At 42.4% G+C, this 124,202-nt stretch overlaps 1 protein-coding gene across 2 annotated transcripts; it reads right to left on the minus strand.

Annotated features, from left to right (window-relative positions):
• Window positions 1-17,824: 17,824 nt before the first annotated feature.
• On the minus strand, window positions 17,825-70,098 carry frzb (frizzled related protein). Of its 2 annotated transcripts, XM_076747453.1 has the most exons (8): window positions 69,694-70,097; window positions 35,981-36,229; window positions 32,095-32,130; window positions 31,732-31,791; window positions 27,327-27,392; window positions 23,644-23,848; window positions 23,092-23,155; window positions 17,825-20,566 (listed from the first exon to the last, which is right to left on the minus strand). In XM_076747453.1, exons 1-8 carry the CDS (start codon window positions 69,896-69,898, stop codon window positions 20,507-20,509), a joined length of 945 nt encoding a protein of 314 aa, XP_076603568.1. In that variant the 5' UTR covers window positions 69,899-70,097; the 3' UTR covers window positions 17,825-20,506. The 2 variants fall into 2 exon arrangements, with proteins under 2 accessions (XP_076603568.1, XP_076603570.1); XM_076747455.1 differs by lacking the exons at window positions 31,732-31,791; window positions 32,095-32,130 and having other exon boundaries at window positions 69,694-70,098.
• Between the last annotated feature and the right edge of the window lie 54,104 nt (window positions 70,099-124,202).

Genomic DNA, 124,202 nt, shown 5'->3' on the forward strand with positions numbered 1-124,202 from the left:
GAAAATATTCTGTGTGTGACTGTTTGCTGTGTTGCTGTGTCAGCACTCAGGGACCTGAATGGAGCCACTCAGCCTGGCGGAACAGACTACACCTTATACAAACACCAGGTGTGCTTTCAGTTGACTGAAGTCAATATGGAGGAGAGGAGAGGAAAAGAGAGGAGAGAAGACAAGATTGGAGAGGAAGAGAGCCAAAGGGGATAAAGAGGTGTAATAGCAGTAAATCTATGAAAACATTTTCTCTTCTCTCTCATGGAAAAGGCATCTGAGAAAACACTGCTTCAAATTAGTAAGCAGGAATTACTGGAAGCATGCCTACACTCACACACACACACCCACAGACACACATACTGAACATACTAACACACACTGACTGTGTTTCATGCTGCTGCTCTGTTTTGTTAAACAAACTTAACTCACATCAGTGAGAAACACAGATGGTCTCAAGGTTCTGTTCCTCTCCTATTCTAGTTTGAAACTTGATCTGTATTACATACAGTAGGTTTATGTCAGCCTACATTTAAACTAATTTTATATGAAGCATTTAAACTAGTTTTTAACCAGTTTTTACTAATTGGACAGAAAACTCATTTTAATGCCAAACAAGTCTACAGACATAGCAGCCTTCTGAGGCTAAAGAAGTTTGTTTCACTCATATATGAAGAAACATAGATACCTCACTGGCTGCTGGATGAAAAGTCTACGTCACCGCCATACTGTCAAGACTGGCCTGTAAACAAATAGAAGTAAATGGAGGAACTGCAGGTTTTCTGGATAAAAAGCAACCAATTTCAGTTGGTCGGTTTTATATTCAAGGGTTTATGATCTATCTGGAGTATAAAAAAAGTTTTGTCTCCAGTTACTTACAACCGCTGCCAGATTCTCAAGAGAGGTGTGTATCGACACTTACAAGAGCTGAATTACTTATATGGTGGAAAATGATTCATTGTCAAAACATTGTCAAACTCCCATTTGTCAAATGTTTATTTGGCTTTTAGTGACATCCCAATAGTATAATGTAATGTACATGAGATGTACAGAAAGTTTTTTTAAGTTGTGGAAATGGATTTTTCTTATTTTGCAAAGAGTGCATAAGAGAGTATGTAGAGACTATAACTGCATGTATATAGAGAACATTAATATGTATAATATACGGAACAATATTTATTCTATTTGTATTTGTCATCTGTATATACTTATATATTTAAAACCCTGTTCCCAAAAAATCTGGGATGCCGTGTAAAAAGTAAGTAGAAACAGAATGTGATGACTTGCAAAACATTGAAATCACATATTTAATATAGATTTTTTTTTTTTAATTAAAGTAGTACAAAGACATATTGAATGTTGAATCTGAGTAATTTCACAGTTTTTTGAAAATTATATCCTCAATCAGAATTTGACACCATCAACACATTTCAAAAAAAGTTTGGACAGTGGCAACAAAAGACAGGAAAAGTTGTGAAATGCTAAAAGAAAACAGCTGGTGGAAAATCTCAATGAATTAGGTTAACTGGGAACAGGTTAGAAACATGATTGGACAGTATTATTTTCTGCCAGTGATGATTAGTCAGCAGCAGTATCAACAAATAAAAAAAATGAAAAAAAAACAGTGTCACAGTCAGTGTCGCTATGCAAGCAGTGTATGTGAGATAACAGTCTCGCAAGAGAAAATGAGACTATAGCTGTGTCCCAATTCAGCGGCTGCATCCTTCGGAGGGTGGATTTGAAGGCCGATTACGTCACAATGCTGCGCGAAGGCTGTCCCAATTCGTCCAAATTCGAAGGCTCCTCCAAATGCAGCCGACAAATGCCTCCTCCTTTTCCCTGTATTCGGAGGATGCATCGCTACTATCCTTCGCAGCCTCCCATATCCTAAGATGCTTTGCGCACCGTTTTTTTTTTTTTTTTTAACAATGGCGACCTGTTGATATGAGGAGCTCAGTTAACTGTTAGCCTTATTAAAACCCTTCACTTACAAATGTTACAAGCTCGGATGTCAACTAATATCTTGTTGTAACTGTGAAGATATTCACATCAGGTGAATTTGTTCTCGTAAGTTGTATAAGAGGCTACATTTTATTCCTCTTACAAGCGACAGGAGCTGTCCGGGCGCATCTCTGCACCCCGTACGTGTGTTTTTCCCAGGTTAGGAGGGAAGAAGTTATGACGTTGTTACACAATCAGGAAATGCTCCGAAGGCCAGACCGTCCCATTTACCGATAGTTGATGCGGCCGACGGAGGAGCCTCTGAAGCCGTTGCCTCCGGAGACCGCGTAGGCTGGGTCCTCTGAAGGATGCAGCTGCTGAATTGGGACACAGCTTCTAAGACCCTCACTGTACAATATCGAAACAGAATTCACTGTATAGTGACCACTGTACTACAAGTTTATTTTGTGCATATTGCAGGTAAGCTGGAGTGACTGAAATAGGTCTGTGGTGCAAGTGACACTAAGTGACATTTCAATGTGTCTGTCGAGCAGCTGTATTCTTTGTATGTTGTTAGCTAGTTAGCTGTTTCATCCGCCAAGGGTAGTAGTGCAGGATGGTTGCCATGATGATATGCCCTCATACAAAAGAGCCTGCGTCACTACGTGTTAATATTTCATATGCTTGTTTAGAACTGTTTATTAAGAAATACTGTGTTTTGTTAAGATTGGAATCTACTATCTCTATGTGCATATTGCACAGTAAATGTGTTGCACCAGACTGGGCCCTTGAGCCATCTTTTTCAGGGAAGGCCTTGCTTATTTCAGCAAGACAATGCCAAACCACATTCTACACATATTACAATCACATTTGTATTTGACAATTTGTTCAATTTTTGTCAAAGATGATCAATTATTAGTACTTAAACATGCACTGTTTTGATTTTTTTTATTGTGAATGACCTTGGTTCTGACCGAAAAAAAAAAAGCTAAAATTATGGGGACATAGACACAAAAAGCCATTTCCACACTGTGAAAAACTTTCTGTACGTTTTGTATAGATTGTACCACCAAAAGTTAGCCATTACCAGTTATTTACACAATTCTGCCAGGGTTAGCCATTGCAGAGCTAACTGAACCAACTCACAAAGCTTACGTTTGCCTGCTAATTTTCATAGAAACAAAATAAAGGGTAGAGCTGGAATGAAAATCACTGTGTTACTTTTGTAACACAGTGATTTTCTCCGAGACCATATGAGTCTGATATGCCTAACTGTGGCAGCACATACAGCACATAATAATTACCAGATCCATGAAAAATATTGTGGATATATCATACTTGCCATGTTTTACCTGAAAAGCTGTTTTGGATTATGGCAAGTAAAGCAGCATTCAAGCAGTCATTTAAAAAAAAAAAGAAAAGAAAAAAATTTTATTGTGTCATGTCTCATTGTCATGTTTTATAAATATTTTTTATTTAATATCAAGATTACAGGTATGAACATCAGAACATCAACAAAAACAGAACATAAACAATATTTCCCCCACAGACATCAAGGGACTAAGGATGAACAGCTTAATAAATGACTACTCATCTACATATAAAACACAAACATATATGCATACAAAAATGCGGATGGCATACAGCACAGACACAGAAGGCATTGTGGAAAGTAATACCTCAAGGGAAATAAGAGGCATTGACCAGGTAATGGCAAACTAAAAGTGGATTTGCTCAGATATTTCAGTCCATAGTCCAAATAGACCCCTCCGCAGAGCCTGGGCCCCATCCTCACCAATATAGTTGTGCTGCCCCTTTAAGGTTAATGTGTATTTTGTCCACGTAGGCTTGCCGAAGTTCCCTCTCAGTGAAATATTTTCAGCACATGTTTGTGTATACGTGTTAATAATTAATGACTCAGCGTTTGTTGATGTAAAAGAAAAGTCAAATACATTACTTTTGTAATATTTTATTTTTATTTCTGTATTGCAGTTTCACAGTGCTTCTGACAGTAAACATCTGAAACGTACCTGTTGACTCCTGGATGTTTATTAAGGAACCTGTTTATCTATCTGCCAAGCTAGAAATCAGCTCTACATCCTAGTAAGGGCAGAATAGTGAAAAGACACTCACCTGATGGGCTACCTACAGAAAAGTGGATCTTCGTGGAAACACACAGTTTTCTTCTACCATCAAAGCTTCAGTAAACACAATGGATAATAATGAAGACACGTTTGAGACACGATCAGTATGTTCCAACACCTCACGTGTCAGTCAGCGTTCCTCTGCCAGCGCCATTGCAGCCAGAGCACGGGCAAAAGCGGAAGCTGCACGTGCGCAAGCATCATTTGCACAAAGAGAAGCAGACATGATTAAAGCACAAGCATACATTGAAGAGGAACAACAAAAGGCTGCAGCCGAGGCTGTTAGAAAGAAAGCAGAACTGCAAGCAAGTCTGCATGAACTGAGGCTAGAGAGTGCAGCTGCAGCTGCCATCGCCGAAGCTAATGTTCTGGAAGCCGCTGCGGAGAACGAATTTGGAGAGCTAGATCGTGCTAGCCTAAAAAGTGAATATTCTGAGCATAAGTATATGGAGAATCCAAAACCTGAACCTCACCAAGATTCAAAGCTACTGGAACCCACATCATCACCAGTGCGCCAGCTAACAATGGACAATTGTGAGACAGCTGGAAACAATATGGGGGAAGGTAAAGAGGAGTCAAGTGAGATCAGCTGCTACGAACTCTGTGAGTTACCTGTTCAGCAAACGTCCAAACTGAGGAACGATGCTACTCCATATTACCCTCATGCTCAAAGCTCATTCAGGACTGGCCACCTGAAGCGGGAGCAGCAGTGCAGTTTAAATCCATCCGAAGACACTTGCAGCCACCAAACGCAGTCACACAATACTAGACCATTCAGCGGTAGCTACCAACCTCCTCAGCCACAAAAAAGGGCTGCTCCCAGAACAGAAGAGCCCTGTTCATCATCTACAACCGATTTGGCCAAGTATTTGATACGTCGTGAGATGATAAGCTCCGGGTTGTTAAGGTTTGACGATCATCCCGAAAATTACTGGGCCTGGAAGGCGGAGGACTTAAACCTAACAGCAAGGGAGGAGCTGATCTGCTGTGTAAATGGCTCGGGCCAAAATCATCCGAGCATGCAAAGAGAATACGAGCAGTCCACATCCACGATGCAGCAGCTGGTGTGAGCATGGTATGGCAAAGGTTGGAAGACTGCTATGGAGCACCGGAAGCAATAGAAAACGCACTCCTTAAGAAAGTGGACGATTTTCCAAAAATCACAAACTGAGAAAATCAAAGGTTGAGAGAGCTGGGAGACGTTCTCTTGGAGCTTGAAGCTGCCAGGGCAGATGGATTTTTACCTGGTCTTAATTACCTGGACACATCTCGTGGCATCACTCCGATCGTACAAAAGCTGCCATACTCCATGCACGACAAATGGGTCTCTCTAGCATCACGGTACAAGGAAAGCCACCGGACGTTTTATCCACCTTTCTCCTTCTTCGCAAAGTTTTTTTGTGATCAAGCCAAAACACTCAACGACCCAAGCTTTGCCCCACTCACAGGCGGTTGGAGCACGGGAAAGGTAGAGCATTCCTTTAAACATAACACGAAAACGCCCGTCTCAGTCAAAAAGACAGAGGTCTCAGTAGGCTCTGACAGCAGCCATGACAACCCCTCAGAAAAAAGGATGGCTGACCCAGACAAGCAATGCCCACTCCACAACAAACCACATCCAAATCCTTGGATGAGAGGAAAGCCTATCTTAAAGAAAAGAATATTTGCTATAGGTGCTGTGCATCATCCAGTCACCTAGCCAAAGACTGTGGACAAAGTGTTCAGTGCAGAGAATGCAAGAGTGACAGACACCCTACTGCACTACACTGCTCCATGGATAACTGAGACCCCTGTAACCGAGAGAGAGCAAGGCGGGGAGCAAGGGGAAGAGGCCCCTCAAGCTGTCATGTCGAAATGCACTGACATCTGTGGGACTACAGTCAGGTCAAGATCGTGCTCAAAAATCTGTCTCGTCAGAGTTTATCCAGCAGGCCAGAGAGAGAGAGGTGTTAAGGCTTATGCTGTCCTGGATGAGCAGAGCAATAAGTCCCTGGCAAGAACAGAGTTTTTTGAACTCTTTGGTATTACACAGGGCACGGCAGCATACACCCTGAAGACCTGCTCCGGGGTGAAACTACAGGGCGACGAGCAAACAATTTCATCATGGAGTCATTGGATGGTAAAACTCACATTCCACTCCCTACTCTAATCGAATGTGACATGCTACCAGATGACAAGTCGGAAATTCCCACGCCTGAGATCGCCAGACACTATACACACCTCAAGCGGGTCGTGGACAGGATCCCAGCTCTAGATCCCTCTGCAGCTATCCTTATCCTGCTTGGCCGAGACATACCGCGGGCACACAAAGTTCGAGAACAATGCAATGGACCCCACGACGCCCCCTACGCCCAGCGTCTCGACTTGGGTTGGGTGATTGTAGGAGAGGTCTGTCTTGGAAGAGCCCACAAACCAGATTGTGTCAATGTCTACCGAACTAATGTGCTGAGTAACGGGCGCACCTCTCTGTTTGACCCCTGCACTAACAGCCTCCACATCAAAGAGAAGTTTGATACTTCAGTGCATCGCCATCAATCTCCAAGGGCTAACGAGGTGATTGTAGGAGAGGTCTGTCTTGGAAGAGCCCACAAACCAGATTGTGTCAATGTCTACCGAACTAATGTGCTGAGTAACGGGCGCACCTCTCTGTTTGACCCCTGCACTAACAGCCTCCACATCAAAGAGAAGTTTGATACTTCAGTGCATCGCCATCAATCTCCAAGGGCTAACGAGGTGAAAGACTTGTTTGATGAAAAAGACAGCCTTGGTGAAGGAGTCTTCCAGCGTACGCCAAGTGATGACAAACCTGCCATGTCCGTGGAAGACAAAGCCTTTCTGGAAATAATGGACAGAGAGGTCTTCATGGATGACTCAAACAGTTGGGTAGCGCCACTACCCTTCAGAGAACCAAGGCGCAAACTCCCTAACAATAGAGCGCAAGAAGTCAAGCGCCTTTCGACATGAGCCAGACATGAAGGAACACATGGTTGCCTTCATGCAGCGGATCTTTGAGGCAGGTCATGCTGAGCCAGCCCCACCACTCAGTGGGGAACAAGAGTGTTGGTTCTTACCAATCTTTGGAGTTTATCATCCACGTAAACCAGGTCAGGTACGAGCAGTGTTTGACTCCAGTGCCAAGCAGGACGACATCTCTCTCAATGACATCCTGTTGAGTGGCCCTGACCTAAACAATACACTTCTGGGAGTCCTCACTCGCTTCCGTAAGGAACCTGTGGCGGTGGCAGCAGATATAGAACAAATGTTCTACTGCTTCAAAGTCTGCCAGGAACACCGCGATTTCTTACGTTTCCTGTGGTTCGAGGACAATGACCCCACCAAAAAGATCGCAGAGTACTGCATGACCGTTCACGTATTTGGCAATAGTCCTTCTCCTGCTGTTGCCATATACGGCTTGAGGAGAGCTGCCATGCAAGGTCAGGACGAATATGGCATGGAGGCAAAACAGTTTGTTATAAGGAACTTTTATGTTGATGACGGACTTACCTTCTTCTCCACCGCCGACGACGCCATCCAAGTCCTGAAACAGACCAAAGAAATGTTAGCCGACTCAAACATCCGACTGCACAAGATAGCTTCCAACCATAATGCAGTGATGGAAGCGTTTCCATCTGAGGAACGTGCTAAGGAGCTGAAAGACCTGGAGCTAGGTGTGGATACTTTACCTCTGCAAAGAAGCTTAGGTCTCAACTGGCACCTTCAAACTGACAGCTTTACCTTCCTTGTCTCTAGAGAGGAGAAGCCATTTACCCGTAGGGGTATTCTCTCTACGGTCAATAGCATATTCGATCCGCTGGGGTTTGTGGCTCCGATGACAGTACAAGGCAAGGCGATAGTCAGAGAACTATGTATTGAGCATTGCGAATGGGATGCCCCAATACCTGCTGAAAAAGAGACAAAGTGGAAGTCTTGGAAAGACTCACTCAAAGCACTTGAGCAACTCCACATACCAAGGCCATACCTACCTGTTTCCTTGCTCACCACACGGCATAGGGAACTATGTGTCTTCTCCGATGCGTCCACCGTGGCCATCTCTGCAGTGGCCTACCTCAGAGCAGTCGACGATAAAGGGCACAGTCACGTAGGATTCTGCATGGGGAAATCCAAATTAGCACCACGTCACTCGCACACTGTGCCCCGACTGGAGCTTTGTGCGGCCGTGCTCGCAGTCGAGCTAGCCGACATGTTAGTGGATGAACTAGATGTTGAAATCCACACAGACTGACTCCAGAGTTGTGCTGGGCTATATCTATAACACCAACCGCAGATTCTACGTGTATGTTGCTAACAGAGTCACACGCATCCGGAAGTCATCCCAGCCTGAACAGTGGCACTTTGTCAGTACGGACCACAATCCTGCAGACCATGGTACACGACCAGTACCAGCGGCACTTTTGGGAGAGACAAATTGGTTTTCAGGACCCTCCTGGCTTAAAAAAGATGATGGAGCTACAATTATTCAGCCAGAGTCCTTCAAGCTCATTGAACCGGACACAGATTCAGACGTACGTCCACTGATTGCCACCTTTGCTACAAAAGCATCTGAAACACTGCTTGGTTCACACAGATTTGAACGCTTTTCCAGCTGGAAGCTGCTTACACATGGAATAGCCAAGCTCATTCAGAAAGTCAGATCCTGTTCTAAGGCTCCGGAAGGAGGTATTCCAAAATCAGATGAGCTTCTGCAGGCAAGAATTGTAATTGTCCGGACTGTACAGCAAGAGGCCTTTATAGAGGAACTAAAGAGCCTGTCCAAAGGAGAGATTGTCTCAAAACACAGCCCTCTCAGAAAGCTTGATCCCATCCTTGATACTGATGGTGTGCTGAGGATTGGAGGCCGCATGTCATCAGCCGCAATCTCCTGGGAAGAGAAACATCCGATAATCATCCCTAAAAACAGCCACATCGCTACCACATCGCTACTGCGTCGCACACCAGGGTAGGCACATCACTGAAGGGGCAGTCAGGTCTGCCGGGCTGTGGATTCTAGGAGGAAAAAGACTTGTATCTAGCACCATACACAAGTGTGTCACTTGCAGGAGGTTAAGAGGGAGCATGGAAAAACAAAAAATGTCCAACTTACCTGCTGATCGTCTCTCCCAAGCTCCTCCATTCACACAGGTTGGATTGGATGTATTTGGGCCATGGAGCATCTGTGCTCGACGTACCAGGGGAGGCCTCTCAGAAAGCAAGCGCTGGGCCATCATGTTTTCCTGTTTGGTCACAAGAGCAGTTCATATGGAGATAGTGGAGTCTCTGTCTACATCAAGCTTCATAAATGCGCTTAGAAGATTCACGGCCATCAGGAGTCCAGCAAAGCTCTTTCGTTCGGACCGAGGAACGAACTTTGTTGGCGCATGCAAAGAACTTGGCATAACACCAGAAAATGCAGAGCTTCAGTCTTACCTCAAAGACCAAGGCTGCACTTGGAACTTCAATCTTCCACACTCTTCCCACATGGGCGGAGTGTGGGAAAGAATGATAGGAGTTGCTCGGCGCATTTTAGATGGCATGTTGCTCAAGGTACATTCCCCCAGTCTTTCTCATGAAGTTCTCGTCACGCTGATAGCGGAGGTCACTGCTATAATGAATGCACGGCCAATAGTTCCTGTGTCATCAGATCCAGACATGCCCACTGTTCTCACTCCTGCCATGCTCTTAACACAGAAAGTTGACTCTGTGTCTGCTCCTTCGGGAGACCTTGACCTTAAGGATCTCTACCAGAGTCAATGGAAGCAAGTCCAGGGCCTTGCGGATTCATTCTGGAAACGGTGGCGTCAAGAGTACCTGGCAACACTCCAGCCAAGAAGGAAATGGCAAGCAGACCAACCTAACCTGCAAATTGGTGATGTTGTACTTCTAAAGGACAGCCAGGCCAAACGGAATGAATGGCCTACAGGACTTGTAGTAAATACCTTTCCTGGTCAGGACAACAGAGTCCGTAAAGTTGAAGTGAGAGTTGTTAAAGGTGGCTCCCCCAGGGTGTAGTCAAGACCCGCTTCGGAAGTGGTGCTGCTCCTCAAAGGGACATAGTGGTATAAGTTATACCAGACGGGGAGTGTGCTGCCCCTTTAAGGTTAATGTGTATTTTGTCCACGTAGGCTTGCCGTAGTTCAGCTCAGTGAAGAAAGTCTTGAAGGAAAGCTGTGTTGTTTTCTGCTCCTCATTTACTTTTTCTTTGCTGAAGCCTAAAGAGCATATGTCTGTAAGTAATACTTACCTTTTTATGTTGAATTTACCTGTGAGAGTCTTCTGAAACCGTTCATAATTTGTAACTTAAAACTTAAAAACGGGAGCGATGCTAACGCGTTAGCCGGTCTATGGCGTTTTCAATGTTACGTTAGCATCAAGCTAATCGGACGCTTATTGCAGTGACTATTCAATGATATTTTCAGCACATGTTTGTGTATACGTGTTAATAATTAATGACTCAGCGTTTGTTGATGTAAAAGAAAAGTCAAATACATTACTTTCGTAATATTTTATTTTTATTTCTGTATTGCAGTTTCACAGTGCTTCTGACAGTAAACATCTGAAACGTACCTGTTGACTCCTGGATGTTTATTAAGGAACCTGTTTATCTATCTGCCAAGCTAGAAATCAGCTCTACATCCTAGTAAGGGCAGAATAATAGTCCAGAAAAGGATTCCAGATTTTGACGAATTTAAATGGATTGTCTTTCAGCCAGAAACTTATTGCTTCAAGAGGGACAAGTTCCATAATGTTCCTGATCCAAAGTGAAGTAGTAGGGACAGTGTCCAATATCCAGTGGAGGAGAATACATCTCCTGGCACCAAACAGCACACCTGAAGCAGCTTCAGTGAGGAGGGGGTTAGGTTCACTGCAGTGAACTGAACACCTAGAATACAAGAAATGGGTTGTAGGGATAATTTCTTCTTGAAAATAATATCAATTTCCTGACACACACTGCACCAGAAGTCAGTTATGACGGGACAGTCAATACTATGGAAATATGAGCCTTCGTTAATTTTACATTTGTTGCAGTATTTTGAAAGCAAAGGATTAAACTTGTTGCATCTTACCGGGGTAACTTGAAGCCGATGTATGACTGAATTGGAATTCCCTGGCTTTGTTAGTAGATAGGCAACCTGAGGAGCTCTGCCAAACCCCATCCCACTCGTAATCAGAAATAGTAACCCCAAAATCAGCCTCCCAGAGGGACCTCGCACAAGCAGTGGAAATAGTGCTTGGGATTAACAGGGCCTATACAGCTTAGTAATGAGTTTCTTAGAGTCAGAATTTTGCAGTATATCCTCCATTGTTGAGAGGGAGAATCCATTAGGGTGTAATTTAGTGAGAGAGGTAACAAAGCTGCGCACTTGCAAATATTTAAAAAAAATGATTCTGCTGGAGATCATATTTCTCTCTAAACTGGTCAAAGGACATCACAGTGTTATTCACCACTAGATCACCTATAGTCTTAATACCCCTAATGGCCCAGATGGAAAAGGAGTGGTCCTCTAAACCAGGGGGGAAATTGGGGTTTGAGTGGATAGGAGTAAGGAGAGAGAGGAAACCCTCTTGATTTTCAAATTTTCTTGCCAGTCTCCAGGTTTTTTTTTTTTTTTCTTCTTCTTCTTTTAACATTAGTCCTAACCCATTTCTTAGAAATATATAAGAGATTACAGAGAAGAACAGTGGTCACTGGGAGAGCTTAGCCTCTGTCTAAGAGGGACAGAGACAAAGCTGCCCATTGAGCAAGGTCTTCTTTAATCCTGCAAATCAGGGGCACAAAGTTCACTTTGTACAGGCCATAAATTGATGGAGTAATTTTTATGCCTAAGTAGACAAATCCAGATAGGGACCAGCGAAAAGGGGCAGAGCAAGTGGGGGACCAGGACAGGTCAGGGGTCAGGGGCATTGCCTCAGATTTAGAATAATCAATCTTATAGCCTGAAACTCAACTGAAGTCACTACTTATTCCAATGCCTTGGCTATAGAAGTCTCTGGGTTACTGAGAAACAATAAGACATCATCACAGTACAAGGAAATTTTATAGTGTATAGGACCTACCTCTATACCTGACACTAACGAGTTATTCTTAAAGGCCTCCACTAAGGGTTCAATAGCAAGGGCGAAAAGCAGTGGTGAGGCAGGACAACCCTGTCTGCACCCACGCCTCACAGTGAAAGCAGGGGACTTCAGACCATTTGTGATAACTGAAGCGTGTGGGGCAGCATAAAGAAGAGATATCCACTTAATAAAGTTGTCACCTAAGTTGAATTTAGAGGGAACCTCCAGTAAATAAGGCCATTCAATCCTGTCAGATGCATCCAGGGAAATCACCAGAGATTTGGCCATTGACCCTGAACTACGCTGTATAAGATTTAGTAGTCTCCTTATATTGTTGCTACTATTGCGACCCATTACAGAATCAGTCTGGTCTACTGAGACAATATCAGGAAGGACACCTTCGAGTCTCCTGGCTAGTATTTTGGCAAGTAATTTCCGGTCTACGTCCAGCAGAGAGATGGGTCTGTAAGAGGCACAGTCATCTGCAGGCTTTCCTTTCTTAAGAATTAGGGAGATGTTTGCATCCATCATAGTGTGAGGAAGGTAGTGATGGGAATTCTGGCTCTTTTAAGAGAGCCGGTTCTCACGGCTCGGTTCTCATAAAAGAGCCCGCTCTTTCGGCTTCCAAGTGGCTCGTCAGATTTTTTGTTGCTTAAATTTATTTATTACCAAAATAATGTAAAATTATGTTTAAAATTAATTACTAATGTGCAAAACATACTTTATATCAAATTTTACTGCATTTCCTGCGGTCACTCATTTTCTCACCTTTCCAGCATTTTGTCTGTGTGTGTGTGTGTGTGTGTGTGTGTGTGTCTGTGTTTGTGTGTGTGTGTGTGTGTGTGTGCGCGCGCTGTGTCTGTAACCCCCGTTCCTCCCCCTCCTGCTCAGTGCGTACACACAGAAGCCACCACACATCATATAGTTTCTGTCATGAATATGTCACAGATTATTTAGTATTTTAACACATCAAGAGGTTTGTTAAGTCAGACCTTTTCAGTATAGAAGCAACTAAGGTTTAACTGTCAGGAGTCATTGTTGGGATGATAGTAACAGATGTTTCTTTTGTTACTCTACATTAACAATAACCATTTCTTTTGCCTTGCCGCTAATGCGGTCACACTGTGTATTACAGAATTTGAGATTCTTCAGAGATTTCAAACAGTTAATACTAGTGACATTATGATATTATACACAAGGAGCCAGTGTTGGGAAAGTTCACTTTCTACATGAACTAGTTCAAAATTCAGTTCACAAATTTTAAAATGAACTAGTTCAGTTCATAGTTCTTAATTCAACATTTTGAACTAAGTTCCCTGTTCTAAAAATGAATTAGTTCATAGTTCTTTTTTTCCATATGTTGCTGTGAGCTATATTTTTCAAAATTATTGACACAGCTCATATAGAACCACAGACAGCAATTATTTTATCCGTGTTAACACTGTAACTATGCATCAGATTTCATCTTCATATTCAATTTTGAATTATTATCCAACCATGGTTTACAATAGCATTGAGGGGACAGCATTTCCCCATTGCTGCTTTAATGTTTTGTTACTGTCCATTCAGTCCACACAAGTAACAGCTGCAGCTTTCACTCCATGTGACGCATGCGGCGGTGCGACGCTGGTGGCTGGTGTTGCGAGACTGGGTGTTTTTTTCGCTACATATTAAGGCCCGTTTACGGTGTGTTTTTTGCCGGGTTGTCGCCTGGAAGGCTCTATAGAAATCTGGTACCCTATTGAACGAAATTAAACTGAGAGAGCGTGCCGTTCACAGACACCAGAATGAACGAGTTCATAATAATGTTGATCAGGCAGTAATCCAGTACGGTCAGTTCACGTTTGGCCAAAATGTGAACGAGTTCATGAACTATCGTTCAATGAACGACCACACACACACACACACACACACACACACACACACACAGACACACAGGTGCACGCGCGTGCACGCTCTCAGTGCAACAGACACACACGCATTCAGACAGAGAAAAAGAGCGATTTGCTGCCTCTGCACTGGTCTCACATTTGGGCTGATGCTGACAAAACGGTAGCTCCTATCAGAAAAATACCGAGACCATCATCGTTGTAAGGACTTCCTGAACTATTGGGTGTGATTTCGGTGTTTCTACACAACATATTTTGTCGACACTTGCAAGTTTAAAACAGGGGTCCGTTCTGCTTGTCTCAGAAAATGTTTGTATTGGAGTCAATGAGGAACAGAGACAGACGTGGCCGCACTTAGAGGCTGCTAATTCAAATTCAGTAAATCTCTCAGATTTTTGGAGCACATTGTGAAAGACAGAACACATTTCTCTACAACTGTGGAAAAAATCATGCGTGTAGAGTGTAAATTGTGGCTGGGAGGCGTGTGGAAAGAGAAAAATATTTTACGGCTCTCTCCCACTCTAACGCCAACCTTCCATGCAATACACAGCCATTATAATCTCAAAATTCCTCCAAACACGATCATGTCATTGAACAGTGATTGATCAATAACTATATGACCTATCAAAACGTGGAGTAATACACCAATACACAAGACTGGTGTCTACAGCTTAAAGTTTAAATAGAGTCTCTAGGTGAAAGTATGCCGGAGCAGTAGGCAGTACGAAAAGTCCAATGATTTGTGAGTTTTTTTGACCTCCTCCCATTCATTTCTTATGGGAAATTTTTCGCGGTTTTTCGTGACGTAAATCCCGACGTAAGTCAATGTAAGTCGCGAAAAACTGCCAAAAATCTAAGAAAAGTAATAGTACGCTGATCCCGATCAAGACGCACGTTTTGATATATAATTTGCCTGGGTCCTCTCAAGGCTGTAGGACTAGTAGCAAATCGAAATTTGACACGGAAGAGGAATAATAAAAAGAAAAAACATGCAGGATAACAATAGGGCTCGAGGCTTCACCTCGTGGCCCTAATAAAAGATGCGTCGTATTGGACCAACAGAATATGCCAAGAGCCAGGGTAAGATAAGACTTTATTAATCCCACACCGGGGAAATTTAGTTGTTACAGCCAGCAAGTATTGCAAAGAACAAAGACAGCGACATAAAGAGGTCAAAAATAAAAAAGTATACAGGGTACAGAATAGAAAAACAACTATGAATATGCACCTTTGTTCAGATTATAAAAAAATATAGTAAATTCCATAAAAATCCTACTGTCCGAAAAAAGTACTGTTGCTATTTTTCTTATGAGAAAACTAACCAATAACATGTTGTATTGCACATGAGAAATACTATTGCACTTGAGAAATACCAGGTCTATGAATATGCACAATATATACAGTTTTTAGAAGTGCTGTTGCTAATATGGATAATAAATAGTGTTATGGCACAGTTGAAAGAAAATATGTAACTTACACATTGCACCAGATGAAATGGATAATGTGAGTGTATATTAGCACTGATAACAGTAGTGGAAAACAAAAGTGGATTTATGATGTAGAATTGAGAAAGACAGCATCAATGCAGCGCTACATTACATGATGCTGGAGTTAAGCAGTCTGACAGCTGTTGGGATGAAGGACCTGTTAGAAAGACTGTTACTTAAGGAGCTGCTTAAGTCCCCCACCGTCCCATGCAGGGGTTGGGATGGGTTGTCCATTATCAATGTCAGCTGGGCTAACATCCTCCTTTCACCCACCTCCTCGATGGTATCCAGAGGGCGGTCCAGGACAGAGGCAGCTCTCCTGACCAGTTTGTTCAGTCTTTTCCTGTCCCTCTCAGATCTTCCACAGCCCCAGCAGACTACTGCATAGAAAACTGCAGATGCCGCCACAGAGTCATAAAAAGTTTTTAACAGTGACCTAAATACTCAAAAGGACCTCAGTCTTCTTAGCAGTGTAATGGGAATTCTTATTATTCATCTGCTCTGTACTTAATCATAAGTATTCACTGTCTTAAAGCCAAATGAACAACCGTATCATATGATTAGGTGCGTGCGTATGTCATAATCTGCTGACCATGTTGCCACATACAGTATGTTATTATGCACTGATTAAGTGAACCTTGTGTCCTGATTGTACAACACATTATGACGTGCCTATTGTGCTGACATTGTTCTGATGATAGAACAAAGTCATCCTGTCTACAAAGATAATATATTGTATATAATCTATCAACTTCTCCTGCTCCGGGCTCTTTCTTGTCGTCTCACACTCGAGACAACAAGAAGGGAGTCCGTCTGCAGGCGTCAGAATAAACTCACAGAAAGACAACGAACGACTCTGTGCTTTTTAGTACAAAATTGCCAGAACAGCAGGTATAGACGACCATGGTCCCTCCTGTACAGGGCATCTGTGTTATTTGTCCACTCCACTTTGTTGTTGAGGTGAACCCCTAGGTATTTGCAATCCCCCACAATGTCAATGTCCAAGCCCAGGATTGCATGGGGGTGCGATGTCTGGAGCTGTGAGACTACTGTGTGCAGAAGCTTGCATGCTGGTGCAGCATTGACTGACAGGGGGATGTACACATTTATTGCGATAACGTGCAAGAAGTCCCTTGGGAGGTATTATGGCCGGATGCTAACAGCTAACAGCTCAATGTCTCTGGTGCAGCGCTGCTCTTTCACCCTGATGTGCCCTGAGTTACACCATTTGTTCTTTACAAACATCATTATACCCCTACCTTTCCTCTTGCTGCTCTCCTTCACTCTCCTGTCTGCTCTTAGCTGTTGAAAGTTGTCCATAACATGCGAGTCCGGCGTGATCTCCGACTCTCAGTAAACACACTGAGGCTAAACTCCTGGTACTCCCTCTGCAGTCTGGTTAGTGCCTTTAGTTCTTCCATCTTATTTGGGAGAGATCTCATGTTTCGTAATAAGAGACGGTATGGATGGTTTGTACTGTCTTTTCTTGTCCCGGCACTTCACCCCAGCTCTGTATCCCCTTCTTCTTTGCCTTATTTCCTTTGGGATCTCCGGTCTTTCCACGGGGAGTACGCTTGTGTTGCTCAGCACATCAGCTGTTTCTGAGTGTAAACAATGGACCCGAAGTTCAGTGGATTTCCTGAAGTTGATGAAAGTAATCCACAAGAAAAAAGCAAATCACTAGTCTCACCAGTTGTGCATCTATATGTACACACGATCGACCGAGACTAGTGATGGAACAAACACATGAAAGACACAAAAACATACTAAAACAAAGGAAAACAGCGGGAAACAACAAGAAGCTGCCATTCACACGGCACCATCTTGAATAAAAGCTAACTTCCCCGTATAGCCTCTCTGTTTAGAGTAAACTACATGGCATACTACAATCAAAAATTGTGATGTTGAATGACTGCTAGCATATCTGCAAAGGTGAAAGTAGACCTCCCATAAACAAGAATTTTTAGAAGTTTTATCAAACCTGTTTTTCCTACTCACATTTCTCATGCAACAAATAGGCTCTCATTTCAGTCTACAAGCTGCCTGCACTGGCTTTGTGTAGGCTTGCACCTCAGCTGTGTCTCACAGGTGTAACCACAACTTCAAGCTTTTATTTATGCTCCAAGTCTATACTTTTCAACAATATGCTAATAAATGTGAGGTTTATGCACAATAAAAGGCACTGAATAAATATGTTTATCTATATTTTGCAGGTTAAACAAAGCAGTGTGCTGCTCTCTGGACACACCCACAAAGACACACCTTTGCACACACCTTTTGCCCCAGCTTTATTGAAAGCTAGAGCTATGCTACAGTCCACAATTCTATTTCCATTCCATTTCATGACGTGATGGACTGGGTGGTTTGTAAAGTTTGCTGTTTTATATTACAAAATGCAAATGTACTGAGCAACAGCATTTCTTGATCCTTGTCCTCTCTCTATAATATCATGGAAGAGTGAATAATATTGAATATCACAACGGTGAGTCAGTATCAGTCCTGTTTGAGGACCCGCTGTGTAAGATTAGTTCATATATGTACAAAATAACTCAACACTGAAGTGGTTCCTCCAAACTACCAGTTTTCCTGGCACGCTCTTTTAATAGTTGTTTATAGTCTTATTAACTTACATATACTATAGTTTTCAAGGCTGCGGTCTAGGTTTAAGGAAGTTAAACACATGTGGGTGTGAATGCAAGTGTGAATGATTATCTCTGTGTGCCTTGTTGAAAGGTGACTTGTCCAGGTGTGCCCCATTTATTGGCCAATATAAGATGGGATTGCCTCCAGACGTGTCCCAAGACCTACAAGGATGAATGACTATAGTTCACAGATACATGGATGCAGCCTAGTGGTGAAGGAAGTTAAACACAGTTGGTTCCCATTTCATATTTAAAAGCAGACTTGACAGTGACACCTTTCAAAGACACAGACTTGGACTTTGACCATGTTGTCTAAATTCATTTTTAATGGTTCAAACTGCTGTGAAGAGTCCAGAGTTCAAAGTATTGAAGTGTTAGTATAGTTTTACTGATAAAAGTGGTGTAGTATTGAGTGTTAGTGTGTTTACATAAACAGAGTTGCTGTGTGATAATGAGAGAACTGTTTATTTATCAGACTGTGTATACATAGCAGGAACTCCAGTCTGCTCTTTGAAATTGCAATGTATTGAAAATGGACATGCTCTAAGGCCTTTTTAACGAAAGACATTTTGATATATTACATTAGGAAACACACATGTTCATAATCAAACTGATGATGGTTGAATTCCAATTAACTGCTTCAGTTTAAGGGTCTCTGTGATGTGCATGCTGGCTAACTGACACATTGTCATGGCTTACTGCGACACTTAGAACAGAGCCTTTGTTAATGGTATCAGTAACACCTAGGCTGTGTTTCCTGTTATGACAAGTCAAAATGTCTGCTGTGCATTTTAAATAACTTTATTGAATTCAGTATGAATGTCTATCCTGGTGTCTTCTAGTCAGAGTCTGCTGGACAGTTCTCAGAGGTCATTTGTATGGCTAAAAACTAACCAAACTAAAAACTCTACAATCTCTACTATTCCTCACAGCTGCAGGACTGAAAAGGACACGTGAGGTCAACTTTGCTTCAACTACTTGCTTCTTAATGCGGCTCGACACATAAGTAATTCTAGGTTTTTTCGTTTCCTGGATTATCCCAACTACACCTTCTGTGAATATTAGGCATATGTGTGCAACACTCATGCACTTAGTGTACATTTTAGTGTGGAAGAGATCTTTGTTGTACTTTCTGGAATTCATCTTTTGCAAAGACAATTGTTGACATGCCCACAGCAACAAGTGTAAAAAGGCAGTGTTGTATAATCATCTTGTTTTCATTGGGTCTCCACACTTCAACCCTTAAAATGTATAAAGTGATATTCCACAATGTTAAAGTGTGGTCACGTTACTCTTCCATTCAATGAAACTGCCCTGCACTCAGTCTCAAAAAAGGATGTGATGGTATGGCTCTGATGCAGCTAATAAATACTGATCAGAGTGATGACACACTGTAAATAGTCTGTAAGAGCATTGCCACAGTTTATAGTTTGTAGGAAATTCTATTGCCAAAGACAGTGCATCTGTGTTTTTTTTACTGACTTCACTCTCAACTGCAAATTTGTTAGAGCCACCTGTCATGCAGGTATAATGAGAGAGATGGTGTGTGTGTGTATATATATATATATATACACACACCATCTCTCTCATGTGTGTGTGTGTGTGTGTGTGTGTGTGTATATATATATAGAATAAATGCACCATCTGCCCACATTCTGCTGTTGCTGCTGCTACTTCTGTTGCACTTTGTCTTGTTGCCCTGGTTGTTTTTGTCGCTGTCTGAACAAAGCGTGAATATTATTCTTCCTTCTTTTGCAGAATTGATCAAAGTTAAGGTCATGGCGACAGATCTGTCATAGTCCAAAATGTTCAAGTTCAATTACTTTCATCTCATTTAGATGTCCTCTACCACATCTCCATGGCAATATGACCATTATTGAAGTCTGTGACTATGGAGAGGAGCTGTGGAACCAACATGGCCACCACTGAAAAAGAATTTGTTTCAGAAAAGTGTTATTATACATACTGTATGACTGTGTGCATGTTTAGTACTACAGCTTTAAAGATCTACCCTCTCTCTGGTCTTTATTGAGTGTTTTAAGTGTATGCATACACACACACCAAATATACAAACACACACACACATGCACAAGCTGATAAACACACACACTAAAAGCACACTAAATAATGTTTGTGCAAAGCGAATAAATGATAAAAATCAGACTCCAGTCTGATAGATGAAGAGATGGACTACATTCCGCTACAACAGCCTGTGAAGTGCAATATCAACACACACACCCACACCCACCCACCCACCCACCCACCCACACACACACACACACACACACACACACACACACACACACTAACATACAAAATTGTAGACACACACACACACACACACACACACACACAGTCAGATCTCAGTGGCGATTCCGGCGCTGAGTTGCTTGGCCTTTCCCCTGCAGGATCTGATCCCATCTCTGGACAGAAAGACAGACAGACAGAAAATGAAGTTGATGGGAAGACATGATAGGTCGAGGCAGATGGCTGCCCACCCAAAGTCTGGTTCTGCCTGAGGTTTCTGCCTGTTAAAATGAAGCTTTTCCTCGCCACTGTTGGCAAATGCTTGCTCATGAGGGAATTGAGTCTCTGCAGATAAAAGAGTTTGGTCTGTACCTGCTCTACATGGAAAGTGTCCTGAGACAACTTCTGTTGTGATTTGGCGCTATACAAAAAAAATTGAATGGAGTGATCTGTCACTCTATAGACAATCATGTTCCTGATGAGGTCAGTTGGTATGTTAATCTAGAGGATTACAGATTACAGCTGCTTTATCCTAGGATATAATTCAATTTAATCAACAGTAGAGTTTGCAACTCTAAATGTGTTTTCAGGCTAAAAGTGAAGCAAATGTAATTTAACTTAATTTATTTGATTGTTCACTGTTTTAACATTACAAGACAAAAGAAAAGGCTTTTAGGATGAGGACTAACAGGTGTGTCTGTTGAATATGACACTATCTTGGAGAACAAATTTGGCTCAGGTTGCTGACGTGTAAACCCCACATCAAAAGAGCAGGACAGAGCTGCTAACTTTACACCACATCCTGAACACTGAGTGAATATGCTTTTGTGAATAGGGCTTTCATAACTTTACCTGTAACCTCAAAATTGCTGTTAATTAGTTAACAATATTCCCCTTGGCCTTAAAAGTAACTCTGGGTTACTTTACTGTAGTAGTTAATGATCAAGTTAGCCAGACATTCAAACGTTTGCACCCAAGAACAGATAAACACACTACTGAATTCATTCCCTACACTTAAGTTGTAGTGTTTTGGGTTTTGGAAAGGCTTAGAAAAACCACCACCTTCTAAACTCTTTAAAGGCACAATGTGTAAAAATTGGCTATGCCCAAAGGTTGCTCCAAAGAAATAGGGGGCAGCATATCAAAAGAGTAGCCACTTCCTGCTGCTCAGTATACTCTTTGCTGTAGCTATCTTTGACTGTAGCTACTAGCTGCCATTAGCTAGATAGCACAGCTAGCTGTGCAGCTAGTGGTTCTATTAGCTCACTGTAGTCTCAGTCAGTGTTCACTGGGAAGCTGCTGAGCTTCCAGGTGAACATGACTGCATTAGGACGGAACAAGTTTCTGAGACTGAAAGAGGCCAGTTTGATGACAGGGAAAATGGTGCAGAGGTGATTAACAGTTGCTCTAACCAGAGCTCCGACTCCAGGGACACAGAAAACATGGCAGACCGGGACAGGAGAGCCATGTACCGGGAGAGCAGTGAGAAGAAGGTGGGTCACCAGCATGCATCTAGAACTGGAGTATTTTCACATCTAATGTGGAGAACCAAACCAGAATTGCTGATTGTTGTAACAATTATTGCAATGATTTGGCTGGTTTTATTTTGTTTCTGTTGAGTTTCAATGAAATTGTGTTTTCCAATGAGTTAACCCTGCAATAAAGCTTATCTTTGTTTAGTATAAGAGAGAAACTTAAATTCAGAAGGTGTACGGTTGTATCTATTCTGTTCAGTAAGGACAATAGGTGTAGGAATATTTCCTTGATAATTTGTGAGTTTGTTTTGTTTAAACAGCTAAGAGTGCTTGTGAAATGTAGCAAACTAGCATACATGTCCCAGCTGAAACTACAGGAGGGCTTTACTATTGGACTATCGCCTCTTGAGGTAGTAAGTGGCAGAACTGTTACTTCTTCACATTCTGTTGATAATATTAGTTCACTTTTTGAACATTTTAAACAAAAATTCTGGCCATAGTTTACACATTGTACCTTTAAATGAGTATCTATCTTGCTATAGCCCGCTTGAATGCTTGACAGACCTGTTGTGCCTACGGCTGCTAAGCTATGATTGGACTATATGGGGAGGGGTTTAATACTTCTGTGCAAGATGAAAATGTTTTATGTACAGCACAACATGCTCAGCCCACTATGCCTAAACATGTCTGGTTCAGCCCTCTACAGTATATCTTAGGAATGCAATAAAAAAAATAAAGAATCATCATTAGCTAACGAGGCCATATTAAAGAAGTAACAATCATATGTTAGTGTTTTGCTAGTTCACTCATGTGTAGTAGTGTACATTATTTTTTCTTTTTTGTATAATGGTATTGTAGGTCTCTTGCTCACTATGCTTGTAGTTGTCAATTTTCATATTCAAGAGTTGCAAATTAAATTATCTCATTTTGGAAGAATGTCTTTACAGGCAATAAATTACGTACGATGTGGCCATTAGTGTTGACTCCATACCTAATCTTCCAGTCAAATGTATATTAAGGTGGTGCAACAGGCTGCACGTAATACAGTTCAGCTCAGTACTATCAGTATTATCTTATAAAGCCTCCACTTGTACCACTGCAGATGTGTCTACATAGAATAATAACAGGAGATGCTGCTCTGAAGCTATTAGCACCAGTGTGTTTTATATAGAAAACTACTGCTGAGAAACTGCTGGTGTCTGTGTACATTTGTCTGTGAATCGCACCTTGACCTTCCTGCTCATTTTGTCCTTCCACTTCTGAGCAATGGAGCCATCAATCAGGAGCAACCTGCAAACACAGAGTGAGGTTTATGCAGAGTTTCCACCAGCATTTTATAGTGGAGGTGGCCTGCTGTGTAGCTTCTGGCAAACAAGTAGCACTACATCACACAGTAAGAACATGCTATTTAATGCATAAGGTGACAGGTTAAACGTTGATCTAGTAATGACATGGATAGGAAGGTGAGGTGCGTCTGGTGCTACTGATTAAGCTCAGCAGGTGGTTAATTGGTCACATTCTATGTTTGCTTTGCAGAAATTTTTCAGAGCAGAATGTCCTTCATAATCAGGCACTAATGTGTGAGAAAAAAGGCACAGCTGCACTGCTCTGCAGATGAGACAGCAGGTTGGGGACACATTACCCATTTTTTTTTAATCCAGAAGATCCTGCATTGGGTTGAAGTTCAAAAGGTCTCATTTATTGGACTTTTATCTAGCCAATTTCCTGGAGGAAACCTTGATGTCAGTACTATCTGTTACAACTCCTGTTGCTCATACCTGGATGTCTCCTCATTCTCATAGCCCATAATAACGTATTCTTCCCCAGGAGACAGAAGAGGACAAAGGCAAGAGGATGAGTAGTAGAGTGTCTGTGTCTCTTTGGGAATGTTGACCAGAGAAGACTTGAGCACCTCCTTCACCTCCACCACTGCTGTGGGCTCCAGACCACGATTCCTCACTTCCCTCACCCTGGCCCTGATCACTGAAGGAGAGTCAGGAGAACACAGAGATAACACAGACATATTGGGCACTGGACTTTATATCTCACACACAGGGAGATAACAAATCAGGCTTTTCAAACATTTGTTTTAAAAAATAAAAACTTCAGTCATTATGTAATTCATTATGTAAGTCATTATGTGTATTTCTGTCTGGTATATAGTTTATAGCTCTGGCTCACTCTCTCTCTTAGGAACTGCTGTAAATACTTGTTTATATACTTGGTTGTATTTTTATTATATTATTATAATATTATATAATATTTTTTTTCTAACTAGATAGTTATATTTTTAACAACTGCTGTTATTTTTGTTTATGTATTTAGTTATATTTTTAAACAATTGCTTTGTTGTATATATTTTCAATTCAATTCAATATTCCTTTATTAGTCCCACGAGGGGAAATTCCAAATTACAGCAGCATCAATAAAGCAGATAGAGCAATATAAGAAGTGCATGCAAATTAAAAACAACATCAGTATTTACGAAAGAGTGGGAATTTTAAACAAAAAATAAAAAGAAACATCGGGCGGCACGGTGGCGCAGCAGGTAGTGCGCGTGCCTCACAGCAAGAAGGTCGCCGGTTCCAAAAACATGCTCATTAGGTTGATTGGTGACTCTAAATGGTCCTCAGGTGTGAGTGTGAGTGTGAATGGTTGTCTGTCTGTATATGTTACCCTGCAATCGTACCCCGCCTCTTGCCTGTTGACCCCCCTGCAACCCCGAAAGGGGTAGTCGGGTATAGAAGATGAATGAATGAATGAAAAAGAAATGTCATCCTAAAAAATTGTAAGAAATTGTAAATAGTATTTACAGACTGTTATGTACATGTTTTATTGCACTGATTACTTGGAGCGGTTTTTGTTGTATAGTCTGAGCTGCAGGGAGGAATGACCTGCGATAGTGCTCTTTCACACACTTTGGATGTAGCATCCTATCACTGATGGAGCTCCTCAGTGAGTGTGTGTTGGAGGGGGTGGGTGGGAGTCATTGACTGTATTGGAGGACAGCCAAGCTGTCCTCCTCTCCCCTACCTCCTCCACCAGTTCCAGAGGGCATCCCAGGACGGAGCTGGCATTCCTGATGAGTCATAGAAGGTCTTTGTGTTTGTCTGTATGTTTAAACTGCTACTGCAGCGGAATAATTTCCCAAATCTGGACCAATAAAGAAACAGTCTAAGTCTAAGTCTAAATCTAAGTAAGTTTTGGTTCCAACAACACAAAATGAGACACCCTCAGCTGCCAGTAACACCAGTGATCTGGTCCTTCTTGTCTGTCTTTGTCCCTGTCTCTCCAGTGTAGTACCTGCTGTTTTGTGGGTAATGGATGTACACTATATTCCCAAAAGTATTGGCTCAACCTGCCTTAACTCGCATATGAACTTAAGTGATATCCCATTTTTAATCCATAGGGTTTAATATGACGTCGGTCCACCCTTTGCAGCTATAACAGCTTCAACTGTTCTGGGAAGGCTTTCCACAAGGTTTAGGAATGTGTTTATGGGAATTTTTGCCCATTCTTCCAGAAGCTCATTTGTGAGGTCACACACTGATGTTGGATGAGAAGGCCTGGCTCTCAGTCTCTGCTCTAATTCATCCCAAAGGTGATCTATCGGGTTGAGGTCAGGACTCTGTGCAGGCCAGTCAAGTTCATCCACACCAAACTCTCTCATCCATGTCTTCACAGACCTTACTTTGTGCAGTGGTGCACAGTCATGTTGGAACAAGAAGGGGCCATCCCCAAACTGTTCCCACAAAGTTGGGAGCATGGAATTGTCCAAAATCTCTTGGTATTATGAAGCATTCAGAGTCCCTTTCACTGGAACTAAGGGGCCAAGCCCAGCTCCTGAAAAACAACCCCACACCATAATCCCCCCTCCACCAAACTTTACACTTGGCACAATGCAGTCAGACAAGGACCGTTCTCCTGGCAACTACCAAACCCAGACTCATCCATCAGATCGCCAGATGGTGAAGCGCGATTTGTCACTCCAGAGAATGCATTGAGAACATGTCTCCACTGCTCTAGAATCCAGTGGCGGCGTGCTTTACATCACTGCATCCGACACTTTGCATTGCACTTGGTGATTTATGACTTGGATTCAGCTACTCAGCCATGGAAACCCATTCCATGAAGCTCTCTATGCACTGTTCTTGAGCTAATCCGAAGGCCACATGAAGTTTGGAGGTCTGTAGCGATTGACTGCAGAAAGTTGGCAACCTCTGCTGGCCCTGCTCCATCATTTTATGTGGCCTACCACTTTGTGGCTGAGTTGCTGCCAATTGCTTCTACTTTGTTATAATACATAATATACAGTTGACTGTATAATATTTAGGAGTGAGGAAATTTCACGACTGGACTTGTTGCACAGGTGGCATCCTATCACAGTACCATCACTGAGCTCCTGAGAGCGACCCATTCTTTCACAAATGTTTGTAGAAACAGTCTACATGCCTTGGTGCTTGATTTTATACACCTGTGGCCATGGAAGTGATTGGAACACCTGATTTCAATTATTTGGATGGGTGAGTGAATACTTTTGGCAATATAGTGTAACTGTCCAGGATGTCCAATAGCAGTAATACATAGTGGGGAACCAGGTACAAATGGAAATTTGGTTGTTTTGGTCCAAAAATGTTCCCTTAATGAATTCAAGCAATGTGAGACCAAACAAAAGATACAATTTCCAGAGTAATAGAGAAAGAATTAACATGATGCATGACAATGGAGGCAGCATTGCTGGATTTGCCAAATCATGCCTGCGTAATCATCTGGAAAAAGCCTTTCTGATCTTTTAGCTTTTCTGTGTCTAATGTAATCTAGTAACCTAACAGCTTCTACGCCAAAATCTTTCCTTCTACATCAATGACAAAACATCAAAGAAAAGGAATCTACTGAAGAACCTAGCAATACTAAAAAGATGTTTAACAACCTCAATGAGCAGCACAGGTAAGGCTTTAAAAATTAAAGTAATGAGTATTCAGACTTGTTGAATAGCTTTGCGTGATGTTGTTATCTCACAGGTAGCACTGAGAAGTGATGACTGACTGTCAGGTATGATCCTCAAACCATCAAACCACCGACATACTGATTGGGCGGATGGCCGCTCTGCCTCCTGAGTGACAGGAGGTAAACGGGTGTCTTATTGTCTTATTATAACACTTAATATAATAAAAAAAAAACATGAAAACAACATGGACATGGCTGAAATCTTCTGAGCTGAAGACTGTAGATTGTTGGTTTGATAAACAGGAGTGAAACTCTTTACCATGGTGGGGAAGGATTCAATGCTCAGATGAGCAATATTATTATATCATCAACATGATAAACAATAATTGATACATTCTCATTAATATATTAGTAGGTACTATTATACTCAACAATGACACAGAGTGTAAAAGTAAAATACAAGGATCCTCTTTCTCATAGTTGTGAAAACTGGAATAATTCCCAAGTGACTCACCGTAGTTGTAGTTGTTCTTCAGGTAGGTTTTCAGACCCATTTTTACTGTCTTACATCTACAGCGATCTACAGACACAGAAACACAGAAACAAACAAACACACACACACACACACACACACACACACACACACACACAAAGTGGGTACTTGTATGATTATAATTATTAAAAGAAAAACAGACATACAAAAACTGTTCAGGGTCCACCTCTTTAAAAGTTCACATTTCCAGATTGAATTTAACATGTTGCATTTGTGTCAAATAGAGCAGGGTTCCCACTCATTTTTGGAGAGATCATTTTTCAGAGACTTTTCCAGGACATTTTCAGCTATGATCTAGCTGGTGTGACAGACAGGGATCGCACTACACACTGATATGCTTCTCTCTGTGGAAGTCTGATGTAAAAGAGTGTATGGGCATAATCTTGAGATGTTTTAATGTCAGTATGTTTACTGCTATCCTCTCTTACCCACATAAAAAAAGAAAGAGAAAAAGCCCCTAAATCATAAAAATAATAAAAACAATTTAATGAAAAAAATACAAATAAATGAATTATTTAAATAACACAATTCATGCATAAAATGCAACACAAAGTGAGTGCTTAACATAAAAACAAATAAAAAAAATCACAGCCATAACAACTTGACACCATACAAGAATGGTGCGTGAGTGGGATTCACTTTGAGAGTTAATCCACCCCTCTGTAGTAAATCTGAAAGTTCATATGGCAATGGAACTGCAACTGGTTGTCAGATTTTTATGAAATTCATGTCGCTGTTGTAGCAGAAAGACTTTCCTTTTTTCCATCTACATTTTTATTGAGTTTACACTATAATATAAACAGAACAGTACAGCAGTAAGAACATATGCAAACACAAAAACAGTATGATATATAAAGAGATAAAAATAAAGATTGCATTCATACTGATATATTTTTCATCAGGAATTCATTTAGTAGGTGTCATGTCCGATATAAATATTCAATTTTTTCCAGTTCTTTTCAAATATGTTCTCTTTGACTCTCAAAAGGTATGTCAACTGTTCCATAACTAATATGTTTTGAACAATTTTCCAGCCACTGTTTTTTCTGCATAAAGCCACTTTTTGGCAATGGCTTTCTTACTTTTAGGTCTTCTCTTATCACAACACCTTCAGTGTCCCCAAGATACTTTACAGGGCAGGTATTTGGGATACTATATCCCAAAACATTTTAACTGCAGCATTTTCCAATATTATTGTTGGGCAGCAAGCTGCCTAATTTTTACATACTTTGCCTTTAAATCTTAGAAACTCTTAAATTTACCATTTTCTGAAACCATACACATTGCCGTTATGCCTTTTTGTACCCATTCCTTGAGATATTAACATTGATATCAGTGATATGTTCTTCCTCTGCCAATACTGACACTGTGCAGGTCTTCACTCTGCCTCATAAAGAGAATAGGGGAGAAACAACAGCCCTGCCTTGAACCTCTCTCCAACTCAATCCTATTAGACAGGCTTCCTTCCTTAATTCCAGTAGTAGGATCATGGTTAATGGTTTTGATACACTGAACTGCACTTTCATTGAAGGTATCTGTCTTATACTTCATATAAAAATAACCAACTAACACTATTGAACGCTTTTTCAGCATCCAAACTAACCAGTACCGTACTGTCTTGTGTTTGGGCCCCTCTAATGAATCCAGTTTGATCCTCATTGATCAGCTCTGGTACCAGAGTTTCAAATCTTTTGCAATGATTGACATTGAACAATATTCTTTGTCTTTGCCTGCCTTCCTTACGTAAAATTGTAGTAATTGCCTCCTTCCATGATGGGGGAGCCCTGCTCTCTTTAAGGGTCTAGTTAAAACAGGACAAGCAGAGGTGTTAGCTCCTTCTTAAAGACCTTATAAAATTCTGATGGATACCCATAATCTCCTGGTGATTTACTGGCCTTTTGTCTCTGATTGCAGCTTCCAGCTTCTTACATTGCGACGCAGTAGTATTACTCTGTTTCACACCATGGCAGGTCAAGTGAGTGAAAAGAAAACTTATTGTTTTAGAATATAGTTTCTTACGATACTTTTTATCTGATCTGGTTCACGTAACAATTTGTTGGCTTGGGGGTCCGTTATTTTGTGAGTTGTATTAGAGGTCTGCTGCTTGTGCAGGCATCTAATCAGAAGTCGAGTTGGTTTTGGACCTAATTCATAGTAAGTCTGCTTTACAAATATTGCCCTTTTTTTCAATCTCTCTCCCGAGAATCTGATCTACTCCCTCCTTGTTTCCTTAATTTGTTGTAATACCAACTAATCATTTCTGTTTTTATGCTGTTTCTCCAGCTCTCTCAACTTTTCTGCTTTGTATTTGTATGCAGCTAGCGGGGCCTTTTTTGTGATGTTGTCAGGGCAATTAGCTTCCCTTGGATAACTGCTTTCATGGCATCTCACAATATTACAAGGTCCGCAACCCTGGCATTATTCTCATTTACATAGTTTTATACCTCTTTTCTTATCTCTTCTACATTTGTCTTACATTCTGTGATCCGGTAACTTTCACCCTTCCTCAGTAAAAAGTAGTTAATTCTGGAGTGGATAGAATGAGGCACTGATTAGTGTGTACAATCCCTTTCTAGAGGGTGAAGTTCTCTCCAAACATGGATTAGTCCCATTTCCTCCACTGATGTGTTAATAAACTTAGTTAGATACATCTATCATCTTTTTCAGCTCATGCTATAGGCCCTTTACTAGTGATATTAATTGGAGTATTTAAAGGGGCTAACAACATGCAGTGTGAGGTACCACTACAAAAGTTAAAAATTTGTATTATGTTATGTTACAGTCCATTTTACCTTAACCAATGCAGCATTATGTTTGAAGAGACAATGCTGGCAAAGTGAAAAATTAAGCTGCTGTTTGTCAGTATTTAATCAGTGTTTGACTTACATACAGTTAGGCTCCCATTCATTGTTTTTACACTGGCTTCCCATTCATTATTATCCAACTCTCTCAACATTTGAAACCATTGCTCCTAGCCGGGGCTGAATCACAAACGTCAAAGTTTCTATATATTCAGCCAGTAAATGTCACATTATAGCATCAGCATTTCAGACTAAATCAAACACCTTCCACCTCTCCTTGTGTTCTCAGCAAGTTATTCTAACACTAGGATAGAAGACATGCGAGATAAACAACTGAATGAAGTCACCCTTTTGTTAACAATATCAAATGACAAGGTAAATACTCCAGTTGATCAAGGGGATGTACATCTTGGCTAATTACTTAATTGGCTGGAATACTGAGTTTTACTGTATCGAGTTCTTTTTTTGATCTGTTGATTGAACTAAATCCATGTAATATAATTATTAGCATACTAGCCGCAATTGATTTTTCGGGACACTGCTAGCAGAACTTTGAACTGCACTCTGCCATCTCAATTTTACGATGTTGTGTTGGAGGTCACTGTTTTCACCTCTTGATGAACATAGGGAGGGCCAACAATTTTACAAAAAGAGACTCACATGCACTAACATGCATGTGCATATTGAACCAAAGCAAATTTAACATTATTCAATCATTTAAAACAAGTTGGGAAAACAAAAGCAAAGATAATCCATAAAACCTAACAAAAACTGCCACAGTTACAGGCCAGCAGTGAGTAATATGTACATTTGGAAGACACTGCAATTTACATTATTCAGAATTTTGGCCACTTAAGTTGTTATCCAACCTGCATGTGACATGACTGGGAGAGTGTCATATCCGAGAGCAGCCTATTCAATATACTCTCATCCATAAACTAGGAATTGAACATAACAACACTTTCAGATGTCAATGTTATCCATTTTGGGGAGCTCTGATAGATAAGTCCACTTGCTCACACCATAAGAACATTTGGAGAATGTTGAAATAATTTTTTCAGGACAAGTGTTTTGGGAAATTGGGAAGTTTGTAAATTTATAAGACACTACCAGGCAGTGTCTGACATCATGCTCATATTTGCTACCCGTCATCACTGGAAGTCAATGCTCCCAGTCAAAATATAGTCAAACACATAACCCCATGTAAAACCACAACTTGTCATTTTTACACTTTAGTTTTTGTACAGAGATAAGAGATATAGTGTGTTAATTAGTGAACTTAAGAGGTCATGGTAGGTGGATTTTGTTACCTCTGGACATAACAAGGGTAGCTGTTTTGCCCTGCTTCTAGTCTTTATGCTAAGCCAATCTAATAGACTACTGGCTTAAGCACAGACATCAGAGTGGTATCAATCTTCTCATCCAACTCTGGACACGAGACCGAATATGGGTTCCCAAAATGTTGAACTACTCCTTTAACCTTTAGTCCTCTAAATGTCAAGCCCGTCCAAGGAGGAGGAGCATGAACTCGAATAGAGGCAGAGACAGGTAAACAGAAAGGTTACCTCGATTTGGTCCTCTGCAGTGGAGGCTGTTGGAGTCCATTGGAAAGTCTGGACTGGATTCTGTCAGAGGATGAAATCCAGGATAGATCACCTCTTTATCAAATTGGTTCAACTTGTTTTCTAGACTGGCTGTGTTCAGATACACAACAGCATGTTATTGAGAAATACATGGTTTCCAGGGGCACTGTCACTGCCTGGCTGAGTTGTTTCTCTGTCATTTGTGGAAATTCTGTGCAAATGCTGTTTGTAATGATCCGTCCAATCTGATCTAACTTGTGTCTAATCAACCAGCTAATACAGCAAGCTAGATTCTAGGAAAGCAGCTACAGCTTCTGCAGACAAAAGGTCAAATTTCAGCCTCACCTGGGTTACACCTGGCTGGGTCCTGGTAGTATGGGTCTACACAGACACAGAGAGGCATCGGTCAGTGTCAAAACAGAAAGAACACATTCCCTTGTTTCTTCAATTTATGTTATAGGAAAAGGGGAAAATGTTCAGACAGTTTCACACAGTGGTTTCCCCCTCAGGACACAGGAGCAGTTTGGAAAAATTACCTCAGGAAAATGACCTATTATTCAGTTAGCATCATCAGAAACCCTGTACTTTGAGCGAGAGAAGAATATTGAATCACCTACTGCTGGACATCTTGAAGTCCTGCTATAGTGGCCCCTAGAGGCTGCAGTGTTCATTACAGCCTCAATATGAGTGTTGGACAGAACAAACAACTACTGATTATTTAGCTATTATTTAAGCCTTACAAGTAGTGAAGGTAAAAATGTAAAAAAATAATACTAAAGGTTTGGAGTGAGTTGCTGCCCCAAGTAGAGGAGTTATCTCAGGTATCTCAGGGTCTTGATTTGAATGAAAGATCAACAGATGGATAGGTGCAAAGTCATCCATGATATGGATGCTGCACCACATTCTCTTGGTGAATTTGATATACATAATGTTTCAATCCTTTCCTATTGTTATGAGTTTGGGGTAGTGACTGAAAAACCAAGGTTGTTGACACAATCAACCTAAATTAGTTTGCTACACAGGGTAGCTGGGCTCATCCTTTGTGACAGGGTTGGGACCTTGGACATCCAGAAGGAGGTTGTAGTAAAACTGAACTCTTTTGCGTAACTGGTTGACATGGTTCAAGTATCAGGTCAGGACATTCTACTTTATAAGTTGTTTGGGTATGATGAACCGGAAGGATGCCGTGGGGCAGATCCACAACACACTGGAGGGATTATTTATCCCATCTGTCCCAAGAATGTGTTGAGATCTTCGATGAAGAGTTTGCTTAACCTGCTGCCACCACGATCTGGACCCAAATAAATGTCCAAAAATGAGACCTTTCTTATATTAGGGTATAGTGGTAAGGAAGGAATATAGTGGCAACTTGTGGCATGGTCGAAAAGTGGCAACACTGTTGCTTCAGAGCTAGAAGGTCCTAGGTTTGATTCCCACCTGGAGCGCAGTGGGCGCTGAGGGCGTGTCTTCCACCATGCCTTCGGTGCCTACTGCCCCTTAGGGGCCTTTCTGTGTTGAGTTTGCATGTTCTCCCCGTGTTCACCTGGGGTATCCTGGGGAACTGGGTGCCCCTCAGGGTGCCAGTTGGCTGCCACAGCTGGCAGCCCACTGCCCCTGGTCCACCCCTGGTCTGCCGTGGATGGGTCAAAAGCGGAGAAGAATTTCACCAAGCATGGTGTGTGTGTGCATGTACTATGTGGTGTGACAAATACAGGGATGTCTTTATTTCTATAGAACAGTAATCAGTTCAGTGTCCCTGCTTGCTTATTTATTCTCTTCTGGGTTTGACTTTTGCCCATTTCGGTTTATTGACATTTCCCACAGATTGTCATATTTAAACATTGAGTGAGTGTTATCAGAGGTCAACATAGATGGGCCCTAAAATAATTTTCCCTTCTCAGGTATCTGTTTTCTTTGTCCTTCTTTTACAATGGCTTGACTGCCATTGTTAGTTATTCTGGATTGGTTGTTATCCATTTGAAGCATTTATGACCAAATAACTGCACAACTAATGATCTTCCAATAAGCCTCAGCTGTACTTTGCATTTAGTGCTAATTAGCAAGCTAACATGTTAAGCGAAAATGGTGACCATGATAAACATTATACCTGCTAAACATCAGTATGTTAAATACTATCATTCTGAGTGTGTCAGAATGTTAACATTAGCATTTAGCTCAAAGTATCAATATGCCCAAGTACAAAGCCGTGAGCTATTCTAGTAAACAAGACCGGTCTTGTTTACTCAAGACCGGTCTTGTTTACTCATCACCTGTTCTCATCTGCAAAGATTACTTTCATTGAAATTGATTTTGGGACACTGGAGCTGTGTTTTCCACAGTGCACTCAGTTCTCTGCTGTGAGAGCACGTTTGAATGTAAGCAAACAGGCAACTGTGGCAGCTCAAGATTTCTGTCCCAGCCAGAGACAGATTTCTGAACAGCAACTTTCAGAATGAGTGCCACTGAAAATCACTTGAATGACTTGGGCAATCTACCCTGACTGAACCTCAGCAAGCAAACAAATCTTAGGGAAAATAATAAAACCCCACTGAGTTGAGCTGAGCTAGGGTAGCTCAGAGATATGTGGATGTGTGTTTCAGGAGGTCAAGGGGATTGAGGTAATTTTTTTCTTCAGGACTTGCTGTTCTAGGGCCTGTTTAAAGAGGCAGGGGACAGTAAGGGTTTTATTGAGTGTAAAATGAGTGGGACGCATGTATCAAGGAGCTCTTTGAGAAGTCAGTGGGAATGAAGTCAGAGGGGAAATGACTCATGCTATCTGTTTGAGAGGTAGCAGAGACATACTGCTGAGAGTAGAAACATGATAGAAAATGCAGACGGCTCAGCTAAGCAGGGAAAACTGTTTCCTGATTTTCTTCCTGAAACTGCTTTTCAGTGAAGAAAGTTAAATATACCTATTCAGAAGTATCCTGAAGAGTAATTGAGTTTATAACACTTTAGAGGTAGCTGATATTTGACTAATAATATCTGTACCTGAGAGGTTCTGTGTGCTGCATTTTTCCTGTTGCCTTTCCATGAACTTGTATTTCAACGAGAGACTGAATCTTATCTAAGTTATATTTTCTTTCTATATTTTACTTTTCAATAAGACTGTCATATTTTTACTTTAGGTGTTTTGTGAAGTTTGTTCTTATTACTCTCAGGTAAAAACAGCAACAGTAGTGTTATTACTATTTTGTTAGCATTGATATCACTAGTCCAATATATTGTACTAATGTGAATGAGTCATTGTGCTAAGTAGGGTGACATAAATGTTTATTGTCACAATTTTCATTTAGTCATGATTTTAATTTATTTTTAGTCAGGCAAAAAATGTGGGACCCGTTAGCTTTAACTTCAATCTTTTAGCATGATGTTCTTTATGTCACTGTAACATGAATATTGAGACAATTTAACAGGATTTTATATATATATATATGTGTGTGTGTGTGTGTGTGTGTGTGTGTGTGTATAACATAATGTTATAATGTAATATATATTAAAAAGTCAGCCAGAGACTGTACTCTGTCCTCTCTTACCTAACTCTGTATAGCTTGTAAACTGCATATATGCACTTTGAGAACAGAAAACCGAAAACCCAGATTTAGATTTTGAAACAGTGACTAATGGGGGTAGGGCTTAACAAACAGCCAGTTTTTAACGTATCATCTCACTGCCATCCATTTTGAAACTGGACCACATGCCTATAGATGTGGGACAGAGTCATTGTTGCCCTTCAGTTTCCCTATTTTTTCATTCGACCCATTGCCAGACGTCATCATGACTGTTCAACACTTGTAGAATTATTTGTTTTATTTTAGATTTTATTTTATGTAAATGCATGACAATTAAAGTAGTAAATAACTGTTTGGGAATTGATTGACAAATGTCACCACAAGGTTCATTCAGTGTCTGTTCTGGTGCTTTGAATAATATCAAACGATCTTCATCAGCAGATGTTGTTTGCCCAGTGATCATGGAAATTATGGTGTTCAAATTTTCAATTTTTCAGAGCACCCTCAGAGGACTTTTTGTCCATGTTGTCGTAAGAGCCAAGGTTCAAAGTTGATTCTAGAGCTGTTTTCAGGCTCAAGAATCAACTTTGAACCTCAACCAGCATTAGTTATTGGACTCTAATGGAGCAAAAACTCCAACATCAACAGCAACAGCAGCAGAAAACAGGTGTCATTTAGTACATAAATGACAATAATAATATAAATGATAAACGTGATACCTGGTCCCTCTGCCTTGACGATGGCCTCAGGTGAGATGCAGACTCCACGGTCGTACAGTGGCAGCTCACTGCAGGCCAAGCTGTCCGGCCAGCTGTGGTTGTAACGCTTCATCACCGGCTCACAGCCGTACTTTGCTCGCTCGCACACTGCCTTACAGGGTTTTATGGGCTCATGCTGGAAGTCAATTGTGCAAATGGGAGCATACATGGCACACAGGAAGAATAGCAAATCCGGACTACAGCCAGTACCTGAACAGAGAGGGAAACACGGAGAGGTGTGTTACTGGGATTGTTTTTCTAACTGACTGGTACAGTTTGAGTTGAGCCAGTTGATGTTGTAGTTGGCTGTAGAATATTTTTAAAGTTGAATTGAATATTTTGTGTAAGGTAATATAAACTATAATGATACTTTACACTTTAGGACATATCTGGGGAAACACTGTCTTCGCTTTAGGTCTGTGGGTGGGTGTTTCCCATGGCAGCGGTTGACTGACATTTCACAGTTGGCTTTGTGCAGAGACACCCTGTCAACTACCAACCTGCTAGCTGCAGCATGTAATAGAATTGCAAAGTAGGAGGACTTATTTACTTAAGATTACAGGGAGAGAGAATGGACAATACAGTCTGCAACTTAAATCAATTTGGTTTGGCATTCTGGGCCAACTTTGGATGAATTCAGTAACTATAGCACCGTGTTTTGTTCAGGAATTCAACAAAGAAAAATTTTAAATTTGCTACCAATCTTGTTTTTGCCTCTGACTGGCTTCTCCTCTATGGTAATGGTGGCAGAGGCTCACGAGTATTGTAGTATTTAGAGGTGTCAGCCATACGAAAATGACAAAACATGAAATAGTGTTGCGCAGCGGAAATAGGGTTGGGCAGCATGATGGTAAGTACCATGCGATGACAGAGATGTGTCCACCAGTAGAGATTTGGCAATACCATTTCCACTACAGGAGCTATCCCTTAAGCTGTATTTGCACACTGTCATTCACAGTAGATGCACTTCTACCCTGCTACACAGCGAGCCAGTGGGTGTGTTGATGACATTGCATGAAGAGTAACTGCTTTGCACTCTTTTTCTGCTTGACAGTATATTATTTTCCACTCTTTTGTTGACATTGCTGATATGTCCAAATACATGTAGTACTGATATCACCACAAAAGCAGTCATCATTAGGATGAGCCCTCCTCCTCCTCCTACACGCTCTACCCAGGCATCACCCCTTGCCTAGACCAAACAGAGTCTTTCCAGTAAGAGAGAACCTGTCTGATAAGAACAAAATGTGCTACATGTTCAGAGTTCATATGAAAAAATGGCTTTAGTGTCTCTATATATTTGGAGCAGGCAGTGTGACATAGCAACCCAGCTGCCTTACTTGATTTCACATTCTCACTCACAATACATTACTGTTTTGAGTCTTTGTAACTAAAGTGTTGTCTCATGTGAGGCAGTTGTTTTTGTTTGTACAAGTTCCAAATGAAAGAGGAAAATAATCATATGTGATGAAGTATGGTACGGTATAGTTATTTAAAAGCATTTCATAATTGAGTTGATGTAGCTATTACCACACTGTGATATATACTATGATGGTGATATAAAAATCCATATTCCATTCTAGAAGATTTTGGCCATATCGCAGACCCAGGAACAAAGTTGAGATAATCACAACTGGTGACCATGACGTCAACCTACATGACTGAGCATTGACTGGGAGATTCCTGTGTTTCTGTCTTACAAAAGGCTGTGGATATCATTTAAACAGTAATTTGGAATGGGAATACCAAAGTACTTCCAAAGAACTCTCGCATTGTATAGCCTTGGGCTGTTGACACACACCTACATAATGTTGATTATGAACTGTTTAAGTCTCTTTACAACACTCAACATTTGCCCCATTCAGCGTTTGTATTCAGCCTGAAAAGTGGGAGCTACCAAGCTAGGATAACAAGGCTCCACTCATAAAAAGGAAGATAAGATCTTGGAAATGCTAAAAACAGATTCCACTAAATGGTAGTTTTTGTTTCTGCTATTTCAACACCTGCTAATTGAAAAAGACTATACTGTTACTGTCATTCACCATTATCTGACACCAACCCACACAAAAATCTAATATATGGCCATGTATGAACATACAGCAGCAACAAGACACTCCTTCGCAAAATCTCCTTTTGACTGAGGTTTTAGCAACTTAGCTATTGCGCACTGTGAAACTTGCCTGCATAACACTGTCTGTGTGTCGGTAACAGACAAATTGGCATGCATTGCTTTTAATGTTACCACATCTTTGTGTTATTGGAGTCACTTTTATAGTGATGAAAATAGTAGCAAGTAGGTGTAGTTCTATGAGTATGTGCGTAGCCTTCTACCTGCATGTTACGGCAGCCACAGTAAAGCACATTATTTTTAATATGCAAAAACATTCATTACAGTAATGATGATATTGCAAAATCCATGTAGTGGCAGAAGGTGACACCGGTGACAATGACGAAAGTAGTATTGCGCCCACCCCTACAACAAACACGGCTGGAAATGTCCTGGTGTCTTTTTTAAAAATAGTTCAAACAGTGATCTGCTTATGTGGACATGATACGTACTGATTCAACTTGCTTTCAAGTAACTCCTCTGTAAACCTATGCCTAGTTTTGTGAAAATCTCTTACATCTCTCTGACTATACTGACAATGCTTTAAGAAGTCTCCGCCTTTTTTGGGTTGAAGTGAGGAAAACTTGTACTTTCTCTATTTGATGAGGGCTGTTTCATTTGAACTTGAGTTCCTTTTCCCCTGGAGGGCACTTTTTTAAAGGATTTGTAATGACTGCCATCCTGCTGCACATTTCACACAGGATGATACAAGAAAGAAATCAACACTGGGTACAGGGTGGATCAGTGTTTTTATTGCAGAGCAGTACTGAGGTTTGGCTGCACAGCTTCACACTGAAGTCACAGAAATACTTTGAACTTGTGACCTCAAACTGATTCTTGGTTTTTGGCTTGCAGGTCTTTCATTAGGAGATTTTTCTGGTTGAAACTCACTGACTTTCCACTTTCTCCATCCACTCCTCCGCTGAGCTCCAAGTCAGCCAGTGCCTTAATGTATTTATTGAAGGCAGATATGAATGCATAATGAGATATCATGGCAGTTAATGCGGTTGTCCAAATCTTTAATTTTTAAATTTCAGTGATTGTGCACATACATTTGGGTATCTGGAGTGCCTCCCAATGTACAAACTGTGAAATTAAAGCCAAGCCAGTCAGAATGTTTTTGTGGGCTGCAACGTGGGATTCAAGAAACCAATCAAATTTGGCCCCACTTCTTAAATAAAGCACAGGCTTATCCCAACCCCCGTCTGGGTATCTCCACCCACAGCTTGTACTTGGCATTACTATGTTGTGTGACTACTGTGGCTAGCATCTATTGTAGGCCCATATGCTGGAGTGATGTTGGAATACTTAATATTGAGGGACAGTCAGGACTAACTGAAAGTTAAGTCTCATTTGAAGTCATTTAAATAGAGACTTGTAGTCTGGGTAACTGCAATGTAAACTTGGCTTTGTTGTTAAAGGACCTGTGTATAAGGTTTAGGGGCTCTATTGGCACACTGTTATAAATTGATGACTGATTCTAGGATTTTTGATTTAATAAGTAAAAGACCAGAGAAAAGGAAAAGGTGATAAAAAGCTTCAACAACAGATGATCTATCAGTAACATGACAAGATGTTTGTTTGATTTGAGGTGGGAAGGGTGGCCATGATAAGCTCTTAAAAAATATATAATGTTCCAAGATTTAGTGGGACTATCACAGGCAGACACAGTTGACGGATAACAGTTTGATTTAGCCTTCCTCATCCTGCTGGTGTAGATGTTTCTTTGTTGCTTGAAGGTTAACCAGTGCTCAGGGGCTCAACTAGATGTAACCTTGGATCTGGCTTTGTCTCTTTTACAGATGGAATTGGAGAGCTGTGGGGTGAACCAAGGACTGCATCTGATTATAATTCTGTATTTTTTATAAGGGTCATGTCTGTGAGCAATATCATCAAAAGATTGTGAAATGTTTACCAGTGCCACAGCAGGGTCAATAAGAGAGAAAATGTTATCAATGTCCAAGATTGACAAATCATTTTAAAAATTCTGAGGATTAAAATCAAGCTTCTGATATTTAAAAGGAATAGTCTGAGTAGACTTTTAACTCATGTGTCTTACTTCATGGGATACTACCCAACCCTGGTAGTGTTAGACTTTGTCCTGGCCCCTCATGAACAACAGAATGGATGCATGGGAAACCAGTAAGGCTGGCGCTAGGAACCCAGGGACATCAAATCAAAACAAATCAAACTTTATATGTATATAGTACTTTTCATACATGATAAAATGCAACACAAAGTGCTTTACAACAGTTAAAAACATTATAAAGGAAAAGATAAGATAAGATATTCCTTTATTATTCCCACAGTGGGGAAATTTCCAGTATTAAAGCAGCAAAGTGGTTAGCAAAAAATAGAGGGCATCAGTAAAAAGGACATTAAATATCAAACAGGCAATATAAACAATATAAACAAGGAATATTGAAAAATATGAACATTAGGTACTGATATTGCACATTGGATGATAGTACTCCTGACTGGAGTATTGATATTGCACATAGGAGTAATAATACACCTGATTGAAAGATTGATATATTGCACCTTAAGTTGAAATTCACCTGAGGTAAATATTTTCACAGTATAAGTGAACACAGTTGATGTGTATTATAATGCAGTCAGTTTGAAAGTCTTGGTGTGTGGTCTACTGGGAGCACTGCTGGTTGTAAAGTCTGACTGCTGCAGGAAGGAAGGACCTGCGATGGTGTTCCAGACGGACAGAGCTGGCCTTCTTGATCAGTTTGTCAAGTCTCTTCCTGTCAGCCGTCAAGATGCTGCTCCCCCAGCAGACCACTCCACAAAATGATGCCACCACAGTGTCATAAAAAGTCTTCAGGAGTGCCCCCTGCACTCCAAACAACCTCAGTCTCCTGAACAGATAAAATCTGCCAGAGCCAGGGCCGTTCCCTGTGGGGCCCTTGTGCTGCAGACGACCATGTCGGACACACAGTCCCGGGTCCTCACATACTGTGGATGGTTGGTGAGATCCAGAATCCAGTGTATGAGTTGATGGTTCACCCCGGTGTGCTCCAGCTTGTCCCTCAGAAGTGCAGGCTGAATGGTATTGAAAGGAGAAATCAAAAAACATGATTCTAACAGTACTCTCAGGCTTCTCCAGGTGAGAGAGAGCTTGGTGTTGGAGGAAGATGACAGCGTCGTCCACCCCGATGCCAGGCTGGTAGGCAAATTGAAGTGGATCCAGCGATGGGCTCACCAGGGGGCGGAGATGAACAAGGACCAGCCGTTCCAGGGTCTTCATCAGGTGGGATGTTAGTGCCACCGGCCTGTAGCTGCTGAGGTCCTTGGGGTGCGGAGTCTTGGGCACCGGTACCATGCAGGATGTTTTCCACAGCTGTGGCACTCTCCCCAGCTTCAGGCTCAGATTGAACATGCATTCAACAATCCTGCACAGCTGATCTGCTCAGGACTTCAGGAGCCTGAAGCTGATGCCGTCTGGGCCTGCAGCCTTCCTCGCCTTGATCCTCCAGAGCTGGTTTCTCTACTGGGTTCTTGTGATGGACAGGTTGGAGCAGGGGACTGCGTGCTGGAGGGTGTGGGTGGGGGGTGGGTGGGTTGATGAGATGAGCAGTGGGAGCTGGCTGTGAGCTGAGTGGTGTAGAGGGGGAGGGGGGGTGGGGGAAGCGCTGCCCACAGCAGCTTAAAGCCGTCCAGCACCGGGTCCGTGTCTGGAGTCAGTGCAGTCAACCATGTTTCCGTTGGAGGAGTTGGGTACACTGGGTGCAGAAAGGGGGGGCTGCAGCATGGAGGACTGGGCCGGGGGAGGGGCAGATGACTGATCAAATCTATTGAAGAATATGTTCAGGTCATTCACCCACTTTTGGTCCCCCGCAGCTTGGGAGTCAAGTTCCTTGTGGCCAAAGATGGTTTTGAGGCCTCTCCAGACTCTCCAGACTTTTTTGCTGTAGCTGATCCTCCATCTTCCTCCTGTAGGTGTTTTTCCCCTCTCTGATCTTCCTTCTCAGCTTCTTCTGCACAGCCTTCAGCTCATCCTTATTTCCTGTCTTAAAGGCCCTCTTCTTCTCCTTAAGGACAGCCTTTATGTCGGGGTTAATCCACGGTTTGTTGTTGGAAAAACACTGTACAGTCTTGGTGGGTATGGTGTTTTCCACACAGAAGTTAATATAGTCAGTTACGTAGTGTGTGAGACTATTGATGTCCTCTCCATGAGAATCACAAAATTCCCCCCATACAGTTGTCTCAAAACAGTCCTTCAGAGCCTTGTCAGCCTCGTCGGAACATCTCTTCACTGTGCGTGACACATCTCTTCACTGTGCCCGAGAGGTTTGTACACAGGCAGGAGATGAACCAGGCTGTGGTCAGATCTTCCCAGGGGAGGAAGGGATGATGAAGTGTATGCCTCCTTGGTGTTGGCATAACACAAATCCAGTATCTTATTGTCTCTAGTGCAACATGTAATGTACTGGGTGAATGTGGGCAGAGTGGAGGATGGAGAGGCATGAAAACATAAAAACAGAGAAAATCCATCCCTCCCACCCTCCATATGTACATATGCACACACACACACATGCAAACACACACACACACACACACACACACACACACAAACACACACACACACACACACACACACACACACACACAGTAGAGAGACATGGCAAGGCACTGAGGATCAAGGAAAACGCCACCTTTGGGGCCGTCCATGCTGAGAGGAGTCGTCGCAGACTATGACCACAGGGGGTGCCGGCACCTAGGCCCCCCCGGATCCGACAGACAGGTGGACCCCCACACCAAGGTGGGGAACCCCCCCGCCCAACCAGGCCGAAGGAACCAGAGAACTGCGCCCTCGGCAGCAGATCAGACACAACTCTCAGTGTGGAGGACCCCCTTGAGGAAACACTGAAGTTAAAAGTAAAAGGCATGATAACTAAAATAAATTAAACAATTAAAAGAAGAAAACTACATAAGATAATAAATGAAGTAGATTCAATAGGATAAAATAATACTAAATACAATATAATATATAAAAGCAAAATAACAAGCATCAACATAAGATAAAACCTGATAAGAATGGAAGAAGAATGTAAAGGTCAGTTAAAAGCCTGATTAAATGGTGTGTCTTTAACCTTCTTTTAAAAATATCAACAGTCTCTGAAGTCCTGAGGCTCTCTGGCAGGCTGTTCCACAGTTGTGGAGCATAGTGGCTAAATGCCACCTCACCGTGGGTTTTAGTTCTGACCTTTGATATGGATAAAAGGCTGTTGCCGGAGGACCTCAGGGTCAGCGAGGGTTGATACGGTAAAAGCAGGTCAGATAAATAAGAGGGCACAAGGCCATTAAGACATCTAAAAACTAGTAAAAGAACCTTAAAATTGATCCTGTGGACAGGGAGCGAATTCAGCGCCTCTAAAATGGGTGTAATGTGGGCCCACCCTCTGCTCTTCGTCAGCAAGCCTAAGAGAGAAACGGGCGGCTATGTTCTTAAGATAAAAACCTATTTTTGATATGTGGGATAAAAGTCAGCTCGGAGTCAGATTGTGTTGGATTAAAATCTTGTCGTTTTAGTAAAAGTTTCTCAGTCTGGCCTTCACGACCTATAACTAAAACCTCTGTTTTGTCCATCTAAAATGCAGTTCAAAAGGGTATCTATTGGCCCAGTGTCATCAGGAGACACAGCAATGTACAGCTGTGTATCATCAGCGTAGCTATGGAAACTGATGCCGTGTCTCCTGATCACATCCCCAAGAGGAAGCATGTAAAGATTACAAAGAATTGGACCTAAAATTGAGCCTTGGGGAACCCTTTATCTAATTTCATCACATACATCAATAGTGGTGGGACTAGTCAGAACTAGCAGAGTCATGAAGTGTTTTGGCTATCTGTTAGCAGAGCACTGGGGTGGGTGACAGAAAATGAAATGTTTGCTGAAAGTAGTTCTTCCCCCTACCAATCTGGATTTTTGCCATTGGGGTAGTAGCGTACTGAAATGGCCAACATTTTGGCAGCCGGATATGGGGCCAGATATATAGATATTTCTTATAGATCTTTTCACAGAGCAGAACAAGTGCACATATTCAGTTTTCAACAGCTAAGACTGCTCTTTACGGATGTCGTGTGTACCCATGTGAACAATGAACTTGTTAATGGCTGGTTCATTTTCAAGGAACTCAATTGTTTTATCCTTATATTGTGGACAGAGGCACCCAGGACACTGCAAGTGATTGCAAAGAATGTTCTGACATTCCTGATAATGCTCACCTATGAGCAGGCTTGTGACTGGGCATTGTCTTGTGATCATGGAGCAGGAGGTGGAGTGTTGGTGGAGTCCACAGGGACCCAAGCTGCTGGTCAACGGTCTTTTCTACCTGAACCACTTGACTTTGTGGGCAGTAATGCTGGACTGGCTGTGAGATCCAGGCCAGTGGAGAAAAGATGTCGCCCCAGATTCCCCAACTTGTTGGGCAGCGGGATAGACCCGGGTGGTGGAGTACGGAAGAAGTTCCTACCTCGTTTCTTGTTCCCTTGCATGGCAATCCAGGGTTCTGAAGGAGTGGGTCTTGAACAGATCCCACTGGTGGCTCCAGCTCTGTGGTTACAGTGGGAGGGAAGCCTGCTGTTGTCACTGGGAATGCAGGAGGCTTCTGTGGCCAGCGAGTCTAGGAGTTGCTCATCCTCTTGGATCTGGAAGAACTCGGAGATCCCACCATCAAGTTTGACAAATCTTTTTATTTGGCATCCAGAGCAGTCCAGGGAAAGGGTGAGTGGTGGCATTGATGTAGAAATGTAATTGCAGGATTAGCTGCAGCAAACCTACTAGCAAATGAGCCAAAAATAGAGCAGGATCTATCTTTGTTGACTGAGTGGGATGCAGGTGCAGGATCTATGTATTGCTCAAGATCCACACACTCGATAACGGATATACAGATAAAAGTGTGATAGAAATTGATCAAGTTTAACAACCATAGGCAATATAATAAAATAGTAGTTAATAACTAAAAAGAACCAAATAAATGACGCAAAGGATTGATGGAATAGTATGACCCTCGTTATATGGAATATGCCAGAAATGGAATATAATATTCACAAGTATGTTTTCATTAGTGTATAATAACCTGAAAATAAGAATTGTGCTTTTGTTACCTTAGGATGAGCTCTTCATAGTTTCAGTGGGAGCGAGTCCTCTCCCAAAGAGTCCACCATGTTACACAACTGTGTTTCTACAGTTGCTCAGAATGGACAAACCACTGGCTCCAAAGACTGCCATTTTGTGGCCAGTGTAGGTTTTCCTATACGATTGGAAAGTGAGGAGCGTGACAGATATTCAGTTGGTTGCAACTGCAACCCTAACCCCCATCTGCAACCTCACCGCAAAATGCTACTAAATCCTATGCACTGTTTGTAGACATGCCCCATGGTAAACGTGAAAAGCAAATGGTCATTGTATTGCAATACAAACCTTGAGGAGGAGGAGGAGGAGGGCTGGATGATACCTATGATGGTGCAGACTCTATCACAGCATTGAAAGTGTTGACAGATATGTTGTGAGGTGCTGAAATATCCCTACAGATATGTGTGTTTTTCAGTCGCCAGTTTATTCACTGAAACTAATGCAGTGTAATTCAGTATTTGAAACTTTTCTGTCATGTTATTCCAGGCTCAGTGACAGTCCTTGTGTCTAGGACAGTCTTTAGTAAGGTGGAGAAGTCACTCAGGCCTTCCCCATTGTGATCCTCCATAAAGTAGTTGTGTTGTTTTGGATGAGGTATTCCTGCATCATGAAGTCTATCCACAGGAAGACATGTCAGGATGTTCACTGTGACCTGAAAAGTTCATTAGCAGCTGACACAGCTTCACTTATCAGGAAACACTTTATCTCAATGGAGGACATGATCTGGACAGTTTACATAAAAATTATGGTTTTACTGCTTAGTAATTTATATATGCACAATTTGTATTTCCATTTCATTGGCTATGAATAAAGTGATTTATCTTTAAGAGTTCTGGTCATTTTTAATTTAGTGCTAAGGGTCCTGTGATTTAAGACAGTACATTATGTTCTTTCACAACGGTTTTATGGTTTTACATCTTTCAGTCAGGTGTATTATTACTCCTATGTGCAATATCAATACTCCAGTCAGGAGTACTATCATCCAATGTGCAAAATCAGTACCTATTGTTCATATTTTTCAATATTCCTTGTTTATATTGTTTATATTGCTTGTTTGATGTTTAATGTCCTTTTCACTGATGCCCTCTATTTTTTGCTATCCACTTTGCTGCTGTAATACTGGAAATTCCCCCACTGTGGGACCAATAAAGGAATATCTTATCTTATCTTATCTTATCTTATCATCCTGACTATGAAAATGTGAAAAAGTATGCTAGTAATCCTTTACCACCTGTAGCAAATAGTGAATTTGTAAACAAGATAAGGCATTTCTGTTTCACAATCAAAGTTTATTGTGGTGTTGTCAGATCATAATATCAATTCTATAATATTCTCTACAGTATTTTGAAGCATATCAGATAATCTGCATCTGTGACAAACACTTTGAAGCATAAAAATGGTAACAATAGTCTGAAAGTAAAAACTTGTGAAATGGTCCAAGTTACTCTATTAAACATGGACACAGTACAGTCCTCAGTGTAACATAACAGATGTTAAAATGTGCTACATTAAACTGACTGGACTAAAACAGGTTTAGAGCAGCTTCCTGTTCTGTAACACGTAAAACACAGAATTACATTACGATACTAAATAAAAAAACAAATTTCAAAAAACAGCCACATAGACACTACAGAGGAGAGGAGGACTGAGTAAGATGGCATACGTGAACTGAATCAGTGCTTGCAGGTGTGCCCTTCCACAGATAGTGTTTATATGCCTGTTTGAAATGTGTAATAGAGGTTATTGCTCCAATGTAATATGGGATATAATTGCAGATTTTAGAGTATGAGTGGAAAAAATCATCTCTGACCATCTCTGATCTTTGACTGTTCCACCCAAGGAACCTGAGCAAAACATCAGGAAAACCTGTTATCTGGTTTGCTGTTGATGTTTATTTCTCCACAATTTCAGATCAGACTCCTGCTTGAACATGTGCAGTTGTTAAGGTTTTGGTTTGGAAGTGGTTATTGATGTGATATTTACGGTAAAAGTCCAACTAAATTACAGTGTAGTTGAAAAAAAAAACACCAGCAGTGTTGGTGGGCGGTGCCTGCTGTTGGAGGGGGGCCTTAAACAGACAGGAATGAAAAAGCGTTTCAGATGGAGTGAAATCTGAACAGCACAGACCACTGATGCCTATGACTGCAAAATTTAACATACTGAAAAAAAGGATGCTAACCAACTAAGTCATTGCACAATAAATGTGTAATTTTCTCAAACTGCTATCTAAGGAGACAAAATTACTCAGCCAAGTATATGTGGTTAAAAACTGGTTTCTGAAAGGGAAGCAACCATGCATTTAAAGAAAACCAATGGGAATTCAGAAATAGATTTTGTTTGGCCAATGGACAGAAAACAAGATAGGTGTCACAAATTTAGATAAATAAAACAATGAATCAAGATATGTTAAAATACTATAGTTTGAAATATGATCATGGAAAAAGATAAAATTGGAATGGAAAAATTCAAATTTAACTTCACCAACAAATGATGAGATAAGGACCAAGGCTAAGAGTTTAAAGCCATCCTAGCAGCTCTGTGAGGCTGAATTTAGGTACTGTGTTGCTTTGAGTTATACACTAAGATTAGCATGCTAAAATGCTCACAATGACGATGCTAAAATGCTGAGGTTTAGCAGGTATAATGTTTACCATGTTCACATCTTGAAATTTTCTAATTAACACTAAACATAAAGTAAAGCTGAGGGTGATGGGAATGTCATTCATTTTGCAAATATTTGATCATAAACCAAAGTATTCAACAATTTAATGCAATGGTACAAGGAGGAGGAGAACAATTCAACTTCAATGCAATCCACTGCGGTGGGAATCTGAAATAAAGATGTTTGAAGCAATCTTGCTCATGAGAGTTCAGAAACATATATGAGTCTGTTTGCGAATGGAATAAATACAGAGAATAAAAGTGTCTTTATAATCAATTTGAAGGTCATAAAACCAATCTGACCTGGATGAGGCGAGAGTGATGATGAGAAACAGTGGTCAGCAAGACCACATAAGGAATGAAGGACTACAAAACAAAAGTTGAACAGTTTTCCACTGTGTTACACACATGTGGGGATAGTGAGGGACACACAAGATCATCATATGAGGGGATGTCTATTACACCACCAAAAAGTTGAGTTATTTCAGTTTGGACAAAAGTGGTGAACCAAAAGACGTTACTACAGCCAAAGACACAAAATCATATTTGAGTTTTAAACTCATATTTGAGTTTTTACAATTAGTCTTTTGTGGTTTGTCAACTAATAGTCAACTAATACTTATACTTTTACTTAAGTAAGATTCCGAATGCTGGACTTGTACTTGTAACAGAGAGCTGCTCTCAACACAAATTCAAACACAAAACTTTGTTTAAATGCCTTTTTAATGCTACAAAAGAGAACTTCAACATTATCTTTAGAAAAGTGCAGAGAGCTCCCAGCACTTTTAAAGTTAACTGAAATTTAAATAAATAAATAGCTCCCAAAGTTTTAAAACTAAGGGTGGCACGGTGGCGCAGCAGGTAGTGCGCGTGCCTCACAGCAAGAAGGTTGCTGGTTCGAACCCTGGGTCGGGCAGGGCCTTTCTGTGTGAAGTTTGCATGTTCTTCCCGTGCATGCGTGGGTTCTTCCTCCCACAGACCAAAAACATGACCAAATAGGTTGTGAGTGTGTGAGTTGTCTGTCTGTGTGTCTGTGTCGACCGGTTCAGGGTGTACCCCGCCTCTCGCCCATTGCTAGCTGGGATAGGCTCCAGCCCCCCGCAACCCCGAAATGGGATGCGCGGGTAAAGAAGATGAATGAATAATAAAACTAGTAATCCTTACATTTGGATTGAAATTTGTGTTCTTCCTTCCTTCTTCCTGAATTTGTCATCCCAGTTCAGCAGCTCCAGATTGAAGAAGGAGCAAATGTAGATACTTATTTCTAATATCGATAAATTCTGTCACTCTGTGGTGCAGTGGGATGGATCAGTCTGTGTTTGATTATGTCAGTCAGAGTGTTTTTGCCAATTCTGGAAAAGGAAAACAAAGAAAACCCTTGTTTCAGATCATGGGTCATGCTAACAGACACATTAGCACCACAGTCAGTAGTTTATTCATGCACCCAAAGGTGTGTTATTCATGCACCCAAAGGTGTGTTATTCACCCACAGGTGTGTTATTCACACATTATTCAAGCACATCATCAGGTTGGTGTGTTATTCAAATTAATAGCAGATGTTCACATTACCATATCTAAACCTCCCATTACAGCTTATAATATGATCATCTGATCTAACATAAGTTTCGATGTGCATATCATTTGCATTTTAGAATAACAATACTGAGCTAGCTAAAAAACAATGTAAGGTATAGCCATAGCATCTAGCATGAAAAAACTGTTTGTAATCCCTGTATGTGACTTCGAATGAACACTAACGTAACATTCAACAGTGTATTAATCAACCAGCGAGCAATATACAGGCATGTATGTGTGTGTGTATTTGTCCAGTCCACTTTGTTATTGAGGTGAACATCTAGGTATTTGCAACCCCCCACGATCACAATGTCCCTCGTGATACATGTTCAACAATGGATGTATCATTGGAGACCTTCTGGATGTGGCAGCTGTCTGTGTTGTGTCTGAATTCCGACGTGTAGAGGGTGAAGAGAAAAGGGGAGAGCATGGTCCCCTGTGGAGCCCCCGTGCTGCAAACTACCACATCGGACACGCAGTTGCAAAGTCTCACATACTGTGATCTGTTGGTGAAGTAGTCGATGGTCAATGCAGCCAGGTAGCAGTCTACACAGGCTCCTTCCAGCTTCCCCCTGAGCAGTGATGGTTGGATCGTATTGAAAGCACTGAAAAAGTTGAAGAACGCAACCCTCACCATGCTTCCAGTATGCTCCAGATGGGAAAGAGATCGATGGAGCAGGTAGATGACTGTGTCCTCCACGCCAATGCTTGAATGATATGCAAACTGTAGGGAGTCCAGCTGCCCACCAGGTGATGGAGGTGGTTCAGTATAATCCTCTCCAAGTTCTTCATCAGGTGGGAGGTTAAGGCTACTGGCCTGAAGTGGTTGGGCTCCCTGGGATGCTTGGTCTTTGGGACAGGAACCACACAGGAAGTCTTTCAAAGGGCTGGAACTCCCTCCAGACTGAGGCTCATGTTGAAGATGTGTAGGAGTACCCAGCAGAGCTGATTTTCACAGTCCCTGAGCAGTCTGGAGCTGATGCCATCCAGGCCTGTAGCTTTCCTTGCCTTTATCCTCCTGAGCTCCTTCCTCACCTGGTCAGCTATTATGGAGAGGCTGGGGAGGTTGACATGGGGAGAGGTGAATGTAGTCTGTGAAGTGGAGCAGAGGGGTTAAGTGGTATGAAGAGGGTGTTCTGAGTGCCAGGGGTGCTGTGAGGGGCGTAATTTCTGGGCTCAGGTGGTTGGGGGTAGGAACAGAGGTACAATCAAATCTGTTGAAAAACAGGTTCAGTTCATTTCCCCATTCCTGCTCTCTAGATTCAGATTTCAGGCACCTCCAAACCTCTCTGGCATTGTTCCCGTGGAGGCGCTCCCCCAGCTTCCTCCTGTAGCTCATCTTTGTCTCCTGATCTGAAGACCCTCTTCTTCTAGTTCTGTAGGTCTTTCAGTTCCGGGGGACACCCAGGCTTTGTTGTTTGGGAAACACTGTACCTTCTTTGTAAGCACAGTGTTTTATCCACACAGATGTTAATGTAGTCCGTAATGCAAGTTGTTAAAAACTGTCAATGTCCTCCCCATGTGAACTGCGCAACACATCCCAGTCGGTGGTATCAAAAGTGCCTCAGTGCCATGCTGGACTCCTCTGACCATCTTCTCACATGCCTGATGGTTGGTATGTATGCAGGGAGCAGATAAACCAGACTGTGGTTGGAATGGCCCAGTGGGGGAGAGGCATCCTTAGTGTTTGCATACAGTAAATCCAGTGGTCTATTGTCTTTGGTGGGGCACTTTACATACTGTGTGAAAGTGGGGAGAGTGGCAGACAGGGAAGTGTGATTGAAGTCTCCAGAGATGAGAAGGAGGGCCTGGGTTGCGATGTCTGGAGCTTTGAGACTGCTGTGTGCAGAAGATTGCATGCTGTTGTGGCATCGGCCGATGGGGGGATGTACACAGTTATTGCGATAACATGTGAGAACTCCCTCGGGAGGTAATATGGCTGAATGCTAACGGCTAACAGCTGAATGTCTCTGGTGCGGCGCTGCTCTTTTGCCCTGATGTGCCCTGGCTTACACCATCTGCTCTTTACAAACATCACTATGCTGCCACCTTTCCTCTTGCTTTCCTTTCCGCTCTCAGCAGTTGAAAATTGTCCAGCGTAACATGCAAGTCTGGCGTGATCTCCATTAACCAACTTTCAGTCAACCCTGCAGTCTGGTTAGAGCCATCTTGTTTGGGAGAAATCTCAAGTTTCCCATAATAACAGTAGGTATGGATGGTTTGTACCGTCTTTTCTTGTTCCGACTGTTCACCCCAGCTCTACATCCCCTTCTCCTGCTCCTTATTTCCTTGGGGATCTCCGGTCTCTCCACTGGGACTATGCGCGTGTTGCTCAGTGCGATCAGCTGTTCCCCTGTGTAAACAATGGACCAGAAGATCAGTGGATCTCCTGAAGTTGAGGAAAGTAATCCACAAAGTAGAAATAACAAATCCCTCGTCTCACCAGTTGTAGATCCATATGTACGCACGATCGGCCAAGACTAGTGATGGAAAAAACACAACAAAGACCCAAAAAAACACTAATACAGGAAAACGGAGCTGCTGTAACAAGCACCATCTATGAGGTGGAGACTTCACTGAAGACCTACTAACTTAGAATGGATGAGGGTGATGAGGTTTTTATACTTAACTGTATATCTCTGCAACAAAGTGCATTATGTGGGGATTTAAAAGTCATTGCTTTCACCTCCATCGAGTAAAATCCCATGGGATGTAACTTCAGGTATTTTTAGTGGTGTAACTGGGAAACTGAGAATGCTTTACGTTATTAGATTGTGAGATTGTGTTGTTTTTGCAACTTCATCCAGATAAAGAAAATGAAACAGGAAATGTATACTGTACTGAAATGTATACTATACTGTATACTGTATACTGTAAAAAAAAACCCTATTCTCTGTGTCAAATATATATAATTTCAAGATAGAGATAGTGTATGTACAGGACATGCATGTCCAGGAATTGCAGATATGCAGAGCAGCGTTGTTAGCTCAACTTATCAAAAACACACACAGGTAGTGATATTCTGAAATAGCTGTTTTGTAGACAAGGAAAGATTCTGTTGGAGGAGAATACATAAGGAACAGAGCCGAACACCAGCTCAGTTTCAATCCCACCAGCAAAGAGAGAATGCAGCCCAAAGGGTCTTTGTGTAACTTTCAGAAAAACCTCATAAATGAACCAGTGACCATTAAGTGAACAGCAGTCAGCATGGTAGAAAACAATTGTTAGTTATACACCTTTGCATCATTTATTGCTGGCGAAAAGAAAAACATCATATATAAGTTAGTATCATGTCATGTTAGCTGTAAAGTAATTTGACAAGCTAGCCAACTAACATATCCACTTAAACAACATTTTTGCTTGCGATAGTGTTAGCGAGTGTCCAGACTGATCAGTCCAGACTGATCTCCAGTGTCTGACCTCTCCTGTTCCCAACTTCTCCTTCTATCCTAGCCCTGTGTCTGTGGGTGTGCAGATCTTACCGCCTCGGTGGTTTCAAAGAGCATATTCCTCCTCTGAGAGTGTTTTCAACAATGCCGAAATCTGTCTGCGATTTTCGCGTTCGATCCGCTCTCCTCACACTAACTCCCTCTGAGCCGGCTCTCTGCTCAGTACGGCACATTGTTGCTCCCGTTGTCCGTTTCCCCGTATTCCCTGTAAATCGGCCGGTACTGCAATTGGGTCCTCCACTAGCCCGTTACAGTAAGAGTGAAAGATTTATTTTAACTTTAATGAACTTAAATCCCATGGCATTTCATCTAGTGCTATCATCTGGTAACAAGTTCAATTTGCCCAGTGCTTTGTTTGTGACCAAATACCTACAAAATCAACAACACTCCCACCAGCTTTGTCTTACTTTAACCAAGATGTTAACACTATACCTGCTAAACATCTCCAGATCAGCATTGTCATTGTGAGCATGTAGCATGCTGATGTTAGCATTAAGCTCAAAGCACCGCTTTGCCAAAATACATAATATATAATTATATATAATACATACATATAATGCATAACTTTTGCTATGTTTATGCCTAATGCCCATGCTAGCCCAGGACTTTAGAACCTCTAAAATGCAGACTTCTGGATGCTAACCCTGACTTTGAAAACTCATTGTTTTGAAGTCTTGACAGTTAGAAACAGAGACTTTTGGATATGAAGGTTCACGCCTTTTATCAAACAACACCAAACTGGCTTTGCACTGTTGTAATGGTTTTACTTCTTAACCTGCAGTGAGTGTATCTGACTGTATCTCTGTGGCCTCATACAGTATTCTTATCAGGATTATGCCTGGGTCTAAAGCCCACTGTCGTATAGACTGCCTTTTAAACTGCTAGGCCAAAAAATCTGATTACAGTCTGCAGTAGAAATTCCAGTACAGTTAAGCCCCTTATTCCAGTTGTCTTTGTTCTTTAAACTCTCAGTCTGTGTCTAATAAATCTTTTGTCCCCAGTGATCTAATCTTGTCATACATGCCATGACCAAGACTTTGTATTCCTTACTAAGATCTGGCTTTAACCTAGGCAGTGCTCACCTCTTATGGAGCTCTGCCTACCCAGTTATAATTTTCTGAATGCACCTATGTTTACTGGCCATGGACGGGTATTGCAGCTGTTTTTCAAAATCACATCATTTGTATTCCTTTTAGTTTTGGTTCTTTTATCAGTTTTGAAATCGTAACTTTCAAAATTGTGTGTGATTACCCATTTTGTTGAGGAATCATTTATCAAGCTCCCAACTTAAATATGTGCTTCCCTTAGTTACTGTCCCCTCTTAAAACGTTCTAAGCCTTTCAACCCTGAGCAGCATGTCTCTGACCTCACACATAGCCACGATCTGGCCAAAAACCTTTTTATAATTCTCCACCCTTGGCTTTGTTTTCATCATTTCTGTCTGTTTGTCTCTCATTGTACTGTGTTTCATATTGTAATGCATTTTTACCTAATTTGTTTATTCATTCATATTTTTCATGTGTGTGAAGCACTTTATAATCCTGTACTTTAAAAGTTGCTATATAAATAAAGCCTGCTTAGTGACTTACTTACATGCACAGGAAGCAAACACCAAACACCAGCAAGTGCGTGCCCAGTGTAAGTGAATGACCATGTGATATGTGTTTTCAGGCATGCTGGTCTAAGTGGAAATTATTTCTGTCATGCTTATCTGGACAAACATCATTTTCTCCTATTCATGAGATAACTTCAGTTTTGTTTTATAATGTACCATAGCTTCCCCAAATCCCAAAACACATTTCCAATTTAAAATTCTGTTCAGGATTCATAGAGTTGCTTTCCAACAGTTGTGCTGCTCACACAGCATCAGCAGTTCCAGGTCTGAAAGGAACCTTGACATCAGTGACTTAGAAGAGAACACACATTCTTTGCATTGTAAAACTGTGTGTGCATCAGCTTATGGTAGGTACAGAGGGTTGGCCTTTTAATCTTTAAAAATGCACAGCTGAGATACAAGTGATGAAAATAAGAAACTAAAATTACTCTGTAGTAATCAGGCAGATTGTGAAGAGAGCTACATTAATAATTTCGTCTCTTTTTTGTCTTTTGGTTGTAAGGAATTGTGAAAGAACCGAAGAGAGGAGAATGAGGAGGACTGGGTTTGATAAAGGATGAAAAAGGCATGAAGAAATGTGAAGCTATGATATTGACACAGTGATATGTTAGCTTTGTAATACACTGAGTGAAAGGGCATGTTTAAGGTTGAAGCTTTTCCCATAATTTTACATTGATTTCTTTACATAAATGAAGCTTGCTTTTTGCTTTTAAAAATGTAACTGTGGATAATTATATCTTAATTTTCTGATTCAAATTTTCTGACTTATTTGTGATGTGGGGTGATCCTCTGCACTTAACCCACTGAATGCCATTTCACAGTGAGCATTAGAACTTGGACTGAACCATCTGAACCATTTGTGTTCAGATGGTTTATGCTCTATTTTGTTCTCTTGATCTAATAAATATTTAACCAGACATTGCCATTTTGAAAAGTTAATGGCTGCAGGTGGAAAGTTGATCCACTGAACGTTAATGAGGGTTGGAGAAAGCACCTTTGTTTCTATACACATAAAAATGCTGTACCAATGGGTTGACACAGTATAAGATACAACAAGCTTAAGTTTCACCATAAAACTGTCACAACTTTATTGTTAGTTACAAAATGATGTGCATTTTCCATTCAAAACAACAAAGGATATACATTAGAGCTGCAAAAATTAGTCCATTGATTGTTTAGGTGACTGGTAAAAAATGTATTGTCAACTATTTTGACAATTGATTACTTTTTTGCTTTTGCAAAAATGCAAAACATTTGATGGTTCCAGCTTCTCTTAATTGCTTTAACAACATAGTCATTAAATATTTTAAGGCTTTAGACAGTCAGACAGTGAGACATTTGATGATATCACCACTTGCTCTAGGAAATTGTGATGGGCACCAAGTTAATGGAAAACTGAACAAGAAAAAAATTTGCAGATTAATTTATTATGAAACTAATGGTTAGTTGCAGCCCTAATACACACATTACTATCAATCAGCAACATGAAATTTTAATACGCACTAGATAACAGTTTGCTATCATGTCAAAGGACAGGACTTAGAACACGGCCAAATGGCCAGGGCCATCAATGCCCTGGGGTGTGGCTGTAATGTCCCTTGTACCACAAGGTCAGTTTGGCATGCCCTGTTCTGAGCTGCTCATTGTGCCCTAAAAGGAAAGTTGTAGATGTCCTCATTTAAAACTGTGATGTGACACAGCAAATTAACAAACTCACATTTCCCAGTGTCTCCATCATCATGCTGGACATCCACAGTAGCACAAGATGTCTTCCACTCTGTGAACATTAACAGCTACCCTACTAACAAACAATTAATGTTATGTGATAAGCACAAGCAGCTAAACACTGCACTGTAAGTATTAATATATGTTTTAACGTTTACACATATTGCTGCATAGTGTTAACTAACTGAACGTGCATATAAGAGTTTCAGATATGTTGCTCATCGATCTGACTTGCCACATATCTGTATTCATTTAGTAATATTCAGTTTACAGCGATGTTGATAGGTATGCATCATTTGATGTGTAACTGATACACCAAGCAGCCTGTATAGTGAGAACTTGTAATTTTGAAATGCTTTTCCTGTCATCCCCAAGGTTATCTCCCACTAAAATTGTGCAGCTAACCAGTGGAGGCTGGCTGGGAGTTGAGCAGACAAAATCCAAAATCTGTAAAGTTTGTAAGAAAACAGTACAGTTTACCATGAAGACTGTTGACAAATGGTACCTTTAATCTTGTTTTTCTGAAGCATTTCTGTGGACGTGTAAGGACAATATGGGATAATATTTTCCCTGAAGAGGACATGGAGGTTCAGTGTAATTCAAATACTGTATCTGTATCTTTTTAATGTTTTGTCACCATCACAGAAAAAATGAGGTAAATGCTGAAGTATGATAAGGTTGTTTGATACTCAATGACTGCAGTTAGTTATTGGTTTGGTTAATAGTTTACACTCTAATAACGTGTGTTTGAATTGGTTATGGGTGGTTGCGGATTAGGCTAATTATCAGCAAATGTACTCAGTTTCTAACAGCAGTATGCAGTTCATGGTTCCCGTTGTGTGCATGTTTTTAAACTACTTTCCTTAACATCATGTATTTGGTGTTATTAATCTCTTCAATTTGAGGCCTATTTTGTCCACCTCCTATCCGAAAAGACCTACCCAAAATAAATAGAGTCAGAAACAAGATATGTGTTACTGGGTCACAGTAAATTCATCTTGAACGCAGTAGAATTTTTTAATTTTAATCTCCGCCTAAAAAAACCCCGTTATTTTGAGTGAAAACCACCTTTAAATCATGGGATAGTAGCCAAATTCATTTAAGAATTAGTAAAGTAATATCTGATGAGTAACTGTGAAAGTACATCCCAAAATAATGAACCTGAGCAATTTTACAGATGTTTTAACACAGGCAGGTCTGTTGTAGCCATTTTTCTGCTATTGTTCTTAGCTCTCATAAAAGGATGAAATGCAAATAAAACAATAATATAACACCTCGGGCTGCTCAGCAGGGTCCTTTGTGAGGAATGTGAGCGCTTAAACCTACTGTGCAGTTACACCGGTCAATAGCTCCCTTGGCTCCCAATAGCTTGGTCATTCGAGGGGCAGCACCCAAATTCACCATAGTAACAGACGATCCAGATGGAAGTAACCCCAGAGACAATATATTGCAAGTGCTCCCCCACTCTAGAAACCCCCTCCTCTTTATGTGAACAACCAGGACCTTCGTGATTGGTCTCAAACTAACACAGAGTCATAGCAGGAGACATTAGCAGCGTTTTTTCGAGCTGGAATATAACTCTTGACCACAAAACAGCAAAGGTAAGACATACTTAATGATTTTGCAAAGTTCTTTTCTGCTACTGTTTGGCTGCTAGCTCGCCGAGTTTTCGTCACACAATGAGGAGGCAGGCATCTTCGTGATCATCACACTCTCTGCTTTCATATAATACCAGGCTTGTGTAGTTTGCATGAAGTGGTGAACTCAACAGACGCTCTAATGTGGACATACACTATATTCATATTTTTGTTACATGCTCATATAATTTCTTGGGGTATGGATTATGTTTCATTTGGGTGGCAATGCTTGGTAAAGGCTTTTAGGTGAGTGTCTCCCTGTCATTCTGGTATGCTACAAGTTAGGATTGGTGCTTCCTAGCATGAACATTGGCCATCTGAACTGTGTGCATCTCACGCTTCCCCCTGTACAGGGGGCGCTTGTACTGACTCCTCATGAAACCTTGAAAGCTCAACATTTTGTTGCCCTTTTTTTAGCTTCCCTTTCATAAGTAACATTAACAATTATTCAGCCAGAAACAGTTAATATTTCTCTGTTTAATATGACCTCCTCTTTCTGTCAGCTGCTGTGTGTCTGCAGTGCATCAAGTGACAAGAAAAGATAAGCCTCACCTTGAGAAATTTCTCACCAGTGTGTTTGATGTTTAAGATGTAAAAAACTGCTTTGAGTCAGTTTTGTGACTGCTCTTATGATCTCAGTCAAATGCTAATAGTTGCATGGGTGTTGAAACTTGTTCAGATTAACCTCGATACCCTTATACCATTAAGATACATTATTTGAGCATTACAGTAAAACAAGATCATTTCCATATAATGAGTTTAAAAAAAATCAGACAGCATTTTGTGAAAAAGCCAAACATCAAGGATATAGATTTAATAAACAGTACCGTTTTTCAATACACTGACTCCTGTCTGTTGATTGGGTAATGTTTCGTCTTCATAATATGTAATTATTACTTATTGTTATTGCACCATTGGTTTTGGCTTTGGTGCCCTACATTTTGGCCACAATGCCCAAATAAACTTGTTTTTATCAAAGACGAAACTGGTCTTGCCCTAAGACCTTATTCCTGGCCCGATATCATATTTGAGCCTGGGTAAATAATCCAACAGTCTTGTCTTGGTGCTGATAATGACCCAATTTAATAACAAATTTGGACCCAATGATATTTTGTGTTTACATAATATTCCTCAGAATTCAAGCACACAAGCACACATATGCTAAAAGTACAGGACATAAAAAGGCAGTCAGATGGGTCCTTAATAAGTTAAACAAGTCCATTAATGTCCTCCCTTGCAAATAACTAGGTTTCTTGTTTTATCTAGATGATGTATGTTGTTCATCATTCTGATTTTCATCCACTTGCTTTTGAATTAGTTCTCAAAGACCATTTCAATGACAAATTTGTATTTTTCTCAAATAATTGGAAGAAAGCAGTACACATTGTAAGAAAGGATGAAATCATCTTTAAAATATACATATATAAAGTAAATATACATAACTGTTTTTCTATCTTGTATCCTGTACACTTTTTATTTTGACCTCTGTATTCCAATATGCTTGCTCTTGCTGGCTGTAACAACTAAATTTCCCTGGTGTGGGATCAATAAAGTAGGTAGCATGAAAAACACAAACAATTCTAACCAGAACTTAACCCTCATTTTTCAGTTTCCATTTTTGATAAGATAAGCAGTTCCAGCCACTGCAGAGGTTAGTGTGATATATGTATTCAATAACTTATAATGTCCAGAGGTGCTGCCAGGGGGGCCAAGTCCAACCTCATACAACTGGCCCCATATTGTTTGGCATTGCAAAAATCGAAATGGCCATTGACAGAAAAAAGGTTTCCCACTCCTGTTTTAGGAGGACAGTTCACCCCTAAGTAAAAAATTTTTTTTCCTCTTATTTGTAGTGCAACAGCACTAGAGATAAGGGCTGTAGAGATGTTTTATATAATGGAACGAGATGGCACTTGGCTTTTGTTGCTCAAAGTACCTAAAAAATACAGACTCCTTTGGCCTTGCTGAAGCTTTGCTGCTGTTTTGATTTGAGCTGTTTTGAGAGGCAATGTGCAAAATGGCTTCTCATTTTTTATCTGTATCCTTTAGTGTAGTTGACAGTCGTCCAACAGTATTTGCAAATTGTTTTGCATTTGTCAGTTTTCATTTTCGCCATTGTCAGTTCTTGAAACGGGAAAACCAAAATGCTGCCACACAACAGTTCTAAAAGTTGATGGAGCATCTTCAATCTCTTTTTTGTTATCAGCACATTTATCCGTAACTTCCTTGTTCTTTTTCCACCACTGAGTATTTCCTCTCTGCAGCACTCAGAAAGTGAGAAGCAAAAGCTACTGTTCTTTAAGAGTTGTCTGGATGTAGCTGTGTACCTATGTCATATTCTGAGGTATCTGTGGAGACTATGGTGGGCAGTGTGGGGTCAAACAGGGCGAGTGCTGGACTGTCAGTAATAAGTAGTTTAACTTGCTGCTTGTCCAAGTGAATGTAATGTTATGCAGCACATCTTTCAATGGCTCCATGGCGGTGGCGTAGTTCTGCATGAACTTGGACCACCAAGCTGTCAGGCCAAAGAAGGATCTGAAAGACGTGAGTGTCACCGTGGACATCATCTTCTGAAATGCTGAGGGTGCTGGTGCAAGTCCATAGGAAACTCGCTTGTATCTGAAGAGCCCCTTATGGGTTAGGAAAGCACTCACGTCTCTCCTGTCTTTATGCAGAGGAACCTGACAGTAAACATTTGCAAAATCAATGATTGAGTGCATGGTTGCTCATCTGAGCTCTGAAAAGAGGTCCTCCATGTAAGGAATGGAGTACCAATCAGTCACCATGGTAATGTTGGGCTCCCTGAGATCTGTTCATGTCCATATTCCAGTTCTACCATTGAGTCACAATGATGGGTGACACCCAGGAAGATGCACCAATCTTCTGCATTGAGGAGGCACTTTGACTCTGCAGAAACAGCTTCACTGACAGAGGAAGGCCACCTCCTCAATTTCAGTTCCACAGGTTTTACTTCATCTCTTACTTTGACTTTAAGCACAAAGACTCACCTACTCAGGTATGTCACCAGAGGAATCTTTGTGTGTTTCAGGGGTATGTTACTGAATGCATTCTCATAAACATGAGCAGGCATTAATGAAACTGAATATCCACTATCTACTATCATCGGGAATGGCTGCATATTAGGGGATGTGCCTAATTCTACAGTGCACATTAATTTTTATATCTGCTGGGACAGCATCCTTCAGAAATAGTGCAGTCAGCTCACGGATAACAGTCTCCCTCATGTCTGTTTTTGACCTGAATGGCACACTTTTCAATGTCAAAGTCAAAGTCAAAGTCAGAGTGGGCTTTATTGTCAATTTCTTCACATGTACCAGACATACAAAGGAATTGAAATTACGTTTCCCACTATCCCACGGTGTGACAAGACAATTACAAGTAAAACACAGTAAAGTGTACAGGCACAAAGAATAAAGACAGACGTGTCCTAACAACTACAGTAACAATAAACTGAAAATAAATACTAAAAATATATATTTTTTTAAACCTAGAGTTCACAGTAAATGTACAAGTAGCAGCAAGAAGTTTAAGTTAGAGGATTTTTATAGTGCAATGAAGAGTGGGGGAAGTTTTTTAGCTTCCTGACAGCCTGTTGGATAGAGCTGAGGGTAGGGAGGGGAGAGAGTTTAACATCCTAACTGCCTGATGGATAAAGCTGTTGGTGAATCTGGTGGTGCGGGAACGGAGTCTCCTATACCTCCTCCCAGAGGGCAGGAGGCTGAACAGATTGTGTGCGGGGTGGCTTGCATCGCTCACAATTGTGGTCGCTTTGCGGGTGAGGCGGGTGGTGTATATGTCTTGCAGGGAGGGGAGTGGTGCACCAATGATCCTTCCAGCTGTGTTCACTATGCGCTGCAAGGCTTTCCTGTTGTAGTCAGTGCAGCTCCCACCCCACACAGTGGTGCAGCTGGAAAGGATGCTCTCAATAGTGCCTCAGTAGAATGTGCTCATGATGGGTGGTGGAGCAGTAGCCCCCTTGAGTCTGCGCAGGAAGTAGAGGTGCCGCTGGGCTTTCTTTGCCAGTGACGTGGTTTTGGTGGTCCAGAAGAGGTCCTCACTGATGTGCACCCCCAGGAATTTGGTGCTGCTCACTCTCTCCACAGCAGCACCATCGATGGTCAGTGGTGGATGTTGGGTGTGGCCTCAAGGGGCGGTAGTCATTGAAGCAGGATGGAGCAACTTTCTTCGGTACAGGTATGATGATGGCGGGCTTGAAACGTAATGGAACAACGGCTTGCCTCATGGAAGTGTTAAAGATGTGCGTGAAGACATCCGTGAGCTCCTCTGCACAGTCCTTCAGCAAACAACCAGAGATGCTGTCTGGGCCTGTTGCCTTGCGGGCGTTGATAGTGGACAGTGTCCTCTTCATGCTGGCAGCAGACAGAGACAGAGTCTGATCGTGGGGAGGGGGTGGGGTCTTCTGTGGGCGTGTGTTGTTTTGTGCTTCAAAGCGTGCAAAGAAGCTATTCAGATTGTTGAGCAGAGAGGTGTTGCTCTCGCAGCTCTGTGGTGCGGGTTTGTAGTCCGTGATGGCCTGAATGCCCTGCCATAGGCTCTGTGCGTCTCTGCTGTCTTTGAAGTGGGAGGCTATCTTGTGTGTGTATTCCTGTTTTGCTTTCCTGATGCCGCGGGACAGGTTGGCTCTCGCTGTTCTCAGGCCAGATTCATCCCCGGCTCTACAGGCGTTGTTTCTGGCCCTCAGCAGCCTGTGGACATCCCCTGTCAGCCATGGGTTCCGGTTAGCCCGAGTGATGATGCTTTTTGTGTGGGTCACATCTTCAATGCACTTTGTGATGTAAGAGATCACAGTGTCTGTGTACTCGTCAACGTCTGTATGGTTGTTGTTGTAAGTGGCTGCCTGCTTAAACATTTCCCAGTCTGTTGTGTCAAAGCAGTCTTGAAGAGCAGAGGAGGCCCCCCTCTGGCCACACACCTGCTTCTGAACCAGTTTGGTGACTTTCACTCTTGGTCTGTATGCTGGCATTAGCACTTTTGCAAAGTGCCCAGTCTTTCCACATGATTTACATATTTTGTTTGACATTGAGGACATGTTGTGGAGGTTGCCAGGTGTTTATCTGAGTCACATCTGTAACACTGCGTGTAGTTTCAGAGTTTGTGTCACCTTTCCTTTGGTTACCTATACTGTTGGGGCATTTTTTCCTTGACAGTGTATTCATCTCCTGCACTTGTACTTTGCTGTTCAGAGAACACACTGTCATTGTGTGAGGCTTATTTGATTTGTGTGGCAATCTGAGTGGCCTTATACAGCATCAGTTCTCTAGTCTCTAGTAGCCACGTGTTCACGTATGCATCCAATGCAAGCTTTCATCACAATTTGATGATGTAGTATATCTTGTTCTGCATTTCTGAAGTCACAAAATGCAAGCATCTCATGTAGCGCGAGAGATACAGTGCCATAGTTTCATCATGTCTCTGTTCTCAGCAATGACATTTACCTTCTACGCAAAATGTGCTCACACGGCAGCAACAGCATGACCATTGGTTGTACATGTTTCAGGCAAGGTATAGAAAATCCTCTGTGATTCACCTCCAACATTGTGTAGAAGTACAGTTTGCTTTGGGGTATTGGGCCGCTTTGCTCCATCCACATTAAACACAAGTAAGTAGTTTCAAACATTTTCAGCCATTTTCAAATGGCATTACAGGTTCTCATGGATATCGAAGGAAACTGGGAGGCATAGGAGTAGTAGTCACAGCCATCCTCGTTGCCAATTTTATGTATTTGTAGTAAAGCACTTAAAAAGAAACACTGCACAGAGCATAATTTTTCACGTTACTTTGTTGAGGGTGTTTTATTTTACTCTGCACATTCCAATACATCCTGTCTTTCTTCTGCTCTAGTAGTATAACAGCAGTTTCACAGTGCCACCTATTGGCTTGGACTAACACAAGTTTTCATAACATAACACATCTTCTTATGGATGACTTGCAATGGCATTATGTTAAAGATGACACATCTCTTTAATATTTTAAGCAGGAATACTTTCTAATTTCCATCAATTCTGCTGTCTGTAATCAAGGTGATGGCACACCTAAGGACTAACGACTTTTTCATTTCCTAATATAGTGCATCAGTGCTTCTATTGGCTGATCATAACTCCCACAAGCTGAGCAAATGCAAACTCTGATCTGCAATTTTACAGGAGCTGGTGAGGAGATCATGTTGAAACAAAGGTACCAAAAAGCGAAAAGGGTCCAAAGCAAAAGTTTGTGCACTCTGCATGGTCACTACTTAGTAACACCCCCTTTGGCAAGTATTGCAGCTTGTAAAGGCTGTTTGTGGCCAGCTAAGTCTTTCAGTATTTTGGGGGGATGGTTACAAATTCCTCCTTGCAAAAGACTTCAGTCCTGTGAGATTTGTTGGTTGTCTTGCATGTACTGTACATGCTTTAGGTCTATCCACAGATTCTAAATTTTTCGATGGGGAGGCTGTGAGGACCATGGCAAACCCTTCATCTTAAGCCTCTTCCAGCAGTCCATTGTGGATTTTGAGGTGTATTGAGGGTCACTGGTATTTTTTATTTTTTTATTTTTTTAAACACACAGTTTGAAGTTTGCTTCCAGAATTTGCTGGTATTTAATTAAATTCATCTTCCCTTTACCACTGAAATGTTGGCCGTCACTGTCTGCAACACAAGCGCAAAGCATGCTTGACAGCGCTTAAGGTGTTCTGTCTTTCTTTCATGAACTTCTGCAACCTTTCTTCTCCAAACACAACTTTGCACGTTGCAGCCAAAAAGTTCTGCTTTAACTTTATCAGTCCACAGCACCTGATTCCAAAATGTATCAGGCTTGTTTTCATATTCCTTTGCAAACTTCTAATGTGGATTTTTGTGGTGAGGACACAGAAAATGTTTTCTTCTGATGACTCCAAAGCTGAAGCTCATACTTGTAGTAGAACAGTGTACCACCACATCAGAGTCTGCCAAATCTTCCTGAAGAAATTTGGGTTTGGATTTGCCTTTCTAGCAATCCTACAAGATGTCCTCTTGTAACGTTTTCTTGGTTATAGTAAAGGTTATTTACTACCTCTCCTTGTCAGAAGTGGTATTGGTTTAAAAATAAGCCAAAGGAGATTATTACAGATGAACATACTGATAACAAAAAAGAGATTGAAGGTGCTCAAATCTACTTTTAGTGAAATGTGGCAACATTTCGGTTTTCCCGTTTCATGAACTGACAATGGTGCATAGGAAACTGACAAACACAAAACAACTTGCAAATACTGTTGAATGACGGTCAACTATGCTACTGGAATCACATCAAACATGAGAAGCCATTTCGCACATCGCCAACCGGAAAAGCTCAAATCAAAAGGGTATACTGTGAGAAAAAGCTTCAGCCAGGCCAAGAAAGACTTAAGCCAGTTTTCTGTAGTTGACAATGATGGATTTTGAAGGTTAGTAAACACATTGGAGCCAAAGTACACAGTTCAGCCAATGCCACATTTAAGCCACACAGTGATAGCAGCTCTGTACCAAGAGACAAAAGTGACACAGAGCCTCAAAGAAGCAGACTGCATCTCACTAACCACAGATGGTGGACTTCATGAGCTACTTAAATATATAAATATATTACAGTCACAGGTCATGTCATGAGCAGCCAATACGAAATGAAAAGTTTGTCCGACAGACACATCCTCTTTTCTAATCACACATTGGACTCAGCATAGCTAAGGTTTTGAAATCTGCTGTTCTGGAGTGGGAGCTTGACATAAAGAATAACAACAATCACCACATTGCTGTCATTACAATGCACGAAATATGGATAAGCCAGATTGTCAGCGCACATACAGTGTTTTGCACACACTTAAAACCTCGCTTCATGAGCAAGTTTGATTGTAGGTTGCTCCAGCCATCTGCTTGGTCAGGTGAAGTATGTAACAGTGTTTTTTACACTGCAGTTCAACTGCAGAAGCTGAGCTGATCACTTAACAGAGACTGTTAAATCTGCCTTACATAAAGTGATCATGTATGTGGTCACCCAATGGAACAGCTCTTTTAATTATGTATTAAAAGGACTGCTACTGACTGCTGCATTGTTTTTATTTTGAAATTGTACATGGTTCAACCATTCATTGTCAACGATGATTCATAGCAATCTTTTGCACATGTTTCGGTCATGGCTGGTGATTTCATTGTGTTTTATGAAAGAAAGAAAGCAGAAGCACTTTAAGTTAAAAACAAATCATTTATATAATAAAAAATGCTGTATACACTAATTAATTAATTATTTTTTTATTTATTTTCTTTCTCTTTATCAATATTACAATAAATATAGTATCGTGACCTTAATATGAAGGTTTTATTACAATACAATACACAATATGATACAGTCAAGATGGCGGCGCATGCACATTGTGAAGCTCAGCATCTCACTAGAATTCGTGATATAGTTATTATTTTCTTACTGATTTCGAGCCTGTTCACTCATTACAGCAGATGTCACCACCCACAAACAGATGAGAACGTTCCCCAACCAGAAGCCTTGGATGAACAGTCAGGTCCGCCTCCTACTAAAGGAACATGAAGCTGCCTTCAGATCTGGCGACACAGTGGCCTACAGCTCATCCAGAGCTAACCTGAAGAGGGGCATCAGGGAAGCCAAACACGCTCACAAGCTACAGATTGAGGAGCACTTCCACAACAACACCGACCCCTGCCGCATGTGGCAGGGCATCCAGGCCATCACAGATTATCAGCCAAAAAAGAAAGCCCCACCAACCAGCAATGCCCTACCAGATGAGCTCAACAACTTCTACACTCGCTTTGACCAGGACAACACACAACCAGCCACCAAAACTGCTCCCCACCCAGATGGACTGCCCCTCACGCTCTCCACTTGTGACATGCATTCTGCACTCAGCAGGGTGAACGTCTGTAAGGCTGCTGGCCCTGATGGCATACCCGCCACATGCTCAAGGCCCATGCAGGACAGCTGGCTGGGGTCTTCACTGACATCTTCAGCCTGTCACTAGCTAAGACAACAGTCCCCACACGCCTAAAGACCACCACCATCGTGCTGGTACCGAAGCAGTCAGATGCAGTGAGCCTTAATGACTTTCGCCCTATCGCACTCACCCCCATCATCACCAAGTGCTTCGAGAGGCTGGTCTTGGCCCACCTGAAATGGTGTCTTCATCCCACGCTGGACCCCCATCAGTTTGCCTACCAACCAAACAGGTCGATGGAAGATGCTATCTCCACGGCACTGCATTCCACACTGATGCACTTGAACAACAACAACACCTACATGAGGATGCTGTTTATTGACTTCAGCTCAGCATTCAACACAGTCATCCCCTCCAAGCTGGTCAACAAACTCAGTGACCATGGCATCAGCACCTCCCTCTGCATCTGGACCCTGGACTTTCTGACCAACAGACCCCAGTCTGTTAGTTTAGACAACAACACCTCCGCCACCCCGACCCTGAACACCAGCGTCCCACAGGGCTGTGTGCTGAGCCCTCTCCTCTACTCTCTCTTCACCCACAACTGGGTGCCTGTGCATGGCTCCAACTCCATCATTAAGTTTGCAGACAACACCACGGTGATAGGCCTGATTAACAACAACGACGAGTCAGCCTACGGGGATGAGGTCCAGCAGCTGGCTATGTGGTACGCCAACAACAACCTGACCAACACCAAGAAGACCAAGGAGCTCATTGTGGACTACAGGAAAACTAAAGACTGCAGTGACACCCCCATGCACATCGATGGGGTTGAGGTTGAATGTGTCTCCAGCTTCAAGTTCCTGGGTGTCCACTTCTCAAAGGACCTCTCCTGGACCCTCCGCCTTGATAAGGAAGGCTCAACAGCACCTCTACTTCCTGAAGATACTGAAGAAAGTTCACTTAGCTCGTCAAATCCTTCTACTGCTGCACCATTGAGAGCATCCTGACCAACTGCATCTCAGGATGGTAGGGCAACTGCACAGCCTCCGAGAGGAAGGCCCTGCAACAGTGGTGAAAACCGCCCAGTATATCACCAGTGCCCGCTAACCACCATCGACGACCTCCAGCACAAGCGGTGTCTAAGAAGGGCACGCAGCAACAGCAGAATTCCCACCCCAACCTTTGACTGTTTCCCGCTTCCACCTGGCAGGAGGTTCAGGAGCCTCCGTGCCCGCACCAGCAAGCACAGGGACAGCTTCTTCCCCAGAGCTGTTACCCTGCTGAACTCCATCCCCCAGCAGCCCCCCTTCCAACCCCCACCACCCTCACATTGACAATGACACCCCCTCTTACCATCTAACGGTAACAGAATTGTTAAAATGGAACTGTATTCTCAGGAATAGTGACTTTTTCATTTGCTAATACAGTGCATCAGTGTTTCTATTGGCTGATCATCATATCCACAAATTAAACAAATGCAAACTCTGGTATGCAATTTTGCTGGAGCTGTCCAGGAGATCATGTTGAAACAAGAAATGCATACTTAAATTTATCAGTTATGCTGGGATTTGACAAAATGAGACAAATTTGCAGGATGGAAGTGTAATGTGACAGTATCTTTATACATTTAGACCAACAGAGCTCAATGATTTTCATTCAAAAAAATGGACTTGCCCTTTGAATATATTCAAGAGCTGCATCTCTTTCAGGAAACACTGTCCCCATTACTCCAGATAATCCACAGAGGATCAATGTGGACCATTTTCACAGGTACCATTTCTTTGGAAGAAAGTAGTCCCATTGAAAAGTGTTGACAGTACGCCCTGTTAATTATAAGAAGTAACAGGCACACCAATGATGTTACACATTTAGGTCCACAAAATGAAGTCCATCCTCCTTTGTACTGGGGTAAAAAGTGAGAGATATCTCAAAATCTGTACAAATAAAACTATGCATAAGAGGCACCACTGGAGAGAAGTTAGAAAATATGTTTTTGCATTTTGGGTGAACTGAGCCTTTGGTGTACAGTGTTTTGACATGTCTCATTTTCTCATGTTTTCTCTAAGTGAACCTTACTTAAAACTACATCCGTCTGCTGCTTTCTGTCCCTTGTCTCCTGTCTGTTCTGTCTTCCCTCATCTTTCTTACTTTCCTTTCTCCACTTTCTCCCTTTCATTTCTTTCACCCTTTCTCTCTATTTAACTCTAAAAAAAAAAAGTTATTAAAATTACTGTAACAACAAATGATTATTTTCATCACAGATGATTATTGTCTATTAATCGTTTGGGAAAAATCATTAGATTCTGTATATAATGTATATAATCAATATAAAAAATTAAGATGGTACTGTCCTAAGTGACATCTTAAAATTGCTTGATATTCAGTTTATAGAAATACAAATACTATGAAAAACAGATAACCCTCCGAGGTTGCTGATTTATTTACTGTCAATCAATTAATTGTACTCAAGTTTGTAAAGTTTGTAAAACGTTTGTTTAATTTTACTCTTTTAAATCCTATTATAATGTGTCTTTGTGTATGGTCTTATATAGTACTTTGTGGTTCTTACTGCCTTTTATGATATTATATTATAAACTTATCTTGCCCAAAAAACGTAAATAGAGGAGAGATGGTTCAAAGAAAATATATATGTGTGTGTGTGTGTGTGTGTGTGTTGCTAAACCAACCTAAACATCAAAATTTAGTTTGAGCTGAAATTAGTAGTGGTACAAGGTTGTCTGTGTTAAAGTTAGTCAATTTGTTCCTTAATTGGACACCATTAATTAATTAACGGGATAATTAGTGAATAGACTGGCAGTTACTCACCCAGCAGTCCTTCAAACTGCTCGATGGCCAGCACCGCATTGTCCTGCGTGCTGTGGTGGAGGTGGTTGGGCATCTTGGTCATGTTCCACGGCATGGACCGGCACAGAGGGATCCGCACCGACTCACAGGACGCCGCCCGAACCGCAGCCGGCCACAGCGCGCAGGACACAGCCAGTAAAGACAAGGAGAGTCCCGGGGAAAGCATGTCGATCGGTTCAGAGAGGGGACACTAAAGTCACGGTAGCGCTGTCGATGCTCCGGTGAATTCTCGGTCATTCACAGTGAGTTAAATCCAAATACGAACGTGATTTTCCTGCTAATTGGTGCTCTTCTGCTGCTGCTGTCCGGTCTGCGAGCAGCCCGAGGAAGCGGGAGGAGCTGCTTTCTTATTCAGATTTTCACCTCCTCCTCTTCCTCTATCCCTCCTTCTCTACAACTCCCCTCCTCTGCTTTCCTCACCTCACCTCTCCTCTTTCTTCTTGTTCTTCTTCTTCTTCTTCTTCTTCTTCTTCTTCTTCTCCATGTCTTTTTTTCCCCCTTTCCTTTCACCCCTGTCTTTCCTCTTCCCTTACTTTTCTCCTCTCTGCTTATCCTCCATGCTAAAAGATAGATTCCTTTTAGATGAAAAGTCAACACGGGTAAAGCCGTTAAAATCTCATAGATGTGTGTGTCATCACATTTAAATCTTTGCTTTGTACTCACATCATTTACTTTAGTAAAAGTACCAATACCAATACAACAATGTCAAATTGTACTTAGGTGAAAGTACAGATGTATTTTTAATTAATTGTACTTAAAGTATCAAAAGGAAAGGTACTGGTTCTTGCAGTAACATGTATCCTGTGACTGATTGTGCCCGATTCTGTATGACATGATGAGACTGTTTATACTGATGCATCAATGTATAAACAACATTCTACTGTAGTAGCAGCTCAAGGAGGAGTTGCTTTTAACTATAACTGCAGTTAAATAGTTTACTCCAATGATCACTGGATAAAACTGAGATGTCATGTGAATGAAAAATAGAATGTTTTGATACACAAATCTGTGGAATAAAACAGTTATTTAAATGATATGAGAAATTTAGACTGGAAATCTCTTGGAAGTCTCTTTGCTGATAACTGATAAAGAGGAGCCCCAGGCCACAAACCAAAAAAAGTTAAGAACCAGTGGCTTTGATCTTTATCAATGTGTTGTATTTTATAAACATACCTTGTGTTTTTCTAATGTAAAATCTTAATCTGTAAAATAACCAGTAAGTATAGCTATCAGATAAATGCAATGGAACAGAAAGTGAAAATTTTCTCTTTTGTGATGTAGTGGAGTAAAAGTACAAAGTAACATAAAGCGGAACTACTCAAGTAAAGTACATATCTTCAAACCTGTTTTCTCGTGTTGGGATTCATGGATGACAGTTATCTTCAGACAAAGTGGTCTTTGGTGACTGTAAGGTCAGAGAGCAACAGTCAGTGAGTATTTTGCTTCTCATTCAATTGTAGTTATGAGTAATAGCTGTAATGAAGTTTTAACAAAGTGGGTTTTGGAGGTATGGCCTTGTCTCTCAGCTGTCAAATCTTGAACAGAGGAACACTCCCATACACCCTGTAATGGTTGTGTTTAGGACCCAGGAACAGTACTAGCCACTTACCGTATGGGACGAACAATGAGGAAACTGAGCGGACAGTGTACCGTACTAAGCAGAGAGCTAGCTCAGAGGGATTTGCTGTAATGAGATTGCTTTGTTGTACAAATTCAGTGACAGACTTTTAACAATATAAAGCGAATCGCAGTTCAGGAATTTGCTCTTGCATTTCCATGAAGGAAGGAGATCTGGATCGCCTCAGACTGGTTGAGCTTGACAGACGAGGACTGAGGACATGGACAGGAGAGTCTGGGGGAGCAGGACAGGAATGTGCTGAGATGATAACATGAAGATTTGGTGATAATGCTGGAGAGTCTGGCATGGAGTACTGACAATATACTTGCAGATCTTGTATGCCCATTATTACTAAGGAATAATGAAGGTCCTAAAACTCAATTTAAGATTTGAGTTAATGTTGTGTTAATGTTGCATTACAGAGCAGTGCATCATTATTGTGTTAATTGACACCTGTACCACACACAAAATAGATCATACAGGCAGTAGCTAGCATGTGCCAATCTGGGATTGTGTTGGGATCTGGTAGGAGCAGTGCTAACTAAAAATAAAGACAATTAAGATGATAGTTCATTCAACCTTTAATGAACTTTGTAGCAACAAACAATTCTTTAAATGTAGCATAAAGTGCAGCTGAGTAAAATAAGGACAAGGCACTGGCCTAAAGAACACAAAAATAAATACTTCATTTGTCTCTGGCATGAAACATAGCTACATTTTCAAGTATTGAATAGTACAAAATCAAATGAGGTAGGCACCTGAACCTAAGACATTATCCACAAAAATTAAGTTTTGGTCTAACTCCAATATAACAAAAGTGCATTTTGTGCTCAGTGCTCACAACTGTATTCAACTTTACTACACTCTGACTCTATATAATCCAATCTACACAAGGCTCTTGTTCATGGCCAGGAAAGTCAGCATTTCTACATGTGCTGGAGAAAGGCTTGCTCTCTTTTTTTTGTGTGGTAAGGCTAATGAAATTGTCGTCATTAATGTTAACGTTTACAGCTATCAATATAAGTAAGTAGCTCAATGTTTACGTTAATGTTAGTGGCTAACTAGCCAATTAGCTTAGCAAGACGACTGTCCCTCTTCGACGTCAGAAGTTGAACCAGCCACAACGACGTGCTTCCTTTTCAGACGCTCGTGCATCGCTGTCGTACTGCCATGGAAGGCAAGTTCTGCCTTGCAGATTTTGCATTGCACATGCTTGTCTTTTGTTTTGTGAAAATGTCCCCAAACTTTAGAGCGCCGTTGCCGGATAGCCATGATACTGGTCAGGCAGTCCGATGACATCACGGCTGATGCCACCGATTATCACTACTGCGCATGTGCGTCAAGGCCAGAAAGGCAGACAAGGCAGCAGAGGGTACAGTGGCAGTTTTGAGAGAAACACAAAGCTTCAAAAAAAAATAAAATAAAATAAAATAAATAAACGACGCGTCGACTACTAAATGAGTCGTCGACGTAGTCGTGGCTAGTCAACTAATCGTGGCAGCCCTAATGTACGATAGTGTTTATTTAACTTCAGCAACACTATCAGTGTTATGCCCCAGTCTAGAGGAGCCAGGACGCAACATAAAAGAGTGACAAAAAAACAAACTTTGTCTCCAAATCAACAAATTACTCTATGACCAAAACCAGGTACAATGGTAAACCATCAATTTATTGTTATTAACAAAAAGAGACCTGATGTACAGGTAAAAAAAGGGCCACAGCCAAAACAAAACAAAATAGTGCTAAATATATACAGTGTAACGAACTACAAACCAAAACCTGGAGATGATCCAAAACCCGCCACCAAAATCCACATTACCAAAACTAACACTGCCACAATATACACCGGAGATCTGGGGACAAAGCTCTTTAGTCAAAACGCCATAAACACACGGGCCACTGCTGTCAAGCCGAGTCCCCTGGTGAATGAGAAATCCCTGCCTCAAGACACTCTGGATGCTGCAGCAGGGACCAATAGGAGAGCGACACCACTTGTTGTACGGAGGATGGCAGGACCAGCACAGCTGCCAAAAAAAAGAAGAGCACACACTCACACACAAAAACATGAACCAGACAAAAGGACACCACAGGACCACACAGGAACAAACACATAGCGCAATATGACCAGGGCCGTAACAATCAGTCCTTCAATCAATAAACATCTATTGTCCAACTACATCACAAGCAGCTATAAGGCAAGAAACAACACTGATTCATGTAGTTAATTCATGAATTTAAAAAAAAAAAAAAAATTACTTTTTTCAGAAATAAAATAAGAAAAAGCATAAAATAGTGAACTAACATGTTCTTTTGAGCTGAACATAACACACACGGAGTGGCTGACATCACATCAATGCACCATGGCACCTGTCAACAAAACGTAAGCAGAAGCAGTGTTGGGCTTTCCAAATTTTTTTTTTTTTTGTTAAAGGAAAACCAGTGTGCCAGGTTAATACTCCTCGGCAAAGTTTGGATGCCCAACAAGCAGCTTTCACAAGACCACATTCTGACAGAGATAATGTTATGCAGGTGGGTTCTGTGGTGATCAAACTAATATCTAAGAAGCTGACTGCTCATTTTGAAGGAGAATTTGTAGAGGAGTGCCTTGTTGCTCCTGTAGAGCTGCTATTGCTGAACAATGTAAGATTTTTCCAAAGTGTCTGGAATAATTCATAGAGATTAAGGTAACCTGATGTGGAAACTCAGTGATACCAAGTGTCTGTGTGATTTGGCCTTCATGATCAACATTACCAAGAACCTCTCAGAGCTGAGCCTGAAGTCCCAGCCAACTTCTCTTCTTTGAAATGTGAAATGGTTTAAAGTGAAATTTAAGCTGTGACAGGTGAACTGGAAAGAGGTAACACTGTGCATTTTCCTACTCAGTGAGAACAAAAGCCTGCTATGATATCTGAATATGCTAGTGAGTATGAAAACTCCTTCAGGCAGGCATATGGTGAGGAATATCAGGACATGAAAAGTAAATAAAAGAAATTTCAAATATTTGCTATACCCTTAAATGTGGAACCAGCTGATGTGTCTGACAATTTACAGCAAAAAATATGACTGAGCTGCGCAGCAACAACCTACTACTGTGAGTAGTTTTCAAAACTGACACTTGCAAAGACTTGGTTTGACTCAAGACTGACCGACCCAAAACTGGAAAACCAGCTGCAAGTAGGATCATCATCATCTCTGCTATCTAACATCACCAAAGAGAAGCCATTACAGTCAATGCAGAGTGACTAGTGTGATGTGTTGAATAATTTAGTATCGCCAGAGGTGCTGCCAAGAGGGGGTCAGGGTGCCAAAAGCCATACAAATGTTCTATCTATTTCATGTTTGTGTGTGAGACTAACACAAACAGTCTGTTACTCGTCCAGCCAGTTAAAAGACTGTTGCCAAGGCTTCTTAAAGTACCAGCCTGTCTTTGTTCACCTTTGTGGTGAGGTCCCAACAGGAGTAAAAGTGATAAAATTGCTGCTTTTCTGAAGAGTTGGCTCAGTGGTGAATCTTGATGAATTGACCTGTTGTCTTGACGTTTAATCACAAATTGGCATATGTGCAGGCTTACAGAGGAAATGATGGGTTACGCATGGCTGTATGTATGGCTATGCCTGTTGGGCTGTCCACCACTTTGGTCTAGATTGAAATATCACAACTAGGATGTAATTTGAGTAGAGTTCCTTCTTCCCTAGCATCACGGGCAGGTTGAACAACTATTGGATTGCAATGAAATTTGGTTCAGACATTGACATTTCCTTCCCCTGATTTGAATCTCTTTGAAGATCCTCTGACTTTCTCGTGACACCATCAGGTAACAAGTTCAATCTGTTTACTTTAGTCTTTGACCAAATAACTGAGACACTAATAACATTCCCACTGGCCTCAGCTGAACTTTGTGAGAAGTTCTAATTAGTGATTGTTTGCATACTAACACGCAAAACAAAGGTGGTGAACATTGCAAACATTATACTTAATAACATTAGCACATTAGCATTGGCTTTGTGAACATGTCAGCATGCTGATGTTCACGTTTAACTTTTCAAAGAATCGCCACACTAGGCAAGGCAAGGCAAGGCAAATTTATTTGTATAGCACAATTCATACACCAGGCAATTCAAAGTGCTTTACAGAAGCATAAAAATACATTAAAATCATACATTTCAAAGAAAGAAAGAAAGACAGAAAGAGATTAGAAGAGAATATAAAAATAAAAATAAAATACAATTAAAGGAAGCCAGTAAAAGACAATAATTTAGTGTTTAAGACAATAATCTAGCATTTAAAATGATTACTTTAAGTAAAAGCTGTAGCGAATAATAATGTTTTCAACTCTGATTTAAATGAGCTGACAGTTGGTGCAGACCTCAGGTGTGCAGGGAGAGTGTTCCACAGGTGAGGAGCATAATAACTGAAAGCTGCTTCACTTTGTTTGGTTCTCATTCTGGGAACACACAATAAACCAGTCCCTGATGACCTAAGAGGTCTGGATACTTCATATGGAGTTAATAAATCTACAATATATTTCGGTCCTAGACCATTTAATGCTTTGTAGACCAACAGTAAGATTTTAAAGTCTATTCTTTGACTCACAGGAAGCCAATGTAGTGATCTGAGGACTGGTGTGATATGGTCCATTTTTCTGCTGTTTGTAAGGACTCGTGCAGCAGCATTTTGAATCAGCTGTAGTTGCCTAATTGATTTTTTGTTTAGGCCAGTAAAGACTCCATTGCAATAGTCCAACCTACTGAAAATAAATGCATGAACCAGTTTTTCCATGTCTTCTTTGGACAGACATCCCTTAATTCTGGTTATATTTTTCAGGTGGTAGTAGGCTGATTTGGTAATGAGCTTTAACTGGCTGTTAAAATTCAGGTCAGAATCAATAATTACACCAAGATTTCTGGCTTTATCTGTTGTTGTCAGTGACATGGAATTAAGGTGAGCACTGATCTTTGACCTTTCATTTTTGGGGCCAAATACAATCACTTCTGTCTTATCTGCATTAAGCTGAAGAAAATTCTGGCACATCCACTCATTGATTTGATGAATACACTCACTCAGTGAAAGTAAGGGACTGTAGTCATGTGATGACACAGAAATATAAAGTTGTGTATCATCTGCATAAGTATGATAAGAAATATTATGTTGCTCCATGATCTGAGCTAGGGGCAACATGTAGATATTGAAAAGAAGTGGTCCGAGAATGGACCCTTGTGGCACCCCACACATCATCTTTTGTCGTTCAGACACATGCTCACCAATTGACACAAAGTAGTCTCTATCTTGTAAGTAAGATTTGACCCAGTGTAGTACAGTGCCAGTAAGTCCCACCCACTTTTCCAGTCTGTCAAGAAGTATGTCATGATCAACTGTATCAAAGGCAGCACTGAGATCCAATAATACTAAGACTGAGGTTTTGGAAGCATCATTATTCAGATGTATGTCATTTAAAACTTTGATAAGTACAGTCTCAGTACTGTGGTGTGGACGAAATCCAGACTGAAATGCATTAAAAAGATTGTTCTGCATCATGAAAGCATGCATTTGTTGAAAAACAACCCTTTCAATAATTTTTCCTAGAAAGGGAAGATTTGATATTGGCCTGTAGTTACTTATCGCTGAAGCATCCAGATTAGTCTTTTTTAGGAGAGGTTTTATTACTGCAGTTTTCAGGGCCTGGGGAAAGTGACCAGACTGAAGAGAATTATTTATTATCTGCAACACATCTGGAGCTATGCAATTAAAGACATTTTTAAAAAAGTTTGTTGGCAGAGTATCAAGGCAGCATGTTGTGGATTTTAACTGTGATACAGTTTCTGCCAGCCTTGTATGATCTAGAAGGTTAAAATGTGCTAGATTAACTGTAGAACAAGAAGGCACAGATGGACTTATCATTTTGCCTGAGCTGGAGCTGCACACTGTTTGTCTTATCCTTGAAATTTTATCTGTAAAAAAGGCTGCAAATTCATTGCATGACTTGTTGGATAGCAGCTCAGGAGGGACTGATGTTGTGGGGTTTGTCAGTCTATCCACAACAGAAAACAAAGTGCGGGCATTATTACAGTTTCTGTTGATAATCTCTGAGAAGAATGCTTGCCTTGCCTTCTTTAGTTCATGGTTATAGGTGTGGAGACTGTTTTTGTAAATCTCATAATGAACCTGGAGTTTAGTTTTTTGCCACCTGCGCTCTGCCTGTCTGCAGACTCTTTTCTGGACTTTGACCAGTGTGGTGTTTCTCCAAGGTGTCCTTTTCCTTCCTGATAAAACTTTTGTCTTAACTGGGGCGATGGAGTCAATAATAGCCATAACTTTGGAACTGAAACTATTTACAAGGTCATCAGTTGAAGCTGAGGGCAGTGTTGGTGATGGTGTAAAACACTGAGTAAAGACTGCACAGGTGTTATCATTAATATAACGCTTTTTGATTACCTCTGTTCCACTTTTGTTAAGAGTAGCAGGTATGGCCATTTTAAATGACACACAGTAATGATCAGAAAGAGCAACATCCATCACCACAACCTCAGAGATATTGAGCCCTTTGGAAATAACCAAATCTAATATATGCCCTTTGTTATGTGTTGAATGTGTTACGTGCTGAGATAGGCCAAAATGATCCAGGATGTTTAGAAGTTCTTTAGCACATCCATCTTTGAGATTATCAGCATGAATGTTGAAGTCACCCACTAACACAACACAGTCAAAATCAATACAAACAACAGACAGTAGATTGGCAAACTCATCGGAAAACTTTGCATTGTATTTTGGAGGCTTGTAGATGGTTACGAAGACTGATCGACAGGGAGACTTTGATTGAATGGCAACATATTCAAAAGATTCAAACTGACCATAAGAGACTCTGCTGAATTGAATGCTATCATTAAACAAAATGGCGACTCCACCTCCTCTCTTATGCATTCTTACTTCACTTATGAAACTGAAGTTCGGAGGGGCTGACTCATTGAGAACTGCTACGCTGTTATCTTGTCCTAACCAAGTTTCAGTTAAAAACATAAAATCAAGCTTGTGCTTGATGATAAAGTCATTGATTAAGAATGATTTGCCTGCCAAAGACCTGACATTTAAAAGGGCTAAATTAAATGTGCTAAAAAGTCCAACATCCCCATGTTTTAGAACATACTGTGGCTGACGTGGAATACATGTTAAATTCGATGATGTGATGTTTCTGGAGAGATGGGCCGATCTTCTCCTCCTACCTATTGAGACATGAATCACTGCTTCCGGCACAATGGGCCCTGGCTTTTCCTTGGAAAAGTCAGGCATAACATTTGCCTTAAAAGCTGGACCCGGAACACATCAGTTACCAACACAAATAGGTGGCTGTGCTGGGCTCTTACTAGGGGACTCGAGTAGGTTCAGATCAAGCCGTGGAGGGGGTGGAGGTGGTGCCCGTCGGCGCTGTGGTGGTGGAGGGGGACAGGGTGGTTGTAGGGGGCGGGGTGGAATTTGGGGGGACAGGACCCCAGATGGGCGAGGGGTAAGTCTGATACCCGCGCTGACAAGTTTGTTCATTTGGTCAGTAAACTCCAGAAGGGGGGAGGATGGTGATGGGATACCCAGTGAAGATGATGAGCTAGATGGAGTTTGGGCAGTTGGAGATGGTGACCTAGGTGGAGTTTTAGTGGTTGGAGTCAGTGAATCCTCACGAGCAGTGGCCCCTGGTGGAGGACATGAGGCATCCCCCTTTTTGCTCTGGCATCCTTCATGGTTAGAGCATACAGGCGGGGGGAGAGTTGGTTCTCCTTCATATTTTGGTGTTTGCTGCTTTTGTTTGGATTCCTCTTGTCTCTTGTCCTTGGGAGTGGGAACAGTGTTACGCAGGAAGAAAGATAGGTTGGAGGCAAAAAGTTTTACTCCTGACTTGTTTAGGGAAAGTCCGTCTCCTTTGAAAAAATGTCTGCGGTCCCAGAAAAAGTTGAAATTGTCAATAAAATGCACTGAGTGGACATCACATGCAGTTGAAAGCCATCTGTTTACTGCCAATAATCTGCTGAATCTCTCTCCTCCTCCTCTGACTGGTGGTAAAGGCCCACTGAAGAAGACCTCAGCATTCAGAGAGCTCACTGCATTTAGCAGTTTATCTAAATCTTGTTTGAGCACTTCAGGTTGTCGTTTCGCAATATCATTTGCACCTGTGTGCAGTACAAGGTATTTCAAAGTTGGAATTTCTGCAACAAGACTGAGGATTCTGTCGGTCATGTTGGAGACCGTATCATCAGGAAAGCACAATACTTTCGTGTTTCTGCTGTACATGCTTCCCACGTCTTTAATAGCAGAATCACCAACAACCAGAGTCTCAGGACCAGTCAGTAGCTTTCCGTGTAGCTTTCTAGCTTCTGACTTCCTGTCAGGCCTTACCCTTCTCTGTGAGTCAGAGGAGTTATCCAGGTTTTCAGTTGGAGATCCAGGGTCCTGCAGTAGTGGAGCAAACCGATTTTGTAACTGCACACTAGCTGGTTTGGGAGCTTTGTTGCTCACCTTCCCTTTCGCTTTTATCCACAGCTGTGCCTTACTCTGCACAGGTGTTGAGGAGGATGATAACACAGGCCAGCCTGTCGCATCACAGATCTCTGGGCGCTGGGTTCTACCTGTTGGACGTCTCCCCATATCAGCTGATTTACTCTTGGGCTTTGCCCCGAGAGCATTCCAGGGAGGACTGATACTGGCAGATTTATTACCCGGTACACGGCCCTTTAGTTTTGTGGGAGCTGTATCAGAGCCAATTAGCTGGATGTTAGCATTCTCCAGTCCGCTGTTTTGAGTCAGCGGCAAAGTGCTGTCATTTCCACAAGGTCCATTCACTTCTGCGTTTATTTCCAGACGCTGAACTTTGGTTTCCAACACTGCAACCTGCTGCAGAAGTTTGTAGAGGTCATCTGTGGAGAAAGGAGGCATCTTGGTGCTATTTAGTTAGCTTTAGCTGCCAGCAGGCTTTTTCTGTTGGTAGGCCGTAGCAGGCTTTTTCTGTCAGTAGGCCAGAGCAGAGTGTATCCGTGAAATATCAGAGGTCCCAAGGGTCATCCACAACTTTTAAATATTTGTCCATAAAATATGTCTTTAGATGTCCAATTCAGCCAAAAATTAAAACTTTCAAGTTTAAGGAAAATTAAAATAAATACAGAAAACAAGATGGGAAATCAAGAGCCCAGACAGAAACCAGCTACCAGAGGAGTTGTTTTAACAGATTTAGTTTCCAGATAAACAAACTTAAAACGTTATGCTGGCAGTAATGAGGAGCGACGGAGGGAGACAGGGGTGTGTTGTGTTCAAGTGTACCTCGGAGAAAACTAACTTTTTTTTAAACTCGGCTAAATTTGCCACCGCAACAACAGTACAGTAGGACACAGCATGTAACAAATAGTGTATAAAACTCGCAGTTTGAGAAAACGCGTGACTGTCTGATCATCTCATTGCGACAATTTGCGAGGGAACGGTGCATATTCAGTATGAATCCTTCACTGAATGTACTGTGGGGTATATGTTCAGTGAACAGATCACTCACTGAGCCCAATTTGCCGAGTAGACCAGTTAAATAGCATACCATAGGATAGGACACTTAAAACATCATGATTTATAATATAGTTATATATAGTTTTATATTTACAAATGTGTTTGTCAAAGCAACACAGTCACAACAGTCTCGTCTCCCGGTCCTGGAAGCTGTGAACTGAACTGAAACTTGAACGTTCAGCCGTATATCAGTTCAGGAGTCGCAGGCTCCTCCTGCCAAGCACTGAATGATTCGGTGATTCAGTGAACGAATCTTTTGAACGAATCTTTCTAGTGAACTGATTCTAGTGATTCAGTACATCTAAAAGAACTGGCGTGCCCATCACTAGTGTGTAACCCCTTTTCGTCTTGTAGTTCCCTATGCTGATTGCAGTGTGTCGCCTCCGACCCGTGGTTGGCTCCTGTGGAGGGGAGGCGTGGCCGGCTCATCACCAGCGCCTGCTGACCAGTTTAAGAGCTCGCCGAGCGCACCCGACGGGGCGGCTGTCACCAAGACGCAGGGCTTGCCACATGTGCCTCCGAGTCTATGATAGTGAGAGTTTTTGTTTAAGACGAGGCACTGTAGTCATTTTGAGAGGAGTTGGGCCAGGAAAGGTTCAAAACTGATCCCGTCGTGCACGCCTGGTAGGAGCACACCCATTGTATTAGATTACACTAGGCACAGGGGTGCTGACTCTCATGTATTTATGTTTTACGCTTGTATAGAGTTTGGTTTTATTTTCCTCTGGTTTGATTTACCCTTATAGTGGTTGGCTCGATTTTAGGGAGTCCTCTTTTTCAATGGTGGAATAGTGGAGTTGGTGCTTGTGGAACTTACGTGAGAAGTAACAAACTGGATGGTCAACTCCATCATTATCTTCCTGCAAGAGCACGGCACCTGCACCCACAGCACTGGCGTCCACCTCCATTTTGAACGGCTTGGAGGGATCCAGAGCAGCGAGTACAGGGGCGTGGCTCAGGAGAGACTTCACACTTTCCAGGGCATGTTGGCACTCGGGAGTCCATACGAATTCCACCTTTGGGCTGAGCAGGTTTGTCAGCGGATGGACAACGGTGGAAAAGTTTCGGCAAAAACTCCTGTAATAACCTGCCATGCCCAGGAACCTACGGAGAGCTCGCCTAGTAGTCGGGATCGGACACTCTACTATTGCGGCTATCTTCGCCTCGACTGGACGCACTTGGCCTTGGCCCACCTGTCTCCCTAAATAGGTCACAGTGGCCTTGCCGAAGTCACATTTTGCTAGGTTCAGCGTCAGCGATGCTCCAGCGAGACGGGTGAACACCTGCTCTAGGATCTGAACGTGCTCCTCCCATGTGGTGGTGTACACGATCAGATCATCCAAGTATGCGTTACATTTCGACAAGCCCGCTAAAACGGTGTTCACCAGTTGCTGGAACGTGGCTGGAGCGTTGCACATGCCGAAAGCCATGACAGTGTATTGTAAAAAGTAATCCGGGGTCACAAACGCAGATTTTTGGGAGGCGCGGTCTGTTAGTGGCACCTGCCAATAACCTTTGAGCAGGTCTAATTTACTCACAAATTTGGCCGGTCCCAAATTATCAACACAGTCCTCCATTCGCGGGAGAGGGTAAGAATCAGGGACTGTGGCGCATTTACCTTGCGGAAATCAGTAATAAATCTGGGTGACCCGTCAGATTTACCTTCCAACAGGCACGGCGAACTCCACAGGCTGGAGCTGGGCGTAGCCAACCCGTGTTGCAGGAGGTACTCTGCCTCAGTTTTCATCAGCGCACGCTTTTCTTGGTTAACACGGTAGGGATGTTGCTTAATTGGTCTTGCACCTCTAACATCAATATCGTGTTTGAGGACGTTTGTACGGCTGGGAACGTCACTAAAGAGGCACGGGAAACGACCTATTAAGTTTGTTATATCGCGCTGCTGCGCGGCTGACAAATGGCCCAAATGAGACGGCAACACTTTCAGCATCTGGGAATTCGGTAACCGAGCAGTTTGACGGACTGAATGGCGCATCACCAGGCCATCGTTCTCATCATAGGTGTCTGACGTATATGCCACGATCAGCGCGGAGCTGCCAGTTACGTCAGACAACGGGGGAGCATCAACCTCACGAGGACCAGATTCAGGCACACTTTTGGAGTGATACAACTTTAACATGTTAATATGGCACACCCGAGTTTTCCGTCTCCTATCTGGAGTGCCAATAACGTAATCAGTATTACTCAAACGATCCCGAACTTCATACGGATCGGAAAACCTAGCAGAGAGCGACAAGCCTGGGATAGGCAATAACGCCAAAACTTTGTCACCCTGCTCGAAACATCGGGCCACAGCGGAACGGTCGAATTGACGATTCATCACCGTCTGGGAAGAAGCCAGGGACTCTTTTGCCAGGGATTTAGCACGATGCAGATGTTCACAGAAAGCACTCACGTAATCTAGCACGTTCTTTCCAGGCGAGGTTTCGGACAAAAACAGTTCATCTCTCAAGGATTTAAGTGGCCCGCGAGGAGTGTGGCCGAAGATGAGCTCTGCGGGACTAAATCCTAAGGACTCTTGTACAGCCTCACGAGCGGCAAACAAACATAAATTGGAACAGGATTGTCCCTTTTTTATTTCACCCGTTCTTAGGCACAGACACCAATAGCTCTTTTTAAAATAAGCAGAATTAAAACGAGGTGTCCTTAAAACAGTCTCTAAAATGGGCCAAACAATCTTCAAATACACAAGTTAAAATCGGTTAAAAACCTGGCTAAAACAAAGGTACAAGGCCCGATTTAAAACCGATTTAAAACAAAACCCGATGACGGTGGCCTCTCTGTTCCTAGTGCGGCGCCGTCACCATGCCGCTCTCTGGCTTCCTCTCGTGGCAGACCCCGTAGGACAAGCATGTCAGACTTATTCCACAAAGGGCCGTGTGGCTGCAGGTTTTTCCTCCAACCAATCAAGAGCACGCAGTCTGACCAATCAGCTGTCTGAAGACTGAGATCAGCTGATGAAATGAGTCAAGTCTGGTGTGCTGCTGCTTGGTTGGAAAGAAAACCTTCAGCCACTCGGCCCTTTGTGGAATAGATTTGACATATGTGCCGTAGGAGGACGGACCATCACCAGGATACCTGGAACAACAGGAAAAACCACAGCGGCAATGGGGAGTACACCACGCGGTACGGCTAAGACGCCTCTTTTCGTGTGCCAGAGTGTTACTAGGTCCAAAGGATACTTACGCGGCTCGGCAGAGCTCCTCACTCGCTGCCATACGGTCGCGTCGTAACACTCTGGGCTTCGTCAGCTCGGCTGCTGCCACCACCCTGTTCCAGTCTCTGATCTGCAGCTGTGTCAGGCGTAGCCCTCTCAGGCGGTCTCTCCACCGCTTCCTCTGTCGGTATCGTGGTCGTCCTCTAAAATGTTTGCCGCTCGCCGTGTGATCCCCCTTTGCACCTGCTCTCCTCCGCCTCTCTTCTTTCCGTGTTGTCCCCTTAAGTCCTTCCTCCTTGTGTGCAGTTGGCTGCTCACCGCTCCGTCCTCCATTCTCATTGGCCAGTCTATACACAAAGGTAAAGCACTCACAGGTGCAGGTTACCAGTCCAATTACAAAGGGTGCCCCGGCCGGAAGTAAAACAACTCAAAATCACTTCATACTAAAACCATGCAATAAAACATAATAAAAACACCACTACAAACACAATAAAAGTATGCAAGAAAATAAATAAATAAATAAAATTATATACAATAAAAACAGAATGGTTGTACACAAAATAACTCATTCTTCCGCCATGCGACACAACCAGGGCTCAGAGTGTGGGGACGATGAAGACATCGTCTGGCAAAGGAGAGCACTGAACTGGGAGAGCAGAGAGAGGAAGGTCTGTCATCACCAGTGTGAAAAAGCAACATGTGGAGCCACAATATTTTCACATATAACTCAGAGAAATTGTGACTGTTGTGAACATTGGAAAGACAAGATGGTTTAGGTGACTTTTGTTTTATGATGTATTAACTGTATTCAGTTAAACCTAGCCCATTGTACCTTTACATCTTGTTCACCTTGGACAGAGCCAGGCTAGCTGTTACCCTCTGCCTTCAGGCTTCAAGCTAAAATAGCCTCTTACAATCACCATTGGCATTTTGAGTTGCCTGGCACCCATTGTGGCTGGCCAGTGGATTTGAACTAAGGATTTGGTGTGAGATGACAGTGCTGACAATGCACAACAATCCAGCGTACAGCTGAGCCAGGGTTCTACAATGTGGGACTTGGCCACTCTAGGAGTGATAGTTCTTTTTTTGTTACTTTTTGATAACAAAATTGTGCCTTGAATAGACTTTGATCTCAGACGTGATCTGGACTGTTTGGTCCTAGTCTGAGATCTTGAATCTTGAATCTTGAATCAGAGTTCTTTGATGGACCTGAGGTGAGTTCAGATACCGGAACTCCAGGTGCGTTCAGGTATCTGAGGTCAGATTCTTCAGAATGATAATCAACTTTGTGGTGAAAAGTAACTTAAATTGACTCAATTAAAAAGGGTTGTTTCTGTGTGCATACATATGGTAATATACAGCCTGAGCAAATAATCCCTATCTGTGATGCCAGTGTTGTATTTATGTTACACTGGAGAATTTAATCTGAGCTGAACGTGTCTCATTGTCTCTGTAACTACTGTGGTCTGATGATATGAAGGCCACACATCATACAGATGTCTTTTAACATTTATTTTCTCTGGAGTCAGCCGACACCATGAAAACTGCAAAAATAAAAGACATACAAACATTTCAAATACACAACTTTAATTAGACTGATCCAAAAACAAGCCGATCAAGCTAAATTCAGAATCCCAAAACCACCCCCGATGCTGTGCCATCTGTGTGTGAATTCATATGTACATCGCTTTAGATAAAAGCGTCTGCCAAACAACTAATTTTAATTGTAATTGTACATAGCCTGTTGATAAAGACAGAATGATCATGTCCAGTAAAGAAGTGCCAATTAAGGGTAAAACTTCTTTAAGCAGCTTAGTAGGGATGGGGGTTGAGAATACAGGTTGATGATTTTGATGACGAAATTATTGAAATTAGTTGGTGAAGGTCAACAGGTGAAAAACAGTCTAAAACTACGAAGCTCATGAAGTCATTACTGTTCAGAGCCTAAGGACTACATGGTTCAACAGAGTTATGGCTCTCTATCAGCTTGGCTACAGTGCAATCAGCAATGAGGGTGCACGGTAACCAGAGACCTTGTGACACAGAAACCACCAGGGAGGAGCCCATGGTCTTTAATCAGGTTGCTGAATTCCTTTTTGATAACAACCTGCATGATCCTAGCCAATCCGGTTTCAAATGCAGGCTCTCTATGGAGACTGCTCTCTTATCTGTAGTGGAAACACTACGATCAGCTAGAGCTACTGGTCAGTCCTCTGTTCAACCATTGTAGATACAATTGTAATTGTATAAGAGCTGAACTGGACACATTTTTTTTTATCAAAGAAATGTCTTTGTAACAGAACCTGCGTAGATACTGATATGGGTCTTTTAAGTCTTCATCTTACAAGTACCTGGGGGTACATATTGACAATAAACTGGACTGGGCAAAGAACACTGCCGCTCTCTACAGGAAGGGCCAGAGTCGTCTCTATTTTCTGAGGCGACTGAGGTCCTTCAACATCTGCCAGACTATGCTCAGGATTTTCTATGAGTCTGTGGTGGCTAGTGCTATTCTCTATGCTGCTGTGTGCAGGACAGCAGGCTGAGGATGGCGGACACCAACAGACTCAACAAACTGATCCGCAAGGCCAGTGACGTTGTGGGAATGGAGTGTGACTCTCTGACAGTGGGGTCAGAGGGGAGGATGCTAACTAAGCTACGGACTATCTTTGACAACGTCTCACACCCACTTCATGATGTGCTGGTCAGGCACAACAGTACTTTCAGTGAGAGACTCATCCTACCAAAATGCACGACTGAACGCCACAGGAAATCATTCCTGCCTGTGGCCATCAAACTGTAAAGGAGTTTTACAGAATGGGAAAGGAGGAGTTTTACTGAATGGCCCTTAATGAACCATTCAGAGGGAGGAGTTTTCTCTTCTATTTAATCTCTATATCTCTTCTATTCTTATAAGAGCACCTGTAACAAAAACAATTTCCCCTCTGGGATCAATAAAGTATATCAGAGTCTGATTCTGATTCTGATTACTGGCTGGCTGGCATTACCAAAGTGGAACCAACTTGTCATTAAACAGACTTTGGTTTAATTATGTAATGCCATGTACCATGAAATTGTGTTACAACAACAAACAAACAAAAAAAATCATCTGCCTTTCATCTGCCACCTGGTTCCACCCGTCATGGCATCCGGTTGGCCTCCTGAGAGGCTCCACCCATCTCAGAGGCTCCACCAATCGGCCTCCTGATCATCCTCCTAAACATCTTCACATTTCTGGTTGTCCTCCTGCTAGTCCTCCAGACTTGCTCTGCCCTTCTCTTCTGCTCCCAGGCCATCCGCCTGAGGTCTCTGGTTTTGCCCCTGTTCAGCCGTCAATTATTTAGCTCCTCGGCCACTTTCCCGAAGTCCTTCCTTGAGGCTCTCTGCACCCACTTGGCTTGGCTTGGACTTTCTAGACTTGTTTTTGAAGGAATGTCGCGGAGCTGTCCCTTGAATAGGGTACTGTTATGGTTTGGGGGTTTCACTGTAATTACTGTTTTATATTGATAGTTAGCTCTTGTCATGTGTCATGTTTAGTTTTACTTCCTGTCTTTGTCTTTTCCCTAACTGTTTTCTGTGTCACCAGTGTCTCATTAGTTAATTAGTCCCTTGTGTATTTAGTCCATGTGTTGCCCTTTTCCAGTTGTCAGGTTGTCTCTGCTTGTTGCTTGTGTTTCTAGTCAGTGTTCCCGACTGTATTCCTCGTGTAATCCCAGTTTGTTCTTAGTTCAGTTTTTGTATTTCTCCTTAGCTCTTGGATTTTCCTCTGCCAGTTGCCTCAATTCTTGTACTGCCTGTTTGTTCACCAGAATCAGCTTTAAAGCTTGCTTTGTGTTTCTTCCCCCTCCTAGCCTGGTGTCCTGCATTTGGGTCCTCAAACAACAACAACAACAACAACAACAACAACAACAACAACAACAACAAAACATAGTGAAACTGAAACTGTAGTGAAGGATGGGAGCCCCTGTCTGCTGTATTTGCATGTACCACCTTCACCATGGTAACATTAATGATAACCACTTATAACCATTATCACATCATAACCCCTCAAATTATCCCCCTATCCCTGTGGAGGGGACTGACAAATAGGTTGGGAACCCTGAACTACACTAGCTAACTATATATTAAGTAGTTAAAACTAGCTTCTTATCAAGCAGCTACAATAGCAAAATGCTACCTACACATTAATGCATCAGTATTAACAATCTAATAATGTCAGACAGAATCATATGTCAGTCTCATTTACTGCATAATGAGTACTGACTTTTACGTTGATAGTTTATGTACATTTAACTAAAGATACTTCTGTACTTATATTAAGTGTAATTTTGAATGCAAGACTGTTACTTACAACAGTGTTTTTGCATTAATGTAGTTGTACTTTTACTAAAGAATCTCAGAATCTCTTCCATCACTGCATCAGGTTTAAGCCTGCTTCACCAGAGACAGACAGACAGATGTGTCTCCCAGCATGCCCTGCTGGAACCAAGCTGTCATGTTACCAGTCAGCAGTTGCATTTTAACCAATGAATTATCAACTGAAATAACTGTAGATCAATTAACTGACTGATAGATATGCCTCTGTTTTACTAACTGATTGGTTTAGTGGCTGGTGTTAACCTTTGACCCCGGCAGGCTTCTTGCATTAACAGTTCTGTTATTTATCATTAAAGCTGGATATGAGGCTGCAATCTGCAACTGCAACTGCAGTGAATGTGTGTGTGATAGCAGTAATGGTTGTCAGATGTTGAAGGAGCTTCCCATGTTAGGGTTGGGTTACAGCCAACACACACTCGCACACACAGACACACACACACACACACACACACACACACACAGAGACACACACACACACACACAGACACACACACACACACACATACACACACACACACACACACGCACGCACGCACACACACACACACACACACACACACACACGTCCAGGTTTTCTGACTCATGGATCAACATGCAAAGAACTGAGTCAGCACTTTCCCTTCCATCCATCCTTCACCCTTCTTTCTTTCTTTCTTGTTTTCTTGGTTCTCATGATTTCATCCCTCCAAGTGTGTTTGTGTTTCTGACGTAAAAGCCTTTCACATTTGGCAGTAAATGTTATCAGTGGACCAAACACACACGCACACAAGGTGAATTGTGCACATTCCAATGCAACCAAAAACCTTCTTCTCTCCTCTTGTTTCCTCTTCTCTCTTGTCCTGTTTTCTCCTTGTTTCCTTTCCTGTCCTCACCTGTCCTTGCTTCCTCTCCTTTTCTCCTTGTTTTTTCTCCTCTTTCCCCCTTGTTTCCTCTCTTATACCCCTATCTCCTCTCCTTGTTTTCTCTTCTTCTCTTGCTTCCTCTCTTCTCCTCTTTTCTCCTTGTTTCCTCTCCTCTTTTCTCTCCTTATTTCTGGAGAACCTGGAGAGACCTGACCTCTCTCTCTCTCTCTCTCTCTCTCTCTCTCTCTCTCTCTCTCTCTCTCTCTCTCTCTCTCAGTCCCTTTCTCTCTGTCTCTGTATTTGTTGGGGGAAAGAAGAGGTCCATTTTCAACCAGAAACTGTTTCTCTCTCTCTCTCTCTGTGTATGTGGAAATATTCTTGGAAACTTCCAGAATCTTTTCCAACATAAATAAGACTGCAGCTGTCCACACACACACACACACACACACACACACACACACATATTATATTACGTGGCAACATGCACACATGATACCATGTGTTACATGTTACACTGTAAAACTTCAAACTTCACCGAGCAAACTGTAATTATAAATGGACAATTTGTTTTGATAAGTGCAACACTACTACGCACATATTATTACTATAAATGAGAAATGGGTTTAATACATTTACCCTGTGTTTATCAAACAAAAAAACGCATATCAAATATATTAGCTTTTTCAGCTTCATCAGCTTCACCTCTCCTGACTTGAAATTCTTTAGCTTGTAAAAGTGGGTTATGGCTCCCCCTTTTGGACCACACAGTAAACTTCTCCCACCAGTATGCCCATTTGTACATTAACCCTTTCTACACTGACAGCCTGATGTTATCTTTTTATTTGAAAAATGTCATCACATTTTTTTTAATTGAACTGAATTTGGTATGGGTCTGTATTATTAGATATGTACTTTGTAAACTTGTCATTGTTATAGAGCCCTCGTGAAAGGCAGGCACAAACAGACAGACAGCAGGTTTCATGTTACCCAGCAACAGTTCAGTCTCACCTCTAGCAGAGTCGGACCAGTTCACAGTTTAAGTCAGTTGGGACAGACGGACTACAGGCCTACCGCTAGTAAAACTGGATTTGTTCTGGACCTCGTCTAGGAACCAGACTGGATGTCCTACTGTATTTACATGGTTTTCTCTGGAAGATGATGACAGAAGAAGTGTGTTTCTTCATTGGAAACTGAACTGGATCAACACTCTGGTTTCTGTTGTTTAAACTGGACTCTGCCATCAGATGAACCAGAGCCTTTCTGAGCTAAGCCAGATGAAATGTGAACATCTGAAAAAAAGAGGTTTTTATCAGATATAGTGTATTGTACATATACATACAGCATATACTGTATATCACATTATTGACTTATTTTTGTGGTTATTTTATTATTCTAGCTGAGACAAGTGAACAATCTGTCTGACTGGTCATTTTACCCACATTAAGGACATAACTACCATATACAGTGGGGCAGACAAAATATCATGCTGTTACATGTAACGTATGCACAGGTCAATGTATAAATTCATGGTTTGATGGTTAGACCAGATACAGAAACAAGACTAAGAGTTTACAGCCATGCTACCGACCCTGTGAGGATGTACAAAGACACAGCTGTGCAGCATGCTTGCATAATCACCTTGACAATGCTAACATGCAGATGTTTTACAGGTATAATGTTTACCATGTTCACCATCTTAGTTTAGCGTGATTGAATGCATAACATAACATTTGTTAAATAGCACAAAACACAAAGTACATCAAAGGTTGCTGGGAATGTCATTAGCTTTGCAGGTATTAAGTAACAATCAAAGTATTGAACAAATTTGGGCCTGATGGTGGTGCTAGTGGAAGGACCAGTGGGTCAGCAAAGTCATTACAACTCATCCTGAGGGGAACATGAATATGCGTCCCAAATTTCATGATAATCCATCCAATAATCTCAAGGCATTTCCCTCAAAATTATAAATCTCAACAACATGGTGGCACCAGAGGTAAGGTCAGGGGATCACCAAAGTCATTAGGATACATTTTTTGGGGACCATTAATGTCTGTATAAAATTTTGTGCCATATCAAGCCTTCTCAAAGTCTGGACCTCGGTTTGCATCTGGACAGAACAGCCTACATAGGGACCCGGCCAATATCATCAACTGGCGGCCCGCAGGTCACATCCAGCCCGCCGTATTCCTACCAGAATATTAATGAATTCAGAAAATGCACACACCTAATGTTATTCACCAGTGCAAAGGTCTAGTGTGTCCTGAGAGTGATGGTGGATCAGCTTGCCAACCCCTGACCACGAGTCAAAGGGCACATTCAAAATTCCATACTAACATACTCTTGAGTAAGCTAAAGTAGTATGTGAGATATTTATAGTATGTCAGAAACCATTGTATCGTATATTATACGATTAAGTTCATACTATGGTTCATATGAGGTGCATATTATTTCCGGTGGATATATCAATATGCAAACACTGGACACAAATATCCCACAGTGCAATGTGGCATTGATGACAACAGCAATGGCTGAACACATGACCACAATAACTAACCTTAACCATTAAATTTCACACAAGCTAGACATTACATATTAAAAAATGAGTAACGTTCCTTGCTTACCTTTTCCAGTAATTTCAGAGTGATTTGGCAATGAGACAAGGTGCTCGCGAGATCCACAAGTTCATCTGTGACTCGCATTTCTTTTTATCTGTCTTCTTAATGTGTGCATATCAAGGATGTATTATTTGATTGTCGTTGTAATTATGATTACCCCTAGATAAGAGATTAATTATAAGTGCTGGGAGAGATGATGTTGGTTGGCATGGGTTACCACGGTGATGCAGCTCCAAGGAGGCTCTCAGAAAGCAGCATGTGCATCACTACTGCACTGACCAATACATTTGTAAAGACACATACTACTATTTAGTTACACAAAGCTGTGTTGAACGAGATGTTAGTATGTAGTGCATAGTATGAAATTTCAGACGGGCCGATTAAGTCCGTAATTCATAGTTCATCTGCTCTATGGATTGTTATAGAGAATCACAAACCTCGTCTATTAGATGAAAGAGGCGTCACTGGTTATTTTCATTGGAAAACCGCTAAATTAAGCACCAGAAGAGGAAGTTGTTTATTGAGGTAAGGACTCATTTGTTGAGTAGTTGAACTGTGGGTTTTATTTTCAGCACTGACTGCTGCCTTGGCAGAGGTCTTTTCTAGTTCAGCATCGAGTTATCATAACAGATTTGCCATGTTTTTTTAGTGTCTGTTCACACTGATGTAGACTCATCAAAATCACCTTAAGTTTGTTAAAAAAAAAAAAAGAAAAAGAAAATATCTAACAGTAATAGTCTAATTAAGCCTAAGTAAATTTAAATGGCCCCCACAGAAAAATTCCCACCGTTGGACAAATGCAGTTGAGAACCCCTGCTGTACCTTGTGTTATGAAAAGGTTACAATACGTTATGAAGTCTAGTATGATCTATTTTGAAATACATTTTCTATTGATCAATAAATTGTTAGGGACGTTGAATATATGGTTTAGCTGGAGATCATTCACAGCAACCCTGTCCACAGATGAATGTGGTTTTAATGTGGCTTATTTCCCGATGGTTGACATTATTGTCATAGTGACATTAACAGCTGAAGAGAGTCTTGTGTTGTTGCTGCAGATTTCAGACATGAACATTATACCGGAAAACTTGCTATTAGCTTGTAAATCGCAGATACAGAAAGTGTCTCCTTTTCTTTAGTACACAATTTCGGCGAGCTGGCAGCCAAAGAATAGCAGAAAAAAACTTCGCTAAATCATAAAGTATGTCTTACCTTTGCTGTTTTGTGGTCAAAAGTTATAATCCAGCTCGAAAAAACGTTGCTAATGATGCTTGCTCCTATAACTCTGTGTTAGTTTGAGACCAATCACGAAGGTCCTGGTTTTTTACATAAAGAGGAAGGGGTTTTCTAGAGTGGAGGGAGTGCTCTTCATGCGATAACCTATCTCTGGGGTTACTTCCTTCTGGATTGTCATTGGTGTTTCTATGGTGAATTTGGGTGCTGCCCCTCGATTCTCTAAACTCTGACTGGTGTCAGAGTCAAGAGAATCAAGTGTGATTGAGGTGTCGATCATCAAAATAGACCGATGGGTCACTGAGCTATTGATCGCTGCAACTACGCAGTTAGTTTTACCGCTCTGTCTCATTTACACATGAATGAGCAGAGTGCTCACAGAGGGCTCTGCTGAGCAGCCCGAGCTGTTATTTTACTGTTTTATTTGCATTTCGTCCTTTTATGAGAGCTAAGAACAATAGCAAGCAGAGAAAAAGGCTGAAAAAGTTTCAACAGAGGAGTTTGTCCGTATGCTTGGATGAGATAATGGATGTCCCCAAATGAGCGCCTGGACATACCTGTGCTAAAACATCTGTAAAACCGCTCAGGTTCATTTTTTTTAGCATGTACTTTTGCACAGTCAGCTTTTTCTCTAGTAAAAATTCAACCAGATACATTGAACGGAATGGACTTGAGTGGACTCGACGCTACAATTATGTTAGGCCCCTATAGACCTATATACACAGCTTTTTTTAAAATGATGATAATGAAACTGATACCGTTGCTATTTTTAGACACCTCGGGATACCTTATTACCGCATCAACGCCCAACCCTAGTTGAGATATTTAAGTGGATATGTGAAAACTTTGATCTACTGGTGGCACTTGATAAAAAGTCATGGAATCACCAAAGTCATTTGGATTCATCCTCTGGAGACCATGAATGTCCATGCAAAATGTTATTTTTATCCATACAATACTGTACTGAGCAGTTGTCTGGTCACACTTTTTCCTCTTTTTTCACAAATTTGAAAGTTGAATGGGAATCAGTTTCAAAGTTTAGAAGCCACAGTCAGTGTCACATGAGAACTTTTAGAGGACCTAATCAAAAGCTTTACAGCAGTGCTGTTAGGACCCTGCAGTCTGTCTTATCCTTGTGTTTTCTCTTTCCCTTTCCCCAGTGTAGATTGTGTCTGTTTGTTTTGCCCCTGTCTGTGTAGCTGGGTGTGTCTCTACACGTGGCCAGCTCCGCCTTCCCCGGAGCGCACCTGATGTGCATGATGCTAATTAGGCACAGGTTAAAAGGAGAGAGCTCTCTTCTACCTGTTGTTGTTCCATTGTTCTTTCTCCCGAGTCCTGACTCCTGGCGTGATCGTGTGTTCAGTACTGTGAGTACTTACTCTCTTTTTCCTCCACTTGTGAGTGTGCTAATATTCCTCTTATGTACCACCACTTAAGGTGTGTTTCTCTGTTTCAGTTGCCTGCCTGCCACGTCCGTGTGTGCCTTGCCTCAGACCCGTCACTACGGAGCTCCCCCCCGTTTTCTCCACTCTGTTAGAGTGCGTTTTTTGTTCTCAGTTATTTTTCCACTCCTTTTGAATACGCTTTTTGTTATCAATGAATTTTGTTCTTTTTATTACCTTCTCTCTGGTCTGCATCTTTGGGTCCTATCTAAAACATTAGGTGAAAACCATAACAGAACAATCCGGCCAGTATGGACCCAGCAGATCCAGTGAAGAAAGCAGTCTCTTTCCAGGGTGTGTTGCTTGGCCAGCACAAGCAACTATTTCAGGCGCTCTATGATTCCAATCAGCATATGGCGTCTCAGGTGACTGAGCTCTCACGCCACATGGCCCAGATTGCTAGTTTAATCTCCCCTCAGATAGCTCCCCAGGCCGTCGCTCCTGAACCTCTCTCTGCGGAAGGTCAGATTTTTTCCCCCGAACCATTCGACGGAACTCGCAGTATGTGTCGGGGGGTTTTGTTAAAGTGCAATATGGTTTTTTGCCAATGACCACGCTCATTTAGTTCCGATCAAGCGAAAGTACTATTCACTTTCGGGTTACTCCAGGGCAAGGCGTTGACGTGGGCAGAGGCTTTAACCGCTAGCACCAACATTAGCATCCTCTCGTACGCTGAGTTCGAGAGAAAGATTAAACTAGTATTCGATCACTCGAATCATGCCAGGACCGCTTCCAGTTGTCTCCTCAGTCTCAAACGGGGCCATCAGTCGGCTGCTGATTATGCTGTAAATTTCCTGACCATTTCAGCCGACTCCAGCTGGAATGATGTCGCGCTACAAGGGGTGTTTTTGCATGGCTTGAATGAACAATTACAGGTTGAAATCGCCACCAAGGAGGCACTTGCGGATCTGCATGCTCAGGTGGATTTGGCCGTCCTGATAGACAACCAACTGAGGGAACGGCATCAGAGACGAACCATCATAGTCTCCGCCAGATCTCCTCCTCGCTCCTGGCGACTTTCGCCGACGGGTTCTGGACTTCGAGCCGAACATCCCCAATCACCCTCCAGCCAGCCTGCGGAGGAAGAGCCCATGCAACTAGGGACGGCACGTCTGACGCCCGCCAAGCACCTCCGCAGGATCCGGGAGGGTGAGCGTTTGTACTTTGGTAAATTGGGACATGCTCTGACTGTCTGCCCCATTTGGCCAAAAGGGGAGACTCGTCAATAGACCTGGGGGTATTGTTGGCCCAGATCCCAAATCCCCAGCTAAATGCAAATTTCAAGTCCATGCTTCTGTCTACGTGAAGGAGGAGGCTCACTCTGTTCTAGCTCTTGTCGACTCGGGTGTGGAGGACAACCTGCTGGATCAGAGTTTCGCCGTTAAAGCTGACTGTCAAGTGGAGGAGCTGGAGAAGTCAGTCCAAGTCTACGCCCTTAACGGGAAGATCATGATGGAGGTAACTCACCGCACCACCCCTGTCAAGATCATTATTTCGGGCAATCACCATGAGGAAATTTCATTTCTCCTCATTCAATCTCCACAAGCACTGGTTAATGATGTCCTTAGGGACTACATTAATCGGTTTGTCTTCATCTACCTTGATGACACCTTGATCTTCTCCCGTTCTCTAGATGAATATTGCAATCATGTTCGACAGGTGCTCTCCCGTCTGTTAGAGAACCGTTTGTTTGTTAAAGCGGAAAAGTGCGAGTTTCACCCTAACACCATCTCTTTTCTTGGGTTTGTCATTCAGGAGGGCAGCCTGAAGGCGGACCTCGATAAGATCAGAGCAATGGAGGAGTGGCCTGTCCTGGAGAGCCGGAAGGAGTTTCAGCGTTTTCTCGGATTCACTAACTTCTGTTGCAGGTCTGTCTGGGACTACAGTAAAATAGCCATCCCTTTGACCAAGCTGACTTCTTCCAAAGTGAAGTTTAGCTGGTCAATTAAGGTTGACAGGGCCTTCAAGAAACTCAAGGGGCTGTTTACATCCACGCCCATTCTGGTTCAACCTAACCCTGCTAAGCCATTCATAGTGGAGGTGGATGCGTCTGACACAGGGGTAGGGGCTGTGCTCTCCCAGTATGCCGAGCCAGATAACCGTTTGCACCCTTGTGCTTTTTTCTCTTGTTGCCTTTCCACAGTGGAGCAGAATTATGATGTCGGTAACCGGGAACTGCTGGCTGTTAAGCTTGCACTGGAGGAATGGAGACACTGGCTGGAGGGGGCGGAGCAGCCATTTGTGGTATGGACTGACCACAAAAATCTGTCATATTAAATCGGCTAAGAGACTTAACTCTCACCAAGCCCGGTGGGTGCTATTCTTCAGTCGATTTAACTTCGCATAGAGACCCGGGTCCAAGAACACCAAGCCTGATGCTCTGTCCCACCAGTCCCCCCCCCCCAGGTTCTGAGGCTGAACCCGAATCTATAGTTCCTGAGGACAGAGTCATCTCAGCCCTCACTTGGGAGATAGAGGATGTTGTCAGGAAAGCCCAGCAGCAGCATCCAGACCCTGGTCACGGACCGAAGGACAAACTGTTCGTTCCTCACACGGTTCGTTCGCAGGTGCTTCAGTGGATCCATGGCAAACCACCTCACCTGCCATCCTGGAGCAAACCGTACCATCTCGCTGTTGAGGCAGCATTTCTGGTACCCTTCTCTGGAGGCTGATTCTCACGAGTATGTTGCAGCCTGTTCCACCTGCGCTCGCAGCAAAGCCTCTCACAAGGCTCCGGCCGGCCTCCTCCTTCTGCTGCCTGTACCTGGGAGACCCTGGTCTCATATCGCAATCGACTTCGTCACTGGACTGCCACCATCCCAAGGTAAAACCATCATCCTCACCATAGTTGATCGATTCTCTAAAGCTGCTCATTTTGTTCCCCTTCAGAAGCTGCCCTTGACTCTGGATATGGCTGAACTAATCATTCTCCACGTTGTATGACTCCATGGTATTCCCCATGATATTGTCTCTGACTGAGGACCCCAGTTCATCTCCCAGGTATGGAAAGCCTTTGCCAAAGCGTTGAAAACCATAACAAATGCTCCATTTGTAAGCTTTCCAGGGATGTCTTGCTAAATCAGGTGAAAAGTAATCAAAAATGGGGCATATCTCTCAATACTTTCTGACATTCCCCAAACTGTCTGTGGCTCCAAACTCCCATCCCAATGGTTCCTACCAAAGTAAATCAGTAAATGCAGCTCAATAATACTGTATAAATTTTACTTTTTATTAAAGACATACTTTATTTGCAAATTAATACACATTTGGTGCTCTAGTGAGGATTTGGGGCAGTATGACTATGTACATGTATGTGGGATTGGGTTAATTACTTTTTGGACTATAATGGAACTCTATGGTACAGAGGAACAAGACATATGAGGCTTTGGATACACATGATAACAAAACACATACTTGTTCATGAATCAAATCATTGTGGTTTTGGTGTTTTCGTGGGATTTGGTAACCGTAAGAATAACTTAAAATATCACCAGACTAAACCTTAAGTGACATCACTTCAGCTATGCTTTGTGTGTTGTGCTAATTAGCATTCTAACATAATAAACTAAGATGGTGAAAAATGGTAAACCTTATACCTGCAAAATGTCAGCATGTTAGCATCATCACTGTACGCATACTGGCATGCTGACATTATAGCATTTAGCTCAAAGCACAACTGTGCAGCAAAGTGCATCCTCACAGAGCCCCTTGCATGGCTGTAGACCCATTTCTTTGAAATGTAGTTCACTTTTACTTCATCTGTTATTTACTATAAGCTCCTCCTGCATTGTTTCTTGCATATCCAACATACTATATACTATATGCACAATAAATATTTTACCTTTATTCTTCTCTTTCATGTTCACTCCAGCACAGTCCAGTTCGGTGCAATCTAGTTCATTCTAGTGTTGTCTACCCATGCAGCAGTCACTGACTTAGGAGATCCAGAGTTTCTCTCGGATGCGACTGAGGAAGCAGTGACCTCGTGTGACAGCACTGAGTGGCCGTTGCGTCATTGAGACCTGGAAGGGTTCTATGATCATTGAAGACCCCAACCCCCCAGAGAGGATTCTGGGACCACCTTCAGTCATTGTTGATTAAATTATTGTTGAAAAGCTGAAGAAACAGTCAAATTTGGAGGAAGGGGTGGATGAGGAGACAGCACAGTGCACCATGTTTCTGTTTTAGAGCTGTTTCAGACAGGTTATTTAGATATTATTTCTTCAACTTACACCTACGATATCCCAGGTCCAGTTCTATTAAAATGTTTCAGACTGGACTGCATTCATTGCAGTTAGTTATCATATCTAAAGCAAAACTATAATCATCGGGACTAACCATAGGAAACAATCCTAAATTTGAGTCCATCATATTACTAACTAGCTAACCAACTGACTAATTGAGTATACATATCAGAATGCTAAAATATATCAATAACAAATATTCAGTTTGTGACTCAAAATGCTTTTTAGTTGATGGCTCTTTCATAATAATCTGTAACTTTGCACCATAGATTACTCCCTTCCCTCTTGTTTTTGACAGTTTGACATTAATGTCAAGCTTTTCCATATTAGGGCACCAGTGTTATTCATGTGTTGTGGCGTAAACACTTCGCCATTACTGCAGTGGCAGAGTGGAACTGAACACATTTACACAGCCAGTGAAAGACATTTGGGTTAATCACAGTCAGCGGTCACCTGCTCAAACAGATAAAAGTAGTTTCTTGTAATCAAAAGAAATTAATAATTTGGTAATTGCATAATTGGCATGCAACACAAGATGTGAGCATAACAGGAAGATTTTATGGAAGTGAAATTGATTTTTGGAGCAGATGCTTACGGCTCTTATGTTTTAGTCTTTCAATTGTTGGAGCAGCAACATCACAAAACATTTTAACAGACAGCATGTAGCTGTCTGTTAAAATTGGATGAAATTTTTCTGAAAAGTGTACATTTTGTATGATAACCCTTAAACCACATGCCACATGTGCCAAAGCACATGACTTTGGCACTCTGAGGAAACACAACTTGAGGTTCTTTTACTACTGAACTAAAAAAAGTATTATTCAAACATCATACATTCTAATCCACCATTGTTTTGGTTTCTGCTGAACAATAGAGGGCTTTAAGATAGATAGATAGATAGATAGACATAAACATTTCTACATAAGGAGAAGTAAAACAAAAAAGTAATGTATATACTGTAAGACCTAGGATCTACCTAAAGCTTATTTATAGCTTAAATATGGCCTCCTGAGTGTGTAAATTGTAAAGCACCAGCTGGGTGTTCCAGTGTCTACTGGTTAAACAGAATAATAATAATTAATATAAGCCACAATGACATAAGCCACCTAGTAAGGGGGTAAAGTTAACCTTAAGTCTGTAACGTTCTCTGGGATTGTTTACTTTAAATATCAGTGTAGCCAAATGCACAGCAGGGTTAATATCGTTCATCTGGATTTATGTTGATTTTATCCGACGACATGGCGATGATAAAACAATTATTTTATCACCGCAGCACAGCAGCTTGAGAATGATTGCTGATCAACATCTTTATAGTCTTTATGGGCTGAAATTAAATAACTATTTCATACCCATTCAGTTGTGTGACAACAGAAAACAAAAAAAATATGTACATGAAGCTTATAATGTGAATTTAAGTGCATTAAAACACTGTGTTGGAGCAAGAAGAGAATGAATGGAGTCACTGTCATTTGGCAGGGTAGCATTGCAGTTTAATTAGTAGTAGTAGTAGTAGTAGTAGTAGTAGTAAGAAGACAACTTTCTGTCATCTCTAACATTTTCTGTGATCATGCATTTTAAATATCAATACAGACGACAGTACAGCAGAGTTGTTTTATTAACCTGCATTTATGGTGATTTTGTCAGACAAGGTCATGACCATGAAATAATGATTTGGTCATCCTGTCCCACTCCATACCAAATGTTCAGTGTTATACAATTGTTTACCAACTGAAAGGAGGCCGCAGATTTAACCATTTTCATGTTGTTCAGGTGTTTCACTTTAGACAACGTTCTTTACTAAAATGACCTGGAAATCCTAATGTGGACACAAATCATTTTCACATGAAAGCAGCATTTTAAAATGAAGAGGCTTAGGCTTACCATGTAGACCTGGCTTTTGATAATGTAGTGACTGCGTCAAAAGCCTGTAAACTCAGTGAAAACTGAACTAGAACAGTTGAGGGGGTAGTACTAAGAAATAACTCCAATAAAGACACTGCTATACCCTTATTAATTGCCTAGATGTTGCTGTTACTGTCATGTGATTCCTGTTAGTTTGTTATTCAGATTTTATCGCCGTAGATCAACTTCACTCTGGGATTATCAAGAAAAGTGTCTTCCTTCTCCTCCTCTTCTTCCTCAGGCGTATCCCATCCTGAATGTGGCCTTTGGGGTGGAGAATGTGTTTCCTGACCTGTTCATCTATAAGACTGTCAGCATTCTGGATCATCCTGATGCTGATGTGCTGCTTCACATCCAGGACTGCTGTGACTTCATTCAGCAGGCTCGCAGAGAGGTAACACATTACCTTCATTACTACAGATTATATCAATCAATTTATTATTAATTTAGCAATGAAACAGTTAATCATTTAGTCTAGAAAGTTGATAAAATGTCTGCTCATTCATAACAATAGTAAAACATTGACCGAAACAGAGAAAAGTAGCAAATACTCATATTTGAGAAGCTAAAACCAGTGTGTTTGGTGTCTTTCCTGGAAAGATTATTGAAACCATCAATCACTTATCAAAACTGACCTTTAGCCATTGACAAATTAATAAATTGACACATTTTTCCAGTTCTATTGTTAACATTAGAACAATCGCAGAATATGTATCATCTTCAACATCCTTTAAGTGAAGCATGTCTCACTGCTGAAAAATCACTCACCCTGTCTCTGTTTCTGAAGATTTTCCTATCTCCAGGCTGATGTCATGGTTGCAGTCACATGTTTCATGTCAACATGGATGATCATCACTGAAAAGGTAAACTGACTGACTTTAGCATTTTTGCAAACACAAATAAGAAGAAACAGGAATTTAAGAATACTGGAAACTAAACGAATAAGGGAGGTGAATACCGCTGTAGCTTGGGTGAAATGATGGGATCAAAGCCAACTACAAGAGGGAGAGTCTTAAAATGAAGGAAGGGTTGACATTGACACGTTTCAAAATATTCTATCCTCTCCTCTCTTCTCCTCTTCCCTGTTTTGAATAATAGATTTGTAGTTTTGTTCATGTTTTACTAAACTGCACACAGATCAGACCTCAGTGTCATACAACCTTTTAGCAGCAAAGCCTGCAGCTCACCATAACATGACACCACACACACACACACACACACACACACACACACACACACACACACAGCAAATCATTTGGTAGTCATTAGGGGTGTATGATTAAGTCAAAGTCAAAAGTCAAAGTCAATTTTATTTGTATAGCACATTTCATATGGCAAGCATAAACTCAATGTGCTTCAGGATAAAAGCAACATGGTAATACATTTAAAATGCATAGTAAAGCAGAGATAATGTCTTAAAACAAACAAACACACATGGAAAGCTAATTAAAAGCTATGTTTTAAGATTGCGCTTAAAGGAGGATACTGTTGGAGATGAGCGGAGTTCAAACGGCAAAGAGGTCCACAGTGTTGGACCATAATAACTAAAAGCACCATGAGCTGATTTTGAATATATGCGTGGTATATTGAGGAGAGATTTACATGAGGATCTGAGCTGTCTGTCTGGTTTATACTGAGTGAGCAAGTGAGAAACATAGGGAGGGACAGCACCATTAAGAGATTAAAAAACTAATGCTAAAAAAACTAAAGTAAAATCTTAAAATCAATTCTGTACTTGACCGGAAGCCAGTGAAGAGACTTTAAGACTGGAGTGATGTGCTCGTACCTGTTTGTTTTCGTTAGAATTCTGGCCGCAGTGTTTTGAATAAGCTGAAGTTTGTGGAGTGCTTGTTTTGTTAAAGGGGACATGAAACACTCCGATACTTATTTCACACAGAATTAAGTGTGTGGGAATACATCTGTGATTTTTTAAGATGGAAAATGCTTCTACATAAAATTAGAAGAGTTTTTTTTCATGCTGATCAACTGCTTCAGCAATAGTGCGCCCCCATGTTGTTCTTCCGTCATTAGCTACGTCATGAGGTTGGTTGGTTGGATCAGGCTGGATACGTAGCTAGCTTGGTAGCGTGAAGAAAGAATGGAAGAGGACGAAATTGAGCGGAATTTCAAAGCGATGCCATCACACCCGATGGCATACGCCTTCGAGCCACTGAGGAGACAAGCACCTCAAACACAGCCCTGGGTTGTTTTGGAGGAAGAGCAGCTGATAGTTTCTGCAGGTGCTGAGAGAGTGGGCAACACAGCGTGGTGCGTGTAGCAACTACAGGGAAATGCCCACCCCAACAGAGTGTATTTGAAATTACACTCTGTAGACTCTGAAGTAAGTGAAATTATCATACGCTCTATGTCTGACGATGTAATGGTTCTGATTAATAGATGGTGTCGTCCGCGCACAAACTGCACGCACACAGGACAGTGCAAGCTCTAGCCACGGCAGTCAGTTTCCGTTTTAATAACCTAATTGTATGACTACAGTTTGATCAGTTGTGCATAGCACTAGCGATCTCCACCAGCTAACCTATCTCTATCTGCTCTGCCACAACAGCACGGTGTTGTGCTCTCGCCTTACGGTGCACAGCTGCCTCTTTGCTGCCGCCAAACTGTGTCGGGCGGTCTGTGGATCCTACTCTGTAAGATGAAAAATCAAACACAGATGGAGCAGCTACTGGCTTTAAACTGTTTCTTTTACGCGTAACCAGGACACCTGATTCAAAAGCCTTCTCTTCAATGTAGTCCCCATTTACAAAGTGCTTGCTGCAAACCCGAGCTGCAGGACTGAGAGGGGGACTCTGGCGTTTGAGAGCAGCTAGCCAGTGACGGAGAACCGATTGCCGCTTTAGTGGCAAAACATGAAAATGTACAGTCTTGCCTTGGTTTTTTAGTCTGTAGAATTCATTGCTACAGCCTGGAGCGATACAAAATGACCTTCCTTGCAGTTCTTCTTTCTGAGTGGTTCCATTTTGTCACTGTTGCCAACCAACCTTGTGACGTCACATATTATGCCAAGACAATATGGCTGCGCCCTTGTTTGACAACATAAACTTTGGGAGTTAATTTCTTTTCTTACAATTTATTAACAATGTTAGGCATTGGCTAATGTTTTGGTGTGGGAAACCTTGCATTAATTTTTGTAAACTTTGTTGAGTGTTTCATGTCCCCTTTAAGCCAGGAAAAAGAGCATTACAGTAGTCTAAACGACTAGAAATGAATGCATGAACCAATTTTTCAGAGTCTGATACAGATAAAAGTGATCTAACTTTAGATACGTTTCGTAAATGATAAAAGGCAGTTTTGGAAATATGAGGAATATGATTTTAAAAGTTGAGATCTTCATCAAAAGTTACACCTAGGTTTCTGATGTGCTCACTGGGTTTCGCAGGTCAACAACGATGAAACCTGATGCCTCAAAGCCTTCGGGCCTACCAACAAAATTTCTGTTTTCTCTTTATTCAGTTGGAGAAAATTCTCCGTCATCCAGTGTTGGATATTGCCAATACATTTGATGAGATCCTCAAGTGGGCTTAAGTGGTTAGCGGAAACAGATACATATAATTGTGTGTCATCAGGGTAGGACTGATATGATATATTATGCTGTCGAATTATGGAACCGAGAGGGAGCAGGAGAGGGCCAAGAATGGATCCCTGGGGGACACCACAAGGATAGATGACATGATCTGATTTAGGGTCACCAAGAGAAACTGAGAATGATCTATTGATGAGGTAGGAGGAAAACCAGTTAAGAGCAGTGCCCCTGAGGCCCATACAGTGCTCAAGGTGATGAAGCAAAATAGTATGGTCGACCGTATCAAAAGCTCCTTTGTCAGAATTAATTTTAATATCACTGACAACTCGGACAAGAGCGGTTTCTGTGCTATGATTGATTCCAAAACCAGACTGATATAGGTCAAATAAATTATGTTGTGACAGGTGATCATGTAATTGCTGGTAAACAACCTTTTCAGGAATTTTTCCCAGGAATGGTAGATTTGAGATTGGCCTATAGTTACTGATGACTAATGGATCAAGGTTGTTCTTTTTTAACAATGGAGTGACTATGGCATGCTTAAGTGTAGTGGGGAAAATTCCAGAGAGCAGAAAGGTATTAACAATCTTAAGGACATCATTTTCCAGACAGCGAAGAGCACCTTTAAAAAAACATGGTAGGCATAACATCAAGAATGCAGGTTGCAGAACTTAGTTGTTGAACCACTTTTTGTAATTGATCACTCTGTGTAAGGTTGAAATTGGAAAAGTGTTATCACTGTGGCACTCTGGAGTAGTATGAGAGTAACTAGTACTAGTGGAAATAGAAATGATATTGTTCCTAATGTTAGTAACCTTAGATTTAAAATATGATGTGAATTCATTACAACTTTTTGAGTAATTGTCTTCACTCTTTCTGCATTTCTTCATGGTGCCTTAGCCTTACCAGAGGTTATCTTAGTTTTGTATGGGGCTATAACATCCAAGATATGTGTCACAGACTGATTGAAATTATTGACTAGGTTGTCACACACAGACAAAGAAGAGTCAGTGTTAGGATTGCAGTCAGACTCCTGCCTGGTAGTGTATCTGTTAATAAAATCATTCAATGTGCCAGGACATAATAGGTGCCGTTTCAATGATTTAGACGTAGACACATGTTTGGTCTCTATAGACATATCGAAGAAGATACAAAAATGATCTGATATGCCAATGTCCAAAATACAGTTCATGGCTAAGCCAAGGCCTTTAGAGATGACAAGGTCAAGAGTATGACCCTGATTGTGACTAGGACCAGCAGATAAGGTCAAATGTAGATAGCATGCTAGCAAACTGGCTGGCAAGAGGATCAGTGGCAGTATCAATATGGATGTTGAAATCACCAGAATTAAGAACTGGATTGTACTCAACAGCGATCTTTGATAGACGTTCTGAGAATTCATTTCTGAAACCATTTTTAAGCCTTGGTGAACGATAAATAATAAGTAAAAGACAGGGATAGGCAAATCTCATGTCTACAGCTAAATACTCAAAAGTGGAGTAGCTACCAAATAGCATGTTTCGGCTTGATAAACTATCTGAGAAAATGGCCACTACACCACCACCCCTTCTGTCTGCTCTGGAGCAATGTAAAGATGTGTCATTCGGCGGAGATGCTTCGATTAATTCCTTGCTACTGGTTTCATCTAGCTAAGTTTCTGTGAGATAGACAGTATGTGACAGCACAGGATATAGTCAGATGTCGCACTACAGAGTCGCCCACGATGAGAATTTCAGGACGGCTGCCTACCTGGCTGTCACTGTAGGTAGAAAGTTTTGGTGGGAGCCACGGGCTAGCTAAGTTAGCATTAGCACCCGTTGTGTCAGGTGAAGCAAGCGGCGCAACACACTGGCTGGAGGGATCGGGACTGCAGAAGGAGGACTGGTTGTTGTTGTTGTTGTTGCCGGTGGTTCACTAGCGGACACCTGTGGCACGGTGCCCCGGTCGGAGGAACCAGGAGCAAGGGGTGATTGACAAGCAGCTGACGCGCAGGGGTGTGTGTGTAGATGTGCGTGTGTGACTGCAGGGGGGGGGGTGAGTGTGTGGGTGTTGCTGCGGGGTGGTGAGGTGTGTGTGAGGTGCTGCAGGGGGTGATTGCTCTGACAGCTCTGGGGAAGAAGCTGTCCCTCAGTCTGTTTGTGGTTGTTTGTATGTTCCTGTACCGCTTTCCTGATGGAAGCGGTATAAACAGTCTTTGGCCCGGGTGGCTGGGGTCCGTGGCGATGGATCTTGCCCTTTTCTTGACCCGGCCTGCATAGAGTCCAGGTCAGGAAGGGGGCAGCCCACGATGCCTTGTGCAGTTTTTACCACCCGTGCCAGTTGTTTCCTCTCCTGTGCCATGCAGCTGCCATACCACACTGTCACACTGAGGCAGAGGATACTCTCCATCGTGGCCCTGTAAAAGTTCACGAGCAGCCGAGAGGGAAGTCCAGCCCGTTTCAGTTTCCTGAGGAAGAAAAGCCTTTGTTGTGCCTTCTTCACCAGGCGGGAGGTGTTCATAGACCAGGAGAGGTTAGATGTGATGTGGAGGCCCAGGAACTTGATGTTGTCCACACGCTCCACCACTTCTCCGTCCATGAGGAGGGGGACGTGATCCGTCTTCCTGGACCTCCTAAAGTCCACAATGACCTCCTTGGTCTTCTCTGTGTTCAGAACCAGGTTGTTGGCTGAACACTACTGGGTGAGCTGGTGAATCTCCTCTCTGTAGTGGGTCTCGTTGTTGTCTGAGATGAGACCCACTACTGTAGTGTCGTCCGCGAACTTCACGACTGTGTTCGTGGGGTGGATGGCAGCACAGTCATGTGTGAACAGGGTGAAGAGGGCTGGGCTGAGCACATAACCCTGTGGCGTGCCCGTGCTGAGGACCAGAGGGGATGATGTTACATTCCCTATTCTCACCACCTGAGGCCTGGTGGTGAGAAAGTCTCTAATCCAGTGGCACAGTGACGCAGGCAGACCCACCGCATGTAGCTTCAGCGCCAACTTGTCTGGGATGATGGTGTTAAAAGCTGAGCTGAAGTCAACAAATAGCATCCTGACATAGGTGTTAGGCTGCTGCAGATGGGTCAGGGCTGTGTGCAGGGTGATGGAGACAGCATCCTCTGTAGACCGATTCCCTCTGTAGGCAAACTGAAGGCTGTCTAGGTCCGAGGGGATGAAGTCTCTGATGTACCTGAGAAGAATCTGTTCAAAGCACTTCATGATTACCGGGGTTAGAGCAACAGGCCGGTAATCGTTCAGGCAGGTGGCGGATGTCTTCTTAGGCACTGGTATGATGGTGGAGTACTTGAGGCACTCAGGAACCATGGACAGCTGCAGGGACAGATTGAAATTGTCCAGGAACACTCCTGCTAGCTGGTCAGCGCATGTTCTCAGAGTCTGGCCTGACACCTTATCCGGTCCTGTAGCTTTGCGGGTGTTGATCCTCCTCAGGGTGGATGTCACCTGGTGCTGCTGTAGGATGAGGGGCTGGTGCTGCTCCTCCAGCCTGGGTAGATGTGTAGCTTCTCTGCTGCCTGACGTGTCAAAGCGGGCAAAGAAGCTGTTTAAGGTGTCAGGCAGAGTGGGGTCGTGGCTGGCAAGCTGAGTGCTGGACTTGTAGTCCGTCATGGTTCTGATGCCTCTCAGCAGGCCCCTGTTGTTAATGTCACAGTTTTCCTCACTGACTATCATTCTATCAAGTCAGAGCAGGTGAATAAAGTTTCCATTTTGAATATTTTAGATATTCAGGACAAAAACTCAACAAGAAGTTTAGAAGTGATCAGCGGATAAAACTGTGTTTGCCGTTCAGGTTTTCGTCGTGTCTCCAGAGCAGCTCCACAGTGCGTTGCCTCCTCTACTTCCACATTCTCCATAATAGTAGAAACAGTAGCGACCTCAGCTGTGTGATTACAAAAATGCTTGTGTTCATTTTATGTTTCTATGTTTCTGTGTGTGTGGCATATGGTAATTCCAGCCCTGATAATCAAACTGATGCTTTTACTTTGAAATGCAGGATCAGATTACCCAGCAGGCCATCTGGCTGGAAATGAAATATTTCATGACTGCAGTACAGATAGATAAAGTAAACTAAAACTGGATGAGCTGCAAGGACAAATGTGCTTGGATAAAGTTAACGCTCCTCAGCTGAGTTTGGATGTTGAACAAGCAGCTTTCACAAGACTGCATTCTGACATAGACAATGTTACGCAGGCAAGTGTAGCGGTGGGCAGCTAACAGCTAAGAAGTTGAAACCTCATTCAAATCTGGATATGCTCGTGAATGTGAAAACTCATTTGACAAGAGGTGTCAGGAAATAAAAAGTATACAAAAGGAACTTAACATATTTGTTATACTGTTTATGTGGAACCAGCTGATGTGCCTGACAACCTATAACACAAAATCACTGTGCTGCAAACTACTGCAACTACTACTGTAAGCAGTTCTTTTCAATACTGACCCTTGTGAAGACTCAAGACTGACCCAAGCCTGGAAAACCAGCTGTGAGTAACATCATCATCATCACTACCATCTGACATTAGATGCCTCACCATAGAGAAGCAACTCCAGCCATTGCAGAGATTAGTGTGATATATGTGTTCAATAATTCAGTAAGGCCACAGGCGCACACATACACACACACACACACACACACACACACACACACACACACCTCCCCATTATGTTACGAAAACTGAAATGACAGGAAAATTTTTTCCCACCCCTGCTGCTACATATACAGAATTCAAGTGCACATACCGATGTAGTGCTAGGAAATATTGAAATATTTATTTAACTAAACATAACACAACCTAAACATGTTACTTATCAGTGGTGTAGAGCGGGTGTATGTGTGAGTGGTAAATAAAGGAACAAACTCAAAACAAACTGTCTTTTCCATGGCTGCCAGAACAAAAGAGAGAGGGCCTCCAAGATGTCCGCCCTATTTATATCATCCAGCTCCAGCCTCTCAAGGTGCAGCCAACCAGCTGACGGCCTGGAAGATGCTTAAAGGCTACAGAGAGGTAAAACATAAGTGAGGGTTAGAAAGAGGCCGTCACAATGAATATACATGGAATGAATGACTGCAGCAGTGAACACCAATTCTAATCCAGCTCGCTGAAGTTTACCATCCAACCCGCAGAACATGAATAAATTCAGAAGATTTGTGCATCTAATGTTAATCCCTAATGGAAGAAGCCCAGACCATCCTAAGAGTGATCGTTGATGAGCTTGCCAAGCCCAGGCAACAAGCTTAATATCTGTAATTTGTAGTTCACCTGTTCTACAGAATCAGATTATTCTCCATCCTCTCTCCCCCAGCCTCGTGATTCCCTGGAGCAGACATCAGCAGATACTGAAAAGGAGTTTTTATTTTTTGTTGACATAAGGACTCATTCATTGGTAGCTGAACTGTGGGTTTTGTATGGAGTGCTGTTGCCTCTTTGGTGAAGGTCTGAAAGCTTTTTAAGTTATGTGTCTAGCTATCATTAATGGATTTTCCATGTTTTTTGGAGAAAAAATTGAACAGGTTGTGTCCAGGGTGTGCTCAATCTGCATGTGATGACTCTGGACATGTAGAATTCCTGCATGGAGGACAGGTTGGCGTGAATGATTTTTCTGCTTTCCTAACTGTCCGTTGTAGTCTGTTCCTGTCCTGTTTGGTGGCGGATCCTGTTGTGGATTATTGAAACTGAAGTTCCAAGCCACAAAGGACCAAAAAATCAAAATTCAGCTGTGCTCAATTGCTCAGGAAAAATCTTCTTGATGGTGTTCAATAAAGATCTACAGGAGTCAGGATTCTGAAGAGCAAAAGACTTTACTGTCGACAATAAGGAGAATATGTTCACAAATGCACAGTATGCAAACCTGAAGGATTCTGACTTACAGTGGTCTGTGTTCTGTCTTATATTCAGTGTCAGAACTGAGACAGACAAACTGGGGACCCACTGAGCAGACCAGAGACAGACAGGTGATGAGAGGCGGTTTATTAACAGTCCAAGGTCGGTACACGGAAATCAGTCTGGAAAAGCAGCAGTACAAAATCACTAGGTCACAAAACCAAGCGAGAGTTCAAAACCAGATAAACCGTATGGAAGGCAAAAATATAAAGATGCAAAACAGGTGAAAACATGAGGAACACCGGAAAGCTACTGACACAAGGACGCCAGATAAACCGTATGGAAGGCAAAAATATAAAGATGCAAAACAGGTGAAAACATGAGGAACGCCGGAAAGCTACTGACACAAGGACGCAGACAATCTGACAAAGACACACTGGGAAGGGCAGGTATAATTACACACGAGGAGTCGAATAATCAGTCACAGGTGGGGACAATGAACAATCACACACATGGGGAAGTCAAGGCACCTATCGAGAACACAAAACAGGAACTGAAAAACCCTAACAAAATAAAACAGGAAGTAACACAGACTAGACACAGACTAGGGCCTGACAGTACCCCCCCCACGGCCGGCTCCTGACGGCCAAGGATCGTGGGGGTGCTTGCGGTGGAATTCCCTAATCAGTTCTGGGTCCACGATGTTCCAGGAGGAGACCCAAGACCTCTCCTCCGGGCCGTATCCCTCCCAGTCTACAAGGTACTGGAATCCCCTTCCATGGCGGCGGACAGCCAACAGCTTGCGTACAGTGTAGACCAGACCCCTGTCAATGATTCAGGCGGGAGGAGGGGGCCTGGCAGGCGGGACCAGTGGACTGGTTCTCAGAGGCTGAACCTCATTGACGTGAAATGTGGGGTTGACATGAAGGGACCTGGGAAGGTTGAGTCTCACAGACACAGGATTAATAACTTTGGACACGGGGAATGGACCAACAAAATGGGGAGTCAACTTACGGGATTCAACCTTTAGTGGTAAGTGCTGAGTGGATAGCCACACCCTCTGTCCGGCCTTGTATTTAGGTGCAACTTTTCTCCTGTCAGCAAACTTCTTGTAATTAAGGGAGGATCTGAGGAGGTTCCAGAGCCCACACCCGCCTGCAATGGCGGATCACAGTGACCGCAGAAAGGACGCTGACCTCTTTCTCCAACTTTGGAAACAGTGGTGGTTGGTAGCCGAACATACACTGAAATGGAGACATTCCCAGGGAGATGCAGGGTAGGGTGTTGTGAGCATACTCCACCCACATGACGTATTTGCTCCAGGAGGTGGGATTCCATGAAGCCAGGGCAGCGCAGCCCCTCCTCCAGCTCCTGGTTCAACCGCTCAGTCTGCCCATTGGTTTGAGGATGGTGGCCTGAGGTCAGACTAACCGTGGCACCCAATAATTGGCAGGATGCCCTCCAGAACTGTGCCACAAACTGCGGACCCTGATCCGACGGGACATCCCTGGGAAACCCATAAACTCGACAGACATGAGTCACGAGCACCTCAGGGCCACCAAAACCTCTCCTGGACCCGGGCCTGAGTTCTGCAGAAACCAGGATGACAGGAGAACAAGGAAGCATGAGCCCATGAAATTACAGGACCCCGAAGGTCAGGGGTGACAAACAGCTTGTTATTGGGTACCTCAGGTGGAATCTGGACATCCTGATTGGCCCTCTTGACCTGCTCTTCTATCCCCCACGTTCCACAACCCACAACACAGTTTTCAGGGATTATAGTCTCGGGAGCCACAGGGGCAGATTCCCCCCTGAACAGTATGGATAGGGCATCAGGTTTTGTGTTTTTATAGCCGGGACGATAGGAAATAGTGAAATTAAATCTTGAAAAGAAAAGAGCCCACCTGGCCTGACGAGGGTTCAGTCTCTTCAATGTTCTTGTGGTCGGTCCAGACCAGAAAAGGTTGTTCTGCCCCCTCCAGCCAGTGCCTCCACTCCTCCAAGGCAAACTTAATGGCCAACAGTTCACGGTCCCCCACATCATAGTTCCTTTCAGCGGGGGAAAACCTGCGAGACAAGAACACACAAGGATGGAGCTTGTTGTCCCTCTCGGCCCGCTGTGAGAGGACTGTCCCTGCCCCCTGGTCGGAGGCATCTACCTCCACCACAAACTGCCGCTTGGGGTCAAGAAGGATCAACACGGGAGTAGAGACAAAGCTAGTCTTGAGTTTCTTGAAGGCAGTGTCTGCCTGAGGAGACCAAAGGAACTGCACCTTAGAAGAGGTTAGAGCATGCAGGGGAGCAGCAACGTGGCTGAAGTTGCGTACAAACTTCTGGTAGAAATTTGCAAACCCGAGGAACCGTTGGACCTCTCGTCTGGACGTGGGAGTAGGCCACTCCTGCACGGCCCTGACCTTCTCAGGATCCATGCCAACCCTCCCCTCAGACACCGCAAATCCCAAGAATGAAACAGTGGAAACATGGAATTCACATTTTTCAGCTTTCACAAACAGTTGGTTTTTCAAAAGCAGTTCAAGCACCTGCCTAACGTGTCTCTCATCAGTTCAGGCGAGAATATCAAAATGTCATCCAGATGACATCCAGACTTATTCAGCGCGGAGGACCTCATTAGCCAGAGACTGAAACACAGCAGGAGCATTAGTGGGCGTGTTGAATGCCGTCTTCCACTCATCCCCCTCCCTGATACGGACCAAATGATAAGCACTGCGTAGGTCAAGTTTAGTAAAGATCCTGGCCCCTTGGGGGAGCTCAAAACCAGAGGAGATGAGTGAAAGAGGATACCTGTTTTTAATGGTGATCTTGTTTAGTCCGCAGTAGTCTATACAGGGGCGAAGAGACTTGTCCTTCTCCCCACAAAGAAGAACCCAATTCCAGCCGGTGAGGAGGAAGGCCGGATGATCCCAGTCTTGAGTGCAGCACCAATGTAGTCCTCCATGGCTTGTTGCTCAGGGCCCGACAGAGAGTACAGACGTCCGCGGGGAGATGGGGTTCCAGGAAGCAAGTCTATGGCACAATCAAAAGAGCGGTGAGGAGTGAGTGAGGTAGCTCTTGCTTTGTTAAATACCCGCTTGAGATCCATGTATTAGGATGGCATGGATGACAGATCTGGAAACTCCCCATCGTCGATCCCTCCTGTGAAGTGGGCACCCCCCGGTGCAGGAACATGGTGAAGCCAGGAAGCACCGCGTCTTACAGTCCCTCCCCATGACTGTATCTTGCCGGATAGCTAATCAATATGGGGGTTATGCTTGGCTAACCAGGGATAACCCCAGATGAGAGGATGTTGGGGAGAGTCACACAGGTGAGGATGTTATTAGTTCAGTGTGTGAATCAGAGAATTTCAGTGTCACCAGAGGTGTGCAGTGGGTGACCAGATGCATCACATGACCGTCTAGGGCGGTGGCTGGTACGGGGCAGTCTAGACAAACAGAAGGGAGATTACATTTTATGGCAAGCTGTTTGTCCAACAGACTAGCATCAGCACCCGAGTCTATGACAGCTGCGAGAGGAACAGACAGAGAGTCAAAAGAGAGCGTTACTTGATTTAACTGCCGGCAAGACCTGTTCTTACAGGGGGAGGTACTCACCAGCACGGGCAACCGGCGGGCTGAACCGCTGCGAAGCACGGGACAGTTCTCCAGGAAATGGCCCAGTTGTCCGCAGTAGATGCATCAGCCCTCCTGACGTCGACGGAGACGCTCCTCAGGAGAAAGTCAAGTGCGTCCGATTTGCATGGGTTCCTCGAGTTGATTCCTGGAGTTCGTCATGGTGGGGCTGGGCAATATGGCTGAAAACTGTATCACGATATAAGTGTTTTATATCGGTCGATATCGATAATTATTGATATTTTTAATGACCTATTTAAAATAAGGACCAGGAGAAAAATACATGAAATTTAAACATTTTTATTTTAAATTTAACCTTCCTCTGATTATAATCCCCTCAGCTATCAAGGTAGAAAGGAAAGGAAATGTCAGCACGACCATGGAAAACACTCAAATAATAAATGTAAATAAAAGTGTAAAAATGTAAACAGAGAGAAACCTGAGAACTTTTTTTCTGCAGGTTTAGTGCCACGAAGTTCACAAGCTGATTCACCTTCCGGTGAATAAAATGTTTTCAAATATGTGCAGTGTTTTGTAAACAAAGCAGAAACTGAGGTAGACTTGACATCTGCAACATACAACAAAACAAACATGATAGACAGTAACACTGATTGAACTGTAAAACAAGCCTAGACATATGAATAACTTTAGTAACTCTTACTCTAAACATACGTGAACTATTCAATTATATTTTTATTGCAAGTGTGCTGAAAAAAAAAAAAAACATGTAAGAGATTTTTACAAGCTGTCTTCTCCACAGTGCTCAGTGGAAGCATGTCTTTAGCTATATGATATGCCACTGCCTCTGTTATGTCTTTGTGCCTTTTAGATGATTTGTCATAAGGCACTGAAGCAGAGCACCTCTCCATGGTGGTCTGCTGCTTGTGCAGTGGTGCTGCGGTTGCAGATGTTGTTGGACGTTGGTGAATACAGCTGCGCTCCAAAGGGTGAGCGCGGCTAAGGTGGTTAAACAAGTTTGTGGTATTAACCGGTCTTGGTGGGGACGACGGTATTGCATACTTTAGAGACCACATTGGTCTGACTACGGTCAGACTTATAAAATCCAAAAACTGCCATACTGGCGAGCTGACTTTCCCTGTTTTATCGACAATTTCTTCGCTCGTTGCAGCGCTCACTTTCTATTTATCTCACTCCTCATGAAGAATCAAACACGAGACGAGATGGCACAACCAAACATGATACTGTTAAATGATTGGTTGTTAGCGTGTCACTCCCACTGATCAGTGATCAGTCCCTACGTTGCTCGGTTACCTGAGAGCGAGTGCCTTTGTTCATGCAACCAACCTTGCTTCGCAACTTTTGGTTTCTTCCGACAAAGACAAAAATTATCGAATGATCTATCGAACGAATTTATTATTTATATTGATTACGTGTCTATCGCAAGACATATCGTTATCATTTTATCACCCAGCCCTAGGTCATGGCCGAGAGCGCTGGAGCTGAAACTGGAACTGGAGGTGGAAACTGCCGAGGCGCCGACTCCCGAGCCAAGTAGCATCCCCGTGGTGGAGCAGAAGAAGACGATCTCGCCCTCTCGCGCTCCTGCAGCTGCTTGTCGACCAAGCGAGACTAGTGCGTTGAGTTCAGCAGGTAAGTCTAGGGGAGTCGAAAAGTCTTTGACATGTTCAGATAGCCGTTGAAAAATGCATCTACTAGAGCAAGCTAATTCCAACCGCTCTCTGCCGCTAGTGTGCGGAAGTCAATGGCGTAATCTGCCACACTGCGTCTCCCGTGGCGCATGCCGACTAGAGCCTTGGCAGCCTCCCGACCCAGAGTGACGGACTGAAAAATCTGGGTAAATGTCTTTTCAAAAAGCGACAGTGAATCACAAATGGCCGAGCGACAGTTCCACTTGGCTGTGGCCCAGCCTTGGCTCGTCCATGAAAGAAATCATGTAAGCTATTTTGCTGGGCTCTGAAAGGAAGGCTGATGCATGAAATTCAAAATGAAGCTTGCATTGAGTCAAAAAAGGGCAACAGTCACCGGACTCACCAGAAAAATGCTCCGGGCTGGACAACTGCACATGCACCCCGACCTGGAGCTGTGGCCAAGAAGAGGTGGCCATGTCACCGCTGGGAGGTGAAGGGAGACCACCCTGCTGCAGACCAACCCTCAGCTGGTTGAGCTGGGAGGAGAGCAGAGAAAACGCTGTCTCCTGATGCTGGTTAGGTTCCACTAACTCCTGCCTTAGTGCAGCCATCTGTTGCTCATGTCTAGAGAGCCACTGGCCCTGTGTCTTGAGCGCCTCGTGGACAGGCTCTGGTTCTGCAGGGTCCATGGTGTGGTCAGATTGTACTGTCAGAACTGAGACAGACAAACTGGCAACCCACAGAGCAGACCAGAGATGGACAGGTGATGAGAGGCAGTTTATTAACAGTCCAAGGTCGGTACACGGAAATCAGTCCGGAAAAGCAGCAGTACAAAATCACTAGGTCACAAAACCAAGCGAGAGTTCAAAACCAGGTAAACCGTATGGAAGGCAAAAGTACAAAGACGCTGGGCAAAAAGGCAACAAGAGACAAAACAGGTCGAAACACGAGGAAGTCAAAACACGAGGAACGCCCGAAGGCTACTGACACAGATACAGACAGTCTGACAAAGACACACTGGGAAGGGCAGGTATATATAGAAGAAGAAGAATCAGAGGCACAATACCCATTATTTGTCACACAGATACATCCATGCACACACACGGCATGCACTGGTGAAATTTGTCTTCCGCCTTTAACCCATCCTGGTCGTCCTTCCTCCACGGCAGACCAGGAGCAGTGGGCTGCCATCCAACCGGCGCCCGGGGACCCAGTTCCTTTTTGTCACCATTGGTCAGGTGGTGATCTTCTTGCATATTTTAGTGGGGGTATTTTTATGGAGGATACCCCAGGTGAACACGGGGAGATTCGAAACCGGGACCTTCTAGCTGTGAGGCGACAGTGTTACCACCGTGCCACTTTGCCATATACACACGAGGGGTCGAACAATTAGACACAGGTGGACACAATGAACAATCACACACATGGGGAAGTCAAGACACCTAATGAGAACACAAAATAGGAACTGAAAAACCCTAACAAAATAAAACAGGAAGTGACAGTTCAGTTCAGGGTTTACCACGCCCCTGGAGCGTCCTCTAGTTGTTTCAAAAGTTTCCTTCAACTTCACACCATTAGGCAATCTTTTGGCAGTTTCTTTCCTGATTAGTGCTGATTCAGCAAAGGTGCAGCCTAAGGGCGCACCCTTTTTATTTTTCTCTTTATTCTTCCCAAATTACACCATTATGTCTCAATCGCCGTCCATACCATTTTTTAAAAAAAGATTCTCAAACACAATATAAAGTAATAAGTGCATAATACAAAGTATAAGAGCATAACACACAATAGTATTGTCATTAAGTGCACTTTAGGATTATATCAAAACCATGGTGAGATTATAAAAACATTCAATCCATCAGTAGTTATGGTAAAACACACAAATATGAGTTATAAGACAGTAAATGCTTAAAGGCCGCTGTCAGACGGACAACAGGTTTGACATCTTGAGCCTGCAGGATTTCCCTCCCGTCGGTGCCCGGTCCAGCTCGCCGCCAGGACCTGTCCACCCAGCTGTCCGTGGCTCTCACCAGTCCAGGAAGTGGGATCCGCCAGTCCAGCATGGTCCCTCCCCCCCAGCTCGGCCCGGAGCAACCACATCGCGACCACAGCAGGCTCCATCTCGCCCCCGCCACACCTCCAGGGAGCCAGTGATGCAGAGCACTCCCCCCTCGGTGCTGGTGGTGGGGACCTCCATGGTCAGGCACGTGGCAGTGCGGCCGGACCTTCTGCCATCCTGGAGCCCGCGTCACGGAGGTTGCATCCGCTGCTCTTCAGCTGTGTGCGCAGCACAGCCTGGCCTCCACACTGGTCCTGGAGGCCGGCATCAACGACGTGAAAAACCAGCAGTCTGAGGTCCTGAAGAAGGACTTTGTGTCGCTGATCAACCGCCTGTTGGATACGGGGAAGCACCTAATTATCTCCGGCCCACTTCCCCCACCACGCTACGGTGACGTCATCACCAAATCTTTTATCATAAATGATTTAATTTTAGACAAAAAGCTAGATGGCATTCTCCTTACAGAGACATGGCTTGGCACCGATGTACCTGTTGTTCTCACTGAGGCTTCCCCACCAAATTTTAACTTTTTATTCCCTACTGGGGGGGCAAAAAAGGAGGCGGAACTGCATCCATCACAAGAATTACGTCTGCAAATGCAATCTCTTTTAACAGTTTTACATCATTTGAGCACCATGCCTTTGTTTTTAGCAGCCCTCCTATTCTTTGCATAATGGTCTACAGACCACCCAAGTATTCATCCTCTTTTATCAGAGAATTCTCTGAATTCTTATCAATCATTCACACCACCTACAACAGTTTAATAACTGGAGATTTTAATCTACACATAGACGACAGCTCAGACCCAGGATCGAGAGAATTCATAAACCTCTTAAACTGTCTGGATTTTAAACAGCACGTTACGCAGCCGTCCCATGACAGGGGACACACCCTGGACCTGGTCATAACTTATGGCCTGTCTGTGGGTGTGTCCTCTGTTGTGGATCTGGCTGTGTCTGACCATTATTGTGTGTTTTTTAACATCACCAGTTTTAATCAGTGGGAGGCTCCAGTGAGGAAACGCTACCTAACTCCTGAAGTGGCTGCAAATTTTATCCAGATTTTACAGAGCACTCCTGCAGAGATTTTACCAGCACCCTGTGATTTTATCGTTGACAATTTTAACAGCAATTTGAAGTCAGCACTGGACTCAGTGGCTCCTCTTTTAACAAAAACAATTAAGAAAAAACCTGTGGAGAAATGAGGAAATTAAGCAACTGAAAAGAAACTGCAGGAGTGCTGAAAGGAAATGGAGAAAATCAAAACTAACTGTCCACTATGAAGTTTTACGTCAACACCTCAAAACTCACAATAGCACTATTAAACAGGCAAGAATCTCTCACTTCAAAAAACTAATCTCTGACCACAAAAATAATCCCAAATTTCTCTTCTCCACCATTGATCTTTTAACAAACAGTAATTTTAACAGATCTCATAAGACAATAACAAATACCCTGTGTGAAGACTTTGCAGACCACTTCAGGTAAAAAATTGATAACATCAGATCCAGTCTTTTATCTCAACAGGTTTTAACTACCAACACGTCTGGATCACAGGTTCTACCTGAGGAAACACTGGAGAGTTTTGCCCTGGTTGATGCAAGGACACTTGGTCGAGTTTTCTCCCAGGTAAACCCTACAACCTGCCTTTTAGATCCAATTCCCACACTGTTTTTTAAAACACTCTATGGATTCTTTGAGGAACAGCTGTTATACATGGTGAATTGCTCTCTTCAGACGGGTGTCTTCCCCGCCTCCTTTAAAACGGCGGTGGTGAAGCCCCTTCTGAAGAAGAGCAATTTAGACCCCAACATTCTTAATAACTATCGACCTGTATCCAACTTACCTTTTTTAAGTGAAATTTTAGAAAAACTAGTTTTTAACCAAGTAAATGACTTTTTAAACAAAAATAACATTTTAGAAAGGCATCAGTCTGGTTTTAGGATGAACCATAGTACCGAGACAGCCCTATTAAAGATTTTAAACGATATCAGGTCCAACTTGGATAACCACAAGCTCACAGTCTTGGTACTACTGGATCTAACCGCCTTCGATACAGTAGACCATTGCATTTTATTAGACAGGCTGAGGCACCTGGTCAGCCTCTCAGGTACCGCTTTTTACTGGTTCATCTCATTACTCACTGACCGACACTTCTTTGTAAGTTGGGATACATGTTCCTCAGGAACCTGTGAGATCAAGTGTGGGGTCCCCCAGGGGTAAATTTTAGGTCCAAGTCTTTTTAATCTTTACATGCTACCCCTCGGGGCATCAGCTTCCATAGTTATGCTGATGATACGCAACTGTACATTGCTGTGTCTCCTGATGACACAGGGCCAATTGATGCCCTTTTTAACTGCATTTTAGACAGAAAGTCATGGATGGCAGAAAATTTCCTTCAGCTCAACCAGGACAAAACAAAGGTCTTAGTCATTGGTCCTGAAGGCCAAAGAGAGAAACTTTTACCAAAACTACAAGATCGTAAACCAACACATTCTATAAAAAATCTGGGCGTGATTTTTGACTTTGAGCTTACTTTTATTCCACACATCAAAAACATAAAAAAGATAGGTTTTTACCATCTCAGGAATATAGCCAGAGTCCGCCCGTTTCTCTCTCAGGCCAGCACGGAGGTGCTGATGCATGCTTTTATCTCCTGTCGCTTAGATTACTGTAATGCCCTGCTCTCTGGTCTTCCCAAAAAGAGTATGTCCAACCTTCAATTACTACAGAATTCAGCCGCACGAGTGCTGACGAGGACCAGAAGGCGGGAGCACATTATACCAGTTTTAAAATCGCTGCATTGGCTCCCCGTGCATTTCAGGATAGATTTTAAGTTTCTTTTATTAGTTTTTAAATGTCTTAATGGTCTTGCGCCTTCTTATTTATCTGACCTACTTTTACCCTACCAACCCTCGCGGACCCTGAGGTCCTCCGGTACTGGCCTCTTAACCATTCCAAAAGTAAGAACTAAAACACACGGAGAGGCAGCTTTTAGTTATTATGGACCCCGATTGTGGAACAGCCTGCCGGAGAGCCTCAGTGCCGCAGAGATGTTTTTAAAAAGAGGCTCAAGACCCACCTTTTTAATCAGGCTTTCAATTGATTTGTTTGATTTATCTTATTCCTTTAATCACGGTTCTTAGCGTATTTATCTTTTTCGTATCTTATTTTAGTAGCATGTTTTGACGACATGTTTAATTGCTATTTATTTCATTTACTCATTTTATTTCATTTTATGTTTATGTCTTAGTCCCTTGGTTTTTAGCTCCAGTGTTTCCTCATGGGGGTCCTTGGTTTTTAGGTCAAGTGTTTCCTCATGGGGGCCCCCCTCACTGGGAACTGCTCCTGGTCTACTGATGGGGGCGCTGCTGAGGGGATGGCTCTGGCCTGGATGGCTGGAGGCCTCTGCACCTTGGTGTGGGGCATCCTGTCTGCCTGGGTAGGGGTGGTCTTGGGCAGTGCCCCCCGGCCATGAGCCAGAGGCCCTCTCAGTGTGGATGGCCCCCAACGGTGACTTACTCCTTATCTTGTCCGTATGGGTGTGTGTGCGGGTGTGTGCACCTGCGTGCGTGTCTGTGTGTGTGTTTCTGTATGTAGTTAAGGGGGCGGGAGGGCTGGGTTTTCTTCTTTGTTGTTTTTAGCCTCTGTGAGGCACTTTGTGTTGCTTTTTAAGTATGAAAAGTGCCATATAAATAAATAAATTTGAAGTTTAAAGTTTGAGTTGAGGTGGCAGCGTGGGATATTTGTGTCTGCTTTTGGCACCTGCTTTGATAGCGGGAGACTGGCATTGCTTAACGGTAAGCACGTTTTCCTCTTTGCTCGTCCGACCGCCAGCGTACGCAGCTCATTCTTCTGTGTTGTGTGTCTGCTGCGTTGGTTGACTGGTGGCTAGTGGTGTTGCTCGCCCTCCAATCGGGACCGGCTCATCATGGTTGCTTTGTCCGTGAGGTAGGCCTGCGTTCTTTTATTGCCACTGCTTCCTTTTAAAATGGGTTTCAGTGCAAGCAGTGACTGAATTTCCGTTTGTTCCTAGCTGTGTGATGGTAGAGCTGCCCTCGTCGTGGATCCAATTCCTCTTCCCTGGCTCCAACTCACTATCCGGCTCAGAGCCTTGGTGTGCGGCCCTGCTAAAGCTGGCCACCACTCCCGCAGAGCTGCTGTTTTACTTGTGCTTGAGTCTCTACACTGTCTTGTTACACCGTTTCAGTCCTGTTGGCCGCTGCACCTGCAGTAGGTGTGGCTTTACTCTTTTGGCCACAGTCGTTTTTTTTTATTGTGCACATTGTCCACTGTATTGTAATTTTTTGTATTTAATTTTTGTGTGTTTAGTTTACATTCCTTTTTGGTTATGTAAATTAGTTTTTTCCTTTTTGTTTATTTTATCAACATATTGCTGGACTTCTAATTGATTTTGTGTTTGTGTTGAACAGGAACTGTGGGCCCCCAGTGCATGGCAGCCCGATCCCTTGGTGGTGGTTTCCCTTTGCAGTGAAGTGCACTTTGGGTGTCCTTATTTTCTCACGTGGTGTTTAGAGTAGAGTCCCTTCCCCGCTGGCTGCCCTGGTAAGCCCCAGTCCTAGTTCCGTTTTTGATTTATATGGTTTGAGTTTATTTGTCTTTGGTTTTGTTCCAGCAATAGACAATTACCTAGACAATGTGCACCTGTTTCTGAAGAAAAATGAACGGTTAACTGCCATTTTAAATGATTAAAATAAAATTTGTTAATTTGTAGAATCACGTCTCTAGCCACTCATTGTGTCACAAACCTGTGCGACCTTAGGTGTTGCTTGACTCTACATATTAAAAATATTTCCTGGGGCGAAACACCCCAGGTGGCGTTGTCTGCACAGTCTTTTAAGAAAAAAAACCTACCGCCCTGCCACACTACCAATATGCAGAAACATTTGCACACACAGCATGCGATAACTTTGAATGAATGTCGCATTTTCGATCCGCTCTGGAGTGAATCTCAACCCAGCAGCAGCGGCAACGTTAGCACGTCCTCTGCTGTTAATACTGCAGGTAACAAAGTAACTAACACTGCCGATTATGTTAGCGCCATTTGCTTCATTGTAAAACCTGCTATTACTAACTGTTAATCTTAAATGAATGCTGTACAGAAGCCTGCCCCTATGGCCGATGGTGGTGGAGCCAGAGAGAGACTCTGCCCCTGCTGTCAGGACTGGCTAAAAGCTTTCTGTGTGTGCAGGCATCCTCCACCCTGTCTAAGAGGGTGTTCTCCACAGCTGGAGACACCATAAGTCCTGAAAGATTGTGCATCCTTCTTGAAAAAGCAGATGCAAAGGAATTGTTAATTCTTCATAGTTAATGTTTGCAGAGCTGCACAATGCACAGTTCCATTGGAGTTGTATATCACCTTTTGTTTGTATGTAAAAAAATTGCATTAACATATCTTAATGTGTGAATTTGCAAAAAGGATTTCTCAAACAAACAATAAAAAGTTTGTGAATGTACAATAAATATTTCATGTATGTATAAAAACATGTGCATACAGATATAATGTGCAGGTATAAAAAATGTCTAAATTATTTTGTCCATACATGAAAAAGTTTTGTAAACAGAGATACAATTTGCATGTGTGGTTTTTGCAAAAGTTTTTCCAACTGTAGAAATATTTTGTATATGTGTAATTAGAATATGTGCAGGAATATTTTCAACAGTGAGGTTTCACTGTTTCAAGTCTGAGAGAAAATTTACACACACAGATACATTTCTATCTGTGTATGCGACACTGAAGTTACAAGCTATAAATTGCAAGCATAAATTTTGATCCTGTTTTTACACCTGAGCTGACCAGCCAATCAGCATGTAATGATGAAAGCTTTGACGGCATCAGACAGCTACAGCAGCTTGGGAAAAAGTCATATGGGATACTAAATTTGATAAATTTACTGTTTATCAGACCACAAATTAATCCACAAATGAGATGGGATTAAGGTGGAGAAACAATAGATGCTGCTGGAAATCAGTCTTTTGGAGGGCCTCACTGATCACTGTACAAAAACACGAATGTATAGTATATTCCTAAGCAGAACACTGAGACAAAACGTGCTAAAATTCCCCTCCAAACCAAGGACTCTATTTCCTTTCTCACAGCTGTAAAGCTACTTGTGTCACTACTTGGTCAGCTCTGACAACAGGCCAAAAATTGGTACTTACCTTTAAAATGATCAAACCCTCATGATACAGTGAACAAATAAAGATGCTACAGGATTAACAACTGATGGCAAATGGCCCTGTTTGAGAATACAAAGGTTCCCTCTAACAGCAAGAATTGCACCCCTACTGTGTCTGTTTTTTAACCTCTGAAGCTCTTGCTCAAAACTGTCTGCTACAGAGGAAAAGCTATTTCTCAATATGGATTAACAGAAAAGACAAGGTGCCAAAATTACTGCTGGACCAAGAGAGCCAGAAAATGGAAGCATAATACTAAAAATATGTGTCTGAAAACTTAAAGCCCCTCTCGGACTCTCCTCTTTGACTATCTTGTTGTTTTCCTTCCATACTTCCTTTATTTGTTCAGTGTATCATCATTATATGTATAGTTAGCATTTCATTGTGTCACTGTGGAGTCATTCTTTGTTAGCAGTGATAGTAATAGATGTTTTATATATAAAGTCGCTGCCCTTGTTGAATGTAACTGACTTTCAATCACTTTAAGTATCTTCTTTCAACCTGAGTTCAAGTTAATTTTTTTTCCCCCAAATATTAATTTGTGTGTGTCTTAAAGACACTCTTGACTGACCACAGAGAGAAATGGTTCATCAGCACCATTATGCTGACAAGGAAATTATATAATATATATAACAACTA

Source organism: Chaetodon auriga, chromosome 13 (genome assembly GCF_051107435.1).
Source record: "Chaetodon auriga isolate fChaAug3 chromosome 13, fChaAug3.hap1, whole genome shotgun sequence".
Classification (NCBI taxonomy): Eukaryota; Metazoa; Chordata; class Actinopteri; order Chaetodontiformes; family Chaetodontidae; genus Chaetodon; species Chaetodon auriga.

Coding starts and splice junctions, on each gene's coding strand:
- frzb (XM_076747453.1), bottom strand. CDS start 69,898: ATGCTTTCCCCGGGACTCTCCTTGTCTTTACTGGCTGTGTCCTGCGCG. Junction 32,131..35,980: donor CGTCAAGGCAGAGGGACCAG/GTATCACGTTTA, acceptor GTGTCTGTGTAG/ACCCATACTACCAGGACCCA. Junction 31,792..32,094: donor CCCAGCCAGGTGTAACCCAG/GTGAGGCTGAAA, acceptor ATCCTCTGACAG/AATCCAGTCCAGACTTTCCA.